Source organism: Limanda limanda, chromosome 3 (assembly GCF_963576545.1).
Source record: "Limanda limanda chromosome 3, fLimLim1.1, whole genome shotgun sequence".
NCBI lineage: Eukaryota > Metazoa > Chordata > Actinopteri > Pleuronectiformes > Pleuronectidae > Limanda > Limanda limanda.
The window spans coordinates 6,605,047-6,749,225 of record NC_083638.1 but is presented as its reverse complement, the minus strand read 5'-3'; the positions used below and the strand labels follow the sequence as shown (position 1 = coordinate 6,749,225).

General features: G+C 41.6%; 1 protein-coding gene across 1 annotated transcript; it reads left to right on the top strand.

Annotated features, from left to right (window-relative positions):
- The first annotated feature begins 37,011 nt into the window (after positions 1-37,011).
- luzp2 (leucine zipper protein 2) lies at positions 37,012-119,615 on the top strand. Its single transcript, XM_061068595.1, has 12 exons — positions 37,012-37,091; positions 44,023-44,140; positions 50,442-50,512; positions 54,673-54,754; positions 59,272-59,334; positions 82,909-82,971; positions 96,309-96,371; positions 100,042-100,116; positions 101,335-101,502; positions 110,040-110,144; positions 114,191-114,265; positions 119,505-119,615. The coding sequence occupies exons 1-12, from the start codon at positions 37,012-37,014 to the stop codon at positions 119,613-119,615; spliced, it is 1,074 nt and encodes a 357-aa protein (XP_060924578.1).
- Positions 119,616-144,179: the final 24,564 nt, after the last annotated feature.

Below are 144,179 nucleotides of genomic sequence, written 5' to 3'. Positions count from 1 at the left end.
GTCATTTTTACCCTCGGATGTTAAAACCTCACATTATTTATCCCTCAGACTAACAGTGCCTAAAGAATATCCATCATCGCCATGGCAACCCCTTAAATTGTCCAAATATCTTCCCACATCGTTAAAGCACTGGATGTGAGAGAATTTTGTGACTTGTTCTGAATCTGTGATGGTGTCTGCTGCTCATCATTTTGTCACGGCCGCAGTACATAAGACATAATTCTGAACTTTACATCGTCAGGATTGATAACCTGCATCTGAACTTTTGGGGAATTTGTGGCGAAAGAAGATTTAAGATTGGCTGGGGCTGAAATGTTTTCTCCTTTTGAAATTAATGACCTGGAACATCTTGTCGTCAATGCAGTGACCAGGGCTTCACAGGGATTCACACACATTCATTTGTGAAGCACCAGTTTCTTGCGATGCACATTTGAGCTTCCTCTGCACCTATGAAGATTACAGTGTTGCTGCAGACACAATCTTTGCCTGCAGATGCTTTTCTTTCAGTCTGTTGTTGGTGACTGTCTGATATTAGAGGGAAAGCATTAGAGGTGTCAGATACGAAACACATTTAATTGGAAGACGGCGGCGGTATGTTTTTCTGTCTCTGTCTACTGCAAGTAATGGCACTGAAATAATTCATAAAATACAGCTGGGTTTAAGTGATCTTGCTCCATCGTATCTGCCCACTGTCTCAGACTGGTTTTGGATTAAGCTGAATTTCTTTGTGCCAACATTAGCAGAACAGTAAAATGTATTTCTATATAAACAGAGTTGTTGTTTCTGACGAAGGTGTTAAGGATGTGGTTCGTATATTCCTGCACATTCTCGCTCCCAGCAAGACTCTGAGGAGGGGGAGGAGGAAATTAGTTTAATGGTATTTAGATTTGGTTGTAAATCAGTGGTTTGTGCACAAAGAGCGTGGAAATAAATATCTGCTCTGAGGCGAAAAGGAAAACATGGTTGTTTGGAGGGATGGTTGTTAGTTTGAGTGGGAGCGCTGAGACTACAGCTGTTGATTTGTCAGATTGGGACAGCCCACCCCCCCTTGAAAAAGAGAAGCACAAACTGTTGCATCAGGTTCATCACTTCAGGTCTTCTGCAGACAATTACTGGGGAAAAGCTGCCCTGACTCTCAGTGAAAAACAACCAGCTTCCAAAACCTTTTAATGCCCTGTCACCTGCTGCCGGTCGCCCATCAGGAGCCACTCGGGCTCAGGTGGCGTCTCTCCTCATCTGGAGCTGAAGAGTTCTCAGCAAATATCAAATCTAATTCCCCCTCTCAAACTGCATAATCCAAACACACAAGGTTGCTGGTGGAGCTGCTACACAGAAAAACATCATGTTCCTTGGTACTGACGGCATTACAGCAGCACCGTTAATGACAATGACATTTTGAAGGAGACATGTTGTGTTTCTTCAGTTGTCCTCTGGTGTGTTAGTGCTTTTCGGTGAAGGTACATTTTCTGGACGGTTAAAATGCCTTCTGTCTCGACAAAAACACAACCTGGACACCTGTAGTTTGGCCAAGTAAAGGGACAGGAGCTAAGCCCAAGTGTTTCAGACAGAGGCTGAAAAGAGGAGCTCCAGCAATGAACAGTATGAGGAAAAGGATGTTTTCTTAATTTGAGCACGTTAACATTTTCAATTAATAGCACAAATTTACCTTTTGAACCTGAATGAGTATAATACGCCTCCTTTAAAGGGGAAGTGCATTTACAAGGGTCCAGCAGGTTATGGAATTAAAGTCCTCCCACAGATGTGAGCAGGAAGAGACGAGCAGGCATTTCTCTAACACCACAAGTCCAGAGCTCATTTTAACGTTATTAAGACGAGGGAGAGGATCGGCACCATCCCCTCCCCATGCACAACAACATTAAATCAAGAAACTTATATATTGGGAATGGAGGAAGCTGGGAGTCGCTTAAAATATTACAAATATAAAAATAACTAGATAAGGGATTAAGGGGGGTAAATTTGCTCCGAGAGATTAAAGCAAGAAAGACGAAGCTATAGAAAATATCTAACAATGACTCAAAGAGCATTTGCTATGTCACGAAACAGGAGTACAGAAACTGTAAAATGATTAATTAAGCCCCACACGCCAGTTGCCAGGGAGAGTTCTGGCACCGGCTCCACCAAGACATTAATAGACTTAACAGCACTGAATACCAAGCCATAAATTCATCTCTCTCTCTCTCTCTCTCTCTCTCTCTCTCTCTCTCTAACTATTGTATTCCTGCAGTATTTCTCACCTCTCGTGTGTGTTCCCTATCTCTCCAGTGGGAGGACTGGATATCAAGCACGTCTCGGAATTACTCATTTTTTTAATGATGGATGATGACACCCTGTGAATGAAGCATGACTGATTTGCACCGTCAACTCAAACAGTGGGACTGGGAGACACTGACGGGCTGTCACCGAACACCCAACCCTCCGGCTGATAGATTTTTTACTTCCACTCTCAAGCTGTCTCAGTGTCATGTAGCACCCTGCTCTCCCTGGCTTCACCCCCCCCGCTGACACCTATCAGATGGGCTCAGGTATGGCCTCCCTGCTACTTGGAAGGATTTATCCTCAAAGCTTCATCCCTGCAAGGAGGGTCGTTTGACGTAGCTTTCAATAGATGGGTAATTATTTGGAAATCTGCTATTTTGAGTATTTCCTCTCACCAGACTCAGTTTCCCCTCAAGTCTGTGCAGCATGTCAGTGTCCATCCATCCATCGATTATACAGCGCTTATCTTTTGAGGGTCGGGGGGGGAGCGGATCCGAGCTGACAGTGGGTGAGAGGCAGGGCACACCCTGGTCTGTCTCAGGCCGACGTGAAGAGACAAACAACCTTTCACATACGGGACATTAAGAGGCTCCAGTTGACCTAAATGTCTTTGGACTGTGGGACGAAGCTGGAGCACCTGAGGAGAGACTCAGTGAGAAAGTGCAAACTCCATCATGCCGCCCACATATTGCCTCTTACCTGCACAACCAAACTTTTCCGGTCTAGACCTTTCTACATCGCCCACGTCTGTAACTCAATACTTATTTTTTCGTTCTTTACCTTGCTCCAGCCAGCTTTTGAAATTATAATTTCTGTGAACAAGGTTAAACAATGAGTAAAGCTTCCTTTTCAGCTTTGAACCCGCCTGTTTTTCAGGTCCGTGACATTTATCTTGTAAACGCCTGGAAGTTATGAGAAATGCTGCCAAGATGGAGGGACATTAAACCAGCTTTACAAGCCTGTTTGTTTAGATATAAAACCGATTGGATTTTGAGTGAGGTTTTTCACTGGTTTTTCACTTCAGCTCTCAGTTTGGTAACACCGACGTTTGGTAAAAGTAAAAGTTTCTTCCAGCAGCAAGACACAGTTCTCCGTACATATGACGGTGCACAATGTCCTCGTACAGTAGAGACGATTAACACAACACAATGTCACAATAGTTTTGTTTTACCCAGATTTCTCTGCAAATTTGAGTTTCAACATGACTTTCAGCTTTCGCAAAATGTTACTTTCTGCCCTTGTGATGTCAGAGAGAAATGTGGATACACAAAAACACACGGAAAAGGAAAAGAAACAATACATCGATCAACAACACAATGTTTTGCCCTGATTCAATCTTTAGCTTAAACTTTTTTGCAACTTTTCTAACCTTAGATGTATATTTTGATAATTATCCTTAACTGAATCGACTGACATCAGTTGGTAGAATGAAGCAGCACCATGTAAACACAAAAACAATCTTCTCCAACACAGTTGTAGTAAAGTGAACTATTCTTAGTTTCAGTATATTGTACACTAATAAAATCATAATTATTAAAGATCTATTTAACTTCAATAATAGATCATGTTGTGCACTGGACCTTCAATAGCTTCCCTGGTTAAACCCATATTCATGAGAATGATGCTTGTCTCTCCCAAAACTATACATATAACAAACCACTCATGCTGTTTTTATAAAAAAAATAAGATAAAGTTGTGTTTTATTGATTTGTTTTTGTTCATGTCCAAAGTTTGCAAGCTTTATTTCCATGAAAAATCTGTTATATCAAGTTTTTGCAAGTTCAAGCCCAGTTTTCGAAGCCAGGCTCATATTCACTGCCAGTAGATCAGAGAACTGTGCAGAAGGCCAGACTGGGTGTGTGTGACACCATTGGAACAATTTGAATCCTGTCCAGTGAGTTTAGTTATTTCAAATAGTTGCTTGCACTCATGCACCACATGAGACTGGATTTGGTTGGTATCTTGCTAAGAAGAAGAGAAGCCAAATGTTTTGTTATTCCTCCGTGCACAGTTTTTCTCTGTGAGCTCAGCAGCAGCCAACAGATTCACTGACCGAAGTTGAACCTTCTCAGTGAAATCATTACACGAGACAGATGCTGGAAGTGATGTGATCTGCTGTGGCAATGATCACAAAACGATGCAACTGGTTTAATAATTCCATGAATAACACTGCAGTGAATTCCCTCAGGACCAGTGTACGTATCCTGCTCCGAAAACCACTAAATCTCTCTTCTATTTGAGAAATATGAGCCATAAAGTATTTTTTCCCAGGGTTATATGTAGTCATTACAAAGTGAGAGCTATAAACGGCAGGTACTAACCCCTAGGCTACTGGCTACTAGGAAATAACATTTATACTCTGTGGTCTACAGACTCTATTTAATGAAACTGGGCAAAACACTTTCCTCTGTCGGATAATGAATTCCAGTATTGTAGCTTTTAGATTTACTGGAGAAAATTAAAACACATCTGTCCATTCGGTGTTGCATGGGATTAACATACTTCAAGCCGATAAAAAAGTCAGCGGTTAATCTGGTAAATCTTTCACCGGCCTGACAAACTTTCCAAATATGTTTTATTCAAAAACAATGCTGTGCTTTTATCAGATGTAAAACTCTAAAGCTGTAAAGCTCTGGGTGGTGAGGATGAGGAATTCAGAAACATCCGGAGGGCGCTTACAGTAGAACTGCTCCTCTGTTACATCGGAATAGGACAGTTGTGGTTGTTCTGGGAATCCAGTCAGGACGCCTCCAGGGGGCATTCCCAGCCCGGAGGGGGGGCCGAGAACTCATCTGGCCTCCGAACACCTCGGGATCCCTCAGGAAGACGTATAGAGAGTGGGCAGGGAGCAGGACGTCTGGGATCCCCTGCCTGGCCTGCTACTCACTTAACTCACGCCCACAGAGGCGGAGGAGAATAGATGTAAAACCCTCCTCGTTGATAACATGCAGGATGATTAATATCAGCTTTCTGAAGAGTAATAGTTCACTCTAAAGTAAGTAAATGGCAGCATCAGTCAAACATGGTGCTAGGTCGTCATGTGTTTAGCATTAGCCTCTGTGTGTGTCCCCCCTCGTTATGTATCTGTCTTCTTGTCCCTGTCGTCCCCTCGAACAGATGCTGGAGTATTTATCCTCTCCCTCCTTGTATCCTCAGCGGATTGCTTTGTCCTAATTGGAAAGCTGAGTTAATTATGCTCCAGCCTGTACTTGGCACATCATCCCGACCTCCCCGGAGAGGCTGTTAGGTTGGACTCATATTTAAAACAGAAACACTGGGGTGACGAATGGAACCGTGGGAGCAGTCCGACCTGAATCCGGCCCTGGATTGATTGATTGATATGGATTCGGCGGATGGAGAAATCAAGATCGTTCGTCCTTATTTCCATCTGTCAGAGTTCACCTGGATTCCGTGGAGCTAATTGGAAAAGGCCGGCATTGTGTTGCAGGTTTTCATTTCGCTTCCCTCAGGGTTTCTCAGAAAAGCAGGTTTTCTGTTTGCTCAGTGTTAATGAAGTCGAGTCACCGGATGCAACAGAATGAGAGGAAACGCGGGAGACTAAGTAACCTGGAGGGATTTAGTCACAGGTGCCTTTCCACGGGAGACAGGATGCGCTTGAGAAAATATGTTAATAGCTTTAATATGTTGATGTTGTGCTGTTAACAGTTTTCAGCGTGAGGCATAAATCCACGCATGGTCTTCCCACTTCGTATTCACAGCGTGAGCTTTGTCAGTCTGAGGTTGATTTAGTTCTCGATTGACATTGAAGTGATTGCAAAGCGAGAAAACACCCGATGTCCTCGTGGGCTTTGTCAACCAGAAAAAACACATTTTCAATGACAAGAAAACATGAAGAGTAGATCATCATCTGATTTTCTCTTCATTTCTCTTAGGGACAACTTGTATTCATTTTTACAAAAAGGAACTGACATTACATTTTGCATTATGTATCGATGATAGATCCTGGAACAAACTTACAAATACCTTGACATGCCTGTATAAAGCATTGCCGTCCGATGCTATTCTCATCCACGTCCTCTTCTATCTCAGACCATTAGTCGGCGCCACTACTAAAGATGAATGATATTTAAGAGTCCCTTCTAAAAAATGAATGACATCTCAGACTCATTATAGTTTAATGGAGCTCCAAGATACTCTCATTGTACCATTAAACATAGGCTGAACTCAGGTTTTACTCTCGTCACACTCAGAGTGAAGAATTTAGAGTCGGAGAAGCAGTCTCAAATCTTAGGGGTTGAAACTACGTCCTGTTTATAAGCATTGGCAGTGTTTCATTGCCGAAGCTATTAAATGTGTCAGAATCGGTTATCTCTGTCACAATTGGTCCAACGTTCTCATTTAAAACAAATCGGTGCTAAACGCGTCTCACTGTAGACTAATGCCGTTTTACATAATCTCTGCGAAGAAAAGTTTCGGTCAAAACAAACACCAAACACAAAGTTGTCCCAGAACTCAGAGTGGGGCCGTAACTTCATTAGCATGAGGTGAAAATACAAAATACCTATATCAGAAAAATCTCTACGTTCTCCTCAGACCCGCAGCCTCCTGCAATATGTCCTTGTTCATAACGAGGACTGAGTATCAAATGGCTAATATAATAATAATGAAGATAATTCCCTTATCGTTGCTCTGCCAGTTAATTGGAAATTAACGGAGGCATAAACTTTAAATGAAATAACGTAATGGTGGATTCATATCCTGTCAATCAACTTATTGATTTGTTTTCGCTCGTTTATAATATGTGTATGTATTAGGGCTGGGCAAGTTAACTCGTTTCAATTGAGTTAACTCAAGTGATGAGTTAACTCGATTAATTATTTTATCTCGCATTAACTCAGGTTTGATTATTTATTGTTTTCTTGTGAAAGTCAGGCTTTTATTTTGTGAAAGTCTGTTGCTGACTGCTGCAGAACAGGAAAAAAGAAAATAATTGGCGGATAAACAATCGAGTTAACTCATCACTTGAGTTAACTTGATTAAAACGAGTTAACTTGCCCAGCCCTAGTATGTATTATTATTTTTTTTTCATTTTAATGTATGCTAGGGGAAATGGTGAAACATCATTCAATGACCTTTTGTGACCTTTAAACATCTGGGGCTACAGATGTGATTTTTTCATATTTTATATAATTGACCTAATATCACCAAACTGAAGAATGCAATACAATAATCTACCAAGTAAGAAAGAAGGAAACAAAGTGAAGCAGATCCACTTCACCTCTGTAGCACAAGATCAAACTCGGACCCCCGGTCCAGACATAAAGACCAGTGACTTCAAAGAAAACCCTGCAGGGGGAAAGTGGGGAAGAAATCCTGAAGTGGGCAGTGGTTGCTCTGAGCATGTGGCAAGAAGTAGTCAATGGATATATCAGCTGTGAAAATGAAAAATTGTCCAGCAGCAAACACATTTAATGGCTCTTTAGATTTAAAATCGCTGCGTCTGTGCTGCTTCTTCACAGGGAAAGTGAGTCTCGGCTCCTGGTGGAAGTTTTGAAGCTGCACACTCCGGGTAACTGATCAGATGCTCAGCGCTGCTCGAAATGTGCATTGACTCTTTGATAGTGCGTTGACTATCTCCCTGACTCCAATGAAATCACATGCTTGAGCCAAGTTAAGAACCCTGGAGTGACAATCTCTTAATAGAGGAGTTCTGTTCAAGGAGCTGCAGAGATGCAGCGAAGGAGATACTTGATAGAGCGACTGCTTTGGGAAACTGATGAGAAAGACGAGATGCCTCGAATGTGATCAACATACCAAGTCGGCGGCTCGCTCCCCTGGTCACAGGCAGATTCCTGTGAAAATTGGAGCCGTGTAAAGCCGACGGGCCGAGCGAGGCGAGGTCCTGAATGAGCGCCGCCTCACATCGGTAACTCATGCACACACGCCACGTTATCATGCGTGCCGATGCAGCCAGCTGTGAATACCAAGTCTGATCCTCTATAAACCTAAACACTCACCTAAGAACTGCATTACCAAGGTGAAATGTTCGCCGTCCTCACCCGGCCAATCCTGCAAATCAATCCGCCACAGGCAAGGAAGCAGATTTTTCACAGGAGGGAATCTAACCAAAGCTGTGCTGCTATCTTCCCTCTCTGCTGGACTGACGCTTTTTTCTAAAGTGATAACAATGTATTTCTGAAACTGGAGGGTTTGAGTTTTGAAGGTATTATTCTGTTCATGTATTTCATGATTTACTCTTTGCAGCCTTGAGGGGTTTATTGTTTTTTAGAAATGACTTCAAACTGCTGATCACGAGAACGTAATGTTTGTCCTAATAAGTCGACTCTCGTACCCTCTCTAAAGCAAATGGATTCAATTTAAAAGATAATTACTTTGCACTGAATGCACATTACTAAACAAGGGACGTCCTCGTTGGTCACACAATTTTAATTTGTAATTTAATCGCTCATATTGTACCATCTGAAAAATCACCTCAAAATACTCTGCAGGTTCCAAAATGAAAACCAGCAGATGGAGGAACTTAATGTGATTATAATAAGAGTTGTTTTAAGAGAGTGAGTCTTTCCATCACCTTTTTGAAGATGGGTTCTTCCTTGGGTCATGACCCCACCCCCTCCGTCACTTTTCAATTCAATCTGCTCAGTAGTCTTTTCGTAACAGCTAGAGACACAATCTGCAATCAACACACATCCTAATGGAGGTGATTACATATTTTTAAGTATTTTTAGAAACGTCTCGGTGGTTTACGTGACAAATCTCTCTCAACCCAGTTATTTTCCTTCAGTTACGATTGCGTTGCCAGTATATGACAAAAACATGAATTACTGCAAAATTAGTCACGTCATTAAACTGCCGTTTGGTGAGGCAACATATCGTTGTTAAATTTTACGCCCTGCTATCTTTCGTTATATGCAGCCTTCATGCCTCGAGTGGGTTTGACAAATTGTGATTAACTTGCATGAATGTGACATAAATTCCAGGGGCAGGAACATGACTGCAGTTTATGACAGGATGCACATAACCGATGGAGCTTGTCGCCAGCGGCAACTGCAACGCTACACGACAGACTCGCTGATGAACACAAACTGTGAGCTGCAGCACACACAAATAAACTGGAACCTTTTTAATCTGAGCCTGTAAATATCTAATCACATTTGTATGGAACTGTTGATGTAGTAGTTTTGGATCCATGTGAATTTTTATGGCTAACTTGATGCATTACTAAGCTAATAACCGTGAACATTCCCCTCCCCAATTGTTTTTGGGTTGTATAGCAGATAAATCAAACACTGACGTGCCGACCAATTAATGGAATTATACTTAACATTCTGCTCAGATGTAACAGTTTGCCTACAAATCCTAGGCTCCGTTCTTCTGACGTAATTTGGTTTTGAACCCCGGCTAACGTCGGGCTGATTAGATTTCTGTATTGATCCGGCAGAAGCTGTGAAGGTCAGAACCATCTCTTGACTCACAGACACTGACCTTCAGGGGAACTCTCCCGCAGATCGCTTTTACAGGGTTTGATTTTCTAGGAGAGGAGCATCTTTTAGCATTTTTCAGAAACGTGAGATGTATATTCAGGGGTATTTCAAAGAATGAAGATGAATTTACTTGTCACAAGTGGTTTTATTCAACCTGAAACAGTCACATAATGTCCTCTGTGGGTTTCTTCAGAGTTGAAACAAAAACCTTTGTCACTAACTTAAATATGTATCAGGTGGAATCTGACAATAACATGTTGCTGGTGTCTTTTCAACTAATATTCAGATTCATGCATAATTCATATCTGCAATTTGTCCTTGCATGCTGACAAATGCAAGACTCTCGGCCATTTGCTTTCTCATCAAGCAGCGAGCAGGAAAATTGCTCCGAGCTCACACTGTCATCCAAGGAGCCATTTCAAGGTTAATGGCAAATCATTTTGAGGGATTTGGGCAACGTGGGTGGAATTCATGCAATGTCACACTGGCTGTTATAAAAGATAACTGCCCAAAGACAACAGTCATAAAAAGGAGAACAGCCCACAGGTTCCGGCAAAAGCTGTGATCATGACAGATGGAATCCGGAGGTCAAGCAGAGCAGGTTTATTGTCCTTTTCTGAAAGATTTCACTTGGCCTTCGGATTTAATTTAGCGAAATGTAGCCGAGCTGTGAGCCGTGAGCCTGTCACTGACGTGAAAATAGCATTTGCACTTTGCACTCGAGTGTTTGAGCCTCATTTAGCTAATGAATATGTGGTAGCTTGAACAAACTGCAAATAATGGAAATGTGGTTCGTTGTGAGGCTCATCTCATCAGAGCGATGCAGCGCAGGCACATTGACCGAAGACATGTTTACGAGAGTCGTATACCTTCTCATATAACTCAAACATGTGACTCCTTTATTCCCTGATCTCTGTGGGCCTGTTGCACTCTGACATATGACAGCTGCGTACATGCTAGTCAGTGTAATGAGTGGGAGGAACCTGATGTGGGATCTTCAGGTTGAAAAGACCTTTACTCGTTGGTCGGGGGGGGGGCTTTTACAGGAGGAAAGCAAAACAGAACATCATCGACGTACAGTATAACCTCAACCTGCCAGTTAATGCATCAATAGTTTAATTTGTATTTTCAATCCAGTTGAATTTGGCTCATTTCTTTCAATTTCACAGTGTAATCTGACTCTTCATGGTCAGACTGGGAACACTTCTGTCAAGCTTCATAATAAAATAAGTAACACAGTGTAGAGCTGTCAAATGAATGGAGTGAACATAAGATCCTTCAACCTCAACAATTACTAATACTGATTCTACTGATATCAATATTCCTATTAATATTAATGATGATCCTGATTTGAATAGAATTTCACTGCCATTGGGTAAAAATACTATTTCAGTTTGTTATGACAATGCATTTTTCAACAGTTTGGAAACAAAATAGTTGTTTTGTTCAATTAGTTAGTTGATGAGAATTATTCAGGATCAATTATTGTGTCATTTATAAGCAGAAATACCAAAAGAAAATCCTGAGCTGCAGCTTTTCAAATGTTCATATTCGTGTTTATTTATTTAAGAGGAGAATTATTCATGTTTGAATAGAAACATGAATAAACATGTTTGCTTTAGTCCAACACGTAAATGTGCCAGATTTAGCTGTGCAAGCTTTTTTTTTTATCTATATTCTCTGGCAAGCGGATGGTAAAAGACATAAATAACACATAGACACATATATAAAAAACATAGAAGTACATACACTTAGCATCAATTTCATAAGTACATTGCCTAAGAAAACATGGATAAAGACACGTAGCACATGGAATGCACAACAGTACCAATAATTAGTACAATTATATAAAGACACGGATGAATCCAGCAAAAGCATGTAAACGCTAAAACAAAACAACAATTAGTCAGATGAGGAGAAAAACAGCAACGTGGCCTAACCCCAGCTACAGATGATTACATGTTTACTATAAACACTTTATCGTAGATTTGGAGGAGTTTACAATTGTGATGTTCCTTCTTTCCTCTGGTTTTCTAGGTTTGAGCTACAAGCTATAAGATTTACAAAAGTACTCGGTCTTCTGTGTTAGTAAACAGAATATTTAATATTAAAGTGGACATAATAAGACATCTTAAGACGTCTTCTTCTCCTTCTGACATTTTATACAACAAGCAAACAATGTAGAAAATATTTGGCAGATAAATCGATGCTGGAAATGATCCCTTACTCGAGCCCTAAAACATTTATGACTCTGGCTACGTGAGAACTGACTGACTGCATGTGTTTCAGGCTTTTCTTATTTTCATCTCGGTTTTTATAAATGAAAGAGAACATTCAGTTAGAGAAACACCTACAAAGGGCTGGAGAGAAGGAGAGGCAGGGCAAACAACTCCCATCTCAGCTGAATCCACATTTAAAGGTAAGAGTTGGTCAATAGATCTTTTGCCAACACTCTAATCTCATCAGTGTTTGCTGAACAAAGAAGACAGATACATAACTGAGCTCCTCTTTTCACGAGCGAAAAGATGACGCCTCATCTCGGAGTGAAATCCTCACGGTTTTAAATCAGTCGTGCTAAACAAGCGTGCTCCTTGTCTCTGTTCCTGATGTAGCCATCTGCAGTGCATTGTGGGCAATCAGAAAGACCTGAAGGCCAGTGGCTCGAATGGGGGAAACAAAAGGGGGCATCAGCAGTGCACACACAAGCACAGAGCTGGAAAATCAATATCCAGCGCATTCCAGATATGTTGTGAAATCTCTTTGCTTCATTGCAGGTGAATTTGAGTTTTTTCATGGATAAAAAGCCCAAGGCCTGTCACCATCTGCTTCATGTCAATTCTAATTATTATCGTAGAAATACATGCAACATCTTCTCGTGCTGTAGCAGCTTGTCTCTAGACATGTCAGTTTGTCTCTCAGTCCACCAGACTTGAATATTTCACATAATACTGGATAGATTGCTGTGACATTTCCTGGAGACTGTCATGGTCCCCGGGGGACGAGGGTCGATCCACTACGAGAGCTGATCTCCTGACTTGTCATCGTCCCGTCCAGGATTTCACCTTTTCTGCCAAATATCTCAAAAACTCCTCCAAATTGTAGACAGACATTCATAGTTCCTGTCTTCCTAAAACTTTTTTTGTTTTATAAGTTCTATGAGGGGCACATGGAGTTTTTACCATATACTGCATATAAAGATGGACAACACGTGTCAACTTCCACTGCACAAACATACAGCCAAATACTTGGATAAAGATGCTACCATGTCCCGTTTGCTGACATGGAGGAGGATGGGTTTATGACCTTTACCGCACCCAGCCACCAGGGGCGATCGAGATAATTTGGTTTTACTTCTACTGAAGAGACCGCCATGATATTTGTAACTGACATCCATGTTGCTATCATGATTAATAATGACAACTTTATTAGAACTCATAACTTTTAATCTAACACCAAACATTTGTTCATGACATTATCATCAGCTGTACTTTGTGCTCATTAGCAAATTCTAACACACTAAGCTAAAATCGTGCTTATTGTAAACATTAGCATGGTTTTAATTTGTCAATGTTTCATTGTATTTTTATTGTTTGACAAACAAACTTGACATTAAGGATTCCATGAAGTGTATTGATAAAAATATACTGGACAAATACTTGAAAGACAACACAACACTGTTAGAAGCTCCACAGACTGCAGCTCTCAAACTGACCATAAAATCAAATCATCCTCCTCCGTTATTGAAGTTTGTCAGGGGGGAGATTTTCAAGTTTTCTGGACTTCTCTTTATTACTTGTTGACTTAAAAGTTGAGACTGGGGTCAAGAACGGACTTTCAATCCCAACCCTCCACACAACTGAACATTCAAACATTCAACGGAGGAGGATTTATTATATGCCTGTTATGGGGAATTCATTTTATCTGGAGGTGTCTAATAAACTGGCTAATCTAAAATGTTTTTCCTCTCAGCTGAGCGTAACTCGGGCATTAAGAGAAATCAAAATAATAAAGAAAATTAGGGCTTCAGGTTCGTCTCTGAGGTTGTTTTCTGGGAGACTGAGAGCAGATGGCTCCGTCGAATAAGAAGAAAATTAGATCTGATATTACAAGATGAGCAGTAATGCAGAGAAGGGCACCAATTAGATTCTGCCAATCTATAAAAAACTCCATTAATCTTCAACCCTGTCTTGTAATAAGGGAAGAAATGAGAAGGAGAATAATATTTACCGGTTAAAATACTCTGCTAGTTAATAAGATATGCAGCTTGTCTGGGGTTTAAAGATGAGAAAGTAATAGATCTAATCTTTCCTGTAATGCAATACCTGTTGTTTGTTTGTCTTGGTGTTTCTACCGTCTTCTCTCTTTGAGCTGAAATACCTGGGGAATCACTCAACTGACAAAACAAATACTTCTAGTTTCAGGCTTTAAATGTAAAAATGTGCTGTTTCTCTTAATTCCCCATCCCCATGTGATCCAGCTAAACACCTTGTGGGTTTAGAACTGTTGTTTGGACAAAACCAGACACTTGAGAGCTGCTTTCAGACAAGCACTGAACACTGGACACAGTTTTGTTGTGAGCTTGTTCTTCTACGTTCCTCATATGTAAAAGACGAAGTTTGGAAAATTGGTATTGACAACTGTCAGTAGTTTCCAACGTTAATGTTTCTATATTTTTATATTAAACTTTATATTTCTAGTAAATGCCCACATAATGTAAGTCACATCTTATATAAGAGACTCTGGAATCCGCCCCTCTTCACATTCAGGTGGAGTTTCAAGGCCTCTGTACTTACTTAGACTTGCTTAGTCTTAATGTCATGTTACTTATTTTAGAACAGGGAATGCCGCACATCCGAACAAGGTCAGCGCCGTGTCGTACCGGGGGGGGATTTCATTTGTGATGGCGTGCCCGGACCTACATGCTCCGCTGGCCGGCTTCCTGCCACAAGCAGCCGTCTTCATCCAGGTGGATGAAAGCACACGCCCTCTGGCCACTTCTCACCTCTGCTCCTCTTTTCTTTTTACACCCGGAAGAAGTCTCACACTGCATTGGAATCCCTGGCGTGGTTTGTTAAAGCTGTAACACTAAAGCTCTGGATTCTTCTGTGGCTCCTGACATGTATTTTTATTGGATTTCTGAATGCCAACACGAGCAGTGACAAAATATTATTTTGAAAACTTATTGTTCTGTGTATTTGTCGCCGTAAACACAGTATTCCGTCTTCTATCTGAAAACAAGGACTTTTGTTAATGCATGAACGCCTCACGTCTTCCCGCCTCCAAGCTTTTGTCATTTAACTAGAAACATTTTCTCTTCAAGGGCTTTTGTGTCTCAATCCAAAACACTGAGGATCTACATTATTTGCCAAGATGCACACGGCTGACAGGCACATAACTAGCACTAATCTATATTTCACGTGTTTCTCTTTTATTCTGAGGGTAATTTGCCGCGAGTCGACTGTTTGGCAGGAACCTAAAATATACAATAGATGTTTACTGCCTATTTGTAAATGAATTCAGAAGTAGCAGTGCGCGTCTAATCCTGTCCAAGAGCATGAGGATAACATAGAGGGTTGAGGGGCCGGGATGAAACAAATAATCACACGGTGGGATGTTAACTTTTCTACAAAGATAAACATCTAGAAGCTAATTTCTCAGTTGTCTTGAGCGTTACACTCTAAGAGGCGAACTGGACAAACACGGTCTGAAGTTCTCAGGATAAATTCTTATTGTTCAGTGAATGTCGACCGTGAGAGACTGGGATTGACGCATGTTACTCCAACCGGCCTCTTTACTGGATCTAACAGCTGCTGCGATTTATCGTGAAACCCAGTATAAATAAAGAAAAGGCTCCAGTAACTTCTGGTTATGTGACGTGTCTGTGTTAAACACATTTTAGAGGGTTTTGTCTTTCATCAGCGTTTCACAGTCTTCATCAGTGAACGGAGTCAAGAAGACGAATTACTGTTATTACAGGAATAATCTGTTGGTTTATATTGGATCTGAAATTACAACAGGAAACACTGTATTTCACGTTATCAATCATTTCCTGTCACTGCTCTCGCTCGACTCAAGTCACCTTTGACGGATCCATTGTTGACGCTGCTCCTCTCTGGGGACTCTGAACATTTCCGGAACAAACGTGTACAACCATCTCTCACTGACAGTTTGTGAGACACCACAAACACATAGGAGGTGTGTGTGTGTGTGTGTGTGTGTGTGTGTGTGTGTGTGTGTGTGTGTGTGTGTGCGTGCGTGCAGGCAGCAGGCAATCAGGTGAATAAGTTATTAATATTGATGGAAGATTAAAATTGATACAGACACACCTACTCAAGCAGGAGGAGATTTACACTGAGGGTTAGAGGCAAGATTTCTTTAAAAAAAATGATCAAAATGATTAATTCACTAATGTGAGAAAAATATCAAACGGAATCTCCTCAGAGCCCAACGATACATTTGAATGAATCGCAAGACTTTGCACTTTGAGATCCGAGTGAATAAGTTCCCTGTTCTCTTCAAGAAATGACAAACGACCTCTGCTGACGTGTCGGCGTGTGCAGACAGCACAGCTCCTCCGAACATGGCTGGTCAACAGCAACACGCCGGCTGCATCTGTCTGATTAATGCAACTCTGCCTCCTTCATTATGAGAAAACCTCTCACACCGCGGGAGAGGTATTCCATCATTATTGACACGTTTAATTGTTTTGTTTTTTGGTGCGGATGTCTGCTTTTGCTTCAAGGGTTAAATATACACAAGATTCAACACATTAATTAAGTAGCCAATAACCAGAATGATACTCGGTAGAGTGCAGATCTCCGCCAAGGCTCGGCAGTTCCCCTTTAAATTCAATCAGGCTGCACCAAATTGCTCACAGTCATAGACATCAGTCCTCTAAATATGCCTGATGTGCATTTTTCAATAAGATCCATGAATTATTCTCTGGGAAGAGGGTGAAATATTGCATTGAACATCCCGCCCCCTTTGCTGAGTCGGTGGAAAATGTACTTGCTTTCACCCATTTGCAATCCTTAAACCGAATTTTGTGGAAATATATTGTATGGTTTTTTGTGTCATCCTGTCAACACACAAAACAACCGACCAGTGAACAGTGCATATGAGTCTCTTCATATGAAAGTATTGGCCCTTTGTGTATTTTAAAATCAAAATGCGAGTTCTAATCTGCAGTGACGGAAACCCTGAGATGTATTATTCATTTGTATATCACCAAATCATAACATACACTACCTCAAGACACTTTACATATTAGGGTTGTGACCTTAGAAACTAAACAGAAACCCAACAGTTCCCACAATGAGAGAACAATTAAAATGTTCCCTCCTTTTCCCAGCTGTGACACACCTGTCACCTGACTGGGCCACACACAGCACGGCTCGGCTATGCTATGCTAATTTCATGCTAACTAGCTGTCATGCAGGCCTGCTGAATGTGCTCAGCAGGCAAGTTTTAATAACAGGTTTTTAATGATCAACTCTTCAATATGGATGCTTCCACACTGTCCCAGTCGGCACCAGGCTGCACCAGTGTGCAGGGAAGCTACCTGGATGGGTTTTTGTTGGTTCTAATGTTACTTGCAGGGCATCTTGCTTCTGATTGTGTGTTGTTCACCCATGCCCTGTATAGACAACACCTTGCTAAGAATTTGTGTTGTTTTGGTCTGAGATGTGTTGTACTTGTGCGGAATCTGGTGGCAATTAATATTGTATAGATGTAAATCTATATATATCCTTTTTAATCAGACCAGAAATGTTCATATAACATGGGAAATATGTACTTTGATCAAGAAGCTGAAAGGGAAGTTCCTCCCCTCCCTGCAGATTTCCCTGCCTAGAGATTTTTTTCTCTTCACTATGGAATAAATCACCTTTTATTCGTTCTATCGGGTAGAACGAGTCTCTGAAAAGCTCACCTTGGGTCTGTGTGAACTCCCTTTTGTCAGCTCCCTTGAAGTGTGCAGCCCTGCACCTCACTGTGGTCCATCAGTGAAATGAATGAGCACACTTCCATGCATGTTGTTCATCATACACGTTCCAGCGAGCCCGAAAGGAGGCTGAGCAAACCGTCCCAGTATAGTTTCCAGAGATGCTCTTGTCAGATTCTCCTCCCCCCTAAGGGTGTTTCTCATTACATGAGTTTACTTTTTTCTCCCATTACACTCAATAATTAAGGGTTTTGGCATCACTGTTTCCCCCCACACCCGCTTGAAGGAATTCATACAAAGGCGATATTATACATTTACATTAAGATCCACCCCCGAGCTCGGCACATTGACGGCCTGATGCTGGATTTAGCAATGAAATCCATCCCCTGACATATTTAAACATGATTTCATGCAAATTTCAACACTGGAGATTAACAGCTGAATTTCTCCTCTCCCAACTGTCCCTCATTAACATCTCTTTTCACTGGGTACTTGCTTCACAGCAATGAGGCATAATCCCCTTTTCTCCCCCACTCTCACACCCGGTGATAAGATGTAATGCACATTTGCACAAATGATTAATAAAGGGAAACAGATTGCTCGATAACGTAGATTCGTCCACAGGTGGGGACGGAGAGAAACGCTCCAGCTGTGTGTGTGTGTGTGTGTGTGTGTGTGTGATGGAGGATGGACAAAAGAAGGTTAAACACACGGTTACACGTGTGAATAATGTATCAACAGCTTCCACCTGACACACGCGTTGTCGTCCAACCTGCTGTCTTGTACTGGAGGCGGTCCCCCCCCCCCCCCGAGGGGCCTAATCATTTGGATGGTTTTCTTGTTTTAACGCGAGCAGGCTGCTTCAGATGTCTCTTACTTAATTAATGAAATGGATATGAACACCTGTGCACACGCTCATTAGAGGGTCTCTTTAAGAGGCGCTGGCGACCAAGAGTTTGCAAATCACATGTTGTGATGTACTCTGCTGTGAGTTAGTCAGAGAAGTGTGCGACTGTCTGAGTCGTCTGTTGTCTTTGGCGCTCGAGTGGCGTAAAAAGAAAAAAGCCTCATTTGAGTTTCAGTCTATTTTCGTCAACTTTGCTACTCATTCATTTTTTAGGTCTTCGCTGTGAGCCGTGCGTTGGTTTGTGGACTGTATGTAATGTCATGCAAATTACATGCAGAACAACAAAATGTACTTACTTACCTCAGCAAATGCGGGCCACACAATCTTTCGTCTGTGGAGACTGTCCATCAGCAATTGCAAGATGAAAGTGAAAACCATTGTGTGCCACGTGCGTCATGCATTATAAAGCATCTTTTGGCAAAAGCATTTGATGCTACTTCAATCAAAGTGGCTCAGTGCGTGAGTCTGTGTACGGACCAGTACCAGGATAACATCCGCTGTGGTGCACTCAAAGTCAGAAAGGAACACTGACATCTAAATGAACCCGTTCGCCAACTGCCTCACAACACAGGTGAAGAAATTCAAAGCTTTTTGTTGTATAACCACCATTATCACCATTTTGGTGTCAAATAAGAGCTGGAGAGTGAAAAACCTGTGATACAGCCATTTGTACTGGCTGGTCGAGTTTAACCTTTAAAAGACGAGCTGTACTTTGTTGTCCACAGTGCTGAGCAGGTCGCTCGGCTGCAAGTTGGATCCATTAAGGAAACTGAGAACAAGTATGGACATGCTCGATCGGCCTAATGGCTTCCGATGTGGTCCATCAATTGGTCACAACACACAAACTTCAGCTGATGGGTCATCATTGGGTAATTTTACCTGTGATGGACATCTGTAGAGAGTCTGCTCGATTTGAAACTTCAAAAGTAGCTCCATACTCGTTATGTATGAAAGAAATCCATTACTGGTTTCCATGGTTGCTATTATGCCGAACATTTTTCCGGTTCCTGTCGGTCACCTACATTAGAAAAGAAGAAGGACATTTACTGTTACTTTGGGTGGAAGCCTGAAGTATTTCTTAAGTATTTCTGAAAGTTATGGTGCCATTTGGGTGATTGCATTCTTCTGTCAACTTGGGGCAGGACAGCAGGATTATTCTGCTCATCTAAAATCCTTGAAAACTCAGTTTCAAAATCAGACTTGCCGTTAGTTCATGCAGGACACGGGAGTCGTCCGACCCAGCTGCAATCAGCCACAGCCACATACTGGCATCATGACGGACCATTTAAATATGTCTGCCTCCTCACTGATTCCCGCCGCTGCCTCTCACTGCAGCTGCTGGGAAGCTGTGCCTCCAGCTTTCTAGTTCAGACTCTTAACAAGAGTGAAAAGTTTTAAAATGGTCCTCAGTGTCTTGCTATGGGTTCACGCTCGTTAAGGCTGTTTCCTGCCGACTGCTCCGTGTTTAGTTTTGCAAGCTGCTTCGCCATCAGGTCCAAACTTCACTGTCAGCCTTCCTCATCATCCAAATCCTTCTCTTAATTATCCTTTGCTTTGGATGCGCGGGACGTAGCAGAACACATTCCTCTATCACTGACAGGCTACAGGGGCAGATTATAGCAGAGCTGCACCGTCCCAAGGCTCAACATGGACCTGGACACTTCCACTTGAACAATTCCGTTCCGTGTTACTCAGTGTTCCCCCTTTTTTCTGCTAAACTCTGCCACCAGCTGAACAAAACAATGTAATTTAAATAAGGATTAATCATGAATGTTGTTTTGTTCTCCGTCTTTCTGTTTGCCACCCTCCGCTGAGGCTCCCTTACAAATTGCAGCACTGGCGAGCTGGCAACTCACCGCTCTCGCTCTTCGGAGAGAAGTCGATAGGCTTAGCACGAAGTGGGGAATAGTTTTATAGTCCCTCGGCCGGAAAATGGTCTGGACTTCGAATTTATGTTTTGATCCTTGCAGAAATGTCAGTGTAACAGTGTTTCTTGAGATTTCATCAACATGTGTGTCACTGTTGTTGTGAACAGTTTTGACTGTTGTGTTTCCAACACATTCAGCTTCAGCTTTGAGGAGAGGACCACGGAAAGAAAAACATTTCCTCAAATGTCTCACTCATTGGATGTCAGGTATTTATTTGGAATTATGTGTTACCATTGGAATGAATATACAGTTTATTATTATTATATATTGGTGAATTTTAAGCTTTCATTAGTGCCCAACTGATATAGGTGGATACTGATATCAATAGTGTATATATATATATATATATATATATATATATATATATATATATATATATATACAAATAAATGCAATTTAGCCTTGATATTTTAGAGTTAACTATGAAATTCACGATTAATAAAATTTAAATAATTTACCTTGAATGCAAACATATCCCAGTTAATATTTTTGTAAAATCTTTGTGAAAATCCAATGTTAAAACAACAACCAAAACGTTTTCCTGCATTGTTTATTATGTGTTTTCATATCGGTTCATATCTGCAAATATCAAAATACATTATGTATTGTCTGTGAAAGGCTCAAATCGGTCAGGTTTCATCTGCACTCTCTTATTTTTGGAAAAGCGTGGTCGTGTGTGGGAAGCTGGGTTATTGTGTTTGTGACACGATCATTCATTCAAAACCAGATATGATATTGCTCAAACTACACGTTTCAATTTCTATCTTTGCGAGTACAAAGGTTAATAGTATTTAATGACGAAAAGTTTACATTAACTACAAACTACCATTATAATAATGAATGTACTACTTTATGTACTATAATAAGTGTTGTGCTTCATGCCTATACGTGACATGACCGTTGCGTGTAATACTCATAATTATAATTAATATGTCATTCAGATATGTGCGTTTTCAGAGTGACAAGGTAATTTAGTATTAAGTCTTGTCACAACGGGGGAAAGCAAGTGGGGAGAGACTTATTGACAACTCTGACTAACTGGTTATCTGGTATGCAAATTAAGAGACGACATTAATTAAGATGACAAGCTTAACGAATGGAATTAATAAAGACGCACCGAGCAGTTGTCACGTTCGAGTGTCGCCTTGTGCCTTTCATGAATTCTTATAGTGGACGTTGACAGTTGTATCTTGGCAACATATAACAACTAAATATTAAAAGGATATCATTTTTTTGGTATTGACACTTCACTGCGATTTGCAATATCAAATCAATAGAGTGATTAATAAAACCCCAGCAGGATTTGCACATGACAAACTGTACGTACTGAATGTCTTTGACAATATTTAATTGTGTTTCTCATCAGACTGAAGTAAACAAAGTAAACAAACCCGGCATTTGGCGAATACTTTCTTTGTGTTGCAGGTTCATTTTAGTTTTGTGAACCATCTCTGCTCACATACATAGTTGGAGCCTGATTCAGTTATGACAGCGAAAGTAAAGAAACATTTGACTGTGCGTCTCTGGGGTAAACCTGGAATCGATTTTTCCCCCTGTACTGTAGAGGCTCCTCTGTTTCAGCAGGGTTTACTGTTACGAGCACAGGCCGAATGAGGAATGTCGGGCAGTGAATCCACCGATAAGAGCTTTGATGATGCTTGATTGTGTGAATCTGGCAGGAACGACCGATTTATGCTTAATTACTCAACAGATCAACAACAACAACAAATCTGCTGGAATGCGTGTGATGTTGTTCTCTTGCCAGAGGCGAAGATGCCGCCCTGTGTTGTTTTATCATTCTATCACAGCTTTCTCCATCAGCCGGGCCCCTTTATTCATCACACCTATTTCTCTGGATTGATTTATCCCATCATAATGCCTCATCTGCACATCAGGCCACTTTGAAGATCTGTCATTGCTAAATATTTAATCAAAAACCCCGACGAGCAAGAAACCGACGAGCAAGAAACACAAGGAGAACGGGAGCGTTGAGGTGAAGCTAACACTTTGTGGCTTATCTTTAATCTTAAAGGTCATGAATGGACTGAAGATCCAGAGCAACGAGAATAAGAGATTCTCCGCTGACTTTGACAATCACATGAAGAGACGTGAGAGCCGAGAGGGATGGAGGCAGGGAGGGAGGAAGGGATGGAGGGATGGAGGGATGGAGCAGGGGAGGGAGGGTCAAGCCCGAGCCAGCTCTCCCTGCTCTGCCTTTGTGCAGAAGTGGAAACAGTGTGAGGAGCTTACAGCATGAGCCATGTTGAGAGAAGAATTCAAAATCCAGTGTGACCAACAAGGCGTTCTGACCTCCCAACACAGTGCGAGCTGTAGCCATTATCTGTCTCACTTTCATGACGGGCATCGGCTTATTCTCTCCAGTCTTGCGGCTGCGTTTATCCAAATGTTAACGGTCGTGGCGGCGGCGGCGAGAGAAAGCCTCAGCGTCGTCAGTGGCTCAGCCGACATCTGAAGTGGAGGCCAGGACCCTGTCCCGGCTTTCAGCAGAGGGGGGGCTGCTCCGTGGAGAGAGAGAGAGTAGCTCTGTGCTCATGGTGCCTCAGATTGCACATGACATATTCAAATAGCACGCCTGTATTATGCAAATGAGATGCAGCAACAGAAGAGGGGATTAGTCGCCAGCAACAAGCAGAGTCCTTTAGATTTCTAATTATCCCAATGGGACTCTTTTAATTTGATATGATTCGATACAAGTGAGGATATAATGACTTTTAGTTTGGTTTTTGGATACAAACGTCTACGGAACCAATGTACCACAGTTTATACAGTTTCTTAGATAATAGTCAAAATAATATCAGGATTATATTGATAATAATCATGACTTTATAAATTCAAAACTCAAAGCTATCAAAAGTTGGGGATGAAAGAAACAACCATTACTCAAACCATCTGAGAATTAACGAGTTATTGTTCAGGGCTGCACTTAATGATTGTTTTCATTAGCAATGATTCCGTCAAATATCTTTTTTCAAATTGTTTGTTTATATGTTTATTCTCTGATAAATTTAAAGATTACTCCGCTTTGTGAAGTATAGTGTTGTTTACCAGCGGATATATTCCTTGTTTTGGTATTGTTACTAATATTTGTATTGCTGTTTGTTTTATTTTGTAATTCTATTTATTTAAAGTTCCTACGGGAGCACTTACCTCCAGAGCCATTCAAAACCAAATCAACCCAAAATAAACAATGTACTCTGTTTTCAAAAATAAACCCAAATAAAGTAAATGAACGAATCCACTCTGGGAATAAAAGCTTATTGGTTCAAAGGGAAATTATCATTCAATTATAACAATGGGGGTTTTGTTAAACATATAAATGAGACATTGCTAAAACAGACACGTAAACCTCAGAGAAGTGATTGTCTTGCTTCCGTTTAACGTGACTCATTCCGACAAAGCCCGGCCAGTGATCTATTTCGGGCCCCGTTCAAATTGAAAAAATGCAGATGAGACGTCATTAGAGACGTGTCTGCGATGGAATTGTCTCTCGTGCCCAGCATGCACTTCTTCCTCCATTTGTCCAATTTGGGAGGAAAAATGGAGCCCATCAAACATAAGTCCCATTTATGATTATTCACCGTGGACGGGTCTCCGAAATTAGATGACAGTTAAAATCAATTCTGCTGCGATAAAAAGTCATTGTTGCTAATTCACAGCGCCCCCCCCCCCCCCCCCCCCAGCATGTGTGCTCAATATTCCAGATGTCATGTCTTACACATGATATTTAACTCGCTGCACTGACACTGGCTGGAATTACGTTAAAGTTCGAAGTAGAAAAACTACTCCCCTAGTATTTCATACCGGGGAATTGGTTCCATGATTCCAGATACAACTGCGTGACAATGAAGGATAAATAAAGTCAACCGTTCATTTCCACAATTCTTGATACATGATTTGATACCACTGCAAAAAAACACACACTAAATCCCAAGTATTGGTTATCCCTAGGTTTAAAAAAAATAAGCATTCATATTTATTTCTTACATGTTTTTTATTTTTGTTTGTTTTTCTTCCGTGTTATGTAAGTTTTATGTTTATTTAAAAGAAGAGAGCGGTTGACCAATTACATCACAGTGAGCCAGCTGACCAATCAGAACAGACTGGGCTTTATTGGGATGGGGAGGGGGGTCTTAAAGAGACAGCAGCTTAAATTCAGGTGTTTCAGACAGAGGCTGAAAAGAGGAGCTGCAGCAATGGACAGGAAAGGAGGAAAGTGATGTGTTTTCTGAACATTAGATCATGAAAACCTTGACTGTGTCTCTTTCAAACAATTTCTCATCAGAGATTAAAAAAATATGTATGATTTGATCTAAAATGTACAAAGCCAACATTTGCTTTCAGTTTCAGTTTTCTGTGGAGCCTGGAGATCAATGACGCCATGAAACATTCAGAAATTCATATGAAACGGTCAAATTACTATTCATGAACACTGACCTGAATCAAAATCATAAATTAATCATGTATTCGCTGTCTTACATTACCTTACATGTCACCCTCATGTTATAGTGCTCCATACTATACATACCTGTCAGTTTCTATTCTAATGAGACAAATACATAAATTTCTCTTGGTTTGCCATGAAAACGAGCCCCTGTGAACTTATTCCTCTCCTGTTTTTCTAGATGCGTTGTGACCTTTTCTTTTTTTTTTATCACACAGCCTCTCGCTGCCTCTCATTTCCTCCTCCCAACAGTCCAAGTGCAACGGATTAGCCGCTGCCAGTCTTTGCTTGGTTAATTAATGTCATTGAAGAGGATGGATAAGCTTTGAACAGAGTGTGGAAACAGGCTCGACTTGTTCGAATGTGCTGCTACCTTTTGAAACTGTTGTTTTGGCTGAAGGAATTCATTTTTAAAAGATTGTTACAAAACATTTGCCAGTAGCTTCCATGATTTTTCTCTTTTTTTGGATGTGTAAGCCACAATTGATAGGACAGAGAATTAAAATTTCAACCAGGTGACTCTCAGGTTACCCAACAGCTTAAATGGTCACTCGTTAATTACAAACATCATCATCTTGACCGTTTTAAATCACTACTTAGGTCTTAATCTCACATTTCATTTTTAGTATGATGCTGCATAAGCAGGACAGAAGGTCGGATGGACTGATTGATGTCAAGAATTGGTGATTCTAGTTTGTAAACCTTAACCGAGTTGTAGTAATGGTTTTTGTTTCCCTAATCTTGACCAGAATGAAAAATATGTGATTGAACAGAAAACACGAATAACCTGTCGCCACCACACATTCTTTTGCAGATCCAGGATTCTTTACCCTTTCTTCTCACTGTGTTTCACGACTGAGGTTATCAGACCTCTTTTATTTTTTCCTTTTCATGTGTAGGATTGTTTGGCATTGTCATTAAGTATGAGTCTGGGCTGTATAGATTTTCTTTGAATTGATCTTCTATATTTGAGTTGTATGTTTTGCTTGGCGGGAGACGCATGTTCTACTCTGGATCATGTCTTTCAGCCGTTGTTATCCGTCTGATTCCCACTGGGTTCGTCCTCTGAACCCATCGAATTCAATACGAAGACATTTTCCAAAGACATATTGATTTAACCACTTAACAGCTGCAAGGTAAAACACCTGATGAACCCTTAAATGGTCCAGCCACTGCAAAATGGGCCAATCATGATCTGGGTACCTTCCTTCAACAGATTACACTTTTGAGTAGCACACGTTCAAAAGGCAGAAGGACGTTTTCATCCCGTCTATGAATTGAAAGGACACTTGCTTTACCTTTGTCTCCGATGTGAGCTGAGGGAAACATCAGCCCACACACACATCGATTCACCCATACGTCTTAGTTTGGTAAATGTGATGAAGAAGATGCTGTGGTGTTCTTTCATTCTTTGTTTTTATTAAATTCCTGCAGAACTAAACACTCTACTTAATCTGTTAATGATTGTCTGCTTGCTAATCCTCACCAAGTGGACTTGCAAATAAAATACATAATAATTCACGTGGGGAGATTCATGGCCTCAGACCCCTGCAGCACTTGTGGGTAAGTGCCCTTTAAAGACCATTTTTATGGTATTTCTGCTCTATTATGCAGTTCCCAGCAGAAAGAGACGGAAACCTGGGCGACAGGGGGCGTGACATGCAGCAAAGGTCCCAGACAGGATTAAAATCCCAGATGTTATTACTGTACATGCCCGGCACTTTGGGCAAAGATCCACTCAGACAGTGGAGAAGGTGACCTCTGCCCGTCCCTCTGCACAACACTGCCAAGAGCTGCCTTTATGCAAAATCCGAGTGAGTGTTATTGTTGTGTAATCCTTTCTGTCGTCCTGGGATCATCAAAGTAGCTGTGCCTTAAAGTGGGTTTGGAGCGTTCAACATGGGGATAATTTTAACAGCTTTAATTTATTCTAAAAAGCATCGTCTGATCACGTGAGCCAAGACATCAACCTGTGATGTATATTCAATTCATGCACAAGGCTCAGTGCAGGACGGTGAATATTATAGTGCTATACATTTACTCATGTTTCTTCTTAAGCCCAATTTTCAAGTCCTACATTCCTGCTTCAAATAGTAGATACATCACTACTTTTAAAGGGTAATAGCTACATATGTACAACAGGTATTTGAGATATATTTATGGAGTTAACGTTTTTGCAAGCAAACCACATGACAAGGATACGTGATGAGGAATTGTTATTTCAAAGCAGCACTCAGAATCTTTAGTTACAAGTATTTTGACTTAAAGGTAGAGGTATACCGTGGAGCATTGTGGGAAACATTACAATATGTATTTCTACTGCAGGTCCAGTCTATTTCACTGACAGTCTGCGGCATTAATGTGACAAGAAATGTAGCGATGAGCTATGAAAGGCAGGGAAAAGGCTAAATTCATATATTAATGTAAGTGAAGAACACATTTCCTCTTCCTCCTAAAAGTGTGCAAATGTAAATTGTACCAAAAATATGACAAAATACAGATACATGTGCTGCCATCTTACACTTTTTACATCTGTGAGTGTGGTGTGGAGCCGTGGAAACGAGATCTCGCTCATAGATCAATATCAGCTGTTGATCGTCAGTTTTATTTCATCAAATACTAAATGAAACCAAACTTTCTAGAAACATGAACACTTGAACATACATCAGTGTGATAAGAACTTCTTAATAATTTACTTTTAAGTTGGTTCCATATCCGATCCACTGACATGGAGAAGACTTCCACTGCACCTAGCCACTAGGGGGCAATCAAGATAATTTGACTTCATCTTTTGGGGAGTCGTCATGTTCTCCATATATTCACAATGTGAGCGTTTATAATTATATCCATGATCAGCTCTGCAATTCGTATAATGAATTACTCCAGAGATGTTCATTAGCCCTCAAGGCTACAACCGATCCATTGAAAGAGTTGAGCACAATATGCAGCTGAAACGTCCATGGACGAATAAAAACTCTGAAAGCAGCAAGTTAACGTGAAGTATAATATCTGTCAGCCGGCGAACACTTTGAACACCTCAAGTAATAAAGTACGATGTGTGGGTTTATACTCCAATCCAGAAAATAAGCCTGACCATAATCTTTCCATTTAGAAATAAATCACTTAAATCCTGTTTCACGCCCAATTAAAGACAGCATATGATGCCCATATTCTACCTCACTGCTATGGAAATGCAAACTGAAATTACATTTTTCATTAGTGTTTAGCTGGGAGATATTTTTTTAATTCCATTAATATTCATGAACGTGTCAAGGCTATTGCAGGAGATTTGAGAATTGGACGATGAGCCCATTTCAAACTGTCCAAGGCCTCAGGGCGATGTGCCCCCCCCCCCCCCCCCCACCATCTAAAATAATCAGGTTGCATTTTATTCTCCAGACAAGCAATTTTTGAAAACTTCCACCGCAGCTCTGCTCACGACACTGAGCCGATGGAGTACAACACGGGGGGAGATTTACTCGTTCTCGATGCATAAACGAGTTCTGAGCCGAGGTCAAGCAGAGAGAGGATCCAGCGCGTTGAGCCTGTAAACAGATGGCAGCGCTGCAGAGGCCAGGTGCCAGGGAGCACGGCTACACACGCCCGTGATTGACAGTTTCACTGAAATAGCACAATAAACGGGAGCCGAGTTATTCCCGTGAAAGGGAGGAAGAGAAAACCTGCCCTGTGCTGATGAAACTGTCTGCCTGAGAGCAGCCGGTGTATTTGTACTTCAAAGTATACTTCATGACTGTTTCTGACTGAAAAGAGCAACTACACACACACATACACAACCACACACACACACACACACACACACGCACACACACACACAGGTGGCGTTTCTCTCGTGTTTCATTACGGCTAAACGTCGGGAAGTCTTCTCCAGAGGGAAATAAGGAATTCCAAACTACTCCCCAAGAGAAGAACTTCAGAGATTCACACAAACAAAACCCTTAACACTGGATTGTTATGTAGACTTTGAATTAGTTTCCCCTACCGACCTGAATCGCCTGTATTTGTTTTGCGGGACAATTTGGGTCCATTTAATTCTCTCCACTTCGTCTGTCTGGTTGTCGTATCACAATGACGATAAGCATCTCTATGATATTCCGTTTGAAGATCGTCCTCAACTGATTTTGTTGAAAAGCAGACTGTTAGAGGACGATGCAGTGATACGCTCTCCTCACTCCTGCTCCCTCTGCGAATAAACATAATGGATTTAGGAAAAAGCCTAATTTCCTCCTGCGCTCATGTAACTGTAAATAGCCCTGGTCCAATATTCGGCAATTAGCACCCAGCTCCTCGGTGAAAGTTGCTCTCAGACGAGGTTTGTCTCATGAAGGAATGTCTCAAACACAGTAAGTGGATAAGAGTGAGGGTCGGATTAATCTTCCTCTTCCTGCGGAGCCAGGCCACAGATGCTCGTGTTCATTTTTATCAACCGGGGGTGAGGACCTCCATTAACCACGCTCCCGCTCAGCCGACTTTTTTTTACAGATTGGTGGTATGTGTAGGCATGATTGATAATTTCCCCTTCATTGTGACATAATGTAGCATGGTTAATGGGAAGCTATGTTAATGGCCTCCAGATTAGGGTTTAAATTTGTACTTAATATGCTAATAAACCCATTTATGAATTTCGATATGAAATCCGTGCAGATTAAGTCGAGGATCTTTGCTTCAAACGTGTGATTCATCAACACGTTCAACGTTTGTTTTTCTCCTGTCAGTTCCGATGGATTTTTCTCCTGCTGAACATGGTTATGATTAAAACGCAGAGTCGGATGTATTTGCATGTTTGCATCGGCGTAGCTTCTGCATGAACGCTGGGTTCAATCTGCATATGTTGAAGGTGGAGGCGACATGTGGCTGTTTACATGTCAAAACCAAGGTTGTCCCCCCCCCCGACCTGAATGCCTCCATCAGCACGCCGCCGTTTGTCATCTCGCTCATCAGACCGACCCACGTCAGCACTTTAATCAGACCGGGGGGGGTTGGGACGTCTTCTTGTATCTGTGCAGACTCCCAGGAGGAACGCTGCGTCTACTTAATCACCACCGGGCAGCGAGTCCTACACGTGTGAAGGAACCACAGAGTCGGGCTGTCACTTCCTCCGAAAATCAAGTTCGGACAAATTCGACATGACATGCAATTCTTTAGTGTTTATCTGAATACCAGTGCTCCCAGTCAGACACTCGATGTTGCTCTGCTCGTCTGTGGAGCCTCCTCCTCCTCCGCTGCCTCACTTGGGTGGACAGCTCACAGTTCTTGAAACATCAGGGTATAAAATGGAGTCGAGCAGTTTGGGTGATTTTGTGGTTCTCTCACTTCTTTAAAAGAAAAGACAAAGAGAACATTGGGTCCATCCAATTCCTGAGAAGCAGCCAGGAACACAGAGAATTCCAACTTCTGATCCAGGAGCTGCGAAATTACCCGACTCGCTTCCAAGTCTATTTCAGGAGTCAGTGGTGCAGTTTGATCCGCTACCAACACCGACACCACATATCAATAAGACTGAAAAACTCATTTCTGTGATCCACTTGATCCCGAACATCTCAAACAACGACTTGGAACGAGAGCAAAAAAATGCAGCAACTTAAACCTTTTTCTTAAACTTTATAAATCAGTGTTTAAACGTGATCGACACAGCGTGAGGTCGTATTTATTTTTAAACGTTCAACAATTTGGGATGAAAAATATGGACTTGTTATTCAAAGACTTTAAACGACATACAGCTTTACATTTCATTACTTTCCACCCGAGTTCTAATGATTGTCTGAATTAGGGACATAACGTTCCAGCCCTACCACAGAATCTGCTTCAGACATTTTATTGTAATGCACCAGTTTAAATGAAAACCAGACTATTGCACAAACAATGTCTCCCTCTTTTCATAATAATCTGTGCTAAATATTAAACTTTTTTATTTTCCAGCAGGTTAGAATAACACTGTGCTCAGTCCCATCACTTCAGCCCTAGAGGACGTGATGAGTGCTCTGCTGGTAAAAGCCTCGTCTGGCTGCAGCGGCACAATAAATGCATTAATGAAACAAAATGTTCTCTTATCCGCAACAACACTTTGATACGTTAGTCCTTTGTGTTAACAGGTATCACGAGTCCCTGCACACACACACACAGAGAAACACACAGACACACACAGCTGCACATTAAAGCTACACTTCCACCGTTCAGACAACCTGTCATCAACCTCGCCATCACTGGATTCTGTTTGATCCTGTGGCAAACCGGAGTTTATATAATAATGATTTCATACAGGAGATGGTTCGGCTGGGAGCTGTTTAAGTCTGTTTATACTTTCTTTACATTATAATATGGGCTGCCTGGAACAAAACCCAGGCTTCTTTTACTCATCCGTGTCACTGGGATCAATGGGAAATATCAGCCTCCTTATCTGTGCTCATATTTTCTATACGTTTGTAGTTTGTCTCTCATCTTAATACTTCATTATGCTTCAAATGAAAATCGTAATATGTGCAAAACCTAATCTACTAATATACTAATCTCATTTCTATATACACAGTACTATGTTAAACTGGCAGTTCCTTATACACTTTCTGTTTCTCTGGGCCAGACTAACTTTGGCTGTATAATTTGAAGCCTAATCAATACAATACAGTTCCATTTTAGCCCGAAAGCATCTTTTTCTTTCAAAATATTTGCTGGATTAAAAGAAATCAATACGTGACCGTCCAGTGTGTACTGCCTGTAAACTCAATTACCTGCTACAGCAATGTTAACTCTGCTCTTGAGGTCAAGTCAGACAAAAAAACTGCTCGCGGCTTTGTAAGTGTGTAGAAAATCACAGTCCTGCCACTGGTGTGTGGGTTGCTTCTTTGCCTGAGGATGATTTGTGGAAAACTAGCAACAACATCAGAGACAAAACCCTGAAACAAATATCCACCAGAGACAGTGATGCTTTCCCGAGCTTATAAAATGCACATTTGATAAGATTTGTAAGAAGGGAGGAATGGAGACGCGCTACTTGCAGTGAGAGGTAGGCTTTTGGGAAAGATGTGAGGTTATTATATCTCAACATAGAGAAGAATGTCGATGAACTGTCTCATTCTCAGACCTGTTTGTCTGAGTCGTGCTTGTACCACAGCTTGTTCAAAACTTTGACTTATGAAAATGGCTTTTTGATGATCGTGCAGTGTTTTCTTTGATTTTACTCAGCAAACTCTGACAACAGAAAATAGAGGTTATTTTTCTGGAACAGCCATATCAGATAATAAGTTTGATAGATCTGGGCAATAAATCATATCAAGTCCGTGTCGTCAATTATCCCGATAAATGCCACATTATTATTTTCTTGTGCTCCTCAGTAAAGCTTGTGGTTTAAACTCGTCTTTATGAGCAAACAATGTCCAACAAAACCTACAAAAATCTGAATTATACCTCTTTGGACTTCAGGAGACTGTTCATCTATATCACCGAGGGGAAGGAGGCCATGGTGAAAACCTCTGTGCATGTTTGACTCGATCTTTGCAGCGCTTTGCTTTTCTTAACAGTGGCCGACGGGTTTGTGTTGTGCTGCGTCAGGTGCAGCCGCCACAATACACCGAGCGAACAGTAACACGTCTGATGAAAAGCTTGATGTGGGGATTTTATTAAAGAGTCGGCGAGGTGGCAAATCACCGAGGGAGTAAGAGCCTGGAAGACCACTCCGAAGTTCAGTCGGAGAGCGGAGCCCAGGAACTGTCAGCCGGCCTGGAACCAAACAATAGATTCAAATAGTCGGGCCTACTCCAAATTGATGATCCGGGCGCCAGCGGCTTTCTCATCCAGACGGGATTGGTGCACCAGCAGGATAGTTAACCAGTAATCAAGTCACATCCGTCATCCAATTCCAAATTCTGCACCTCGGCCGCCTCCTGCCGCTAACTCGTCCTCTTGTGTTCCCCCTGAGTGATGCTTGGAAGTCGGGGGGGGGGAGGCCTCGCTGATTGCCCTTGATGTGAGTCAAATGCATCTGTCTGCTCGTTGCCAGTTCCGGAATTCTTAGGAAACGATCAGATGGGAGGAAGCAGGAACCAGAGCAGCACTGGTCCTGGTGGATTAAGGCCATTTCTCAGCTTTAAATATTATAGAAACGTTACACCTGTTATAAATGTAAACCTGAGGATAAAAACCAATTCATGAAATGTGTGTTGTTATGAACAAGAATAGAAATCAGGGTCTTGTGCAGAGGATCATACTGGAAGTTCAGCCTCACCTGTGTAACCTTCAGTAGAGATTATTATTAAAGTCCCTTCATTGATTAGCTGAAAATAAATTAGCTACTCTTTTGTTTAATTATTTGAAATGTCTGATGATATTTCTTTTCTTTACTAACATCTAATGTTCCATCGCCCGCACAAGTAATTTAATCAAGAAAAACAAAACAAATTGAAGCGGTGATTTTACGTAGATAGTTTCAACCTTCAAATTAAACAAGAACAAATGCAAATCATGCATACGACATATTTCATTAGTAAAGCAACTGTAAAACCACTGTGTAATAACAACATATTAATTAACATAATGAGTTGTGAAATGTGGAAACAGCTCAATCATGTACAGTCCGGTGTGGAGTTGGTTTAAAGTTCAACTCGTTTGGCTGATCAGTCGCTCTGCTTGAAGTGTGATCACACACACAGGTATTTTCAGAAAGTGCTCTGTGTCGTCCCATAGCTGAAAACCTCCATTAAACCCTAATAACCTGCACTTTCCAATGGGAAAAACCCTGCAAATCCAACTGAAGGTTTTCAGTTTCAGATCTGCTGGTTTTTAAACGATGTCTTCTGGTGTAAAACTTGTAGAATTCTGTAATTAGAGAATTCTACAAGTGTTAGGTGCACAAAACTGGATACGTTGTTGTCATAGAATATCTCCAAAGTAAAAGGTGATTTGATGAGACCAAAGAAATCCCTTTAGCGGGGGAACAGTGATGTTTGGCAGGAGACACAATCTCCAAACACAAAACAAGCTCAGTCCAGCTTGATTATCGCACAACAGTTACTGATGCTGCAAACACAGAGTAGCACAGCTTTGAAAAGCAAGGATGGGCATAATTGCATTAGATGCACTCAAATCCCAGATTTAATTGAAGTTGGCAACCGTCAGAAGTTTCCCCGCGATTCTCTTAGCGCCGCAATGTGTGTGATATAGGTCAGGAGATGAGAGATTGCTGCCATAGGAAGACAGAATGAGTCACATGAACAAACAGGGTGACACAGAAACAAAAAACATCAGCACGTCTGTGATGATGCATCCCTCCTCTGTTTCACATTGTTGATGTATAATAAGCCAGGAATGTGGGATGTTTAATAAACAAAGACAGTGTGAATGTGTAATCAGCCTGGAAAAAGAACAGGGGGGATATCTGGCATTGACCCGGCAGAGTCAAATTCAAAGGCAGCGTGTCCAGGCCCAGTCAACGTTTGGCTGAGAGGGTTCCATGTCCCTGCGAACAGTATTTGGATGGTACACGACGGGGTGGGGGGGCAGAGGGAATCGTCTGATGAGCTCAACCAGGGCAGAAAATAGGAAAACACACTGAGGTTTCACCACTGAAACTAAAACTGAGCCACAGACAAAGAGAGGAATTCATATTCATACAAGTCAAACTAAAAGCCTGTGGTTTAGGAATGTGCGTGGTGTCAGCAGCGTACTATCAGTTAATTGATATTTTTTTTCCAGGTATCTTTTAATAGCTTTAGCTGCTTTGTTATTATTTGCCTCACAAGGTCAAGTTTCAAATTTCACGTGTATTTCGTCTCGTTTTTTTCTGACATTTGCATTTTGGTTTTTCTGTGACGTAGCTTTCTGTCGAGAAACAGCATTGTTTCCAAGTACATGTAGAGAATGATGGAGTATTAAATGTCGGGGGGAAAGCAATTGGCATCTACTTATGGATGAAAATGCCTGCGAGTAATCCCTGAATTATTCATTTAATATGCTAAGTAAGTCTATTTCGATGCCTTAAACCTCCCTGGGTGTAAAATAGCTTAAGTGGCAAACAAATTAAGTAGACTCACTTTTCAAGGATGAGAAAAAGGAGACACCTCGTATCATTGTCTCATCACAGGCCGCCGCCACTGTAGTTTTTATAGTAACTGCTGAAAAGAATAATGAAAAAGAGTCGGTTTATTTATCATATTAAAAAACTTTGTGGATTGTGGAGACATGATTAAATTGAGGTCAAACTTCTCTCCACACCACCGGAGATAAAGACGCTCAATTCATTTATTCTCTGTTTGCTCTCGGTTTCTAATATTTCAAGGAAGAGTAATAGATTCTGAATATATGACTTTTACTGCTCATGTGTAAAATTGGTTTACGCTACTTTAATTCCATCAGTGTCACTGATTATACAGACGCACCCAGGCTCTAATTGCAGGATGGCACATATTTTAAATCATACGAACAGATCCAAATTTCATTGTGACACATTTTTAAACACTGTTCACGAAGTATATATGTTAAAAACAGACTTTTTTTGACTGACAACATTGTGTAAGAGTTACAGTTCTGCAATAACACCCAGGTGGGCACCTCGTCGCGGGATTGTGCTCGTCAAAAACACAAACAAATTGCATAAATTACACAATAATTGCAAAGAATTGAATCATTGACAAATAAATGACACAAAGATTGTTTGTTGAAATGCTCACAAATGTCCATGAATATGCAGAAGTCGCTTGGAAAAACTCAACACCAGCCAGGAGATAATTTTAGAAATGTGTGGGTGCTTCACTTCACAAAAGTAAATCACACCTTTGATGTACGCTTCACTGAAAAGATTTTTAAAAAAGAATAATCACTTAATATTGACCTATAAGACACTGGAATCACAGCCGAGACAAAACGGGTATTTGTTCAACTGAAATGTTTCTTCTCATCAGTTTTGTAAAGATACGTCTCTGACAGGGTTGCGTTACCTACACTAAAAAATGATGTGGTTTAAAATGTGACAATTGGTGCATTTTTACTCTTTGTTGTTGGGGATTGTTGATTTATTTAATGGAATTACTCGTGCACATACAGATAATATAGTAAAGTATAATAAGGTGGCTTTACATGAAAAAGTATAAAAAATTCATTGCTGAGAAAAATTAAGTGAATTTAAGATTACACATAACAATAGTTTGATTATTTTGAGTGTGTGGAACTGAGATTAAAGTGTTTGTGTGGGTGTGCAATACTTAGATTAACTTGTGTGTAATACTCAGATTAACTTGTTCAAGTGTGTCATACTTAGATTAACTTTATTAACGAACAACAGATGTATTTGTTCTAGTGAAATATTTCCATTCATCAGTTTTGCAAAGACACCTCTTTGTCTGAAAACTCAAACTTAACACCATAACCATATTGTTTAAAGTCGGACAATTAATGCAGCTCAGTCTTTGCTGTTTGGGTTTGTTGATATATTTTATGACATTTTTTCTGCACTTGTCCAGGAGGTTCCATAGATTTTCACAAATGAGCATCACGTTGACCTTCACTGCCAAAGCTAAATTGGCTTCCTTACCACCAGTTGTTTCATCACATCCCTCCACTAAACAATTAAAGAAGATTTAGTGCCCTGACATGCACGCAATTAATATTCCAGCAATGTCCACAATGTTTATACAACAGTTAGCAAACACGACTGAGGTTGGTTGCAGATGCTGGACGGTGGTCACGCTCCAGGAAGACATTCATTTGCTGACAGGACCAGGGAAACCCCCCATTTTAAACTATTTATTTGGCCCCTTCTAATGGCACAATTAATCCAGCCTGAAATTGGAGGAACCACATAAACTGCTGCGTGTCGGTAATCTGCACAACAGCTGAGGAGCTGCCTGGAGAAATATTTCATTCTGTGATCCCAGGATCTCGTGGCGCCGTGTAGGAACACAACACTGGCTTTAAAGGATCTGCATGTTCTCTCTGCTCTGCGGCTTCCTCCCACAGTCCATGAGACATGCAGTTGAGGTTAATTGGACACTGGAGATGTCCCGTGTGTGTGAATGTGAGCGTGAATGGTTGTTTGTCTCTGTGTCGGCGCCTGTGATGGACTGGCGACCCGTCCGGTGTTTACTCCGCCTCTCCCCAATGTCAGGTGGGATTGGCTTCCCCCCGTGCCCTGGACCCTCCAAGGACGAACCGTTGAGCTAATGGATGGATGGCCTGAAAGTTACTGTTTGGAATGAGTTTCCCGTAGACTTGGAAGTAATCGCCTGATCAATCCGGTTCCAATCGAATCCACGTTGTTCGTGTAATATGTAAACGTATTCTCCTGAAGAAGTTCCTTTGATATCTCAGGAAAAGTTTAATTTAATATATCACATTGTACAAGTTTTATCAGTTTTACAATCGTCATACTTTCCTGTTAGCTAACTTTATGTTTTCCTAAAAAATAATGAGGCAACACGATGCTGCAAATCCAATCAGCTCCCGGTTGAAGCTTCAACACATCCGTCCTCACTCTTGTTTGATCTCAACTCATCTGAAAAACAAACAACGGCAAATATTGAACTAGAAGAGTTGAATTATATCCACGTCAATACATCTGATCATTGTGATTCCGCCTGTAAAGGATTGTTGCAATAACTGATGGGAGATAAAGTTTTCTACGTGTTATATTTGGTGACAGGTGACAAACACAGGATGCAGGGGACAGCACATAACACCGGGGGGGCAGGAGTAAAGCTGTGAGGCATCCCAGCGGCACTTTGGGAGTAAACCTCAAGGAAAAAGTATTTATCTAAGAGACTGTCTCGTCCTGAATTGACCCTGACAAGCAGAACTTAGTTATGTGGACTAAAGAAGTTGTTAAAAATATCATCTCATGCCATTCTGTTCATTTAAGGTTAAACAGGTTCCTGCAGATGAAGCTTTAGCAGGTGGAGAAATAGCCAAAACGAGGTGGGTGTTCCAAAATACATAAAGTACATTTAAAAGGTAGGCAACCGTTTGACTAAAAGCTTGACGGACAATTCAATTTTCCTAAGGTTAAAAAAAGTTCGACATCCTCAAAGCACAAAGCTCAAGAAGACAGAGCAGCGAGACGTCCCATCAGACTCAGGCTGGAAAGACACTTTCTTCATTTGCAAACAGACCTTCAGCCATTTCAAAGTGACAGATTCTTGGCTGTGTATTTATCACGCTCATTAGATTATGTGTTTAGTCGACATGTGGAATGAATGATGGATAGAGCTCGGATTCAGCTGTGGGGGGGGTGTTAAAAAGAACAGGTCTGTATCGTGGTGGATGGAGCCTGTGAAGACGCTGAGCCCAGGGGAACCCTTTCATTCGACCTTGTCTGATCCACCGACTGTCTCCTGCTTTATGGTCTGTCCAAAAATAGCAGTGCGAGTTCATGCTGGGGAGCGGGAGACATTATTCTGCTCAACCTGCTCACACTCCGAGCTCGTCTTCATCACCACACCGCTGCTAATTGCTAAGAAGGGTATCGTTACTGTTTGTTTATTAAGTTTTAATCTTCTCTACATATGTGGAGCCATATTTTACGCGATTGGCATCAAACAGCCCAGGCAGAGGAGTGATCCCCCGGCTCCGGGTGCTCCTGCAACAGCAAATAAAAAAGTATAACAACACAAGAAAAGAGATGGATAAATAAATGAAGAAGCGGATGAAGGGCGAGCAGCAGAGAAAGTGTAATAGATGGTCCACAAGTGTTGAGATTGATGTGTGCAGGAGGATATTACTGTTATTGTCGAGTGTGAATCCAGAGGACACAGAGAAAAGATTGAACATGAACCAATGTTCCCTTCGAGCATTTTTAGGGGAACGTCGCTTTATTCTGCTCTCATCACTTCACCTTTGACCTGAACCCACTGAGGCTGCAAGCCGGGTTTAACTGGTTCCTCCGCCGATGAGGTTTTGTTTTCACCACCTCTCCTTTTGTTTGTTAGCAAGATTACACAAAACCTACTCGAGGGTTTACAACGAAACTTGGAGGGAGGATGTGTAAGATTCATATCAGGGGCCTGATCCAGGGGTTTTATTTGTTTTCACTTCCTTTAACATTGCGAGATGAAGCGTTTTTGAAAAATGTGAGAGAATAAAACATGGATCCTGATGAGAAAAAACAGTTTTAGGGGACTGATATTTAAGAGAGTGTGGAATTCTGTCAGGATTAAGTGCATTTCAGTTTGAAGGAAGCAGATGTGATCTCTGAGAGACATTCTGTGTTGTGTCGGTATTTATTTGAGTTCATGTCAGATCAAACGGTGGCTGGAGGTGACACGTTGGTGTTGGCACGAAAGGAAAAGTTCTCCTCACAGTGCTCTGACTCATTAGCAACCACAGATTTATCAGTTGGCTCATAAAGTCGCCCGATACGAACTCTTCACATGTGGTTTCCTGTGTTTGTGCGCTAACTTTAGCGTATTTTGTTCTCTATTATTTGTTGTGTTTGTGTATTCTTTTTACCGGTAGTTATTTATTCTAAGGTTCATGGTTTAACTGTAAAATATCATGCTCCACTTAGGCTTGATGATTACGTCTTAGGAATAAGGAATAATTATCAAATGTATATATCAGCCAATATAGTGATATTGGACATTTTTTCCTCATAGTTTAATTTAAAATCCAAGACAACGCTTGAACCTTCATCATCATCATCATCATCATCATCATCATCATCATCATCATCATCATCATCATCATCATCATCATCATCATCATCATCATCATCATCATCATCATCATCATCATCATCATCATCATCATCATCATCATCATCATCATCATCAACTGACCTATGTCATAAAACTGTATTTTGTGCTTTTAGATCACGTCTCTGTTTAACAGTTCAATAGAGGCTCCATTTCCCCCCCCCCAGAAAGCCTGATGCACTTTGTTCTTGCACGTTGGCTGTGACAGTGTTTACCGGCCGGCCCCTGTCAGCAGCGGACCATGAGCTCCTGCAGCTCTCTCTCTCTCTCTCTCCGTGAGGCCGGACGCCACAGCCTTGGCTTCCTTTATTGAGCCGTTGTGTGGATGTTGACTGTTTAGTGTGGCGGCGTTTCCTTCAGCCTCAGCGGTTCTATTTCACTCCGCAGGGTCAGACTCGTATAAGTCAAGAGAGCCGCTCCGACTCCAAGGGTAAAGAAATATTTGTCCTTTATAATCTGATCCGATAAAAGATCCCTCCTCCTCCTCCTCAGTCCTGGGAGTTTGATGAGTTTCATAAAAAAACAAAACACAAACAGGGTTGGACTTATTTGAAAGTGCAGATGTCTGAAATGAGAGATTTCATTATGTCACCACCACGTGCCTGGTGGTGCCACTTGTGATCGTGAGCTGTTTTTGTCGTTGTGCGTTGTCGTCACCAACGCTCTTCTGTGCCGTGAAAAAGGGGGATCTTTGTTTCGGGAGGAGGCTGATGGAATGCTGCAGTCTCAAGGCGGGGGGCTTGGTACAATTATGCAGCTGTTACCGTTTGCTTGTTGTTATGAGCAATGTGTAGGGGATTGGGTTTGGAGAATAGAATCCAGAACCTTGTGAAATTCATGTTTCTGTGTCAGCGAACTCCGAATGATGTGTCTTATTCATTGCGCTCACACCCGAGGGCCTAGTCCACCGGGGGGGGGGGGATGAGTAACGTGGGAGACAGGGAGCAATCTCTCGCCCAATCTTTCCCGTGTTGCATGAACCTGCAGTAAATTTCCCGCCAATGCCATATGGTGGCAAGTCATGTGTGGGATTCAGCGTGCCATGTTATTTATTTATTTCCCCAGGTGTTGCTTTTCTATCAGTGATTTATGTGTTATTGCGTATGATCTGCTGCTGGGATCTATGACATGGGGGAGTTCAGGGTTCTTTGGAAGGTGGCCCAGGCTGAAACCAAGCCACGGATTCAGAGGAATGTGGCAGCGCTCGGCTCCGTCCGTGAGCGTTTGGGTTTTTCTATCGTTCCTTTGCAAGTGAGGGATGGTCAAAAAACAGAATGAGATTCGGTTAAAAACAGAGATTCATACAAAGGGGGGAGCTGATTGAATATAAGCATGTATTTACCAGATAATTATTCAGCTATATCAAGTGCATATGCTTCAATTGAAGCTGTTTTGAGTTTGTGATCACGTAAGGAAGCAGCGGAGATAATCACTTGGTTGTAGAGAAACTCAAAAGTAAAGATTTGTCAAAGTTGCTGTTTACGTTAAAAACCAAGTCCGAGACACGTTCATCACAACAGGAAAACAACCGTAACATTCAGAGGAGGGGTGGAGCCTGGTTAGAGCAGCGGGAGGCTTGAATAAATGATGCAGAAATTCTGCTGCAGAAATTGCAGTGTTTTCGTAAACAGCTCTGGAATTTTGTTGTCTCTCCAAGTTGACGTCACAGATATTTGGATTCTTTCAGACTCCGACATTTGCCTTCTCACCTGCAGTTCTCCTGGAAAATTTCTGGAAAAAAAATCCGCAATTCTGTGCATGTCTGAGACATTAGATCTGATTTTTATGAACATGTCTCCCCTGATGAAAAAAATATTTAATTTGCAGTCATTTCCCTTCATCCATTATCCACCTGTGACAACTCAACCAGGATTAACATTTTTATGGTTTTGTTTTTGCCGAGCAGCATTTGAAACCTGAACCCTGGTGTCAAAGTCAAAGCCCTGTGTTTTATTAGCACATAAAAAATTATATCTGGTTTGTCTTGATCATATTATAATATTATAATTAAGTCTGTGGTTTTTCCATTCACTGTTAATAGTATGGATCCTAAAGGACAAATGCATAAACATATTTTTCTTCATATTTTGAAGAAAGTGTCTTTCCAGCCTGAGTCCGATGGGACGTCTTGCTGCTCTGTCTTCTTTAGCTTTGCTTTTAGTCAAATGTGTCTTGTAGTTGTCACTTTCATTGCTTCCCTTTTAAATTTACTTTATGTATTTTGTAACACCCACCACGTTTATTGCCTTTTCTCTACCTTCTAAAGCTTCATCTGCAGGAATCTATTTAACCTTAAAGAAGCTGAATGAGATCATATGTTTAATAACTTCTTTAGTCCACATAACTAAGTTTTGCTTGTCAGGGTCAATTCAGGACGAGATAGTCTCTTAGATAAATACTTTTTCCTTGAGGTTTACTCCCAAAGTGCCGCTGGGATGCCTCACAGCTTTACTCCTGCCCCCCCGGTGTTATGTGCTGTCCCCTGCATCCTGTTTTGTCACCTGTCACCAAATATAACACGTAAAAAATTTTATCTCCCATCAGTTATTGCAACAATCCTTTACAGGCGGATTCACAATGATCAGATGTATTGACGTGGATATAATTCAACTCTTCTAGTTCAATATTTGCCGTTGTTTGTTTGCGGATGAGTTGAGATTAAACAAGAGTGAGGACGGATGTGTTGAAGCTTCGAGTTTCAACCGGGAGCTGATTGGATTTGCAGCATCGTGTTGCCTCATTATTATTTAGGAAAACATAAAGGTGGCTAACAGAAAAGTATGACGATTGCAAACTGATAAAACTGTGCGAAGTTATTTAATAAATTAAACTTTTCCTGAGATATCAAAGGAACTTCTTCAGGAGAATACGTTGACATATTACATGAACAACATGGATTCGATCGGAACCGGATTCATCTTCCAAGTCTTACTTCCAAGACTGGGGAATATATTTTTTCCCATCTCTCTGTTTCTTGTTTGAGTTTAACCTTCAATTTAAATCTACCAACGCTTGTTCAAGCTATTGTATGCAAGTTAATTATCATATAATGGTGTGAAGAGTGAAACTGGTTTGTTCTTAGTGCCGCTGGGTGCTGATGATACCAGATCAGTTTTCTACTACACTGGTTGTGCAGCGCTGGTCAGAGTAAACTGGGGCGAGTGAGGATCAGAGAGTGAAGCCACTTTACTCCCTGACCTCAATTTCTCTCCTGATAAAAAGCAATAAGTTCCTTAAATGAGCCGATTCTATTTCTATAATTAAGATGACATTATGGCACTTGGCCTTTTTGTCTTTGCGTCTCCAGCTGCCTGCTCTGTGCAGACGGACTGGAGTGGATCGGCTCTATTGTGGGACAGCTGTTATAAAGAATTACAATTAGAAAACTCGAAGGGCTCATCAAAGTAATCCAATTCCTGCTCTTTAGGGGGAGTTCAGGGCCTCTGGGTTCTTCTATCAGCAGGGTAACTGCATTCAGACTCGATTCCAAACACCTCCCAGAGGGGCGGCCGCCGTCCTTCAGTCGGTAAACAAGGACGTTAGATTCAATGAAAAATAGATTTTTCTATTTTTTTCCCCCAGATTTGTGTCAGGCAGCGAAAAGGGAAAACATTTAGAGTCATAACTCTAATCCTGTCAATTAAGAGAGAGATCAGGCTGTTAAATAAAGAAGCAGCCAAAGGCCAAATGTGTCAGGTCATTCAACTCCTGAGCCCCCCCCCCCCCGTGCTCCTTCACATCGGGCGCACCAGGTCACTTACACTCGCCTTGTTTCTTTTTTACCCAGATCTTCCTTGTAACCGGTTTCTTACTCAATTGGGATTAAACTGTGATCGTTTTTATAATAAAAAGAAAATCTTAATTACGACTGCAGATCACACTGTGCAGTATTATCTTCCTCTCTGGAAGCTCAGTATGAAGTGACAGGAATGCCGCTGCAGTGCAATTCCCTTCGAGCTCAGTTTAGCAAAGAGAAAAACAGGATTTGACAAATGCGCCCTGCGGAATTTTTCCTTAATAATTGGATGGACTTCATTAATATTTAAATGGAAATACAGGGGCATACCTCAGGTCATGAGATCTATCTCTGCACAACGAGCCTTCGCTGAATTGGTTGATTGAGAGGGGTCCGCGCTTTTTTGCTTTTCATACTTCTTTTATTCATCCGGAGACTGTGCAGAGCAGATATTAGTTTTCACCCCTATTGCTCTTCCCTTTAGCGTTAACGACGGTGCTTTTAATCCGCTTTAGAACACCTCTCTCTGCCACGGGTGCCAATAAAGAGTGAATTCCCCTCAGCCGGTGGCAGACGTTTAATAGTGAAATCTCTCTCTCCCATTCTCTCCACAGACAAAGCTATGACGGGCTGGAGAAGAAGCTAAAGGAAGTCTTCACTGAACGCAGCAGCATCTTGCACCAGCTCTCCAAGACATCAAAAGAGCTGGACAGCATAAAAGGCAACCTCAAGGTTTGAATTTTCACTGTTTCTCTTTGAAAGATGCAGAGACGACCCAGGGCTGAGTTCTGGGCCAAAGTTAATTTCCCAGCCTCTGTTCCATCTGATGAGCGGCAAAGCCACGACTCTAATCATTTATTTTTCAATCAGTCTGCTGTGTAGCCACTCGCTGTTGTTAAATATTAATGTGCAAATGTTTTTTTTTTTTCAATTTAGTTAGGCCCACCCAATGTTACGCCCGTGATGTGTTACTGGGAATGCAGCTGCTGAATAAGCAAAGCACGGTTGGGAATGCATTTCAATTCATTCGTACGTCAGCATATTTTTTTTAGCATTAATGAAAAAGGCAATTACAGAGAGGTTTAGTGAAGCGGAGAGACGAAAGATAAATTAGGTGAAGTTGACAGGACGATCAGTTCAGACGTTTAAACACCGCTGCGTCTAAATCTCAATGTAAGCATTGTCAATACTCTGCATTAAAGGTTCAGTGTGAGGAATTTAGTGACATCTACTGGTGAAGTGTCATGTTGCAGCTGGATACCCCTCACCTCACCCTCCCCTTCCGGACATGGAAGTGAACCTGTGACTGAAAGATCGTCAGAACGACTCAAGGTGTTAAGTATGTCCAGTTTGGGCTGCTGCAAAAAACATGACTGTTAGGCTTTCTCAGTATAAGGACCCAATCGCAGACCAAATGCAAAAAATACTTGTTTATTTTTCAAAAAATGGCAAAAACAAGGATCCAAAAAGGCAAAACAGAATTCCAAAAACTGGAAAAACAAAGACGTTCAAAAATCAGAAATCCAAATAACATACCAGGTAAACAGACCTCAAAAAACTGGCATGGCTTCTCACAGGGAACAAACGAGACAATCCGACAGGGGACAACAGAAAGACTGAGCTTATATAGGAGGAGGAACAAAGGCAAGACACAGGTGAACAAATGAGGCAAACACTCAGGGTGATGATAGGGAACAGGTGAGGGGGACAAAGAGCGGGAAGCAGCAGAGGGCGGAGTCTCCGGACAATAACAGGAAACACATGGCCTGACAACGTAAACACAACAAGCACATGACAATATAAATAAACAGGGGAAACACATGGAATAACAAAACACATGCAGGAGGCACAAAGTAAAAAGTCTTAGATGACCGTGATCTTAACAATGGCTGCCTCCGTAGAGAGGAGCTGCTCCCGATGTAAATGTCTTTCAAACACAAAGGACGCAGCAGGAGATTGTCCGAGTCAGACGCATCCACAACAACAGGAGAATCTTCCGAGGGTTCAGGCGAGGGGTGGAGCCCGGGTGGAGCAGCAGGAGGAAGGACATGACGTATGAATTCTGCTGAAGACGCCCTTATCACCACAGGCTCTCAAACCTCACTGCCTTTTAATTTGCCATCTTCTTTTCCATCGTTTGCATGTTTTTCATCCGTCATGTGTGAGAAAACGTCATCAAAACCATCAACATCATCAACGCACCACGGTGAATCTCTAGAGACTAGCCTGCTGTTTTCTGACATGGCCTCACTCGGACATTCTCTGGAGTTTTTCCCCCTGGGGCCGACAGGAAAACTGACTCGGGCATTTGCGTTCTCACCTTCAGCCGCTCTGTTTATTTTATTGCACTAAATAATTCAGGTTGTCGAGAATAAAGTCACACAGAAATTTGTAGAATCACAAAACTGGACTTAAAACTCCACCACCTTTTTGTTTTTGGATACGTGAATATACTTATTTCAAATACTAAAATCATGACTTAAACATAATCACCTCTATTAACAGGAAACACGAATGTGAAGCAGCGACACAACTACAAAGGCTGCTACACGACTGCAAAAAAAACAACTGCAATATCCATGACACAACTGCAATAACACAACACTGAATGATTTCTGAAGATTATCCGGGGTTCAGTGCATGTTCACAAGGCCTGCGACCATCAGTCAGCTCCACATATCTCACAGCACCCACTCGCCAAAGTTACATAGAGCAAGAATAGACGATCAGCTTGAGGAGTGGGAATAAAATACAAAACTGTCCATCTATTTCAAGTCGGTGAACCATCAAACAAATGTTAAAACTGCAATTTTTATGTAAAACAAGAAAACTGCAAAGTGTTGCTTCAAGAGAATTTGTGGAAAGAGGAAAATCCGAGCCCCTCTGGCCACGATGGCTTGAAAGCTCAAAGTCTCTTGTTCCTCTGTCAACAGCCAACATCACAGCCGGGCTGTTCAAAAAGCACGTTGTCAACAATTACTGGCAAAGCGAGCCATCTCACTACACTGGGTAGAGTGGCTCAAAGACATACCAGGATTTATTACAACCTGGGTTTTGCTTTTGTTGTTTTTAAGCCGTTCTATAATTTATGATAAAATGGGACTCGGCAAAGTAATTGTGGAGTAAAGACAAAACGACACATCAATGACAACGAGTCATTCAACAGCCGCACAAGGATTAAAACAAAACCTCCGGGTTAGTTAAACGTGTTTGAGAAGAATAAAAAAACAGATGCTGGAGCCTGTTGTAAACATCTGGTGTAGCTTCTTGGTTCAACTTGTGAAACATAGGTGTGAGCACTTTTCAGTTTACCTGCATGAAGGGACTTGGCGCCATTGGGGGGGATCCGCCTGCTTCCTGTTTAACTGCTGCGCTGTCAGCTGGTTTACGACCAGTTAGAAGCTCTGGCCACGATGGTTTTTCTCGCCCCTTTGGGTCCGTTTGGATTCATTTCACCTCGGAGAAAACAATGTTATTACAAACGAAGGTCTGAGCTGCAGAAATGAAGCTGTAAACACTTTTCTCTGTATCTCTCATTAACTAATGCTACACATTTGTTCTGAAATCATGTCACGATCTACTTAAAGCGGAATGCAAACAAATCGGTGGCTCTCATGAGATGCCGATCTACGCTTAACTATTTTTGTTTAATAATAAAAATGCAGCATATTGTAATTTAAAGGCCTGTTGGTGTGGAGGTCTGAACAATCTTGTCCTCATTAAATTTGGCCTGACAACGATCCAGCGGGGGTGCTTCAGCATGAAGGTAAGAATGGGTGAATGACAATGAGGATGATTATCTGGCTGCACTGGACGGTATCTGTCCATCCTTGCCAACCACTGGTCTCGGACATTTGATCAAGTAATGTCCCTTTTCATTCCGTAGATAATATCGTCCTGAGAGCATTTCAACAAACACAATTATCTCAGCGCCACATCCAGCACATCACTTCCCACCGGTCAGGTTCGATCAGCTTCATTACGCCTCCTGGCCAGAACACCAAATGAGCAGGAACTCAATTATACATTCAGATATATTTTAATCATTTAGTATTTTTCTGCTGCATTAGTGCACACAACAGTGATCCAGCCAATCACGTGTCGGATGCGAGATGCCCTGGGTTCCTGTGCAGCTGCGGCCTGGGCGATGGTTTCCTCTTCACAGCTCGGTGATGAGTTCTGGCTTCAGACGGCCGATGGTAAAAATTGTCCGAAACTAACCCCTAATCAAACAAACCACGTGCACACTGTTTGTGCGTCTGTGTGTGTGTGAGAGAGACGTCCCACGTGTCTGGAGAAAGCTCCTGTCGTCTGGCCACCATCACCCCCCCCCCGGGGCGGACTTTGATGTGTATTCACTCCAGGCTAGTGAGGTTGGCATCTGTCTTCGCCCTGGGCCGGGCGCCAGTGCAGCGTGTCGCCAGAGGCTGGGCCGGGTTCGGAGAAGTGAGCCCAATCTATTCTTCAGGGAAGGAAACATCATCTCCATAAAAATCATCAACCTTTTTAAAGGCGAATGGAGTCAACAGGGAGACGTGGCGGATATTTCTGGAAGGATTTTGACGGAGCAAGTGTTTATAGTTTTAATGAGTCGCCCTGTAGGTGCAGGTCAGCAACACTAATAATTAAAGTTAGTGCGGTGGGGAATTTATTCCTGGCAGTGGCTCCTGGGTGAGATCTCGCAAAGCAGCGAGTACAAGAATAGGACGCTTGTTTCCCTGAACCTAACTGAGGCCGTCAGTGACTGTTTGGATCTCATTTTTAAAGAAATAACCCAGAGTTGAGTGCACAAGTAGCTTAAAAGTAGCTGCTTTGTCGTTTAAATTCAATAGAACCAGAGGGAATTTTTCCCTGACACATGATTACACAGGACTTCTACTACTTATTATTTTGAATGAAAGCAGTAGTATAATTATATTAGTGTGAAGGTCACTCACTTTGTGTTATTCACTGAACATTTCCTTCTTTTACGTTTTTACTATAAAATGTAGGATCTGTAATTTGGCCCCATATTCATTTCAAAAGATGTTTTATCCTGGTATATATTATATGTAGATTTATAACTGCAGAGGCTTTTTACAACTCATTTTACAATCTGTAACCCTGAGCCAGGTTTGGTGTGAAAATAAATCGTTTATTTTATTGCACTAAATAATTCAGGTTGTCGAGAATAAAGTCACACAGAAATTTGTAGAATCACAAAACTGGACTTAAAACTCCACCACCTTTTTGTTTTTGGATACGTGAATATACTTATTTCAAATACTAAAATCATGACTTAATCATAAGTACCTCTCACACAAGCATCCTTATACTCCTTATGTATTAACATGAAACACGAATGTGAAGCAACAACACAACTACAAAAGCTGCTACACGACTGCAAACACGACAAAAGCTTCAACCCAACTAAAAAAGCTACACAAACGAAAACCAACCAAAACGAATGTGAGCGATAATGAAACAAGCAAAGTCCAAATCTGTTCTCGCTCACTTCTGTTGTGATTGTGTCTCCATTGTGTGGCTGTGGAGTTGTATTGTCAGTTCTGCATTGTGTTGTCACTTCACTATCCTTTATAGCCTCAGCACAAAAGGGAACCAAATACAACCGTGTTGATCCGAGTGGTAGATAACAACCAGCTCTCTGGTATCTTTGTGAGTTGTGATCCATCCTGTCTACAGTTGACAGATTGTGTATTTTTTACTTTTCTGGCATCCAAACAATAAACTGAAAGTGCATCCAACCCCTAAACTTTTTGTTTGGTGTGAGTAAGCCAGTTTTCAGATGACAAAACAAGGCTCGTAAAAATTTGTGGTCTGAGCTTTTATCACCCTTTTTTTTTATGAATAGTAGAAAGAGGGGGGAGGAGGAGGAGAGCGGCCATTAGACTCGGGCTCTGTGGCAGATAAACCAGTGAATTCAAGGGGATATCACCAAAGAGACAATGGCAGCACCGGTGTCATTTCACTAATATCACCCCATTCCAAGCTGTTTATTGCTCCAGCAGCACTGTGTCGACTCAGCTTCGGCTTATCTGAGGTTAATAGATGTTCTCTATTATGGAGGGCCGACGCTTGGCTCCTTTCCTTCTTCCTCCTCCTCAACATAAATGTGCATGAAGTAAAATCAGAGGCCGGGAAGGAGGAGGAATATCTCCAGGTGACGGGAGGACACGGGCTTTATGGAAATGTGCTGCTAACTGCCACAGATATCACCTTCAAGCAAGGTTTTTTAAGAGAAGCGTTCTCTCTCCCTCTGTGTCCACAGTAACCGTCTGGGAATTTCTGTTCGGCTCATGACAAATAAAGAAAAATATCTTGGAGGACTTGTCGGGCAATCAGAGACCTGACGAATCCATAATTAGGCATCAGGCAGGTGCTGAGGCGCCAGTGGAACCCAAAGTGTTTCCTCGTTAGGAGCTTTAGAAAAAAGGTTTATTATCGCCAGAAAGTTTGAGGTTGTATAAGATGCTTCATCAACTTTTCACATCAGCTGCATCATTTCAAAACGCAAATGTCAGAGTAAGAGCATCTGGACTTACTGCTGAGTTCCTCCAGCGAGTCAAGAGTCTGCAGGATATCAGAGGGAGCCCGATGTGAGGGCACAGCAGGGGGTCCTCCGCAGGCGAGTGGGGGGGTGGAGATGACGAAACAACAACAAAGGGTTCTCAGGTTGAATAAGTGGAGCCGCACACGAGGAAGACACAGACGAAGATGTGAAGAGAGCTTTTGGTGATGAGGGCAGATGCATGTGTCGATATGTTGTAAAGAAAAACGTGTGATTTCTGTTGTGGAATCAATATGTTGCATCTCTCCTCCGCCTGCTGCTCCGCCCCTCGCCTGAATCCTCCAGGGAGTTCTGTGTTGATGTGTGAGAGGCCACCGGACGTCATTCTGAGGACACTCTCCGGAGTTCATGAATCATAAATAACTCTCAAGACTCTTATCGTTTAAAGGGATTTACAAACCTTGAAAACCTGAGTCTGTATTTGGTGCTTGAAGTAAAACCGAGTGTCTTCTTTTTCTCTTTCAGTCGCTGAGAAATGACGGGTCAGTGGCCAAGACGGACGTGCAGAGGATCCTGGAGCTGAGCCACAAGCAGAGGTGAGGCATCGTGAGTGACTGGGACGTGAGTTAGCAACCGGAAAATGATGCTTCTCACGAAATGTCAGTAAAAATGGAGGTTGAGGACTGTCGCCCTTTCTTTCATCAAGTCGTTTAAGTGTTGTTTATTTAAGACTCCACATTTTAAACCCACTGAAAACTTCCTCAAAGCCATCAAAGTGTTTCTTTGATTTCGTTTTGAATGGACCAAGCGAGATATGTGAGAGTCCAGATGGTGTTACATGAATCTGAGGTGGCGCTCTTCATGAAACATTCCTGGTTCACTCAGATGCACAAAGGATGAACCGTCTTTGTTTGAAAAATATCTGGTTCTTCAATAAAACGTCAAGGCAAGGTAAAATCATGGAAATATAATAAACTTTGACGTTAACTACATCTACCAAAAGTGTAAAGCAACATTCAATCACCGAGGACCAAGTTTGCTCCTTTAACCTGAAGACAGTAAGAGACTATGAGGAAAAAAGAAACAGAAAAATCTCAGATATGAAATAAACTCGACGGTTTTGCTTTTGACAGAAAAAAGTGTGTTTGCACCAGATTGACAGAAGAAGCTCTCAGGGCATTTAAATAATGGCTCATTCTCTATTATTGATGACGCCCACTTTGTTTATATATGACATTACACGCTGAAGCAGGTGAATAATACACAAACCAGTCAGACGTACACATTGATAATTAAAAATAAACTGCCTGTCTTTGCTTTGTGCTTTAAAACAAGCATTCGCACGTTGCTTTTTCTCTCTTTCTGCGAGCGAGCCGGAGAAGTGTTCACCTGAAGAGCTTTCCCCCCCCGTCTGACTAATGTTGTGTGTAATGAGACTGTGGATGATCAGGAGCCTTCGTGGCCCCGGTGCTTCTCTGAAATGTCATCGGGAATGAAGTCAACCCTCCTGTGGGCAGCTTCCTGATAGCCAATCAATAGCCTATCACTGGCCCCATGGCATCTCTGACATGTCATCAAGCTACACAACCATAAAGCAGCAGTTTGGCTCGATGTTGCCGACGTAGCATTTGTGAGCCACCTCCCCCCCCCCCCCATCAGGGTGTTATTAATCCACCTCTGGAGTTCCATATCTGCCAGGTGTGATTACAAGCTGCCTCCGTCACGGCGGATGCAGACGGGTGATTCATTGCAAGTCATTTATTTTTGACGTCTCTTAACGGCCGTTTGATTGTTTTTTTTTTCTTTCTGAAAATGAAAGTTTGCTACAGAAATGTTTCCCAGCAGAGCAGGTGCAGACAGTGGGGAAACTGGGAGATCTCAAAAGTTTGCCAAACTGAATTCACCTGTGATTTAACGTCCTGTCAACCTGTAATTGTTGACAATACTGTAAATATCTGACTGTAAATCAGAAACACAACTGAACAGTGGTTTCCCATGATCCTGAAACAAATCCACCAAACTACTGTTTAGAATTTTATGATATTTAAAAGTTTCCTCACTGAATATTGGAGATAGACGCTTCTTTAGACGTCTCAGTCTTTTTCGCTGATCGGCAGCAGAAAAAGTAAAGAAGAAAACTGAATCCAGCTGTGATTTAACGTGCTGTCGACCTGTTTGTCTCCCGCTCGCCGCTCTGTGCCTTCAAGGGACGTCAGGTTTACATTCAATGTCCCAGTTTCTCCGGCAGCTCGGGCAGTGATGTTAAATTCAGAGTTTTAAAAACACAACGGCGTGAAAATCTCAAAGTAATCGCTGTCAATACTTTGCATTAAAGCAACACGATGAAAATTGTATTTTTAATAGATCTGACTGAAACATCTGAAACACAACTGAACAGTGGATGTTTCCAATGATCCTGAAACAAATCCAACAAACTGCTGTTTAGAATTTTATGAGATTTAAAAGATTCCTCCACTGAATATTGAAGATAAACACTTCTATAGACTTCTGAGTCTTTTTCGCTGATCTGCAGCAGAAAAAGTAAAAAAGAAAACTGAATTCAGCTGTGATTTAACGTGCTGTCGACCTTGAATTGTTGTCAATACTTTGCATTAAAGCAACAGTATGTAAATAGTACTTAATGGAGCTCCTACTGAAAAATATGAAACACAGCTGAACAGTGGATGTTTCCCATGATCCTGAAACAAATCCAGCAGGCTAGTGTTTGGAATTTTATGATATTTAAAAGTTTCCTCACTGAATATTGGAGATAGACGCTTCTACAGACGTCTGAGTCTTTATCGCTGATCGGCCGCAGAAAAAGTAAAAAAAGAAAACTGAATCCAGCTGTGATTTAACGTGCTGTCGACCTGTTTGTCTCCCGCTCGCCGCTCTGCGCCTTCAAGGGACGTCAATCTCACTTGTGCTGTCCCACTTTTTGGCAGCTCGGGTGGTTATGATCTTGTTTATACAAAAAGCCGTGGATGCAGGAGATGGGAATTTAAATGAAATGCCAAAGCAGCAGCGGTGGTGGTGGTTGGTCAGGTCACTGTGAAGAAATAAAAACGTTTTTTGCCGGGCTGAACTTCTGCCAAGAGACAAGACCACTGGCCTTTAAAATCATGCAAAGGAGAATCGGCCTGTTGAGCTCTTGGATTCTTTCCACCTCTCGTTCTCTCACGCTTTCAGCTCACAAACAGTAAACACTCTGTTATCTCTGATTCACTCTGCCGCCTGGTGACGTGATTTCAACAAGCGTTTATTTTTATTTTTAAACCATTGACCCACATCAGTTGCCCACTTGATTTATAATTCAGTGTGCGTTGCTGTTATGTGTTCACAGGGGCATCAAACAGCACAGAACACCCATCGCATCTTAATTTATTAACACATTATGTTAAACAAATAATGAATGCGGCGCCAGTCTTCATACAGCATGAATAAAATCTATGTTGAGTGCTCCGAGTGCTCATAGGCCACTGGGTAATGCTACGTAGGAAATACACATACTGTGATCTTCTCATTGACCTAGAACAAAGAAGCGCTTTTCATTTATGATGCTTCATGTATCTGCTCTTCTTAAGAAAAACTGGCAGCACCTGAGCCTTTACATCTCAAACACTGTCACAAAAACACCAATGAATGTGGAATTGTTTCGGGGATTAAGGAAAAACAAATGCATGTGACAACTGTTTTGAAAGCACAGAGGAAAACGTTCATGCCAAATCAATTAGTTTAAACGTGTGAACGTGTAAATGAGGCTTGAACAATTCAACAAAAGCAGTTTACAGCAGATTTGTTCGTCAGTTTAGCAACAAATACGTCCGTCAACCGCTAATTGTGCAGTTAATGATGTGCTAATGGTGCCGTCATTCATTATGGAAGCTGCAATAATGAATGACAACAACGACTGGAGTGAACAGTTTAATATTATTGTGAAATTAATGCTTTTTGACTGAATATGTGAAACTTGACTTCAGCATTTACTCAATATTCAAGATATTTTTGCCTTAAAACTATAATTTTAAGGCTCTAAATTTACATGAACCTTATTTTATCCACTAAAAAATCACTTTGCACACCAAGTCTATATTTTTCCCACATATTTAAATGTGTTCTGAAAATTTGCTGTAGGAGATTAAATGGAGTTTAGCAGTGAGGAAGATTTTGTGGTCCTCACTTCTTGAGACAAGAAAAAGGAAATATTGGGTCAATTAAATCCTGAGAAGCGGTTAGGAACAACTAGAATTTCATCTTCTGATTAAGGAGCTAAAAAATTATCCTGATCGCTTCCAAGTCTGTTTCAGGATGTCGGGGATCCATTTTGAAATCCTACCAATACTGAAACCACATTTTAAAAAGAGAGAACAACCTGATCCAGTTGATCCCAAACATCTGAAACATGAATCTCTTCTAAAATCGTGAATGACTTCAGAGTCATTGTGTGTGTGTGATTGACACAATGATAATTATTGCACATTTATTTTAAAGGCCGGACATTTGTGGATATGAAAACACAAATTCTATGTGTAAACAATTAAAAACTAAAATTAACTAAACGTCTTTTTCCAGAGAAGATAAAAGACTGAAAACTGTTTTTCCTCAGTTCTGGTCCTGATGTGCAAAGTGTCTCTGGACATGTTTAAGGAAGCTGCTCGGTGGCAGAGCGCTGGAGACCTGAGAGAGGAGCGTGAGGAGGATGTGTTAACCCAGTGTTTCTCTCTCTCTCCCCCCCCCCCCCCCTTTCACTTGACAGAGAGGAGATGAAGTCCCTCCAGGCAGCCCTGCAGAAGCAGCTGGATGAGGCAAATGAGCGAGCGGAGAAGCAGCAGGCCACGGTAAGACAGCGTCGACCTGACCATCAGCATCCGGTCTCCTCTAACCAACCGCGTCACCTGTCACACACACACACCCCCCCCCCCCGGTGATCCCTGCTCGTTACGCGGCAGCCGCCTCTCTCTCCTCCTCTCTCACCTCCTCTCTCGCCCCCTTGTCTCGACACATAATTGAAACTCTCAGAAAAACAGAGCGAAGGATTTGTCTCCTCCCAGCCTCGGCGTTAAATTGACTAAAATTGGACAAAGCCATTATAACCCCAGAACATGTACTTATCTATTATGTATGTATCCGTCTCTCCATCTACAATATCTACATGTCCATCTTTCCCCCTGCGATGCCCCATCAACTCTCAATTTGCTTCTAATTAAATTTCTCACAGGTATCTTCTGGACAATCTGGACAATTCAATTTCAGCTCATCACTCATCTCGGAAAATAGTTAAAAATGGAGAGCACCATTTCCCAGAACCCGTGGTTACATCGCGAAAATCGCAAATTCAGTTTGACCGATAGAGCAAACGCCAAATATTTTACGTTTGTCATCAATATGTAAAGAAACAGAAAAGCTGCAAATCGGTTTTAAACTTTCAAACCGAGTGTTTCTGCAGTTTCAACAAATCCAACAGTGTGAAACGTCTTTTTTCTTTCTGGCAGGTCGCATCACGTCACTGTCAAGAGTGACATCCCCACGACTCAGCTGTCATTCACATCGTATCAATAATTTATCCTTATGCATTATACATGTTTCAACCACTACTTGGATTAAGAAGCTCAATTTGGTGTGTGAGATTAAGTTGTTTAAAAGTGTTTCATCAATATCTTAGAGGGTGTTTAACACTTGAAAGTAAATAACATGAATAAAAGAGTTGAGTCTGATTTGTTTTGGCAGCTACAGCCTATATTTAAGGTGAAAACTATAAAAGCAGAATCCCTCATGCTTGTGTAGTTTCTATATTTCCGTCATCATATTATATTCGTTTAGGCCATATTGTGTTGTCCTACATTTGTGTCTTCAAACTATTCATGTTCTGTCACCAAACCAGTAAATGACACATCACCATGACGCCCTGGCGGCTGCAGGAATGGATTGAGGGGATTTTCCCGTGCACGCTAATGAAAAGCTTGTCCTGGCTTCTCATGCAGAGTCGGGGGGGTTTGTCTGTGACATAATGATCGACAATCACAGTCGTGTGCGCTCGGCGAGATAAACAATAGCTCGCTAACATCTCAAGTGACATTCGTGCCATTTTCCTCCAACCAGTGACAAATCCCAGTCGCTGTTTTTTTTTTTTTTTTTTTTTTTTTTTTATGATTTGAGTTTGACATTTATGTTTTGTTAGATGGAACTCGTAACAACCGCCGAGCTCCGAGATTAAAACCACCACGTAGGCGTCATGCAAATGCCACAGTCGTTCAGCAGAGCAGTGAAACGCCCTATCTGCTTCCAATCCGTGTCCGCTCGGCGTTCAGTGGGAGAACAAGGCTTGTAAAATAAAAACATCCACAGAGAATCAACATGAGGAACGTTAGAGGCGCCTCGCTCGCGGAAATGAAAATGTTTATCGCAGCTTCTGACGTGCAGAGATCATAAAAAGCACGGATGGAGGAGAAGATGGAAGAATAGGATAATGTGTTGAGCATTGGAAGTCCAACCAACAGGACTCTGTGTGAGGGAGGTGTTTGGGTGTGGGAGTGTTTTTTAGTGATTTATGCAGAAAATACATATTAAAATTCAATTCAACGGTATTCAACTAGAGCGAGTGAATAGTGTGGCTTTACAGATGTTAATATCATCGAGCAGTTGGTGGTGGTCGCGAGACCGAAAAGCTCCACAATAGATTATTATGATATTTGGTGAACACACACATTGAGAAAATACAAAATGATATTGCTATTAGCCTCAGCTGCTCTTTGTGCTTAGTGTTCAGCCAATGATACCAGGCTAACATGATGAATTAACATGTGAATGAGGTAAACATTACCTGCTAACATGTTAGCATACAGATGTTAGCATTTACAGAGGTCCCTGAGTGACTGCAGAGAATTTTGTTGTTTGATACATTTTCAAACATTGTATCACTAATTAAATCACTTTTTAAAACTGTTTTGTTTTTTTAACCATGGATCAATTCATTAATGAATCAATTAACAAGAATCACCATGACTACTATAGACCATATTTATATTTCAGGAGTAAATTGTCATAGCTACATCCTGTCCAGCTCAACAATTAAGCTAATTTAATTTTCTATAGGTTTAAGTCATATATTATTAAGGCCTGAGCACCAATTATCATTAACCATTATATACATATATACATCACAATTAAATCCACAATTTTCACTTAACAAACTGCTGAACTGCTAATGTAAAGAAGCTTCTACAATATTTCCCCTATGTTTGACTTATTTTTACAAAACACTACAAGCTGCACTGAGATGTGTTTGCTATTTTCTCTCTCCTCCATCCCTTCCCTGTGGCAGTGGTGTTGACTGAAACATGAACCTTGATGCTATCATGCTCCGCCCGGGGCTGTGGGTCCACTGGTGGAGCTCTCTGCTCCCTGGGGTCCACTCCTGGTCTGAGGTCACCAGCCCCGTGAATCCTCCCCTCCTTGTCCCCTTGACTCACTGGATGACCTCTCGTAAGGACACACAACAGAAAGAGAGAGGGATATATCTCTGGGTCTATCTTCCTCTCACACACACAGATAGATTTCTTTCTTTAAGTCACATATAGCAGCTCTCGGCAGCAGCTTGACGTCTGAAGTTTGTGTTTGAACGTCTGTCTGGCTGCTGAACACCAGATACAGGTCTGCACCGGCGAGCCACGCTGAGCTCCTGATGAAAGGGACGTGATAAACAAAGATAAAACTGTGACATGATAAACATACGGGCCCCGGAATCCGACACGCAGTGGAGAAAGAGGCAGCTTCTCCCCTGGAGGAATAAACGAGGTGTTAGCTCCTGCAGGCGGAGAATCGGGGACCATTTCTGGACATCTGTTAAGATAAACCAACTCTGTAGGACACCAGAGGAAATGCAACGTGTGATGGAGGTTTTTTAAAAGTCTTTAACGGCTTGATGGGTGGTCGACCTCAAAAAGAGAGTTTTTAACTTTCACTGCAGTGAGGGGCCACTTTATGAGGAGCAATGTTCATTTTAAAGAAGGAGCCTGGATTAACAGCCTCAATGTAAACGTACCAACACTGCTTCTAGGCTGAGATTAAAGATGATAAATCAAAGACAAACCCTAGTTTTGCTGCTTGACGTACAATCACAAACACATATGCATATACAACACAAGCATGTTCTATAATTTACCATCCCTTATGTGATTACAGTGATGAACAAATGAGTTAATGCTGCACCAGGAGGTTCTTTTCTCCCTGTTTTTTAAAGCTTTATATATTTTTTATTTTATAATTTTCTCCGGGGCTGTGTAGCTACAGTGACTGAACATGACCTTTGATGTTATCGTGCCCGGTCTGGGGACGTGAGTCAACCGTTGCCGTCTAGTTTACAGTTCCCTCGGGTGCACTCACTCCAAAGCCGGGATGAAAAAATGTGACTTTGAGTTTCACCACCGCCCCCCCCCCCCCTCCAGAGTAAAGAAATGTTAGAATAAAAAGGGATTTATTTTCCTCTGTCAGTTTATGAATCATTTGCTGATGTAAATACCCTAAAAATGTGAAGGTAAATGTTTGTAATTTTAAAGATTTACTTGTTCAGTGTTCACTGTTAATGGGCTTGGAGCTCCAGGGAGTCATGACTCAAATCTCTATTTTAAAACATTTAATGCATTTCATGATTTAAAGATTGTTCCATGAAAACCACAATGGTCATGCTAAGAAATGAGATCATGATTCCCTCTTCCCTCATCAGCTCTTTCTCAATGCATTTATTTTATTAACTTTTCTCTCACTCATTCTCAGCTCTCTTTTCAATTTCACAATTTCACTGCCCCTTTTCTACGGCTCTGCATCATGTGGGGAAACGCTGCGTTGCCATTGGTTGAGGGAGAAAGGAAAGATTTGTCTTTGCCTCCTGTTCACTTCCATTCTGTGCAAATAAAACATTGGCTTCCTGTGGCCAAGTCATTCCGCAGTGTGGCTTTGCGTGAAATTATACTTTGGTGAACTTAGGGGCGCTTGTTTCGATGCAGCTGATGTCCCTCATTAAAATGCAGCAGAGTTGTCGTCAGTTAGAAATCACACATCGGTGTGAATCAAGATTTTAATACGATTAATCTTGCAGCCCTAATTGTTATTTTTTTCATCCCACTCCCCCCCCTTCTTCTCCTTTACCACTGGACGACGGTGAATCAGATCCCGGCGCTGCCTTCTGATAATTGTCATAATTGCCTTCATTCAATGCATTTAATTTCACGTACTCTGCTTAAATAGGCAAACTCCACGTCCATAACCTTCATTAAATATGTTCAGTGAATGGAAAATAACACAGTGAGGCTGTAGATGTACTCTCATCCTCTCTGTTTTTGTGCCTTTCTGTCTTCAGATTAAATTACTCAAAGTGGAGATGGAGAAAAAAACCAAAATCATCAAGGATCTACAGCAAGAGGTGAGTCACCGAAGTGTCGTTGAGGCAACAAGCGGCACATAAAAATAAAAATCCCTCTAGTCGACCTCGTTACTTCTCTCTTTAGGTTTGTGTGACAGTATATTATCATAAAAGAAGAGTTTTAATCTAATTAAACGTCTTTCTTGGCCTTTTCCATTTCATATGGTGATTTTTTTGAGTGGGCGGCTCTTGTTCCCCTTAGTCAAAGCTGGACATTCACTGACATGAATATGTTTTTTATTTTGTAATCACCGGGCTGTGTCTTTGAGCTCGATTGAGCCTTGAGAAGTCGTCTTTCTTTCACTGCTTCTTCCGTTTTCCTGAACATCAGCACGAAATAGTTCATTTGAAAAGATTTTCCTCTTTGATGCCGAGGAGCTGACACGGAAATCTGACATTTACCGCTGACGCCTCAGACAGCTTGGGAAGAAAAAAAAAAGTGTGTGCCGGCAAATGCCACTGTAGCTAGGCTGACAACATGTGACACCACATTATCTTACCGTTTGGATCGTTATCTGCAGGAATGAAAAAACAAACTAAAACACAGCCACAGCAAACCAGCAGCTCATTAAATGTAACGTGCAGTCAGGCAGCTGCCTGTAAGTCATTTAAAGTTGGATGTTTTCATTGTTAACTTTGTTTTTTTGTGCCGTCGGCGGCGTAACATGAAGAAGGCAGAAGAGGAAACGTCAAAACAAAAGTTCCACAGGCCAACAATGTGACAAATGAAATGAAATCACGTATCAGCCACTTTGTTAATTTCACTGGATTTTTATAGATATTGAAAAACACTTTGATTAATCGTATATCCAAATATTAGACTAGTCTTCAAACCAGTGTCTAACCACAGATTTATTGACTCCATCTCATGTTATATGTAAATACACTTTTCTGCAGATTTTCATTGCCTCAGCTTTCTAGGTGATTAAATTGACATCTGGTATCTTAATGACATCACAAAAGTTTCTCAATTAGCAATAAAGGTATTTTTCATCAACATTAATGGCTTTTAAAAACTTTTTCTACAAGAACACACAACTGTTTGTGTATTTTGCAAATATTCATTGCAGTTTTTCTGTTTATGGTTCCAGTATAAAAACGGATTTTCATAGAGCAGGCTGGTGAGGCTCTGTAATGTCACACCATGGTCACAGCCGAGGCTTGTTTTTCCTGCTCTGAACTACGGGCGGGCTTTTTAATTACATCACAAGATCATGAAAAATGATGATGAAGAGATAGTGAAGCTTACCAGGCGATATTGCCCTCCACTGCAGTGAGAAAACGGGTTTTTCGCCAGATGTTCGAGTCAATTTGAGGCCAATTATGACTAAACTCTGCTCTGTTAACTCGATCAAGTGCTTCAAATGAAGAACCGAACAATGACACGATGACATCAAGTGCCTGAGATCACGCTGTTTATAGAAGGAAACTGCCTAAATCTCGGTTTCAGTGGATTTATCAGAGCTTGTGCAAAGGTGTTAAAATTAAAGTTTGGATGCTTTCAAAAATGATAAAGCATCAGAGAGGCTTGCACGTGCACTGTATGAACTCCAATCAGGGAACCCTAACTGTTTTATAAACCAGTAGGATGCACGGATACCTATTTTTGAATTATGCACAATGTCCTTGTTTATCTTCTCTGTGACTTATTCATGAAGGGGAATAATCATCTGATCAATACAACTACTAACCCCATTGCAATATGTATCACTGAACTTTAGATAGAGCAGCACAAAAACAATTATCATATCCTTATTTTTCTGTGACCACCCTGAAGATTGAAGGCAGCACTTGTTCCCCTGGTCACGTGTTGTGCAGTCTGGTTGTTTCCAAGCATTGTGAAGAATGTGCTGTGGATTTTGTGTTACTCTGCGTGTTCAGTTTCGTCATGTGATCCCACGCTGACTCCATGATGCCGGGATGACAGCGTCATGGAGGTAGGACCATCTGCTGCAGGACTCCTTGCTGTTCACATAAAAAATACCACAAGTAGGTCAACTTTGTGTTGTGAATAAATCTCACAACATGTTCTCAGCTTAGACGTATTTATCCTCAGCTCTCTAAAGTCACCATTACCAGCGGATTGAGTTAAACCCAAGGTCAACACATCTGTAATGTTACTGTCTAAAGAGAGTTGCTGAACTTTGTATTAAGTGATTTGTTTACAGACATTCACTAAATTGAAACCACATAAATGGAGTTGATTTTACAACCAAACTACATTTAGAAAGAACTGTACCTCCATGATTTGAACATGAAGCTGAACAGATCCTCACCCATGTTCTCAATTGGCTGCTGTAGCCATAGTTATCACAGTTAATTCTCCAGTGAACCCAGGTGGTAGTGCCATGTCATCGCAGTAATGGGTTTCATCGTGGAATGAGAAATGAATTCAGCATAATAAAAGTAGATCAACCTTTAAATAGTCCTGTTGATTAATGCATTTATAAGGTAATATCTCAGGTAGCAGTTCAATTTGAATGGATTTGTCCATTTAATATTCATGCTACAGATTATCCTTTGAGGGGAGGTGTTCGCAGTACAGGCAATTAAGAGTCTTAGCCTAAGCTGCATGTCTGTGGCTGGTGGGATGAATCCGGAGTAAACTCTACCAGGCGCAGGGAGAACATAGAGAAACTCTACAGCGACCAGCAGCTTCGAGCCTGGAACCTTTTCACCGTGAAGCACCACCGTGCCGCCCTGAATAAATGTCTGTTAATGTTATGTATTGAATTTGTCCCTGCATGCTTAACTCCGCCCGGGGTAATCAGAGGTAAATGTAGAAAGCCCTCAGCCATCAATCAAGGGATTTCCACAGCAGCAGGTTGTACATGTTGGCGATACTGCGCAGCGGATCGGTTTAACTGAGTAAATGACCCATAAAGAAAGCCATGATTTGGCTTTGTAATGAACAATTAGGGATTAAGGATTCCTTTAATGCAACGTCTTGTTTTGGGAGTCGTACAAGTAGGGAGATGCTGACGAGGAGGCACGGGAAGGATCAGAGCGCTAATGTTTGTCACCTCCTCCTGCTAAACTGCATTTGCATATAATCATCTTTCCAAATGAAAAGGTTGAAATGCAAATGTTATAGTTGAGCAAATGAAGCCACGGCCTGCGTTACACGAATAGTCCATTGTTGACATTTTTCAGATTTGTCTCTTTCTCTTCCAGCTCTATGTGGGGGAAGTGTCCTCTCTAGGTTCGAGGGCGCTCATAATCACATACAGTCGGGGTCAGCTGTGGTCAATAAGAAGTCTGGGAGCTCCTCTGACATCTGGGCCGCGCTGACATTTAAGTCGTGGCTACATGCAGGGAAATCATGAGAAACATTTCTCCGCTTCTAATACACTTGTGTGAGTTGCAGAAATGCTCTCGTGTGCAGAAACCCAAAGGTCAAAGGAGCTCAAGCATTATCATTTTACTAGCTCAGAGTTCTGTCTCCTCTGTTTCACTGTAAAACTCTGAACCTCATCCGAGAGGCTGCTTCACTCCGAACTGACCCGAGGGAAGTTCCAGGTATTTAACCTCTTTGGGTCGTTGCTTATCTCGAGAGTCATTATGTTAAACATGGATGTAGTTGACCTTTCAGCCAACTAGTGGGTCCTCTGGGTCCAGGTGTGAATGACCTTATCGATACCTCGTGGGCCATTAAGGTCGTCGACCTGAACTTCAGTCAGTTAGAACTGCAGGAGCTTCTTAAAATTTCTTTAAAAAGAAAGTCCAGTTGCCTTTCTTCACATTTACACTCAACACTCAAAAAATGACCCAGGTCCCTAATAAACATAAAACAAGTAATCAGGAGGTGATGAGTAATCCCAAGAAGGGGGGATGGGACTTTGTGCATGTGTGAGAGTACACCTAGGAAATGTCTCTTTCTGCCCTCTTCAAGATTAAGAGCAGCTCTTATGAACTCTCTTTTGAGAAACTGAATATTCACGAGTCAACATCAATTCACTCTTTATATGTTGCCTTGATTTTACGGTCCTGTAGAAAAATACTTAGCTATGCTGAGAACTTCTTCTAAAAGTGGTCGGACGCATTTATATCAGTGAGGGTGTAATAAATATTTACCCCCTCTTGATATAAGATTAAAGCAAGTTTAATTAACATGTTTTTACAACAGTATCAACTGGAATAGCACTCAGACGAGCGCTAACCTCCACCGAGAGCCAACAGCCCATGTAACCTCAACCAGTTGCGCTCATTAAAATTCATGAATTATTCCCTTGAACTTCTTGAAAATATATATTTTATGAATATTATCCGGATTTGGACTTTAAAAATGTTAAATGTCCCATCTTTTCACCTGGAAGTTTCGTAGAAATCATTTTTTTGTGCCAAATCCATCTAAAGTACCAGTTTATCTTGGTGAAAACACAATCTTCTTTGTGGAGGTAACAAAAAGTTGACCTTCACATAACCTTGTAATTTATAAATGGAAAGTAGAGTGGGCGAGTCTGTGGCCTCACGGTTTATTCAGCACTTCCTGATGGAGACCAGAGGAGCATCAGTGCAGCTCAGCGTAGCCTTTGTTTACACCAGCATTACTTTTTAAAATACGTCTTGATGTTGCCCATCCCTGCGATTTGTGCTGCGGTGTTAGCGGGGGGGGAAGCTTTATGGCTGCAATTCTCTATGAAGTCATTATCAATGATTTGCTTTCAGGGCTTGTTATGAGTATTTTTTAGAGAGAGTGATTTACAGACTGACTGGGATCCTGCTGGGATTCATCAGGTTCTCACAGAGTCTGGTAATACGCTGCTCTGCCACATACTCAATTCCTCGCTGCCGATTCTGATGTTGTTGAGTCTAAAATGGCCTCCTCCTCATTGTCTTCTTCCTTTCATGTCCTCCAGATGTAATTTCACAGACTAAATGGAAGGGAAAAAAATCATACACCGGTGTATTTACGGGATCTCTGTGTGATACTTACCGGAAGGAGATGGTGAAGCAGGTGGAAAATGGAAACTGCTGCCTTATGTTTGTCGAACAAGACAAAGATAAAGCAGCTGAAACTTTTGTATTTTGCTTTCAAGAACTGATGCAGCTCACTCCCTCGTTCATGATCTTCAGAGGCGATAAAAGGAGACGTCACAGAATCATAATTTCAGTCGGTTTTATTGTGATTTAAAGTGATTTAAACGGTAACGAAGCACAGCAGCACAGATGAAACGAGGAACTGAAAATGCATTTTCAAAGAAATGTCACCAAAGGTAACGTTCTCCTGGCAAACGTTAGAAGTTGCTCACACACTGTAAATCTAAAGCCGTCCTCCCTCTGAGACTTTTCTTAATATCTGGGTATTAAATGCCTGGATCCTGCCTCGTGAAACCAACTAACTTTGAATGTTTAGTCCCCTTTTTAGTTATTTCTACACATAACCCAATAAACTCAACGGTGCTGGCGCCTTGAAGAATAAATTACTTCCTTCCTCCTCCGCCACGACATTACTCAGCCAGTGCATTAATGCAAAAAGCCTCCGAATGCCAAAGAGACTCTTATCACGTCTAATGTCGCCGTATGATCACTGACATGCACTCCGAGCAAAAGTGGGCTGACAGAAATGAAGGTCTGAATAAAATGGGGTTGAGACGGATAATAATGGCATGCGATGTCATTTGTGTTGTGTCGAGCAGACAAGGCGATGTACGGGCTGATCGATTGCAGCCACACATCGGAGACAGGAGGCGCGACACGTTACACAAGAGCAAGTCGACTTCCCCGAGAGAGTGACAGTGTTTATTGTAAATTAAAAAGGTTGAGATATATGGCAGTGACAGATTCAAGTGCTGTGGACGGTTATGCCAGCACACAATTACCTACACGGCGTAAGTGCTTTATTGATAATGTAATGCATGCGCCACTCACAGATAACTGCATGTTAGAGGCGTGTGTGTGTGTGTGTGTGTGGTCACTTCACGAAATAGTGAGAAAAATGTAACCTGAGCCCATTTGGACTGACTTTGTGGTTTGATTTAGACATTTTTGGTTAGTCTGGAGCTGTGGATCAAAGATTTTTAGTTTGTGAACCACTGAGAGAAGTGTGTCACTGGTGGGAGGACGGCTGCCTCATTAACAATCAGAATTGGTGCAACAAAGAGACCCAGATATTCCTTTCTCCCCAAAGGTGGAAAAACAACAATACCCAGAATGCACCCTGCTTCCAGGCTTCTCTCCGACTGCATACGGAAATGCAGAAGTGCATGTTGTAGTTCTAGCAGACGACCAGAGAGCAAAAAAAACCATCTGGCGGACTTATCGACCATGTACAACTCAGTCCAGGCGACAGAGTGGGAAATTAAACATTACTCATCTTCATGTATTATCGATATTGTAACGATAATAAGTGGGTTGAAAAGTTCCTGTTTAATACAAAGCAACAGCCATCGTACGACCTTGGTTTGCCGGCTGCACACGTCGGCCACAGAATCATATTTCAACCCTGGTTTGTGTTATTTGCAGGATTTTCAGAGGCATGAAATTGTCCAGTAATGCAAGAGAAATTGAAGTGTCTGAAAAAAATAGAAAATACATATTTTTCTTTCTGGCTTTGTCAATGATATCTTTATCCGTAGATATGAGTCCTGACAGGTTTGCAACTGCTGCAGCTGCAGGCAGGAAACTCGATCCCTCAGAAACCCAACAAGCATTCTAGCTACATGGTTATTTACAGTTTATTCCATGTATAATGTTTTTTTATTGTTGTTTTTCATGTTAATGAAGCCTCGTCACACCTGAAGCAAAACAAAAATAAATCCAAATGACTAAAACGTCCTGAAGGATGAGGTAATAAATCCGTGCGGCTCAACCTGATGCACACAGTTGCGTGTTTTGCGCCCACTCGTACTATTATTGGGAACTGACCATGAACTCCAAAAACAAATTACATGATGTGGATGCAAATTGAATAATCATCATACTCCCACTGTGAGTTGTAGAATGTGAAATGAGCATGAATTTGACTTTTTTTAAATTCATGTTCCCCCTTTGAAAAGGTGAGGAAACAGGAAGTTAGATACACACATTGTGCTGAGCAAAGCTTTGATGTGACACAAAACATTAAAAAACACACATCTCTCTGAAGACACAGGGACGGTGTGTGGACGCTTCAATTACATGCAAATAAAATCAGAACTACTTCATGTGTCTCAGGTTGCCATGGCAATCTGCAAACACGGGACACAGTGGAACAATAAACAAAAGCACCGAACAACACAACGATTCAAGTTCTCAGTAGCTACATGATGGATTTCTGTCGGTTAGAGTCCACATCTTATATTTTAAAACCCAGAGCAGTCTTCCTAGCACATAATGTATCTTTTTCATATCGTGTTATACCCTTGATATGTCAGTAGGTGGCAGTAATTTGCGGGGAATACATTAGGAGCCGTACCATATTGACTGTATTTAAAGATGGACGACGTGACCGCTCCTCAAAAGTGAGGCCAAGATGTCTTGATCACCACCTGGTGGAGGGCTGCATTGCAGGTCATAAATCCCACCTCCCCCATGTTAGCAGATGGGACATGGACCAAACTCAAAGTCAATATACAAGTCACTGATCTATATCCAAGTGATAATTTCCTCTGGTGAGTTTGGTTTTAATTTGTTATTTGATGATATAGTGAAACCTCCTGGCTGAGAGCGACTGAGCAGATTTTTGGCTTTGTATCTGGACCGGGGGAGGAAGTGGAGATGAGTCGTCCGTCTTTACCCACTTCCTGCTTTGTGGCTCAGGACTTTCATCTCGGGTTAAACCATATGCTCAGTCAGGGGTTGACAGTAATTAGCTGCGAATTCAGTCTGGAGTTTGGAGACATTCTCAACAGCCATCATCTCTTTACCCACAAGATCGATAGCTAATGAGAGTATATGTAATCAACCCCCACCAGAAGTTGTGTTGCTTTAATGCCTGACAACAACATAGTATATGAGCAATCAGCAGCAATTGACGGTTCTAAGAGTGAATGTGAAGACCACCCACACAATCAACATCCATTTAGTTAGAAATCCATGATTTCCACTCGCCTGCACCCTGAAGATGAGTCCAATGAAAGAGGCTCTGATTAAGTAAATAAAGCCTCGATTGCAGTTCAGCCGATTACCAAGCTGCAGGTGAAAGCTAAAGGCAGACGTGTAGAAAGCCCGTTCACTCTGCTAATCCATCGTCAGACCTGTTTCTCACTGTTTCTCTGGGTCTTCTTCCTTTTGTATCTCTCCTCACGCTTTCATTTGATGACATCATCCTCATTTTTGCACCATTTCCAGCACCGAGACCACTCTGATCTGAGCGTATTCCACACGTAGCATCGATTCTCCCTCCACAGAGGTCAGGGGGAAACCTGCCAGCCTTATCAGTGAATACTGGATTTTTGCTGTGGAAAACGTTAATTTCCTCGGACAGCATTCAGTCGAATGTGGCTCGGGGGGGGAGCTGTTGTTGGGTTAACAGACTGTGAATCCATTTGCCCTCCTCCTCAGTATCAAAGATGTATTCAGGAGCAACTACAGCCACATTACTGTCTTCTCATTTGTATCAAGCAAGCCACTGCCCTCTCCTTTAATAGCACTGTTAATACTGGTCTAACTGCTCTTTTACTGGTAATAAAGAGGAGAGAAATGGTGCTGTTGGAATCAGGATACCATTATTTAATGCGCGCTGCATTAAATAAATGAGTCTTGACTCGGAGCTAAAATACTGACTCAGTGGCTGCTTCCCTGAAATCGACAAAAAACGATGCAATTGGAGAAGCGGTGTGACTGTCTCCTGCAGCATAAGAGCTGTGGAGGAGGGAAATCAGTTCTGAAAGAAACTAAAACTTACAGAATAGGTACATTTCTCCTGGTTTATTAATGGAGGGAAATCTTGATATGTCTAATGTGAATAATGTTCCTATTTGGACACTGGAATCGAACTCAGCAGAGCGAACACTTCTGGCAAGGCCTCACCGTCCCTTGAAATCCAATCAAGCCACACTCTCATATAGATATCAGTCCCTTACATATGCCAGGTTTTTTTTCATCAAGATCCATTAATCATTCCTTGGGAATTAAATGAAAATGTCAAAAAAATTGCCAATCTAGCAAAATTAAAGAAAGTGGAAAAATAATATTCCTGGCACTGCCTCTTTGTCCAGAGGCTTGTGAAGCTGCTGGTTGGATTCACTGACTCCATCAGTTTAGTGTGTTTACAGCTGTAATGACGCTGGAGATCAGAACTTTTTCATTGCTTCAGCATTGACGCTTGATTCTTTTCTTTCCTTGTTGGTTGTCGTGAGGCTCTCTGTGTTTCCTTCACCTTGACTCTGACCAGACAGGTAAACAGCCTGAAAGGAACCGTCCTCAAGGTCGTGCTTGTCTTCATGCTGAAATCAACTCAACTTCAGACTGAATGAATGGGTGACATCCCAAGATTTAGAACAATGGCTCTAGAGAGATTATCTCCTTATTGTTCCACAAGAGGTTGTTTTGACATTTCTTCACAGACACAGATGGAAACTGTGTCATTCATAGTGTGGAGAAGTTTTCCTGCTCAAAGGCCATGAAACATTTGAACTGTTGATCTGAACAATACGACGCTAGCATGGCATTTAGCTAATTAACATGAAGTTAGCCTGTTTCTCAATGAATCAGGTATTTATCATGAAAGTATTTGCATTGCCAGGCTAATAATAATTATTTAGGATAATTGCTCATCTACAAAATGTCTGAATTATGTATCATAACATCAAATGTTAAAATAAGCATCAACCCTGAGGGATGCTGATCTGAAAAAGATTGAGTGATTTTGTCAGATTACCTGAATTGTCCGGCAAATAAGGCTAATAAAGCAAAGAGGCTAATGTTAAATTAAACGCATATCTACAAAGATATCTAAATCATGTGATCATAGTGTTAAATTCAGCCTTTAACTCAAAACACTGAAGCAAAGCCAACTTTCTTCACAAGTCAAATAAACAATGGTAACAACAAGCATTCATCACTTGTTAGCTTCCCCTGGAAACTGCTGAGTATTTGGTTGTTTTGGGGGATTTGGTTGCTGGAGATCATGATGGAGTCCATAGATATTGAGTTTGCACATAAGCACAGTAAACAAATCCAACAGGGTCTGTTAGAAGAAAAGAGCCATTTAGAGGATATTCACATCTTTCTCTCTGCTTGTCTGTAATGAAATCTGGAGTTTCAGGTAAAAGCCGAACACCGAATGTGTTGCCTCAGTGTCTCATACTAACAGGAGGGCGTGTTTTCCCTCAGGGAGCCGGAGGGCGGCTTCTATTAAATCTAAATTTCCTCCCAACACTGCCAAAGTGCTGCAACATGCAAAAAGACAAATTGCAGTTTCTGTCTTCGAAAACAGCCAATACAGCAACCTTCTTTTATTTATGGGTGATATTTCTCATTCTCAGGGTTCCCATGCATTATTCTCATAGCCAGGGATTGTCCAATTAGGTTGAAACCATAAAACATGTTACAATACACGTCTTACAATATTAGAATTCACAGAAAAGGTCTCCAAACTGTTGTTGCACTGCACAGCCGAGGGAGGCTCCGTTTATAATGAACTGCTACGTACAAAATATCTCCATCCTTTACCGTGCACATTGTTTCAAAAGCAATGTAATACTGTCACAGTCAAGTTTTCTGTCTTTTGGGTTTGTCTTGCTGTGCCGCTTCACATGTGACAATCAGACGGAAACAAACTTCTTCCCTCTATTTCTGTCTATGGCAACAAACAGCCAACAGAAGCAGTCACAGCCGGAAATATCCTAAAGTCTACGCATACACAGATTTCTTTGTCACGGTAAATCCATTTTTTACAGCTGCACTTCAACAGAAACTGTAAATAAGCACAGTTGTACTTGGTCTAATCGCAGCAAGTTTGAAATACTCCTGTGTTGGTGAGTATTTGGTCAATCAACTGCAAGTGAGATGTTTTAGACGTTTAGTTCACATAAAACAGTCAAATGAATATATTCAATGGAAAACAGACCCTGACAGTTAAAGTAAAGACATTGACAAGCTGCTGTAATAAGAAACCGAGATCTATTCTCTTCAATTAAATTCAGTTAAAGTTAAACGTTGATGTCTTGACATCTTTTAACCTGCATTCAGATGTTCTTATTGAAAAGTATTAGCTCTTACTCAGCCAATACACCGACTTAAAGCTTTGATGACACAGTTACTGCTGCATTTTATAATCCACCAGAAAACTGATGCGACTCATCTCCACAATAGAATAAAAATAACTGTCAAGTTCCAGCTTTAAGTGTTTTTAACTTAACGTCTTATTTACGTGTTTATTTTCACTTTATTTGTGTTAGATCAATCATCAAGATTTTTGCGCTATTTGTCAATGTTTCTTCTAAATGTGCGTAACTCCCGATGTTTTCTTTTGACAACGTGTTTGCTTATTTTGAATTAAATTAGAATAAATACATTTAGTGGGTTTGAACGATTTCTGGATCAAGTATATTTCAGTGAAACATAACCTGAACCTTTGGTTTGGACCTTGTTCTCGACTTTAAGCCATGAAAACACCTTTAGCCATTCATCTACTTTTGTTTTGCTCTCTGCACTTGATACTAGATTTTCCCTCTGTGTGGATTCATGGTTTCTGGCACTGAACTCAAATCACAGAAACTTGTTGGAGAGCGGTGAAGACAGGCTGCATGTGTTCAGAGTTCGGTGTCACGCTGTCACTTAGCGCTGTTGCTTTATTCCTCACAGCCTGCCATGGATATTGATTTCTGGGCCTCAGCTTCCAGTTTTCTGTGGTATTCAGCTGTGACACTATAAAGTGGATGGTCTATTTTTTTTTATGTTATAGCAATACATCCAAAGGCTTCACGACTGATGAAGGCTGAGACGGCAGACGGGTTCTTTGAGATGTTCAAAAATGATTTTTCTTTTTTTTATCTTTCTCCATTTTTCTGGAGGCGTCTTTACAAACACAGTGGCTTCACAGGACGCTGGATTTCAAACTATCTAGGACAGCGTCAGGCCAGAAAAACAGATTGACTTCAGAAAGAAAAAGACAAATACAATTGGAAAGCATAATAAAAGTACAGCGCTGGTAAATATTATTGGATTTCAAGAACGTAATTCATAGATCGTCTTAAGTGCTCACAAATAAATCCAAAGATCTCTGTCTGAAATTGCTTTTGAACGTGTGTAAAACTCACTGTCACATCAGACTATTGCCCCAATTTGGCATCTATATAGGAACAATGCACCAACAGGCATTTTTTGAATTGATAAAAACACAGCTACTAGTTTATAAAGTTTCTCAGCTGTTGCCTTGTAAAGAATTAAAGAAACCAGATACTTAAAGAGCTTCAGGCTGATCTGCAGAAATCTGCATGTAGCAGAATAATCCAAATAGGGCTCCATGGGCGATGGCCAAAGAAAGACTAGTGTTGTGCATAAACTTTCATTGATGGTCTTTCTGGGATAACGTTCAATGGGAAGATGAAAACAAACTCGAGCTCTTTCAATCAGGCTGTTGGGCGGCTTTTGCTGCGTCTGGTTCTAGAGGCGGTGAGTCCATGAAAGGAATGATGAAATCAGAAGATTACATGGCATTGTAGAGAGAAATGTGTTAGCCAGTGTCAGGAAACCAGATTTGAGGTAAAGGTCTTATGTGTTTCAGGGGCCAGCACAAAAGATTGGTGGAAAAAGAAAAGATTGGAGTGTTTTAAAACTGGCAAACAACGAGTCCTGACCTAAATCCCGCTGGGAGTGTTTGGACGGAGCTGAAAGGAAGAGGTTTTCAATGGAGAAGTAGCAGAAAGCTCTTGCACGTCTAGATGGCAACAAGAAATCTTTAGTGCTGCGGTGAAAAGATTCTGCAACTAAACCGTAGGACACAGTGTTTTGTTTACCTTCACCGAGGAGGTTCGGCTTTTGTCCGTGTTTGTTTGCTTGTTTGGTAGTTGGCAGGGTTTTGCAAAAAACCTTCACGTTGCGTTTTTCAACACTTTTGGGGGATTTATTGATTGATGGATCTTTCCAGAAAAAAACACAGCGTTTCTAGGGGACTGATATTTATGAATTTGTGCAATTTGGTACAGATCCACATAAATATCTGTGTATAGTGAGTTTGGATGTGGTTTTGTTAGGGAAGCGTTTAGCCATATGTGCTCTCTGAGTTCTAGGTGCATTAATGTGGGATATTTTATTAGAGCATCAAACTTATTTTATTTAATTTACATTCATTTCTAAGGACAAGGTCTATATTGATTTATCCTTTTTGTGATAGAATGTTCTCCCAAGGTGGGAAAAACAAAATGTTAGTTTTGGAGATGCTTGATAGATTTTTAAAAAACTAAAAAGGAGAAATAGAAAACAAACATATGTTTCTTCTCATATTCTTTTAGCCAACCTTCATAGTATGTGACCAATGTGAATGTAACATGAAAATCATCAGGGGAGAGCTGCTCCTCACTTCCCTGAGTCATTCAGAGTTCAGTTCAATGTGACTCTACTGTTGTCACTGATGAAAGTCATAGATAATTTCACAGTGTTGTGTTTGCACTCTCACTTTACTCAGGCTCAAGCTCTTATCAGGCCGGACTAATATGACCAGGATGATTAAAGTTGATAAAACATTATCTCTGCTCCTGTGCAAATCTCCCGTCTCTGTAAAGTGTAAAGTCGTTTTTTACAGATAATTACCTGGAAGAGCTTCATAGAGGAGAGAACTGATCTATTAATATAACGTGTGAGAATTAGCTCTAATGTTTTTTTTCACACGTTCTTTACTGACAGTTAACTGGGCCTCAGTTAAAACTGTTCATGTTCTACATTTAGAATCTACTTTCCTCAGCGTTTCACACTTTGCAGTTTGATAAGGAGATAATCGTTAAAGTGAAATATTCATAATAGTATTAATAAATAATTTATTGCATAAAGTATTTAAGTTATAGTCTAATTATATAGGAAAATGTAGTAATATAGTCATATTTCATCACCTAACGTCAGTAGATGTAGAATCTTTAGTTGCCTTAACGCTGGTGTTCTGTCAGAAACAATCAATTAAAAAAACATTCATAATTAATAATTAATCAATATCATCGTTGTCTACTTTTACAGAGACAGTAATATTCTCACATTGTTCCGATGACAGTGTTTACCTGAGTTGCTAATACAATATTTAAGCCATATTTCCGTTTACATATCGTAGAGCTCGGTCTCATTATGATGTCATCACAGGCTCATTGAATTTCCATCGCAGCAACTCTGGAAACGTTAACCATAGAAATGGTTTTAGTGGATTCATTCATTTTGACATAACGTCGATTAGTCACGGCCTTCCTCCTCTTTAACAGTCCTTGTGCCTCAGTTATTCTCTGGGTTGATGCACTTTCCAGCATCAGAGGCTTCACTGTTCACTGTCATTTTACTACTGATTCATCAGGTTGTTCTAACATTATTAATTCAGCCCAAACAAATACGGGGGAATGACAATAAATTAAATGACCTGAGCAGATTAGCGTTCAGGTGGGCGGGTTAATGCAGAGACGGGCTGCGGCTCTATTATTATGTTCAGAGTCAATCAGGATACTTTGCATGGAATATTTAATCTTTAAATAACCTTGAGTCTCATCAAACATCTCCACAACTCAACGGCTGTTTGATGAGAGGTAGAGAGGCAGGCAGGCAGGTCAAGGAAGGACATGGACAATGTTTCATATCTGCAAATTCTATCCTATGATGATAATAATGCACTGGTGCATAATTCTGTATCATATACTGTATATGGTGTATTATCAAATCTCAGCTTTGCATGGAGCCGGTTTCATCTTAACTTTAAAGGCTAAAACTTGTTTTTTTTTCTTCCATAAACTAAGATAATCCTTAATTTTTCTTCCCTATAATTGCAGCTGCATTAACTTTTTCTTCCACTTGGCGAAACATGTTGCTTTATATGTAAAAAGCAACTTGTTTTGCTTCTCCCCCTTGTGGACAATCTTCAACCTGTGAAACGTGAATAAATAAGTCAGTTAAAAAAACTAAATTCATGAGTTGCTTTGCATCAAAGGACCAAATTTCGAAGCAGGAACGATTTCTTCTCCAAACAAGAAATTTGGCAAATCATACCCACGTCTTCCACTCCAGTATCGTCCCTTAATGTGTTGTCATCATTACGGCATTGTGGAAAAAATGAATTAAAGCCACTTGTGATTTTACTGCATGTGTTTTGGTTTGATAACCTATTCTTTGCCGTCATGTTGTGGCTCTGCACCCGTCAGCCAGTGGCTGGAGCAACAGCAGTTAAAAAACAGATTGGGAGGTATTACTGTTATTATATAAGATCATGTATTGTAACAATGACACTGTCTTTTCACTTACTGTTTGCTTAATCCCCCCTTTGACCTGAAGAGTCTTTAAGAAAACTGCCAAGACGAGTTCCTCTCACTCTGCTGCCAGATGCCTTGTGAGTCGTCTGGGGCTGTTTCCCATTCAGTAGCTTATCTGCTGGGAACAGTGGCTGTTGTGAAATGCCAGTAATTTATAGGAGACGGCTACGTAACTGAACAACTTGTGTTCGCTCCCCCGCAATTTTTTCCCGCAATATGAGTTTCTCATTCAAAGCAGACAAACCTGTTGCTCTTTACTGACAGAGACTCATTTATTATGTCCTGTGTTGATTCCGGTTACTAATATATGACAGAAGATGAAAAATAGACAGTCACAATAATTGGGTGATTATATTTTTTGTTGTATACATGCACATTTTAACTCAGAGATTAAAAAAAAAAAGAACGAAAGCTGCTTTTAAATAAATGAACCGCAGAGGAAATTTGAAAAATAATTCACAAGCAAAGACTTAAGTTAAAATTGAATTCTTTTGAATATTCTACAATGCTGTTATATCCATTAGTCGGCCCTGATGGCTCCACACTGGAGTTTTCCCTCTGTGATGAAGAGGAAGAACGACACTTTTTCAAACCCAGATTAATAAGGAGCATCACTCGCCCTGCGACCCGCGGAGGATAAGCGGTATAGCTAATGGAGGGACGGACTCCCACTGCTCCGAAGCAGCCCAGTTCAAAGCTGTTCCTCTCACCAGTTCCATTGAAGCCAAACATTATGTGCAACTTTAAAGGCCTCACAGTTAATGCATGAGTGGATTGTGATAGTGAAATTATCATGTAAAAGAAACAAATTTAAAGAAAAGTTAAATCCCGTTATTTGAGGAGACAGGATTAGCGAGTTCCTTCATTTGGATCTCATCTAGCAGCCGCTCACTCGACTGTCAATATGTTTATACAGAGCTGGTAAGTCCATCACTCACAGCAATGAGCTTTACTTCATTTGGCTCAGCTAAGTATAACAGAGCTGTGGTCTATTCTGCTGCCATTGCTATTTCTGCAGCATTTAACAAGATGCACTCAGAACGCAAGAGGGTTTATCAGGAGAAAAATCTGATCGCTCAATATTATATCTCATATTATATCAGGGACTTGACAAACAGGTGTATGAATAAAACACAGAGTGATGAGATAAATATTAAGGATAAGTTTTCCCCTTTTCTTGGGAATCATTTATAATATTTTACAAAAGAGACGATACAGTAAAAACATGGTAAACATACACCTGCACCTTTAATGTCTTCCCAACACAAACTTACTCCAACTCTATGGATCTGTCTCTAAATTCCTTTATGTAGGAACAATATTTCAAAACAGTGCATTTGTGAAGAGCACTCCTGAATTGTCCAGATCTGCACCTGAACATATTTGGTTATTTTTGGGCTCAAGTCCCGTCTTTCCACACAGTTTCATGAATTTCGTCTCAATAGCTTTTTGCATAATCCTGCCGACCGATCAAAACAAAAAATCCTTGATGGGATAAGAACAAGAAGATTACATCATTGCTCTCCTTGTGTTCACTGCCTCCTTCAGAGCTTTGGGAGAAACCTGGTCTGCCCCATTTCCTTCTCCACTAAAAACCCAGAGGCTCCTTCTGCCTCGATGGACACAGTTCATCGTGGCCTTTAATTGACATGAATAATGGAGTCATATTGTCACCACCGAGAAATACAAGCTATTAAAGCAGTGATACAACTGAAACCTCTTTTTAATTGTGTTGTCTTTGTCATTACAATGAAGCTTATTGACCTTTTAAATAGAGATGTGTTGTGACAGCGGCTCTGTGCTTGTCTCTCTCCTGACTGGTGGAGGGATTGTTTGCCTGACTGAAAATAAAAATGTCAGCTCTAAATCAATTCCACTTTACTATTGTTTATTTAAACTTAATAGAATCTGCTGTGGGGTTATTTCCCCGTGTAGACCTGGACATTGACTATGATTTATGAAATGTTTTGCTGTTCATCAAGAGGTTGTCCTTTCTGCTCATTAAGAGTTTAAACCCACAACCTTCACTCTAGAGAAATCCTAGTGACATTTATCGTGATAATTATTATTACCCATCTACCAATGAACTCCAATTGGCTCTCTGAATTATTCCAGGAGTAACCTCCTGGAATATTGTATTAGAATAATGAAAGTGCATCCGTATTTCAGTTTTACGCTTTAAAGGGAATATTTTGCTTTGATATCTTTCGAGAAGAGATTCCTGGGAGCGTTTCTGACACTTCACACTCCGGCTCAAGGATTCAACACTGATGTGTGTCAAGTGGTGTGAAAGTTGACCCAGATGGACAGTAAATATCAACACTCAGGGGCTGTCAACACATCAGCACTTTATTAGAATGTGTGAATAGAGCTGAGCTGAGTTGATTTAGATAGTCATTTGGTGAGCTCCTGGTTAATGGTTATGTGTTGCCTGTATTGCTTTTCATATTTATATAACTTTATTATTCTTCTGTGTCATCTTAAATGCCATTGTGCATTCTAAAATCCAAATATTAACACATAAACAAACATGAAAACACTAGTTCTCTCTTTTTTATGATTTGTAGTCTAAATGGATTTCCACAATTATCATGGGACATTTACTCGGAGCTTTTATAAAAATGTATATTTTGTGCTGTTGCGTTTTTCCTGAACATGTAAATATGGAACACATTGCTTTACTTTCTAGGTCCACAGAAATGACAGCGCTGCGGGAATAACACGTTATGGCATCTGCAGCTCAGTGTATCACACTTTGCATAATGCACTGTGACATACGGGCTCCAGAGGATCTCATTTTCACTCTGAGTATATCTGGGGGCGAAACCATGTCACATTTCATGACAGCTGCCAGTTCTACATGTCCTCGGATGGTGGTCCCTCTGTAGGGCGAGAGGAGGAGCAACTGGGTGGAATTGATACTCGGTCAGTTTTGCCTCAGTGAATCACCAAACAAGTGCCATCCCAGCTCATTACCTCGGCTCAGGGTGTCTGGACTGTACGCTCTGGACTACACAGTGTGCTGTGCAGGTGTGTGTGTGTGGCAGCCAGCATTGATTTATTAAGGAAAGACAGAAAACGCACAGATCGTGATTCTTTTTGAATGCATCTCTTTGTGCTGAGCTTTTCAGCTTTAAGCCCTGTGAGACGTATTGTGATTTGCTGCCACATTTGGAGAATTCTGGCTTTTCTTCATATGATTATTAAAAGAAGGGCTCTCAGTTCAGTGCAAATCTCTGCAAGGATGGAAGTCAGTCCCCTAAACGATCAAGATCCATGAATTAATCCCTGTGAAGTCGAGGAACGTGTTGCAAAATGCCTAATATCACAAAGTTTCAAATAAAATCCTTGATCTGAACCCTGATCCGGATCCAAACCAAAATTTAATAGGTTCTTCCCAATGGGTTCTAACTGCATTGTTTTGTTTTGTGGTAATCTGTTCAGTATTTTTTGTGGAATCTTGCTTGACAAACAGTCAGGAGTGATATTATAACCTCCACAGCGGAGGTTGAAATGGGGAAGACAGTGTACTTTCCAAACAAAGTACACTGTGATCTTCAGTTATGCCCTCGTGCAAGTTTTTTTTAGTAATATTTCAGTGCCACACTGCAGCTTTCATGTTACAGAGGACCAGGACATGTTTTTACCACAAGCTCAGCCCAAAGCAGCGTCTCATGACACAGGATTTCGGTTGTGTATTGAAACTCAGTGTTAATTAGCCACCGGTTCCTATACAGTTGGTTCCTACCACACATTAATACCTGATGTGCAGGTGCATTTTTATTATCGACTGCTCCTTGAACTACACACATTAATTTTATTAATATAATTCTGAAGTACAAACTCTGCCTAGTGATGATATGAGCAATATCTGTTTAATGGAACTACACTGTGTTTGGCCCTCTGCTGCTAGCTGGCCCAAAAAAGACAAATTGGTAATTTCTGCTGTAAACAGATGAGGCTGAGTTGTTAATGGCTTTTAATGTTCAACACAGTCGGTGTGTGCCGGGACAGAGAGTGAGAGTTGTGGGATTGGCCTCATCGTTCATAAGTCGATGTCGAGGCCCAGCTGGTGGAGGCACACTGCCCCCCCCCACCCCCTGTTTCCTTCTGTCCCGGTGGTTCGCTGCCAAATCGTCACCTAATGTCATTGAGCCGCCTCCAAAACACCAAACAGCAAATGTGTAATCAGAGCACAGCAACATAATGCACAACACCACACGTAATTGAGGTTTTATCTCCACCCAAATTAATTTGCTGTGCAATGTATGGATCATAACTGCTTGTACAATATCTCATTTTCAAAAAAAGGCCAACGTCCAGGAGCGCTGCATGACGACAAAATCAAAGTTGCACTGGAGCCAACAACAGGCACAAGCTGGGTCTGATTCTGAAGACAACACACATACAGACACACTAACCAGCAGTGTCTGAAATGTGCTGCAGCAAATAATACTCACTGTTTCCCCCCCGAACAAATACCAACAGGATGTAGCTGTCGGCCCTTGTGAGTACTCCCCAGTCTGTGTTAGATCTGTTTTGCTTTTAGTTTTGACAAATGACACAACTGTGTAACAGCTTGTTTTGGGATATTAGTTTTAAAACAGACTCCACAGTTCCAGATGAAACAGATCCTGTCGATAATCCTCCATCGTATTAAGTGTTTTTAAAGATTTAAGATTTTTTTAAGTCTTTTTTTTTTCTCACCCCTCTCTAATCTCTACGACAAAGAGTAAACAACAGATTATTTTTGATTTCCCTCAGTTTATTTGAGATTTCTCAATTATGTCTTCCACAATAAGCCGGCACAACACGATTGTTTTTGTGTCTTGCTGACTGTGCTACCGCGGCACGGCAATTAACCGCTTATATCCCGAGCCACCTGTCACCTCCCATCGTCGCCTCCCACGTGGCGAAGCGTTGTGATCAGGTTTTCTGGTCCATTCATTGCACTGTCAGGAGATTACTTCCTTTCCCAAAGCCCAGCAGAACTGCATTCTTGGCTCTGCCCGGAACCTCCCTCCTGGCACCCGGCATCACGCTGTTTCAAAGTCTGTTAGATCAAACTCTGAGCCCATACAGTGTAATCCCTTCTCATGCAAAACAAGTGTGGCGAAGAAGTTGCTGAAGAATGAACTTGTTAATGTGGCAGAACACATTGTCAGGACTGAGCGAGAGGAGTCTTCAGCTGCAGAGCTGCAGTCTCAGGTGTTTGTTCACCTCCACGAAGGAGGTTGTGTTCAGGCCTCTGTTGTTTGCTGGTTGGTTTGTTTGTTTGTCTTTGGAAACAACAGAACGGATTTCCACTAAACTTGGTGGAAGAAGCAATTAAATGTTGGCAAATCTCAAACAAAGGAGTTCTTTCTCTAACAGTGCGAGATGTTTTTTGTTTTCATTTTTCACCAACTTCCAAAGGAATGTATCCTGTAGGCGTCGGATACGATTTCTGGTTTCCTTTTCTGCTTTGACTAATCGTGCTTGAGGCTTTCGTTGTCTGCAGGTGAAAAGTTTTTTGTAGAGCAAAAATGGTGGAACACGTTGAATCAAATAAATTTTTTATAAACTTTTTAAATTTATGTGCGTTTAAATACAGAAAACTGTCAAAACTGCTTATCCAAACTCGTCGCCTGGACTTGAAACACCTAGAAAAACTATCACTGGTTGTGTTTTGTGTTGAGAAATGTTCGACTGTTGTGATAAAAGAAACAAGTGGGATTGTAAACCTGTGTATGACAAACAGGAGAGAGAGTCTTGGTCCGAACAGTCGCTGACTACATTGAAAGCCTATAAAATATTGGCAGTTTCCCCCAGAGTCTTAGTCATCGTCAGACATCTGCCGATGTGGTGATCAATGACTGATCATTAAATTATCTTCTAGAACCGTTCACAAAAAGATAAACTTTGCCAAACAGCAAAAAAAAAGCCGGATAAATATAAGCAGGAGATTGTTTGACAAATTCTTCAGATTCTTCACAAACTTGGTAGAAGAATGAGAAAAAGGCCAAGAAAAAACATTTTCTGGCCGATCTGGACAAAGGTTCGGATTTGTTTTACCTTGTAAGATTGGAATTTTCACCAATTTCCCAGGTAATAATGCGTGGGCCTGGATGAACAAAAGATCCTCTCTCTACTGCCATGTCGTTTTGTCGCCTGGTTAGTTTTCGTAAATCAAAGCTGGAGGATTAAAATTCATTGCTCTCACTTGAGTTCTGCAGGATGTCTTTGAAGAATAGACCCTCAGCTTCAGGTAATTAGCTCATTGATGAACTCATTAAGAATCTGAAACGTGCTGTGGAGTCAATGAAAGGGGTTAATAAATCTCCACTGGCCGCTATGTTGAAGTTGCTCTTAATTACGTTTGTTTCTGACAAAACAAAGGTGGGTGGATGCTTGGTTACAAAGCAGTGGAAGTTATTTCCCGTCAATAATCCAGTTACATGATCACCTGTAGGTTTCCTCAGCCGTCGGGAGCAGTTCAGGGTCCCGTGATCCCTCAACTCATTTGTAAGGCTCTTTGATCCCTTGACTTAATATCTCCCGAGTCCTTCAATAGACACGTGTTGAAAGAATAGGGGAAAAATCCTCTTTGCACGACTTATCATCAAACAGCGTGTGATAGCTCCTCCTCCTTGTATTTCTGCAGCTACAAGTTCACTTGGATACGACAGAAGAAGAAGAAGCAGCTTAAACTTGACACAGAGCAAACCAGTACAAGCGTGGATGTAAATTTTGGTGTGACGTCAATCTCCCAGTTGTGTATTGTGGGCTTTTGTTGTTGCTGTGGTTTCTTCTGTGGATGCAACACAACCTTGCTCGCCCTGAAACACCCTGGCGTACTGTATGTTCTGTTCTGTTTTTACAGGGTCATTTTTTCTCTGCTTCGCACTGTGATAACATTTCTTAGAGAGTCAATCTGTTTTAAATCATAGCGGAGAGTTTCTGCCTCAAACGACCTGAGTCGACTGCGGACTGTATGGTTTCAGCTGGTCACGCTTGGTCGTACAGTTTTATCGGGTCGTCCTGACATGCCGATCGGTACTTTGGGTTAAGCATTAATTTGGTTTAAGACCACATTTACCAACGGTTCATTGTCAATTAGAAAGGTGATATTCCATCCCTCTCAAATGCTGTTATAACCTCCAGGTCTCATTCTCCTCCGTCGTTACATGCTCTCTCTCTCTCTCTCCTGTCTGTGTCACTTCCCCACGTCTTTTTAAATGTATTAAAGAGCATTTCACTCGATTCCAATTTAGAGAGAAGGAGCCTGTTAGCATTGTCCCTTACACCACAGACTGCTGCCAGGAATCTTTGTTTTACCTTCGACTGTGACCTATAGGGAGTGAACAATAGATACTTGCTTAAACATGGGTATCAAAGGAAACTAGGTCTTTGCAAAATATATTTTTTTTATCATATATTCATGCGAAGGTTACTGGTAACGAGAGAAGGTTAACTCTGCTTCCAGCAGCTGATTTCTTCCTCCCAAACTAGAACAGCACTCAGGGGAGTGAAACCACATTTAAATTCACTGGATCCAGATTTTTCTTTTTCATCAAGATTAATGAATTATTCTCAAATCAACAAAAATGTTAAGGATCTAATAATCTTCCCTGAAGTGAAATAAAATTCCTGCCTCTCCTCAAAATGCCACGTTAATCGGTCGAGTAGTTTTTGCATAATCCTGCTAAATAAAAAACGTACATGCAGATGAAAACAAGAACAGAGGTTATAAGATATTTTACATCCTCTCGTCTCATCTGGTTTCTATCATTAATGCTTCTGGGTATAAACTTATGTAACACACTGTATTTCAGAGTAAAGCATCGCTCTCGTGCCTCCAGATTGTTTAGCTGTATCGAGGATCTAAACTGGCATCACACATCCAGACCCGTGACCCTTATTTTGGCATCTGTCCTGTCTGCCAGTCAAACCATTTTAAGGCTTTACTGATGGTGTTTAAAGTTCAGTGGGAGTCTGGCCCTGAGATGCATCTCTGACCTTCTTAGATGAATGCGTGCCTGAGTGCACTCTGGCATCGTCAGACAGGCGTCTCCTGACTGCTCCTCAGTCCGGCCCCTGGCTGTCAGAACTCCTGCAGCAGCATCAACGTCCAGCCGGAGAAGCCGATTCGGACTCAGTCGAGCTTCTTGCAGTAAAGATTTCAGTGGAGACACTAATGACATCACTTCTGTGTTTCTTTCCTCTTTTCCAGAACAAGAGCCTGAAAAACAAACTCCTCTCGGGACACAAAATTTGCGATGCATATGCTGAAGAGGTAAGGATATTCAATTAGCTAATTCCATTTTATCACAAATGTAATTAAATCCCGTCCCAAGCTACTTAATTGGCCAATGTTTGTGGAATAGATCCAATTGGTAGTAGCACATCACAGATGGATTCGGTTCTCTTGTGAGTAAGCAATGCTCATAAAATACAAATTAGAGCATGTACAGTGTAATGTGAGCTACAAGTTCCTGTGCATTACACAAAGCGTCGCTACATCCCCAGAGAAATAAAGCAAGCTACCAACTGTAAGTAAGAAAAGTGCTTTAGGCCTCTACAACAGAAGCTTCTTTTATTATTGAACCAACCTCATGTCAAATCAATGCAATCTAAGTGATGACAACCTGCACTGCAGCATGTCCTCCAATAATAACAAATGAGAAAAAAGTGTGTTTACTTTCCTCTCCAGGACCTTTACAGCATAAACTCGTGTCAGAACTAAATCAAAAACATCGTGTGTCAGGTTCTGGTTCAGGGGAAAGATGTGAACTGTGGTTAGGTTAAAGCTGAGGTGAGGTATGACCTGGGCAGAGTTAGGATTAAAGATACGGTTTGGGTTAGGCCGTCCACAATGAATGCAAGTCAATGCAGAGTCTTTATGAGGATAGCTGCACAAACCTGTGAGTGAGGTTGTGTGTGTGTGTGTGTGTGTGTGTGTGTGTGTGTGTGTGTGTGTGTGTGTATGTGTGTGTGTGTGTGTGTGTGTGTGTGTGTTTGTGTCCCTGTGGTCGATTCAAAGCTTTAGTCCATCACTGCTGATGCTGTCAGACAGAAAATCTTCATTTGCTGAGAGTATGAATTGTCCCTCTGGCTCTTAATGACAGGTGCCAGACGGCAGCGGCTGTATTCAGGATACTCAGGTTTCATTTTCGTGCAATGGGAGAAGGTGGAAATGTTAAATCCATCTTTATATACAGACTAGGCTTTGGATCTTAGACCTTATTCTGTAATATTCTAAGACAATGCAGTTCAGCAATGCTGTTGGGACAAATGTGAGCGTGACACCATCACTGCCATACGAGGACATGTCTCTCCACATCAGGACAGGCTCTGGTAATTTCGGCTGTTTGAGCTCAAATGAAAGTGCTTGTTTCAATTTGCACCGCCTCTCATCTCTCAATCAAATCAACGTGCTTTGTTTTAAGCAACAGGCCCGGGCATTCAACTGGAAACTATGTTCCTTCTGAAATCAGAAAAGGGCTCTGAATGTCTACCATTTAAAGATTGAACAATTATTCATTTAAATATCTATCTATTTTGTGGACCTTTGTACTTTCTTTTCATTATCCAAGTTCAAACCCAGAGAAATCATCAATTTTATTTAAATGAATTAGACAATTCATTTTCACCGCCTTTAAATCTCTCTATATCCACTTCATTATTTCCTACCACTGTCGTTATGGATCACAGGTATTCGTTGCTGTTTGTTGCACATACTGGTTGCTGAAGCTCTCCTGTAATGGTGAAGACAACAACTCCCATGATGCTACACTGCTTCATGATGTCATGAAACTATATAGTTGGTTAGTTTAGTTTTGTGAGAGAACCTTTAACGGCAGAAGTTACATATCATATTTATACATCTACATACATGGGTTTGGTGAAGGTAGTTTTGAAATAAAATCCAAACATTCCAAACTTAATACAAGTTGTATTGAATAACTTGGTTGAAATATCAGTTGACAGTGAAACCTGATGAATAAGCTACTGTTATGATTTTTAATCTTCCTAGTTTGAGTTTTTTGATGGATTAAAATGCAGCAGTGCAGTACTTTTTACATTTTAACATGTTAACTAGTATTCTGTAAACTATTACATTTCAACAGGGACCTTGGCATCATTGAACGCAGCCCAGTCCAACAGCACCAGAACCCGCAGCCTCCAAAATGATCATCAACACTTCTCTTAAACACTTATATTTCCATATTTATATTTAGCCTTCATGACGGTGTGATTTACTGCAGCACTAATGGATTAGCCTGCATTCATTATAACCACGTCTACTCAATAAGTGAGTGCATTTTTCCCATCGAGCGCAGGAAACAGGTTTGAAAAGCACTCAGTTCAAAATTACAGGGTTCTCACATTTGACAGCAAACTGTGACAGCATCATGTTTCAAGTTTTCAAAAAGAGCGATGGAAGAGACTGTCGATGGGAAACTGCCCCGAGAGGTGAGAGATAGAGAAAGAAACGCAGACCGGAGCTCTCTGTCATGGATGTATCTGTTTCTCAGTTTAGATAAATGATGATCAGCAGAGAAAGTGTTGGCAAATTAAATAACCTGAGAGTACAGGGTAATAATTCAAAGGCAAAGCACTAATGATGGACTCAAATATCACAATTTTCCCATCTGATACCTGTCAAACTCCTTGAAAGCTTGTCCTCACCTGAAAGTGCAATTGACCTGTCACTCAGAGGCCTTGGTCTTATCCTCTGTAGCACTGATCAAACAAGCCTCAGCCTCGGGGGGGGGGGGGGGGGGGCGGTCTGGCCCAGAGACTTTCTGAAGAAAAAAAATCTCCATCTTCCGCTCAAGGTTGCCATCTATCAAGCTGTCTGTCACCGCACTGCTCCGAGTCACGGCAAAGTTATTTCCACCGCTGTAGCCTGGAGACAGGAAACGCGTAAAGTCGCCGAAAGCACGTTGAGCCAGAGCCACAGCGACATGGCGCCCTCTGCACTGACGTGGGCGTGTCATCAGGACGCCCTCGGGAGACGCCGCTTCGGGCACAAGCCGCAGCTCAAAGCTCAGCTCAACGCTCCTCTAAGGATGTGAACTCCACACGACAACTGGCAGCAGAGTTATAACGACAAAGAGACTGACGGACACAATGTACTTGAAGCTGATCTCACTCCAACCTGAGCTCCTGCGTTTGAGTGTTTGTGAAAGAAAACAAGAATGAACTGTTTCCGACCTTAACTTGGGATCGTTTAACAGGCGACACACACACACACACACACAGACCCACAAACACACACACACAAACACCCACCAATTGGTGTTTGGAAGCATTTGGTGCTGAGGAGCTTGTCATTGAACCTGGAGTCTCTTCTTGTGACACAGGAAATTGGAGTTAGAATCACAGACCTCTCCGTGTTTACAAATCCTCCAGCTGAACATCCCTGACACTTGACCGGCTCGGGTTTATCAAAGCCCTCATCTCCCAGTCAAACTCTGAGATGATGATGGCACTTGGGACGACGCAGCCAAGTCTAATTATAAGACTTCAGAAATGAGTTGGAGAGAGTACAGAGGCCATGAAGGGATCCTGATTGAAGTTGTCAGCCTTCTACATTAAGCCTGGATTTCCTTAGCAGCAGCAGCAGCAGCAGCAGCAGCAGGAATGGAAAAGATAAAACATGACTTGGTTGGCTTTGTGCTGGTGCTTATCTGATTCTCAGTGCGCTTTAATACCGAGGAGCTGCTGTGTTCCTGTCCAGGGATTCTGCGTTTGCCTGATTGTTTCCGCAGAACTGTTTTCAAGGCCAATAGACTTCAGAGTTCTCCAGGGAGCAAATAGCTACCGGGATTTTCTTGGAACGGAGGTAAATGGGGGTCACTGTCTGCGATTCCTGTGGGAGGCAATAAAATTTGAAGTAAATCAGTGAGAGGCACATTCCTTCATGCCCCCCTCCTCTCATCCAGGAGTGTTATTCATGCTCAAAGGAGAAGGGGTTACAAGCGGCAACTGTAATCGCAGTGTAATTACTGCAGAGGGACAGAGAGAGGCGGAGACTAAAGCTGCAGAACAATCGCCAGCAGGGAAGGGAATATGAAAACTTAATCACTGTATAAGAAAGTAAACATACTCCCTCATAAACCTTCTCATTACGGGGTCTACATTCTGATGTTTGCATGAAATACCAACGTTTCATCTGAGTGTTGTTTTTGACAGTTTATCTCATCGTCATAACAACACCAACTCAAAACGTGTTAACTCTTGAATTATCTAATTGCCGTGTAGAACGCCCCCCCCCCCCCTTCTTCATGCTTCAGATATCTTTTCAATTAAGATTCCCGTCGGAGCTCTGACTGAGCCAAAGTTTTTTTTTTTTAACTGCCTCAGATAAAATCATTGAATCCTAAAATGACGGCTTTGAAACCAAGAGTCCAGGAACTGAGATTAAACCCACTTCTTCTTTTTTTTTAAACTGGCCTCGGTTGAACTCTTAAATCAAAAAGCTCCTTTTTGTTGCACATGGTACATTCCGAGATGTTGTTGGAGTAAACAGCAGCTTTCTTTCATGTGTGATTTGCATTCTCATCTTGTGGAAATTGGCTTTGGGATTTTTCCTGCATATTGTATATTGGAATTTCATTTGGTGTGGTAATCGTTTTTAGAAAGCCGCTTTAACTTTGCTTGGAACGAGCGAGGTGGAGGATCAGGCTTTGTGCTCTTAATCTGTGTTGTGTGGTGAAGACTGCTCAGCTAAAATGCCGTGAACAAAACTTACAACAAAATTACAACACTGTAACGAGGGTTGAATGGTCGCTCTTATAGTAGTTATATGCACGAGCAGCTTCTATATGGCATCACTGATGAATTAATGAGGTTGCCTGTAATCTGGCCTGAGTATTAATATATTATATTTGTATTTTGAGAATAAACTGCATCCATCCATTTGTTGTCCTGTGCTTATCCAAGCTGAGTTGTGGAGGTATCCACTCCAGTAGGCTCTTCCAGACATCCCTCTCCTCAGCTATTCTGTCCAGCTCTTCCTGGGGGGGGGGGGATCCCAATGCGTTCCCAGGCCAGATGGGAAAAGTAATCCCTCCTGTGAGTTCTGGGTCCACCTCAGGGTCTCTCCTTCCAGTTGGCCATGCCCAGTAACCCTCAGGAGGCATCCTGATGAGATGCCTGAACCACTTCAAGCGTTCCCTCTCGACATGATGGAGCAGCGGTTCGACTCGAGCTCCCTCTGGATGTCTGAGCTTCTCACCCTGTCTCCCAGGATGGGCCCAGCCCCCCAAGCTTCTGTATATGGGTTGAGCTAACAGACTCATGGGAGTGGCCATTAGGAGATGATGAACTGGGACACCTAACCCTAACCTGGTAGAGCGGGTGCCCCAGTTTACTATCTTAGAAAGGCTACACCATGATGTCAAATAGTTAAAATCGTCTCAAACTGGTTTCAGTGTTTGAGAAACCTCTACTAAAACCAAACTTACCTTAAAAAACGAGCACTTGAACTTACATCGATGTGATAAGAATGACCTGAAATGACAGAATTGATTGGACCTGTATTTTTAATTTTCATTCTGGCCTCTGTCCCATCTGCTGATGGAGGGTCTGTGGGTTTATAACCCAAACTGCTGCCAGCTGCCAGTGATGTCGTCCATCTTTATGTAATCTCACATACACATCACATTCATGTCTGAAATATTAAATGTGCACCCCACCTAGGGGTTGCAAAATTCCGGGAATATTCAAAGTTGGAAACTTTCCATGGGAATTAACGGGAATATACGGGAATTAACAGGAATATACAGGAATTAACGGGAATAAACAGGAATTAACGGGGATAAACTGGAAATTGTGTGGATAATTTATACTAACTGTATTTACCTTGTCCTATACAGACATAAATATAAACATTTTGTTTTGTCATAGGCTGATTTGAGCCCTGAGGAAACTTTGGTCACTTGACTATATGCTTCTGCATCGTTGTGTCATTCTTAACATAGGTCTTTGCACAGTATTTGCTAATGTACACAGCCTTTCCTTCTACATTGGATGGGGTGAAATGTCTCCACACATGAGATGTGCACGTGGCATTGTTCTGTAGAATAAGATGAGAAAAAAGTTTGTAAAAAAACACTTATGCAATGCCAGAGATATAAATAGTTAGCCAAACAATTGGAATCGTCTGTAAACATATTTTACAACTGATGGATAAATGAATGGAAATAGGCTAGATGAACAGATGAACAATCCTCAATCAGCATGCTATATATTTACCCCAGTAATATCATCGAAACTTACCTGACTAGTCCTTCACTCTACAGCAGGCCTCAATAGCCCTGCTGTAGAGTGAAGGATGCTGGGAATTATCTGTGCATGTGATGGAAGAATGCACAGTGGAGGGTTGAAACTCAACGTGCATCGTGTGCTGCATTCCATACATCTTTAAAATAGAGTTTTGAATGATGTTTTTATTGCACAGCGTTTAATTTGCGTAGTTTTTTTTTATTTTTCAAAATTCCCAAAATTCCCGAGCTAAACTTCCGGAAATTTACCGGAAACTTTCCGCCCCTTTGCAACCCTAACCCCACCTAATGTTTAATCATTGTAATAATAATTGTGGACATAATTTTTCATATTAGTGAAACCTTGCATTGCTTTTCCATTTGCTACAGTAGATACAGTTCCAGGATGTTTGCACTGAAACGTTTTCAAAAGGTTAAAGATCCTGTAAAGTTTGAGCTGTTTCATAGGGAGACGGATGGAAGCACTTTTCTGTGCCAACTTTCTTTCATGGATCAGTTTGGAGAGAGAATAGTGGAGCTGTTGATGTTCACACACAACCACATGAATGAGGAGAGGGTAGTGAGGAAAGTGTATCACAGACTCACCAAGTTCAGTCGGGAACTCGCTGGCAGGCAGCCACGGGGCCGACTCAGCTGTCTGTCTGTTCACTTCACTAACCCAGCCGTCCATCTGAATCCTGGAGGAAACTTACCAGGCCTGCGCCACTGCTGGTGAATCTTCTGCTTCTTGCTCTTCTCCGCTCCTCATCCAGTTCATAGGAACGATTTAATGCTTTGACCTTTCGGAAGCAGACGGTCGTTTCCTCGGGGGAAACATCTGATAGCTCAGAAAACCAGAGTCAACCTCAAGGTTAAAGCTGTTTCAGAGAAGCAGAGACACCGTGCAATCTGTTTATCACCTGTTTGCTGTTCTGTCAGATTTATGGTGTTGCTGCTCGGCCACCGTTTGATGGAAGGATGTTGTTTCAGCTCTGTTTTCTGCAGAATCACATTTCATTCTTCCATCAGAATTTTATGGAAACATCCAGTAGCCTGAACCTTATGCAGATAAAATATAACCTACACTGACGATTTGGGAGGATTTCCTGTAATGACATTTCAAGTTGAATTGCCTCATATAATTAATCCAGGGTTTGTTTGAATGGAACATTAGGCATCACGATCTTGTGTATTTTTAGACCTAATTATATTGAGTCTAAAATGTCATGCAGGCAAATTATACATGTTGATTCAACTAAAGCTTGAACATCCAGTTCTGAAGGCGGTGTTGTTGTGTGTCTGTGACAAAACTGATGATCAGCAGATAGATAAACAATTTAACGTGTTCGGCACAGTTGTAGTTCTGCTTCTACAATTTATTGGACTAGATATAGTAAAATAATAACTAACTAAAACCAACTTAATGGGAAAATTAACACTTGATACCCTAAAAATATAAAAAAATGACAGAAACCATCTTCGACTGAGAAATATTTGCTTGACGTGTACTTTGTTGTTGTTATTGTTGGTCCATGTCCCATCCATTAACATTGATGGAGTTTGATTTATGAAATATACTGCAGCAAGCAACCAATCTCATGAGCTTTATATAGAGTCTATGGGAGGCAGCAAAGAGATGACATACAGACTATCTGGGCACTTTATTAGGAACACCTGTATGTCTTCTTATTGACATTAAGCATCAGAGTGGGGGGGAAAGTTTGAGTGTGGCTCGATCGTTGGTGCTGGACAAGGTTGTTCCAGTATTTCTCAAACTACTGATTTCCTGTCATTTTCACACACACACAACAGTCTCCAGGCTTTTACTCAGAAATGTGTGAAAGAGAAAAGAACAACTTGCAGTAACAATTCTGCACAACAGAAACCCACTGCAGCTGGGAGAGATCCGAGGAGAATGGCCAGCCAGGTTGAAGCTGACAGAAAGTCCAGGGTAACTCAGATAACCACTCTATGCAACCGGGATGATCAGAGAAGCCTCTCGTGATGCACAACACGTCCAACCTGTGGATAAGGTCCTGTCACAGATCTGAGGCGGCAGTGAACCATCTCCTGCTCTGATGAATCAGGCCTCGTGTCAACAGTCCAGGCCGGTTGTGCTCAGATAACAGTGTGAGGATGTTTCCTCTGCACACTTTCAGCCCAAACAATCATTATTTGAACACTACAGCCTATCTCGGTATTGTTGTTGACCATGTGGATCCTGTTTGGGCGCCAGTTTACCATCGACTCTTTTTAAGATAGAGATGGATCGAAGGCATGAGTTGGGCAGAGAGAGAGGTAGATATAGAGCTAAAGGGCCGGAACCGAACCTGCAGCAGCAAGGAAAGGAGCTTTTGGAATGTGATGGAATGAACAGATTCACAGTGGGGGGTCTTAAACTAGAATATATGTAGTTCTTGCTCAGTTATACAGATTTTAACATGCTCTCAAAACTACAAGTAAGATCAACATGGAACTGATGACTGATCTTCTACAAGAATTTATCTCAGTTATCTCGTCTCGGCTTTCAGAAAAAGTTTAAAGAAGGGTTACTTTCTCCTCAGCTGCTTCACCTTATCTTCGATGGGAAGGTGTTGGTGATTTTGTGACTCTTGACGTTCCTTCATATCTATCATATTTGACTCATGTCTTAAATTGAATCCATTATGGTCTTCATAAGGGTTTTAATTTTTAAATCTAACTTGTTGAAACCTGCAGTATTTGGGTGGTGTCCCTATTGATTCGCTTTTTTGAAGTATTTAAATGTCACGTCATATTACAATAACTCAGGCTCCAGAGACGAGAATCCGAAGCCACTTCCATCCACATGAATGTTTAGTGCTTGCTCACTTTGCTAATGCTGCTGTGTTGAAGGATGACGTTTGCTGCCAGCTTCTCTGATGCTCCCTACAATACAATTAGTGATGTGCACGGACAGCAGTACAAGAGCCGATCCTTTACATAAAACAGATGTAATGCTGCGTTGCTCCACTTCATTCACTATCCATATTGATTAAATCAGATTATCCTGACTGAAATGACTAGAATAAAATATATGCTTCCAGTCGGGACGTTTTGGCCGCCAGCCAGTCACTGCTCTGCCTCAGCTCGCATGCCTCAGCCAATCAGACACTCGGCACAAATAGGGCAATCTGTTTAAACGGGGGAGGAGGTGCAGCAGATCAGTGAGGCTGCGGTGGAGGTACAGTACCGAACCAATGACTGCTCAGGATATCAGGACATTTTGCAAACCGCCCACCAACCTGTCATGTCACCTCACCTGTTTATCGGCTTCTCTGTGATGTGGCTGTGCTGTTCGCTCACGAGCAGGATTCACGGAGCGCTGACGAACACACGGTACATACCGAGCAGATCGATTGTCAGAGGTAGAACAGAAGTCTTCGGCAGTGATGTAAGGCGAATTTACTACGATAAAAACATGAGAAACAAATAGAAATATACAGAAACATCTCGATCTCCACCTACATACACGTAGTCATATACAGACAAACCCAGTTTGATGCAGAGCCCGACGCTGCGACCTCAGCTTTACCTTAGAGTTATTGATACTGTCGGAAAATGAGAGTGCAAAGGAAAATCTATTTCTCCAAAAACGAATCTGCATCAAACAATAGGGCTTGTAAATTGAATACATAAAAATGCAAGTTGCCCGAGGAAAAGGTGAGAAATGTGCCAGAGAAAAACTGAGAGAAATGTAAACTATAAAGAAAAATATAATATGGCTGCTGTCAGATTAAAAAGGTAAATTTCAGTTTGGGTGATTTCCAATAACCAACCTTGACGAGTGGATGATGAAGGTGCTTCACATTCTGGTTACATGTGTTTCCAAATGCTTATTACATATAATTATAAGAAAAAAAACAATAGAAGCCTTCAGTGAATTCATAAACAATAACAAGCCATCATGTTGCAGCACCTCTCCGGCTACACGGAGCCTCTTTAGCCCCTTTAAGCTCATTATTTTGGTTTTAGAGGCCAGCAGATGGTTCCACTAATAAACCCACTTTGTGCCGCTCACCCAGCACCGAAAGACAAACAGTCAAAGTAGCTTCATTAAGATGGTTTGTGCTCATCATTACTGACCTTGTGCATCGTGGCGAGCTCAAGAAACTGACTTCAGACCACATTTCTGCCTGCACAGGACATCGCTTCGACAAGTCATGCACCTCAGAATGTTTTTAATTTGGTGCGTGCTGCGTGGCCATAGGGCATCAGAGCTCATTAATTAGTGGGCATAGAGATTCTAAGATTGCTCCTGGAGGGAGATGCAGGGAAAAGAGGCATTTTGCAGGAAGCAAATAAACAAAAAAGCTTTGCGTCCAGGTGGTCAAGGCACAGAAGGTCACACAAGCAGGAAGGCAGTGGAGGAATCGAACCGGTGCCAAAAACCTGTTTGTGTTTCATTTTTGCCTATTTCTGGCAGCATGGTTGTGTAGCGACACCTAATATTCTGGAGAAGACCGGCACAGAGTCACTGCACTTCAAGTGCAGGTATCAAAGGGAAAGGAGCCCTGCAGATTTCTGGTGTGAACAATAAGCAATAAGGAATCTTCAGGCTTATCATGGGCTCTCGGCTACAGTCAGATGTTTTTTTCTGCAGGATTTGGAGCAAAGAAAAACAATACAATAGCTAAAGAGATTTTTTTTGTTAGTTTTATATACATTTGTGATAAAAAGATTATCAGTAAGTTTCATGAACTCAACATTCTAGCTGCATAATACTGTCACTTTAAGTTAGTTTACAAAGTTGGCAAACAAATTTTTTTTTAGTTAGACCAGAGGGAATGAATCGGGGAGCAGGTTCCAAAATATATCAGGATATGAAAAGAGTCCATCCAGAATATCGTCGAGTGGAGCATCTCTTTTCTGGTCTTGTCATAAATAATAAATAAATATAAACCTGGCAGAACACAAAAGTGTCAAAAACATGCTTATGCAGGCGTTTTCAAGTCTGTCATTGACAGTTGAAGACATCATCCCCACAGAGACAATGACTGTCAGCAATGTACTTCACGGAAATTTGGAGATTGGTGTTGTAAAATACTGCATCACTTTGGTTTGTAACTATTTAAAATGCAGGTCTCACTCTTGCAGGGTTTGAACCATCGGGAGCAGCAGCAGAGAGATGCTACTGGTATTCTCCTGGGCCGAGCAGACAGCTCACATGATTTATTCTCAGTAAATAATAGACCAATGCTTTGGCAATTCCAAGAGCTCAGCATATCTACAGATGCAGATATTTGCATTTATAAGTTAACGCCACACAGGGTTCGACTCCGTGGCCTCTTTATGAGTCATTCATTTATGAGTCATTCTGTTACCCGCAAGTATCTCAAAAGCTGCACTTACCAAATTAATTTTCTTTGTATGAGTTCACATTTCATTTCATGAGCCAGGCCACAGGAAAGCAGACGTAAAGATCCCAAATTAGATACGTTGCAGTGAGCTTGAGTGTTTAAATTAGCTTTTTTTTAACCTTACAGTTGTTTATGAGGAGCCCTAGGATGCAATTTTTGAATGTAGTTACATAAGACAGAGGCTGCATCCTGGGAAGAGCAATAATAAGATAAAGAATCTAATTTAGAAAAAAATGAATTTGGGAAACTGGTACGCAGGTGCTCGTAAAGCACAGAAAACCCTCGGAGGGAAAAAATTGTCCCTCAGCTCTTGGTTCAGTGGGTTTTGGTGCAAGATTAGACCTTGTGCCACATTTTTACTGCTGTTGGAGAGAAAGCATAGATGTAGAAAAAGAGGTTTGTTAAGATATTGAGACAGAAAGAAATATGGAGTATAGATGTAATGACCCTCAAACCCTCAAACAATGAAGAAATGTGCTTGTTTCCAGTGGAATCGTCCAATTACGTTTGTTTTCCACTTCAATCATGTATTTTGCAATTTTTAAAAATGTTCAAATGTCTCTCCTGTGTGTATTTGCAAATTGAAAATGTGCATAAAAAACACAGGGACAGAAGCAGAGGAAATCATGTAGACCAGAGGTTACTGTCTGGATCTGGAGCCAGACCCTGACCTTTGACCTATAAATCATTGAGAAGCGTCAAAAAAACATTTGACCTGCAAAGCTTTTCTAGCCATCACAGCACTGGTTCAGTGGCTCAGGAAACTCACAGACCAACTGGATGCTTTGTAAATCCTCTCACGGGATGTCAATCAAATTGTGAACTCCGGACTCAGGTCCTGGAAGGACAAGCTCGAGCTCAGGCTACAGCTTCTCTCACTGAACAACAGAAGAAGAGTGGGATAAGAGAGGGAAAGAAGGTATTAAAGATGTATTCAAGTAGTAGACAATTAGACCTGCTAAGTGGAAATGGGGGGAACAATAATATGAATAATAAGGGAAACTTAATTTACCAAAAAAATGTTTTTTTTTCTGAAATAAGTATATTTTTGAATGTACTTATGTATAATCCATTTTTGTTCAGTGTGAAAATGAATAACAAATATTGTTAAAATAAAAAATGTATGAATAATATATCAATAAGATGATATTTTAATATACAGTACATCACACGGAATCCTTACACTTATGATGTCCAGGACCTTTGCTTGAGGAAATGTCTCTCGACCTCTGAATGGTTGTTGAATTCCCCTGATACAGAAAAAGGTGTCACAAGATATTGAGCCTCTGCAGCTCGATGGGGAACTTTGATTGATAGGTTTCAAGTGGAGCGAGTGCAGTTTGATTTGCATCCTTAACACTCGCAGACTTCACGATGCCCACAGTGTGAAATATCTATGAGAACATCGAGTCTCAATGCTGCCGCAGCATGAAACCCTGTGAGCGGCTGCTGAGTCCCATGTGGAGGCTTTCAGATCTGCAGCTCCCATGATGAGCGGCTCTGAGCTCGGCTGTGTGTGGAGCTCTGTGGGAGAAGCCCTCTGCTCCCCCGCCCCCCCCACTGAGGTGGAGCAGCCGAGCCAGAGCCGGGCACTGTGCACCACGGATGAGGGCGGCATTAAATAAAAGAAATGTGTGTATGTGTGTGTGTGTGTGTGTGTGTGCTGCTGCTTCCCGATGGCAGGTGGGCGCCGGCTGTAATCTGCTTGTGTGGTCATAGCGGTGGTAATGTGTGTAGTGGGAGTGAGAATTCAGGTTTAGACAGTGGGCAAGAAGTCAGTGCATGACTGCATCATTGTGTGGACTGTGCAGTTCAGTGAAGGGGAGATTTGATATTTTCTTCCTCTCAGCCGGAGCTCTGCCCAGGGAACACTCACAAAGGCTTCCTCCGCTGCAGCCGGCAGAATCCTGCTACGTGATCTAAAACCAATTTCTCCATTTGAATAAGCTAACACTTATTTTTTCCTTATCTTCTTCTTGCAGTCCAAAAAGATCCAGGCTCAACTGAAAGAACTGCGGTACGGGAAAAAGGATTTAATTTTTAAGGTAAGCACAAACGAAGCAGGGGGGGGGGATGTTGCATTATACGAGCTCCAGACCAGCGGTAAACAGGTACTTCAGAACACCTTGAAAGGAGGATCCAGTCACACAAGGCACTCCAATTAATTCAGTCTGCAATTACAAAGCCTGCGAAGACAAGTGGCCGGCACTTGGTCCTTATTGTGCAGCGAGGACTAAATATTCTCAAACCTGAGAGCTCTCGTCACACTTATTGACATTCACCGACACCAGGCCGACCTTTCAGGCCTGTTTGCGGCGCTAAAATGTCAGTTGACATTTCTGCCGCCGTGATGCCAGGTTCTTAAATGTATGTTCTGATCCTTCGGAGCCAGACGTAAATGAATTTAAAAGGACTCGGCCTCGTCCAGACTTGATTTCATGCTGCTCCTAATGCCTGAATGTATTATCCCCCGGATGTCCTGCATGTCCCTTGTTCTATTTCTAGCCTGCGAATGATGGATGCGTTGACTTGTTTGCTCGGTGTCACTTCTCTTAAATCCTTGTCCCCGAATTGCATCAGTCACTCTCGAAAAAAAACAAAAACAAAGTCACCAAACCTTTCAAGTGGACGTTCAGGATATTACGCTCTCGGAGATTCTGCCGTTACAGGAGGACGAAGCTAATTTGATCACATTCCGACTCGTCAGACAAAGCAAGTCAAACTGCGGAGGGATGACAGTCAGCGTTCCTCTCTGACGGAAAGGTCAGAGCGACACGCATCACGTCCCCGATCCCCACTGATCCCTCGAGCTGTTCCCGAAAACTCATCTGTATTCCCCGTGTGCTGTGATCGAAAGTGGAGAAGAGTCACTCAAGTTGGGGAAATGTCACCAGCCTCAGAGGGGGGGGTGTCAGTCAAGGCACCTTGACCGGGAGGCGATTGAATTGGGCTGTTGTACCGTGGCAAAGTGCATTTCGCAGCAGAATGTCACACAAACACAATTCAACACAACACACCAGGCCGGGCGAAAAGACGAGGGAACAAAACGAAATCAGGAAAACCTCAAAACCAAATTATTTTCATCCTCCTAGTGGACTGGTGGAGCTTTAAAGATAATAGAGGCAGGTGTTTTGACAAAACACATTAATATGGATTTAGAAAACGGATTTACGATGGAGAGTTTTCCATCAATACGACTCAGACTTGAAAGACGAAGTTTTAAAACACGTACCAGACTCTGTGAATCAGCCCCAGAACTGTAAACACTACGCAGAGGCAGGTTCCCCTTCACTTGCTCGGCCCTTCAGATTAAAATAACCTCAGAGGAACCGGCCAGTCCTTCCCTTGCGTTTCCCTGCGAGACACGTTTTTGGCAGACGAGCCACATTCCAGCTTTCACATTTCTTCTTCTCTCCGTCAGTCCACTTTTAAATTTACCCCTCGAGCTGTTTCTCTTCCGCCAGCTTAGGAAAGCAAAGACAACAGAAGAGAAAGGAAAAATGACGGCCTGATGTAGTTGCATGCCTGGACTCGCAGAGTGGCCAGTAACCCACTGACCGCCCCCCCCCCACTCCCTAATGGACTCCACACAGGAATCTGGATCCTGGCACTCAGAGGCACTAACTCTGAGAGTCAGGCTTTCTGGGTCAGTGGCCGAGCGCCGGCCGTCTTCAGAGAACTACCCACTGACGATGTGTACTGGATGGATGGATAGATGCAGAGCTTTATTAATCCCAAAGGGAGTTAATGCTACATACTAACACAGTCCTCACATCCTTTTGAACACAAACTGAGAGCAGGCTTTTCTATTCCTATGTGCGCCAGTCCAGCCCGGAGTCATTATTCAGATTATTTACTGGTCCACATTTTCTTAAAATCAGCACTTGGTGTTGTTTTGCAATATTTCTTCCCCGGCACCATCACATATACATAGAGAAATGTTTAGGCCAGCAGAAAGTAGTGTGTTTCGTGTGGCTGAGCAGTTAGTTATTTTCTTATTTATCCCTCATTTAACCAGGAAGTAACCAGAATCTATCCTGCCAAGATAGGTTGAAAACAATGAAATTAAAACAAGTTCATTTCTAAATACAATCAGGGTCAGATTAGCACAGACGTACATTCACACAGAGCTTGTATATCTAGTGCTTTGTCAGCTACGCATCTAAGATGAGATAAGATAGAACTTTATTAATCCCTAAGGAAATGTTTGTATAAGATACTGCTCCAAAATGACAATAAAAAAGAATACAAACAATTAAAGGGAAGTATAGAAATAACAACGGTGTGAGGAGTAAATTCAGGATTTCACACACTCAGCCACCAGGGGCAAACTGTGGTTTAGTTTCTTGCTCATTGACACTTCAGAAGACGAGTCAGGAATCGAGTCACCGTCCCTCCGTTTAGTGGACGACCCGCTCTCCCTCACAGTCGCACTTTTATTAAGAGAGGGTTCGGATTCTCAGTCCAATGTCCTCCTCATGCCAAGCGTGTGGTGCATGAAATGAAACGTCCGCTGCCAGTTATTTTATAGCAAACATCTCATCATGTCTCCGGTGTCTTAAAAAAATCGGATTGTAAAAAGCCTTTTTTATCGGTGCCTTTAAATATCCTTTATGTTGAAAATAATTCAAATGTCTATAAGTGCATAATTATGCTGCTCATTCACCATTTGGCTCAAAAGGATTATATTCAAGCCACCGAAGATCTGTTCTTTAAACTTTATTATTTCCTCAGGATTCCCTCTCGAGCCCGGCAGCTACAAACCACTTTGTCCTAAATGAAAAAGGAAGATGTGATTCTCGGGCGTCTTTTTAAAACCCGTAGAGCTGAAGGTCGCCCTGCCCTTGACTTTCACAGCTCCATTCATCCGTCACCAAAAAACACACACGTAGCCACAGCCACATACATGTCAGACATATTCATCACTAACCCCCCCGCCGTGTGTCACCTAACTCACTCAGGTAGAACATACGTCTATTAACCTAACCCAAAACACCCCAAGCACTTTTTTTTGTTGTCCCTTGTTTGCCGGGTTAGTCGACCTTGGCTGTTTCAGAATGTGGGTCCGTGCAGTCCATCACTTTGAGAGGCCAGTAAAAGACACCCAATAAAGGTTCATGGCTCAAAGTCCATCAGCGAGGACAGTTTTACACTGACTGAATGCAAATGATCCCAATACAACTTTTCCCTTTTCTTCTCGATAATGAATTTATCAATAATAGAAGACCCCCCCCCGCAGGGCGCCCTGCTGATCTGCTCACTGTTACTGTACATCGGCTCATTCACTGAAAAAAGGGGATTAAACTCCAGTAATGATGTTCATTAAGAGGTTTGATGGTTTTTGGGCGTCTGATGGGAACTGAATATTATCTGAATAACCTCTTGCACTTCCTGTGCTCCAGGAAATAGAAAGGTATCATTCAGCAGAGCGGTTTAGGGCCAAAATTAAACTAATGATTAAATGATTGAATTGCAGCTTTATGATTATGGAGGTTTATGAGATCCAAGTACTTTCAGACTCAGAGTTAAATGCATATCAACGACAATGAGTTCCAATGCTGGATCGATTTGTGTCGTATTACAGATTCTCATTCCTTTGTGCTATGGATTTGTGTTATTGATAGCACTGCTGAGTTGAGCTGGGAAACGGAGACGTGCTTTGTTTGCACGGAACAAAGAAGCTTCGGCCGTTTCAAAAGTCCTGTCTTTGTGCAGGGGCAGCAGCTGATGGACCTGGAGCACAAGTTAACCATCGCCAAGGAGGAGCTGGAGAAGACGGCTCTGGATAAGGTGAATAACAGGGAAATACTACAACTTATTTTATTCTCCCCATTGTTTTTTTACTGCTTTATTTATTTATTTGACGTTTAACCTTTAGCTAATTTCGCCTCTCTTGCCTGACCCATTTAAACCCTGAATAGAGAAATGGTATCTAAATTATTAAATGAAGTATGTGTAGTAATATTAGTCTGAATAAATCCCTTTGAAAGCTGCTTTCAGACGTGCACTGAACTGCAAACAACTAGGAATGCACCGATATGGAAATTCTTGGCCGATACCGATATTTGTTTATTTTGTTTTTGTTGTTATTCATTCACACTTTTGTGCCAGGAAAAATATTAAATAATTATTTAAAAAGCACTGTTTTAAATTGTTTCAGCCCTTTATCACTCTTATATTTTAATGAGCACAAATTCAATCAGATTCATGAAACAATCTTTACTTTAGCTAAACTTTATTTAAAGGAGACATTATTATGCCCATTTTGCCACATGTTGATATGGTTCCTTGGGGTCTTAATGAAATGTCTGTAACATATTTTGGTCAAAATACCACAAGGATAATTTCAAACAGCAACCTTTTACCCTGTCTAAAACAGCCCTCCTCAGATTGATATGTTTTGAGTTTGAAAAGTAAACTCCAGAGAAGTCAAGTCTGAAAACAGCTTTAGAGAGCAGGTGTCCGAGGATGAACGTGAACTGTTAAAAGTAAATTAAATAGAGGTTTCCATCCTCGGTATTCGAGAAATTCCTCATTAAAGAAGGTTAATTCTCAAAATGTTTTGCTTCAGCAGATTGAAGACGAGCCTCAGCTTTAATTCCTGAGGTCTAATGTTGTTTTTACACATGTGGTTATTGAAACGCTGTCACTGGGAGCGATGAGTTATAAATGCACGTGGAGAAAAGTGCTGATCAGGAAAACGGGGTCGTTCTGCTGCTGGAGCTTTGACATCAGAGGCTGTTATAAAGTAATCACACCAACCGTTCTGTCCATTATCATTATTATTGATTAAAGGTAAATGATCTTTTGAACATTACGTCCGCTCCTCTGGTGAGTTCCACTTCACGTGTTGCCTAACGACGCCTCCCGTGCCGGTTTCCCGCTCTCGTCTCTTTACACCACGAACCTCCCGTGGCTTTATTGCTTAAGTGAATCTCTCATGTGGATGGAAGGAGGCATGCAGCAGCTCAGGAATCTTCTTGTGTGTGTAATCTTGTTTGGGGACAGGAGTCCCAGCTGAAGGCGCTGAAGGACACAGTTCACATCTGCTTCTCCGCCGTCCTGCACAACCAGCCCAGCGGCAGCCACAGATTTCCCGCCGCCCCCACCCACTTGTTCAGATACTCATCGCTCATCAACAGCTCCAGAGTCACCTTTCAGCAGCCGCACGCCAAGGTAATTCAGTGTTCACCGCACCTCACTGTGATTTAATGTTTATTCAAAGAGACGACCTGCAAGTGTTGTAAAAAAAATCCAACCTTTTTATATGGAATAATTGAGGTGAGCTTGGTTTACTGTACAGATGAGGTCCTGCTGTCCTTGAGCCAACACAAGCTCTGAGACTTCAACATGTGCTCTGCAAAGATTAACAGTTTATATTGTTCATCTTTCACTAAACAGACCTTGAGAATGTATTTTAAAATACTTGAATCTGTATCTTTCAACTATGAAATACCTCTTTTCTTTATCGCTTGTAACCTTGAGATGTTTTGCCGGTGTGTTTGTATGTAAATGGAATGGAAAGGCGTCCTGGTGACATGTTACAGACGCAAACAAAAACAGCTACAGTTTTTCCTCTCATCAACCTGCATGTGTTTCTCTCAGGTTTATAATTACTGGCACAACTCAAGCTCATTTTTTCCTCCACTGCTGCAATTATATCTAGACCAAAATGACTAAAAGCAGCTGCAATTATAAGAAATTACAGCAAAACATGTTGTGCCGTACATGTCTGTCAAAGGCCTTGTTCACTGTGGCCCTGGATGAATTAACACAGAACTCCTAATGCAACATGCATTTCCTCCTTCTTTTGACTCATATCAGAACCGTGAGCACCATTCTGACTCGTACCAGGAGCAGATTATTAACAACGGCGCTTTTCCTTTTCGGTGAAACTTATCAGAAGCCCACGATGCCAAAGAGCCACAGTGTAGAACATATTGATCTAAAGTGATCTAGTTAGTTGACGTACACTCACATATCCAGCAACACCCAAAATAAAACAGGGCAGTGGAAGAGGGCTCCTTATCTTTTACCAATTTTTTATTTATGGGGCAAATATTGTGGAAATGTTCTTTCTAACCAGTTATTAAGCAATGCATCCACTAGAGGACAGCGCAGAGTCGAGACTTTCGGACAACTACAAACTTTGCCACAGTGGACGAGGTTGGGATAACGTAACTCATTGTAAAAGCCGTCTAGACAAGTTTCTTACCAACTTGCAAAAATGTCTATGTCCTACAATCATCTCGCTTTTCTGCTTCGTCCATACCTGTAATATTTCAGAAGACATGTACAGGAGAATCAGTTTTTATATTTATCCAACGTTGAGCATCCATGAGCCCTGATCATTCCACAATCTGTTTCGCCAAAACCTCTGAGTTTTAGAGGTTTAGTTGAAGACTGGAATGGCTTTAATGTATAATGTGTTGGGTGGGAGGTTCAGATAGGTTCGGTGTGGGGCCCTGAGGCACCTCTTTGCCCGGAGCCACCAGAATCCCTGGAAGCCCTCCTGAGTGTCTGCAGTGAAGAGGCCTGTAGCCCTGAGTCCTCCTCACAGTGTCTGGTCAGTTGTTTGTTGCCGGTGACCTGAGTTTAAACTCAGCAGCTTCAGTGTCTGAGGGGGAAATAAGAGATAAGTTTGTTTTGTCAAGTGAAAAATGGAAAGTAAGTGGGATTTGGGATTTGCCTCCGTCTGTCTGTGGCGAAGTATAATTTTCCCGCTGACTTTCCAGATAAGATAAGCAGGCTGCTGTTTTTGCATTTTTGAGGAAAAAAACGATTTTTCCTCTCCTCTCTGCGTAAACTTTCTCAAATTAAAATTCATTTCACGCTGTAACACCCGGCATGGTGACATCATGGAATATAACTCTGTGCCAAACTTTTCACCTCACCGCACATCGGAGCGCACGCAGCATAATGTCTGAGTTCTGAGTTTAAGTGTTTGCTGATTATTACGTCCTATTCAAGTGGCTACTTGTCAGTTTGATGCCCTCAGCGTCGCTTTCTAGACAGAAACAGCCCAAGGAAATAATCATGACCAAACACAACAGTTGGGCAAACACGAATCCAGAGGTTTTTCAGAATAATAGCGCATCTAAATCAAGCTGCTGTCGTGGTAATTGATGTCAGTCTTTATATTCTGTAGCTCTGGAAGTAAAGCCCAATTACTTCAGGGCATTATGGGAGTTTTTGGTGTGTTGGGAGTTAAATCTGTTCCCTGTGAAATTATTAATTCAATGTGACACAGCCTTTGTCTCGGGCTTGTCAAAGTCAAGGTCGCAGCAGGCTCGACTGAGGGATCAGGATTTAATCCCTTTCAGGAGTAAAAAAAGGTGACTGCCGAGAGGATTCACTGTAAAAAATAGGATTAGGCCGTCAGTGTCGATAGTGCTTCTTGTTTTACTTGTACAGCACTTTCACATTTTGAGAATAAAGTCATGTGTCAAGGTTTTATCTGGTCAATACCCTTTTAATTATAAAAAAAAACGATCCAGTCTGATTCATAACAAGTCCACAAGTCTTTCTGTTTCTCTGCAGAGCTGGAGCAGAACGTCACTTTAGTTTCTTGAGGATTTACTTCACAGGACCAACGTTGTGTCCCCCCCCCCCCCCCCCCCCACCAGGGGGTGTCAGCCTCAATCACAGATCCTGTTAGTTCTGATTTCTGACACTCGGTCGCTCTGTGACTCTGGAACCATCGAGTCGGCCACAGCCGCACTGGGGCTAATCTGCCGGGATCCTGGAGAGCAGTTCTGTCTTCAAGAGGCTTTTCTCTCCTCACAACTTACTGGGCCTCTGTTTCACGGCTGCCTCACACATTTGACACACCACTTATGTCGTTTTTTTTATTTGTCTATTTATTTCCTATCCTGCTTCACTGCCACTGAACCAACCAGTGCCACGATTGTTCCTCTGCTGGGGCATCATACAGAGCAATAGTCTCTAAAACCCACTAGCACCTGACGACCAGGCTCCACGATAATAGTAGGAAAACATGCGATAATGTTGATATCGCAATGACATTACATTTAAGATGTATTGTACAGCCTAACTAGAGAAAAAGGCAAACTCCTCTACCTGAAATGAGGAAGGAGTCTATTACCTTTTATTAGCAGGTTCATCCACATTCAAAAACCTGCGTATACACGTCATTGTTTGTATAAGAGGTTGACTTTAGCTTTCTTTCCACATTTAAACTCTTTTTAAGCAGTATAACATGATCAGATTGCAGTTTTTTAATTCTCTCATCCTCTTTGGAATAAAACAAGGCAAACAGGGAAAAATGTAAGCGTGTGTGTAAAATAAGCATCACACAAGCATCACACAATAAATAAATAAATAATCACACAAAGTCAAGATAGGTGCAGGTTGATATTTTTCTTAAATGCTTTATGCTAATGAAGTTATTTCTTCCCGCTGCATTAGCATACAAACAGCAGCACTCCACTTGTGAGCAGTAGCTTATCTCCTGTAGGCAGGTTACAGTTTGACAAGGCTCGTGTGATGAATCTGAGCTCACCGGCACTGGAACGATTACTGGGCCGCTCCATCTGTCCACTGGGCCTGTGCCTGTGGAGGTGGGTCACATCTCCTGTAAATCACTGCCACATTTATCTCAAATTAAGTTGTGGAAAAAAAAGCACACAATCGTACTTACTGTGTGTGAAAGAGGCAAACAGCCGAGTTGTGGGGAAACAATCCACTGACAGGGAGGCAAATGTCAAGAACTGGGCTCTTTGATGACCCCGTGCTGTTTCTCATTAAAGTCATTAACGCCACAAAAGAGCTCAGCCATGTTATTACAATCCTTTATCTCGCTTTCTGTTCTGCGGTTTTTGACATATTAGTGTGAGCGAACGCATGTAGTTAAGACATGCTAATATTTCTACAAACGCACGGCTAATCTCCCGCTAATTGCTGTTGGTGATCAAAAGGCAATTATTTTCGCACGTAGCAGGGCGCAACAGCTGCGCTACCCCCGGAGTAGACGGCGGGAATAAAATGCTCCACATACGAGACAAACATTTATCCACTTTGAGTTTCATGAGGACACTAAGATTGAAGTCGGCTTTGTTTTTCTTCTTAAATCCAAAGTGGGAAAGTGGAGGGAGGTTTGCTCAAGCACTCGCTGACACCGCTCGGAGATCCAAGCTCTAGGTGGGAGTAAACGTAATGGACCTTAAGCACTGGTGGTGGCCAGACACTCGCAGCCCCCCCGCTCACACACACACACACTGTTTTTCTCGCTGGTGAAAGATTCATTAGCGCAAGGATGCAGAGATCAGCAAGATTGGAGAGGAAGTTGCTTCATATTTAACTGTCTCGCGTAGGGAGCCAATTCTCGTGGTCCGATAGCATGCAATTTTCATCAAAGTAATGGGAGATGATGTCTGAGATGCCCGGAGCCCTGTGTCGGCGGAGAAATCGGGCATTTCATTGCCCTGCTCTCAGCACTTAATATTTACTTTTATGATTGTTTCCTTGTGTACATAAAGCGACCGGAAATTCATCTCTGCCACGCAGGGAGGAGATAGGAGGTGGATGACTGAGCCAAAAAAAGCAACGATATTTATCAGCTGACGTTGGACGGTAGAGGAACATTCGCTTCAATACCTTTACCAAGAAGACCACTTAAGTAATGGTTCCGGATAAAGCTCCTAGATATTAAACTTTCATCGTCTGCCAGTTACAGGTAAGACGATAAGGCAGAAAATGCTTATTTTAAGAAGAGAAACCCATCATGGTTCCATCTCTATCCCACTGTCCAAATGCAGTGAACTGTCTAAATGCAGTGAACAATCAAACAGAACATTCCCTGATAGTAACTGTTCTCGGTTGAAGCACTTTATCCAGGTTTATCATGTTAAACACTTCCCCTCTTCCATCGCTCCACTGTAAAATTCTGCTGATTCTGACGGATGCTGTCAAACGTTGGGAAATAATGCATGAAGCGTTCGCCCACAAGCGGCCACATCCACGAGCAGAGCCGCTTCAACTCATCCTGCCCTGGAAGATGTTGCCTGAGCTGACGGAGGAAGAATGGGCTCCGACAGTGACGGGTTGCTTGCGTTTCAACCATCTTGGTTTATGCTCAGAGGAGAACACTTCTGACCCAGATTGGGAAGGCACCATATCCCGGCCTGGTGCAGGAGCCAGACGGCTGCAGACACGTTCATCTTTCAGGAAACATCTCCTGGAAAAACACACGTGTTAATCGTTCTTCTATTTGGTGAAGACAAGACAAAATCCACATGTTGCTCCATACGTCACGTGCAACTAATTTGATCTAATCAAATATTTTTTAAATACATTTTTTAGGTATCTATCTTACGTTTTGTTTCATGTGCAACTAGACGGAACCTGAACTTGACGAATACATCCACCAAGGCCCAATAGTCCCTTTAAAATTCTGAAACTATTGTAGATACATGTAAACTCCTGATTCCAGACTCTTCTAAACGTTGGTGAAAGTTTCAGATTTCCAGTGTGTTAACATACAGCAGCTACAAAAAGGACACTCCCCTATGAAAGCCCATTTAAATTAGCTTGACCTGGATCTTTATTTGGATCCACTGATCACACTCATAGATTTCATCCCCTGATAAAACGTGCCTGATAAAAAAATGTCCCCTTCAAGATGAAGGCATTATTCCCTGGGGGATGAAATGTAACCCCCAAAAAATATGCCTTTTCACGGGTAATTATTAAATTGCAAATTACTGCACAACGAATAAAGTAAAGTGTCACTATCCAAAGTAAATTATAGTGATAATATTCTTGTATGATTTTAAATGCAGGACTTGTAGTTGAGGATTTCTACTTTGTTCTCTAGGTAATTTTACTCGAATAAAGAATCTGAACACTTTCATACACTAGGTGCTCATAATAAGTTAATGTGCATGTAGGATAAAAACTGAGTATATGTAGGAAATGTCAAACATGTAGATTTCCTGCACGGCTTGCAAATGTCAAGATATTTCACAACATGTGTCAATTGACAGGTTGACCTTTTCTATTGTTGTATTTCTCTCTTCCCGCCTACGTGAGCCGCGGAGCTGCAGATCAGCGGCGAGGTTAAACTGCACAGATTGTTCCAAGTACGAGTCGCTGACTGTGTGACGACTTGTCACCGGAGCAGTGAACAGTTTGCACGTCAACTTGAGCTTGTTTGAAAAAATGTCAACATTCTCCAGTGAAGTGGAAGAATCAGCCGAGGACATTGTGCTGCAGAGTCGGTATAGTTCAGAGAAAACTGATTCAAAGGACTGTCAGTAAGTCCGCAGGCAAATAATATATGTTAATTTGCAATTAAAAATTATAGACACGCAGAAACTTGGGCAGCAGATGTTGTGTTTCCTTATTAGTGTTTGCTAATGCAAAGCAGTTGCAAATGAAGACCAACAACTCGCCTCGTGTTTTAAACTTCAGTCTGATGCGCGTCCATATTTTTGTCATTGTGTCTCTTAGACTCAAATCAACAGCGTGTCCGTCACTGTCTGACGTCCCCTCCTCCGTCTGTCGCTCATTGGTTCCTACTGAAGACCTTCAAACACCTCATTAACTTATAATTACATTTCATAACAAATGCCCTGGTCACACTAATGAGGACTTATTACAAAACAAATGTTTTCCTCTGTGTTCGAGCCGCTCGTCCGGAAACAAACAGCGTTTTAAATCATGTTTTGGAACGTTTTCCAAAGTAAAGGTCTTTGATATATGTACGACAGCACAGATATTGGACGTTTAAAGTTATATACAGGTATGACCGGTCGTTTCTGAAGAGGTCACGGTTTTAAATAAACATTTTCTAAAAAGATAATATCTTTATTTGCTGCCAGCACCGAGATGGATGTACCGAAACCCAGTTCAGAATTATGACGCAGGCTATGAATTTGACTTTAAAGCATTAAAGAATCGATGAAGATGATGAGAAACATGAGTATTTACTCTTATGATTGTTTCCTTGTGTACATAAAGCGACAGGAAATTCATCTCTGCAAAATGGTGAGTTTCCGTTTGGGTTCAACTCAGTGGTACCGCCACTCATCAGTATTCACACCAGGTCGTCCGTGTTGACGGGAGGAAGTTGACTGAAGCCTGGCATGCAAACAGCCGACGGTTCTTATTTACCACTTTCTTGGCCTCTAGCAGGGAGCATTTCTCACACCACTGGTTTTAAGTGCATCAACCCAGCGAGAGTCCTGTTTTTCATGTGGACATCATTTCAGGTGGTTGTGGTAGAGACGGCTCTTCCAGCTCCAGAGAGAACAGGTTCATCTCCGAGCGTCCGTCTTGTTTACCCCCCCACCATCCCCACATTGTTTTTCACTGCTGTTTGCGGCAGGTCACTTTACTCAAACATCGTTTCTCATCACATGCAGCGCGGGAGAAAAATCCCAAAGCTGCTTTCTGGACTCACTTCTCACTCCGAGCTGATCTGTGCATCTTTATTCAGACATCAGTCACAGGCTGGTTTGAAGGTGGGACCTCTGGGACCTGCTGGTCGGTGCACAAACAACTCTACAGCTCAGTTTGGTTTCAGAACAGAATCTGAGCAAAACAACAAAACACAATGGTGATGGGGATCAAGCTTCTATTGTTTATAATATCTGTCTAATAAGACATAGATTTCCTTTGTGTAAACTGAGCTTTCAGCCGATATCCTTGTTTCATAAATCATAAACCATTTGACTCGGGACGCACGTCATGCACAAATTGGTCTCTCAGCTTCTAGATTAACTTAGAATGAGTTCATTCACTGTAATTAACCCCAATTATCAATCCACTGTGACGTGGCTCATTACTTTGTAATCCACCATTTAAAAACGTCAAGTTTGGCTTTGTGTCAAGGCGCCATCTTGGTTCTTTGAAACCAGAAGTAACCATATCTGGAGGTTCAGGGGGTGGAGCCTGATTCAGTCAGACTCCACCCCTTCCTATATCTGAAACCTGCAAACTTGCCGCTAATGCACGTCTCGCTTTGACTGCATTTTGCTGCTTCTCTGTCAACGTGCTGCCAGTCTTTCAACCGTTAATCCTGCACGCTAAGCGCTAACTGCTATCGAGACACAGGCTCTGTTCTGTTAACATGTGACGTTGACAGACGGGACCTGGCAGATGATTGAAAAGCTCCTGGCAGACACATATACACTCTCTCTGCATAGATAAGAAAAGTATATATCTTTGGGGAATTGGGATGCGGTCGCAATTTGCTCCCTACAAAACTCATATTCTCAGTATTTAGTATCAGACGAGGATACTTTTTTTAAGCCTACTTTGTAAACCAGAGTTTCGAAGCAGTTGCTGTGGATATGGAGTCTGACTTTTAACTCTTTAAGTTCTAACAAAAACACAATTTAAGCAGATATGTTGATATTAAGGAAAGGTTTTGATCTTTTTGCATCATGTGTGATGGTTAATTATTTTTAGTACGTTCACCTCCAAGCTCTAATATCTCAATATTTCTCTTTTTAGTTTGCAATCGCTCCACTTTTTCCCATCCGGCCTGTTGGGAGCTTGTGATTCCACCACTAATTTTTTTACTGCAAATAAATGAGCTGAATTGGTTGAGATACACCATCATAAAACAAGCAGTTATTAACATTTGAATCAGAATTGATTTAATTGACTTTCCTCGGCTGCATCAACGAGACATTTACACGTTATAGTTTCAACCCCAAGTTCAAATGTTTCTTGTTTTTTCTTTACAGGACATCTCCAGACTCCAGAGAATCGTCAGCGACAGTAAATCACCCGTGAACGTGGCAGTAACGAGGAGAGAGGGTGTCGGAGTGAAAGCGTGCCAGATGGAAAAGGTGAGTGTTCCCACTAATTAAATTGTAATGGCCTGTGTGACCTCGGGGCCTGGATCCATGACGTTCATCTGTTCACTGAATTCATGCTCAAGTCCCTCAGCAGGAGTCGAGCACTACAAGTGTCTCCAAGAGATTCATTAGCTGGAAGAGTTAATGCAACAACTGTAACAGGTTCCAGGCGGATGATTCTTAAAGTTGATGTCTTTTATCGTTTTGAACATAAAATAGTTGTTATTGCAAGTTACCAGAGGATTTTTACTGTCGCACTGAAAACATTCCTCATTTCTATAACTTCTTTCAATCAGAGAATTTGCTGCTTCTTTTATAATACATTGTGTGGGTTTGAATTTTGAGACAATAGACGTAAAGATAAAGAACTCGTCCTTGATAAGTGTGACACAAGTTATTTATGCCATTTCAGACAATGACAGGATTTCATCAACAGAAAAAAAAATTCTAACTATTTTGAGAAGAATCTTCTCTTTTCTAACCGAGCAAATGAAATGTCTTTGTTTTTTGAAATGCTGGCCGGATAAAAAAAAGTTATGTCAACTTCAACTTGACGATTGTGAAACTGTAAAGACACTGAAATGATACATTTTGCCATTTTCTTCTTTTCAGTCCAGTCTTGTAATGTGAGGAATTCAAACAAAGACTATTTGCAGAACAAAATGTTGCTAATGTGAGGTTGACCTTTGACCTTTTATCTTAAATGTCTTAATAGATTATTACCTCTGCCAGTTAGATTATGTTTGTCTGTTATTTATCAGCATTTCAAAAAAAATCTACTGGACAGATTACCCCGACACTTGGTTGAAAGAATTTGTAGTACGTGTCAGGGAAGAACTCATTATTATCTTTGTGCGGATCCAGGAATGTTTTTAACTTTAGTTCTCCCAGGGAATAATTAATGGGTCTAGATTTTAACTTGAATGAATTTAAGAGGACTGTTGTGTTTTGATTAATGCTCGTCTGGTTTGCGTTGAATTTCTTAAGCCAAAAACACGGTGGTGTGAGTGACCCTGACCTTTGACATTTGACCACCAAAAGCTTTTCAGTTCATCCTTTGGTCCAAGTGAACGTTTGAAATAAATTCTGTGTTAAATCTCAGTAAAAGACAAACTTTGCACATTCCAACTGTCCTCAAGGAGCCTTTGAATCACATCTTCACTCGACCAGAGCAAACACAGTTTTACACTGAGGAGCTTTTGGAACATGTGAAGGAGTCGAGTCTCCCACTGACACGTTGAAAACAGTGATTAAGGGAGAAAAGAGGAAACAGTCCCAGACCTCTCCTGTGGAAACAGAGATACTCAGGACTCAGGTCCGCAGCCTCTTCTCCTCCAGGACCCAGGCAGCCGTGACCAGTCACTTATCCAGAAGGTAAAGAGGCTTTGACAGAAGCAGGGAAGCAAACGTGGTCCATAAGGATTTTTGACAAGCGATTATCAAGAAGTATTACGGGATAAGTTGACAGACCTCAGGCTCGCCGGCCAAAGAAGGAAATTACCATCTGTGGAAACTTTGTCACAGCGATCGGTCCTTAATAAAACTGTGCCAAAAACAATGTTCAGCCGTGTCCAAACATTGAACATATAATTTTGGCAGGGTTTTAAAATTCCTTCAGCAAGTGTGAGAAACCTTGTGATGCAGATAAGAGGAGACAGATTTGAAACAGAGACTAAGATGTTGTGTTTGCTCGTGAGCGCCGCCGCATTTCGTCCTCTCCTCCCTGCGGGCGCCGCCAGGAAATGAGGAGCGACAGTGTGTTTGTGTGTGTGTGTGTGTGTGTGTGTGTGTGTGTGTGTGTGCGTGTGTGTGTGTGTGTGTGTGCGGTCCCCCGGCCTGTGGTGTGTGGTTTGAAAATGAAATGTGAAAGGTTCACGGGCAATCTAATACATGATTTGCTTTTCATAGACAAAGCTCATACTTAACAGGTTGAAATGTATACGCCGCCGGTCAAAGGTTTTAAAACACCTCAATCTTTCCAACTCAAATTTACATAATTCAATGTCTCGGGGTCCTTTTGTACCGAGTGAAACCCGGTCGCCTTCTGCGAGTTTCAGACAGCTGTCGTTTTCCATTCAGAGGACTCACTGTGTTTGAAAAGCAAACACACCTTCATCCATCGGAGCACCGCTGCGTGTGTTGGTCCTAAAATAACCTGTAGACTGATGCATTGTTGGCGTTTTCACCTTGGATCAACAAAAACTGGGACTAAAAGTCAAAGTTCCATTAATTAACTGGGGTGCAATACAAAAACATAATAAAGATAACATGATAAAAGTTTAATATCTGCCATTATCATAGTAATTTGTCAACATGCAATTGTATCTGGCTTTTACAAGCATTTAGAACCATGCACCTGGAACTAAAACCTTTTTATCCAACGTTAAAGTAGCAAGAGTGAAACACAATGAATTGTATTCCTTGTGTTGTTCTGTTCTTCATGTGAAGCCTCCATCTTCTTCTTTTCTCTTCACGTTTCGGTTCAGTACGTTGCTGGAGGAAGAACCTTGGACCAACCAGTCCGTGTTCTCCCTGCAGCGTGCTGTTTTCCTTTATGATGCACGAGGGGGGGAGTAACAGTTGTTCCAACACCACCTTTGTGCAGAGGATTAATTCATCAACAAAAGCTGCGTTGTAGGAATTGTTTGCATCAACTTTCAAGGCTTTAATTTAATTGCAGTGCTGCAGGAAAGCTCTAAATTAACCCAATTCCCAAACCCTGAAATCCACTAAGAAATATATCACATTTATAACAATTATTAGCACAAAAATGCATGTTTTTAAAAATGTGGGTAAATCTAAAACTAGCAAAGGACTTTTTTCCTGAAGCCATTATGATTTTTTATTCTTCTGTTTCATTACTTTCAAGGTCACAAACACGCCGGTGATTGAGGTCAGTAGATGGTAGACGGCAGCTTGAAGGCCGGGGAGATGTTTTCATATATTTTACTTCAGTCTCTTCAAACTTGATTCTGCTTGAACGGAGACGGATGGTTTTTGATGCTCGTCAACTTGTCAGGCTGAAGGCGGAATATCGACGTGTTCATGTTTCCATAACTGCTGATTAGAACTGAAACTCATAAACACCATCGACTAGAGTCAGATTCTCCATTTCACACTGAAGACATAGCTTGATTTTGGTGGATCTTTCACTGAACTTGAACTCCTTACATTTCAATACAAGCAGGAAAACTGGAGGCGGCAGAGAATCTTTTGACCTGTTGTGTATTTCACAGACTCGTCCTTCACTCATCACTCCTCCCACTTGTGGTGAGACGTGTCCAAACACTCGGTGTAGAGCAGGTGCTACCAAACACTTAATCCACAACGGACCTGATAAAGCTGGAGAGGATTAATTAGTGGACATTAATGTGACAGTGGTTTGTGTTTAAAAAAAAATAGAAAAAATCATTACGACTGATAAAAAAGGGCTTTGGGTTTATCACTCAGAGAAATGACTCACATCGCTTGTGCAGTTCTGTGAAAGAACAACATCCTGTAAGGCTGCGACTTATGATTATTTTAAGTATTGATTGGTTCAGGATTTATCATTTTGTCCATAAAAGGTCATGAAATGTTGAAAAATGTCCGTCTCATCTTTTTAGGGCCCAAGGAAACATCTGGAAATTGTTTTTTTATCGAACCAGGATCCAAAAACCGAGCGACATTCAATTTAACACGGTGCAGAGAATCAAACAAACTAGAAAAGCAGCGAACCAACAAATGTTTGTGGTATTTCTGTTGAGTAAATTATTTGAGTGATTATCAGTCATTTGATCTGCAATTTTCTGGTTGATTACTGTCATCAAATCTCAATTCCAATGAGAAAGTTAATTCGATGATTCCACAGATGCAGAAGTCCTCGATGAAACGCTCCGTAACTTTCATGTGAAAATCGAAAGGGCATGTTAATGTCACTGATTTGAGTCTATTCATCGTCTGCGTCTGTTCATCTCGGGTTTCCTCTGAATAAACCCAGTTTCCCGTCATGTTTCACCTTCACTGCTCTCTGAGATATTCTCCCTCTGCTTCCACAGACCGGAGGCGACTGCTTCCAGAACCAGACGGAGGAATCGGCCCCGGACAGTAAAAAGCAACCAGAGGCCGAGCAGGTGAGCCTCACTCGGATTTCAGTTTATACAACAGCAAATGTAAAATACTCACATGTCAATCTGGTGAAATCTTGTTTTTCTTCGGCAGAGAAATGATCAGTTAATTAATTAGGGTTAGATATTAAAAAAAAGGTTTTTCTTAACATAACTAAACAACCGTCTCATAATTTCCGCACCTTCTTCAAACAAATTCATATCTTCAGGTCACAAATGATTTTTCTTTTTCCTTTTGAAAAACATCTGAGTTTTTCTAACTCCACTGGACACTGGTTTAAATTAACATTTCACCAACAGGAGTAAACAATGCGTTTGTCTGGGACTGTTTTCCTGCCGCAGATTAATTTGGTGCATTATTTACAGAACTGTTAATGACGTGTGTCCACGACTCAGAATAAACTCCACAGCCGCACGTTTGTGCTGATGAAGAAACTTCCAGTGCATCTCTGTGCTGCTCACTGATTTGTTTTTAATAGTATTTGGACAACAATGCTGCTCCAGTGCACAAGAGATGAGGCTTTTGGGAAATACGTCTGTGGGATTAAGCAATTCTTGGTTTTAGCCTTTTGTGGTCAAATATAAAAATATTGAATATAATCAGCTTCATCTTCTAAATTGCTCTTTTGTGGTGGATTATAGCAATTTGTCATTTTCAGTCTGCTGCAGCTCTGAGAATAAGTGACTGCTTCACACAGCAATTTAATAATCAACACGTTTAAAACACGTAGGAGAGACAACACAGATTTACATGAACTAATAATAATATAAACAGGATTGCAGGGACAATGCAAACCTTGTTGAGCGCTGGATAAACCCCGATCAGGCAATGCTCGCTTTTTAAAATGTATTAATGATAATTTATATCGGCGTCATCATGACATAATTTACATCTTTTGATAACAAAGGATTGTTTCATATGAATAAGCTGTAGATCATGTCTCTAATCTTACTGGTTGCAAATGTTGCATCACCGACTATAAGACATCATTTTATGACTTCACCATGATGTCATGGTGACATTATTCAGTGTTTATTGTCCTATAGGATTCAGCGATACCTTGAAATATGCATTTTTTTAAGCAATGCATGATGTCATTTTCTGATTCCATTGTGACATCACATCACTGCAGTGTTTCTCATGAATTATCTACACTGTCGCGTTCCGTCATATTCTTATTTGTCCCGCCACAGTTTCATAACGACACGATAAGATCTCTCACTCTGTGTTTTTTGCCATTTCGTCCCTGTCGAGCTGTGGGTGTGTGCATCACTCCTTCCCCAGCTGTCACTCAAAGTAACGATCTGTCACAGTCTGACTGACCATTGACAGCAGAGGTAGAAATCACACCAGAGGCAGTGACCCGTTCAAACATCCTTAAAGTTTTTACCATCTTCAGCAGGCAGGCAGAATTTAGCCTAAACTCACTCACACTGTTTTTACTGTGTGTGTGTGTGTCAGGCTGTTAGAAAGTGTGTGTCCTCCAGGCTGCGCTGGTGCGGCGGGTAACAAAATGATTAAAGTCTTCACCGACAAAATACGACGTGAAAGGACACACAACGTCTGCATCACATTCCTTAAAGAAGTCACCCGCTCTTCTACGATCATATATTCACTGCCCACGCCAGAGCCCACGCACAACCGCCTCCCTCATCATATTATTGAATTGAGTCACACCTGTTTGGCAGCGGCAGATGCTACAGCAAAACAATGCATCTCATTTCGGCGCGATACTGTCTAACTGAGCGGATGCCTTGCATTCCAAGTGGCAGGGATCCATTTTTAGACACGGAGACTATTTGCACAAGAATTCGCGAACGTTCCAAACGAGATCTCGACAAACGGGTGGATTCCACGTCGCTGGTGTGTTCTGTGCCAGAATAAGATTCAGAGAGAGAGAGAGAGAGAGAGAGAGAGAGTGTGACAAGGACGCTTTATGTAAAACAACAGTTGGATTGTGTCACTGACTCCAAGCAGAACTAAATAATGGTATTCTCTTTCAGGATTAATGTAGTGAAATCACTCAACATAACATTTTACTGAAGTCGCAAAAATTGTCCCCAGAGGATTGGAGCCATTATGTATCATCACAGGATGAAAGACAAGCACAGAGTTCAGTGATATACACAAATCTGAGAGTGAATAATGTATGTTTGACAGTTTTCTAATTGGAAATATCACAAAGTTGACGAAAAGGTGACTTCTCGAGTGTCAGTCGAGAAAAAGTGTTCTCACCTCTAAATAAAACCATGTCTATCTTTATCATTCTCACGGGTTTTCACATTTTGTTGCCCCAATGGATCTGCAATCATCTCTCCCCCCCGGTTGCCTGCCGGTACGCAGCACTTGCCATTCATGGTGTAGTAAACACTTTGATTAGAAACGATTTGCATTCCAGTCTCTGTGGATCAATCTGCATTAAAGTGGCCGTTATTCCTGTCACTGCTCCACCTTCATTCTACTGTATCGTGAGATCGGGAACCTGAGTGGCTTCCCCAGGACAGAGGGCTAGGGTTCCTGTGCTCGGTGTTCTTTGTTCGACACGCAGAAAGATTTTAAAGGAAAACACAACAACATCTGCACTTTTCTCTCTGAGACATATTGTAGAATAAGCAGCAGTCTCGTATCGACTCGGTCTCGTCCGGCAGACTCATCAGGAGAGGCTGGTATCGATGTGGCCTGAACATTGACAACCTGACAGACCGGCCTCACACCCACCGGGGTTTTCAGCCACATTCACTGTTACGTCAACAACATGGAGATAATAACGCTGGTCCAGTTTGTGTAAGCTTTAAAAACCACAGTATGCAACACCAACCTGTCTCACGTTACACTCTAATGTTCGAGTTCATCATTAAGAATCTCTGAGAGGGAAAGTTTGCTTTCCACTGTTTCTTCTCAGGTTAAAAATATAACGTGATTCAGCAAACTCTGACATTCTCAAACAACCGAGCACGTCTGTGAAGCTCGGTGGCATCGCTATTGTTCCTCTCTGACATTCCTGAATTCATTAAAAGTGTGAAAGTGGAAGTGCACACCGGATGATGTGCAAGAATCACAAAGGGGCCAATGTGAGTCAGATATGCAGTTTTTGTGGTTAAAAAAAGAAAATGTTTCATATAGGCTCCATTTGTTTTTGTAGCCAACATATTCCACGAGGAACAGAATCTGCTCCGTGTGACAGTCGGTTAATTAGGTAGTTGACGTGCACCCGAAATAAAACAGTGGAGGAAGGATTCTTACTTTCTAACAATTCTCATCCACAGAGCAAACAATGTCCATTCTACCCAAACTATGCCTGTGACAAACATGATTCTAAATAAAGTCAGAGTTGTACGTATATGGCGTGATAGTGAAAATATATAAAGGCTCTCAATACATACAAAGACAAAGTCCTTACCCACACAACAGCAGCTGAAACTATGAGGTCGGACAACATTTCCACGTCCTTATATTTTATGGTCATTTTGCTCTAACTATTAACTGCACTGCCCCCCTTTGGTTTCCACTGGTATTGCTTTGTTTTTTCTTTGCATGTCTGTGAGCTTTCGAAACACTCGCAAAAATACAGACGAAATAAAAGAGCATTGCAAGAAGGTTCCTTCTGCTCCCGTGTAGACGTATCTAACATTGAGCATGAATGCGCCTTTAGTTGTTGTTCGCTGAGATATAATGTTTTTGTTTGACATCAACTTGACTGCAGACACTAGCAAAGTTTGTAAAAGAACATCCTCTCCTGCTCACAAACTTCTGGATGTTCTTAAGTGAGCTTTTTCTGGTGATAAACAAGATACAAACACCGGAAAAGGGAAAATCCCAAACCCACAAAGTGAACTGCAAACCAAGGTCAGAAAGAGAGAGATGAAGTTTGTGTGCAGATGGAGGAGAATTCACCAAGACTCTGAATCTCATATGGTACAGTTGGTATTTTATTAAAAAGGAACATTGGGGCTGAATGACCTGGGAATTGGTTCCTCGTGCCAGTGAACACTACTTAAACATGCCACTGCTCAAATGGCTGAAACTATTCAAAATGCAAAAGAAGATTGGGTTCCATTAATGAAAAACAGTGGTGCCTGATAATATTCTTTTTCAAATGTTAGCGGGAATTTGTGAACAACAGCAGGAGAACGGGAACGTATCGCACATCCCCCGCAAACACACACACACACACACACACTCATTGTGTTGCCATGTGCCAGTGAACTGTTAACAGGCTGCTGTCAGTGTTGCTCTTCAAAACGCTCTGAATTGCTGCTTTTCCATCTCACCAGGTACTTAATTACATTTATTTTCAAAGGCTGTTCTCATTTTCTCCGGAGCTGAAATGAAAAGCAGCTGGATTCCTGAGCCGCTCTCTTCACAGTCTCCATAACCTCGAATGTTAGAACACAACGGATGTGTTTACCATTCAACTTTAATTTATACCACTAATTTAAACACACTTTCAAATTACAGTTAAATTACATGTATCCGCATTTTATCACAGTCATGTTTGTGTTGCTCATTACAACCATTTTTTGTTTTGGGGGTTTTTACCCCAAAGAAAAATCAAAGATATTCTGGAAATTATGATTCGTACTGAACGCCCCCCCATCACATCCTCACTGTGTTTACCCCTCCCCCACCCAGAAGGCACATTGTGAATTTGTAAAGGTGCATTTTCAAGCTGCAAAAGGGTTTTAAGACTTATTTATGGTTTTCTTACATACGAAAAGATAAATGTCCATAATCAAAATACTCATCGCTGCCGGCATACATCACATCCACTAAAAACAAATGTGGCGATAATCTCCTCTAAGTGTTTTGTCAATATTGAAACATCTTCTTTGTGTCTTACGGTTGTCTCCCCTGAACTATGGGCTACACTGCCCCCACAGGATTTACAGTGGTACTGCTCCTTTTCGTCTCTTTCAGAAGACAAGTACGGAGGAAACTGAACGCAGAGTACCGAGAAAAGGCTCTGTCCGTTTCTATTAACGTAACTAACATTGAGTTTAAATGAGCCTCTAAGTTGCTTCTCAAACTTGATAACTTGTGTGAAACATCTCCAGTCGTCGTGTTGTAATAGCAGCAGAAGCGTTACATCAGTTTTAACTTTAAATTAAAAAAATATAGGTTTTCTACTTCATCTGTATCCCGCAGGTATTTCCTGCTCAGACTACAGACCAGCACATGTCTACAGTGGAACATCACGGTGTCACTCTTCCTCATTATAAATCTGTATCTTCTGAACCCCCACAGCAAAGGAGCCAAGCAGAGACTGGGAAAATCAACACGAAGCTCTCAGACGCCAGCGAGGAGGCGGAGGGAGGCGGCGGCAGCAGAAAGACAAAGCCACATAAAGACAACTGAGCGGACGACGTGTCTCCCAAACTGAGGAGCTCCTGTTGCCTGAAGGATCTTTCTAAGAGCACACACTTTTGCGCACTCTCACAAAAGACAATGTGCGCCCACAAACACACACAGACACACACATACTGACACATTTTAAACACGCACACACACACACACACACACACACATACACACACTCGACAGCTACATATGCGCATATCAGCATTGTTTGCAAAAAGCTGAGACACTGGAATTGTCAAACTTCGAACCGTCATCTGAAAATCCTCCATGGTAAAAACGGCATGCATTCTAGAACTTCTTTTTAAAAAGGTAGCAATGGCACTGGTAACTTGTTTCATGATTGTTCATTTGTTGTTTACTCATCTGAGTTTTCTTCTGATTTTGGACACTGCTTTCTAAATGTGTGATCTTTCTAGAAAAATCCCTTTGCACTGGTGAGGTCTGACACTGTATCCTGTGATAAGTATAAATCAATTGACAAATAAGAGATACCCCTACTCCTATAACTACTACTACTACTACTACTACCCAACTTAGACTATTGTTTGTCACTCATTGTAGCACGGTTAATTTACTCCTCCACATTTTGAAATATAGAGGCTCAAGTTGGCTGGCCAACTGTTCAAGGTTTAATATTTCAGCACTCTTCCTGCCTTCAACACTCCAGAGGCAAAGAGCCAAAGACTCACAATGGGTCGTCTCCCTGAGAATGTGCCATGCACTGAGTAGTAACTCCTAGCTACATGTATCCGTGTTATCTGACCTTTCTGTGTCCTTTCAATAAACTGTAATTTTCAGTAAATGTGTGCAGAATAAATGGTTATTTGTGGGAAAGAAATGAGTGAGCATGTTTGTGATCAACAGAGGGAGAAAGGTCGCGCGGCGCAGGGGCCGTGCTTCACACCTGCTGAATATTAATTACACGTCCAACACGGCGAGGAGCGGTTGCTAAGGAGGCGCCGACACACAGGAGGTCGGGGGGAAATCAGTGTTTTCTCATAGACCAATTATTCATCACATCATTTTGAAAGTTGACTTTGTGAAATTGTTTCGAAAGAGACGGGCGATACGGCCGGAACTCTTTGTCCTTCAAACTGCAAATTCCATCTTTTTTTCTTTTTTTTCACGGTATTCTGTGGCCAAGAGTATGAATCGTTTTTTTTCTTTTAAGATGTTTTTGTGCGTTTAAGTCTTTGTTGATTTGTCGGAGCTGAGAGTGAAAGCAGGAAAGAGAGAAGAAGGAAGACGTGAAGCAAAGGATCCAAACCTGTGACTCGAGCCTCCGGACATGGATACAGATGATCTAGTCGACTGTGAATCCTTTTACATGAGTCGTACAATTTATTTTTTATTTCCAAGTTTCATTAAATTCTCATTTTAATACTGAAAGATCTACTGTATAAGGTTACCAGGCAGAAAAACGTTTTTATATAAACCTATGTAGTGTAAATTCATTAGGGCTTCAACTAACAGTACTGTTAGCTAATGAATTTCTCATTATGTAGCTGAGTGTTTCTTTTTCAATTAAGAAAACATTGATCTAAATCATCACGGAAATGTAAAAACGCCAATTACAGTGTCCCAGAGTGTCAGGTGATGACATCTAATGTCTAAAGACAATTTTAATAATCCAAAAAGGCTCTATTTACTGCCAATTTAGTCAAAGAATCTCTGATTAGTTGTTATGAAAAGTGATTTAGGATTAAATACTGATTCATTATCCAAGTCGTTAGTTGTTTAATTTTTCCCTTGACTGACCTAATTGACTAATCGTTACAGGTTTAACTATTTTTGCGAAACTGTTCGATTGCATTTAATCACATTAATGTGGAGGGATGATGAAAAGGATGTATTTACACCTGCAACAGATTTTAAAAGTGAAAATGCAAAGTGGATGCAAATTACCCCCGAAAGGCTCAAACTGAGAAGCAGAGTTGACGTTTTAAAAACAGAGCAAAAATATTTGCGCTGATGCCAAAAGTAAATTATTTCACTTAATGAACGAGAGCAGCAGGAGAAAGAGAAGAAACAGGAGGAAGGTGACAGACGTGGAGTTTGGTCATCAGCGTCTCAGCAGCCGGAGAATAAACACGGATGAATAAACACACATTTATAAAAACACTTCAGTGGCCAAATTCACACAGAAAGAAGAGGAAGAAAAATAATTTAAAAAGTTGTAGAATCTTAGACGTGTGACATCATAACTCTTCGGCGTTATGGCAGCATGTGGAGTGTTACATCACCGTCACGAAAAACAAAACTTCTGCCTCGACTGGCATGTTTGAAGGCCATTATTGAGGGTCTCCTGTCAGGGGGGGGGGGCTTTCAGCAGCTTTGTGCTCTCTGCTTCCTCCTTCATGTGACATTTGGTTCAGTCCCTGGTTCCAGGGCCGTCCACGCTGGAAAATGTTAGGTGACAGGTGCACAGCTCTATATTAATGCCCCAAATCCATCTTTTTTGAAAGTTTGAGCTCCTCCTCCAGGTCCAGTGGGCGTCGTGCTGAGAGGCAAACAAAAGTCCCCCCCACCCCTGCCGGGATTCTGAGACCCATGGCGGATCCTGCAGATGCTGCAGCTAAATCTCACAGCTGCCAGAGGCCAAAGCGATACAGGAAGAGAAAGGTGGTCAAGCTTTCCATTACGAAACATCTTCACTTCACTGCCTCGGATTCACTGGTTGTTGGAACACTGTGTTTCTGACCCTGACTTGGTAACAGAGCTCCACAGGAAACCTATTTTAATGCAATGAGCTTTACTATACATTTACACAATAGGAAATGGCCTTTAAAAGAAGGTGATAGATTCCAGCATTAAAGAAATAGGCTCTAAATAAAAGTGGAGGATGCTTCTCCACTCTCTCATCATATGGAACCAGAGTCTTCTCAGTAGTAATCGTGGAGTAGAACCATGATATTTACGTCCTGCTGTTACATTTCCACTCTGTCGCCTTCGTATTTAGATTTTTCTTAGCCCATCTCCAATCCACTAACATGGAGGAGGTGGAGTTTATGAGTGATGTGTGTGAACTGAGCTGAAACACACATGAACGACTGCGAAAAATCTTTACAGGGCACAAAGTGTGTTGAGATCGCCCACTTCATCTGCTCTGGTATGCACGGCTCTAAAAGCTCAGCCTGCTAATGCGCTGAGAGGGTAAATGGTTTTAATGAGGTGTGGGGGGGGGTGTGATGGAGGAGCTGCTCTACGCTCCCATCAATTCTACATGTGGTGGGAAGCAGAGCTGGATCCAGAAGAATATTTCATAGGCAGATATTTAAAACCTGAGCAGCGACCGGGACCAGGGTTCTGCTGACGAGCGGTCGGACGTCAGTCGGAGATAAATTCAGACTTTCAGGAATCTCCTGTGATTCTCTACAACTCATTTATTACTTGACTTCCGTTTGCACCTGATTAGCCTCCAGCTAACAATTTACAAATACTAATGTCTCACTCCAACGTCTTCTATCTATTAACAGATGGAAACACTCTGACAAAACGAGATGATATTTTACTTCTTTTATCTGTTATTGTGTAGTCTAACCATTTGTGGAATTTCTTCCTTTCAACCTTTGAAAAAATGTGTCATTAATAACAAAAGGCTGAGTTATTCCACAATATACTGCAAGACCAAACATTGAGATTTTCTAATATGTCACTACAACTTGTTTTTTGCAGTTATTTTGCCTCGACCATGAAGACAATAAAGCAAAATTGGATAAAAAAGATCCGACCTGTCTGTCTAACATCTCTCTACCTGCTGAACAGACAGTTTTTGATCCTTTCCCACGTCTATTTAAGTCAATATCTACTTTTGTTTTTACAAATATCAGCACTTTCCCTACTCCCTTCTCCCCCTTCACTCCTTCTCTCCCTTCTTTCCCTTCTCTCGCTTCCCGGCCACACTTACTTTTACTTCCATCCTTTAATGTCAAGGAGAAAATGCTAAACAGATCTTCAGGGTCCGGGTCAGGGTCTCCTTTCTGTTTCAGATTTGAGCTTTCAAGCGTCTGATTTATATTATTATCCACTTTGTCTCAGATTGAAATTCTGATGGAAGCTGCTGCCACTTGAGGCAAGGTCTTTTCTTTCCAATGAGATGCAGAATATTTTGATGCATGTAGCGTAAACAGCCTCCACCCTGTCCCACTCCTGTAGCCATGGACAGTTTCACATGTTTTTTACCAGATAACAAATAAGAAGTGTGCTCGAGTGACACTGAAGTGCATGTTGTGATCTTTGTGGTCTACAGAGTGTTAGTGATGCTGCCCTCTCTGCCTCCTCATACATCTTGTCATATCAAACTTTTATATTTGAAGAAAACTCTGGAATTATTCACCAGAATGAAGCATCGTTCACTTCATCATCTCAGATACAGATTGAACAGCCTCACAGTTTTATTTCTCCTCCACTCTGTCAAGTCGTAGTTCAAATCCATGTCAGTCAAGATCAATAACACATATATAATGAAGACTTTAAGGGAATTTAATAGATTTTATTAAATTTGTATTTTATTGTAAAATGATTCTTGGTTCATGGACTTTTGTGACGTATGTATTGAATTTCCCTTCAGGCGTTCCTGTTATAAAACATTAACAGGAATGGGACGGATGCTTCAGGCGCCTTTTTACCTTCAGCCTCCAGGATCCAATGACTGTGTCCTTGAGTCCAAGTGAACGTTTGTGCCAAACTTGGAGAAACTTCCTCAAGGCGTTCGTGAGATTCGCAGGGAAGGACGACATGAAACCAAAATGCCTCCAGCCATGACTGCAGCTGCTGCAGAGGCAAAATAAAATTCTACATAATATCCTTAGAAGAGGAATTTTCTTTAGATACGGATTTAGCCAAGTTTCCAGTCCGAATGAATAATGTACATAATATAATATATGGAAGAAAAACATCTTTGGCAGTCAAATGGACAAGATGCTCAAAGTTACAAAATGGATTCAGATATATTGTATAATGATTTTTCATTAAAATTTGTGTTGACTTTTGTTGAGTTATGATTGAGAGACATATTGTACATTTAAATCTTGTCAAGAGAGGAGTCGTATGATTATAAGTGGCATGAAACCACAAATAAGTTAGAAAAGCATAACTCACCAACACTGTTGACACTTTATTTTTCATTGAGCTTCCCTCAGTGAATCTCACCTGATCCAGCTCCGTTTGTTCTCTGGCCACAGAAAAACTGTCAATGCCTCAATCACTTATTAACCTGTATGAAACTTTGGCGACATAAAACAGAAATATGTATTTGCAATTTAATTATAGTGATAGAATACAGATATTATTTGAGACAAAAAATAGTACTTACATATTTAAATTGGCTCTAAGAAAAACTCATCCAACCCTTTTTATTCCTCTTTGCTGTATAATTACTTCGCCCTCGTTCTGGTTACATCGTGCTCGTGTGAAAGAAGTCAACCAGTGAGAAAGGTCCACTGGTGTAAAAACACAATTTCCCGTCTCTGAGAAATTCTGAGGAAACAATGATGAGCACTTTGCTCAATTAATGCAAATGTCGGCTGACACAAAATGAAGTATTCTTTGTCAATGAGCTATGAAAGGGAGAAAAATAAATAGAACGGTAATTACCATTTCACAGAACATTAATATGCAGTACGTGTTAGACTGGTCAGTACGCAGCTTTGATGTGTTTTGTATTCACTCATATAAACACTGGTTCTTTTTTCCCTTCAGCAAAACAGGCAGCGACTTCTCAGAGAAAAGGGTTTTTCTGCTCGGAGACTTGAAACCTGGAAAAACCTTTGACCTGTCAGTTGTCCGAGGTCTTGAGGACAGACTGTGTTCTGATGGAAGACACGTTTCCTTTCATCCCACTATACAGAAATAGGGATCAATAAACCTACTTACTTAGCTACTTACTTATCCAATTTACCCACTTACCTGCATACCTATAGGTAGTTCCCTTATGCTAACATGGAGGAGATGGGGTTTATGACCTATACTGCAGTCAGCCACCAGGGGATGATGATGATGATGAGACTCTGGCTTCACATTTTGGGAGCTGTTGTGTCATCCATCTTTATTAACAGTCCATGATTTGCACAGATACATTTAAAACTTAAATACAAACCAATTAAAAAGTTATACCTGGATGATAAAGAAATAAAGAAAGTTTTTCCTTTTGATCTTTAATCAAATGGTTACAAAGATCAAATACAATTACCTGAGAGTAATTACTGTGATGAGGGAATGAGCTCATCTGTGATTAAATTCTCCAACATAGGAATATAATGTAAGAAGAGACAATTCACACCCTCATTCAGAGAAGAGGACATTACAACATCGACAGGTTTCCTGATAGCAAATAAGCTTCTTCAAGGTTTTACGGCCTCACAGCACAAAATCACCTTCATATATCTGCCCGGGCCGGACGGGGCTGTTGATCAATACCAATGAGACGAGTAAGATTTCTGGCTCACAAAACTTATTTCCCAGCCGCTGCACCGCTGTGGAATCCAAACTAAACCCAGTGTCCTCTGGAGTTTGACACCATTATTCTCTGTGGTGTCAAACCATCTATTCAAGATGTTTTACTGGCAGAGAAGGTGCAGCTAAAAGGCCAACAGCTGCAAAGGCTGAAACAAAAAAAAGAAACATGGCAAAGGCTGCGGCTAATGATCGTTTCATCCACGATTTACTACCAGTGATCTTTTCGTTTGTTGACTGTTTTGTCCATAAATGTCAGAGGAGAAGAAAAAAATTGCAAAAGTACTTTTTCAAACTAACAAATGACATTTTACTTCCATATTTTTCAAAGAAGAGCATCAACTCATCACATCTCAGATGTTGTGAGTTCACATTACACAACTGACTGGAGACAGAGGGTCACACAATCTTTCGACTAGACAAACCCCAAATTCTTACTTAATAAATAGTTTGATTTGGGGATTTGAAATGTTCAATCATGAAAACATGTACGAGATAACACTAGATATTTTAAGGTATAAAAAACAGCTCGGGACGCATCTTTCTTTCTTTCTGAAGACTAATGTCGTGTCTTTCAAGCAGCAGTGTTGTTGAAGTCGGTGTTTGAAGAGAGGAGACCGCGGACCCAGTACTTACAAGTATAATAATGTTTATTACACAGAAGTTTCACAGGTCAGACGGATACCATGGTATACCCGGAGACATCACAAGCCAATAGTGAAAGTCTGACTTGCCCCTGCCGGGCAAGATGTTTTATAGGTTGGAGGTGGGACCCCAAACCTAGAGATAACATTACATCACACAACAGGGTCTTCAGCCTAAATAAGGGCATGTTTAGCATCTTGTAGTGTAAGGCGTCTTCATTGTACAGGTCGAAAGTATTCTCTGGGGGAGAGAGTTAACGCATACATTCCATACCCTCTGGGAAAGTGTTTAACGAGTGTAAGAGTTTGAGAATCAACACTGAAGATGGTAACATGTCATCGTGGTTTATGACCATGTTCAAAAGAGTTATTTAGCTAAAATACACCACACTAACCTGAGCCCGACCTGGTGTCTGTGTCTGTACTCGACCTGAACACGATGTAGTTAACACTTAGTTTGTGTTAATCTGTCCCCGACACACTTGTTTTCCCTGATTACACACAAGGGGAGTTTAAAAACATCAGGGAGCTCCATATCACAGCATGAACCTTCACCGTCTTCACCCCATCCTGTGCTCACCTCCAGATGCAGCCTGCTCACTTTGCATTTTTGAGGATTTCACACACAACGATTAGCGACGGCTAATCTAACGCGGATCTGTGACTTTTCTTGATGACTTTCAAAACTTTTCAGGCTAAAGATTGCGTAATACGAACTGGGCTTAATTGATTAATTGTTTTTCGACTCCGGACAAAACCGGATTATTACAGTATTTCCTTCACAGTGTGCACCCAATCCCTTAATGCATCTCCTCTGTAATTAGCAATCCTTCACTCTCACTCCCTCAAGTACAAACTGCGATGAGATGCAGTTGCAATCGATCACAAGCAGAAGCACTAACGGCTAAACACTGCTCTCAGAAGGCTGCAGAGGAGCCGGCTCTCAGTAAAGATGTTCCACCGGTGGCCGCTCGCTGAGTGCTTTTAGTAAACAACTGGGCGTCGTTAAAGTTGGGATAAATAGTGCGTTTCGCTAATGGCAGACAATCTCCAAAGACCAGATGTAAAAATAGGCTGCGGCTGAAACAGCACTGTTTGAATAATTCACAACTAACACACAAGCCTTATTTTGTTGTGCACCTTTATCCCAGACGCTGTGAAGACACGTATTAGAGCCTCGGCCGGCTGTCGGCTGTCGGCTCTCTCATTAGACGCCATCGCTGTGAAAACATCCCACAGTGGCTGTGGCTCCGTAACCTTCTCGGACCTGTTGCACAGAAAAAAACAATGTAATGGTCAAATGCATCTTTCTCTCCAGTGAAGCCAGTTAGCAGTTAAACAGCAAACAATACTTCACACAAATGTGCATGAAGTTCCGGGGGTATTAAACAGGCTCATTTTCATATACTGGTGGAGAGTAATACTGCATTATTCAGTCTTTTTATTTAAGCAAAAGCCCAGGTCTTTAAATAACTTTATTATGATCGCAGAAGCTTTTTAATATTTCATTGTTGCCGCCCAATAAAGACTTTTAGAAGGTTTTATTTGGCAGCACACCCCTGACACTGTGGGCCATCTGTGATCTGAACCTTCTTCACTGTGCAAACAGGCGTTTGCATATTCATAAAATCATTTAAATGCTCTTTGTTGGGAAAGAAAAGAGATGATACAGAAAACAGTTTGCAGCTGCACTCAACAAAAGTTTCAAATAGAAAATCAATAATTAGCGTTAATGGTTCATGGAAGAGGAAATAAACCAACATTTAGCAGTAGATTTAACATGTAGGGTTAATAATTGAGTATCAGTTTGACATCTGCTTCCTTCAGAGCTGTCAGCAGTTTTCCATCATAATGGTCCATTGAGCACAAGGCAAACTGTTTCCCTGGCTGATAAATCCCTCGGGACCACGTCCTGTGACAGATTGTGTCTGACTGACGTCGCTCTGACTCCTGATGGGGACGCTGAGCTTCATCATCCCTGTTTGGTTTATAAAGTTTGAAGATCTTGTGTCAAATCTAACTCGGATCCACCAAATGTCAAACTGAGCAGAAGAAGAAATTCTAAAACAAGGGAACAACCACTCAAACTAAATATCTGGATCTTTACCTATTAGATGTTTGACTTTGATTCACCTGCTTGTCCCGAGCTTCCTCTGCCACTTGTATGTATTGTTATTATTGTTTTATTAGGGCTTGTTCATTGAAAAGAAAGCTGATGAGAGCAACTGAACCATTTCATAAATGTCTAATGAAACAAAATTAACGAGGCGAAAAGTCAGAGCAGTGACAAAGTGGGCTGTAATGATTGCTGTGTCCCAACCCTCAGGGGTTAATAAGACGCTAAAGGTAAAGTCGCAGCGGTCCATCACCGTTTCAGCCAAAAATTTGGAAATTAAAGATTCTTTCCAAAGCCTTGCAAAGAAATCTGCTCTACAAAACCCTCCTTCCTGAATCATAACTTTCATAATCATCCAACCATAAGAAATCAGCAGAAATTGACTTTTTAGTAAAAAGAAGCTCCTCTATGTCCTCATAAACAGGACAATAAAACCAAGAATTAACCTCACTCTCAAAGGATCAGCCCCTAGCTCATTGTTGAAAATATGCATTCATCCATCATCTATACTGCTTATTCTTTGAGAGTGGCGGGGCAGGAGCCGATCCCAGCTGTGATTGGACATTCACCACACATAGGGTAAATATAGAGTCTCCAATTAACCTAAGCTTCATGTCTCTGGAGTGTGGTAGGAGGCTGGAGTATCTGGAGAAAACCTACACAGACACAGTGAGAACAAACTCCAACGATTTCTATGTCTTTGTTCATCATGATGTTACTTCAACAGCAAGACACTCGAAACTCACATACAAACACATTCATCTGCTTTTGTTTAGGTGGAACTGGAAATTAGAATTTTAAAATATGTCACTGATTATATAGAAATAGAGTGAGGTTACAAGACAGACTAATTCTGTGCTTGAAAACTGGGAGAAATGCTGCATGTTGTCCTTTCAGTAAAGGATCTACAACATTGAGTAAAGTAGCAGAGAAGCGACAGCAAAGTACCTGTAATTGTCCTCAGTGGAGGAATGGGACTGGACACTAACAGGTTTTCTACAGTAAGTGATGTTTGGAGGTGAGGAGGCCAACTGAGACTATTTGATGTCTCTTATGCTGATGGTTAAATGTGCAGCTTCAGGCAGGAGACAAAACAAAATAAACTGTCCTCGATTGGACGTCAAGATAAGAGAAGCAGTCGTGGCCATTTGGGTTTGACTGCGGAACACGTAACCTTGTTTACCTTTTACTTGTCGAGATTGTGTTTTTAAAAGTCAGCATCTTTACTTAAACATGAAGGGAGAAGCACTTTCTACAGAGCTTTCTCACAATGACGATCGGACTGCTGGTGACAGGAAAGTGACGGCCACTGTTAACTTTTCAATAATATCAGTTATTGGAACGGGAGAGGAAAATGTTTGCATTGTGCGACAGGCAGAGCAGAGGAGGAGAGAGGAGTCTGGGAAATTTCCAGAAATGAAGGACAAAGAGGGGACAGAAATAGTTGTTGACTGGCTGGATGCCATCAGCCTAAAGGTGCTGCCAGACCAGGATGGCCGAGGCTGTGTAAACATCACCTAATGGCCGTTTGACTTCCCTCAACCTGAGGCTTATAATAAAAACAATGAATACAAATGTAGATGATGCCGCGCTGTCACATAACAACACAAAGTGCCATCAAGGGACGTAAAGTTCAATGTCAATGATCCATTGAATCTGATGGGAGCTTTCACCATCGTTACCAATTAAATGTGTTTTCATCACAGTGACTATCAGGGATCAACAATCTCTATGACTTAAGTTTATCGTTGCTTTTCAGAATGACTCATTTGAGACTCGTGTGAGCTTCTGAAGTGGCACAAGAATGAGCTGAAGGAAATGTGTATGTTAGTCTCTTCCAGCAATGAATGTAGATGACTGGGGGGGAAAAAAGGTTTTTACGATGGGTTGTGACAATGACAGCTAAAAACCCTTGGTCAAATATAGCATTAACGATTGTAATCCAATAATTCTTTAGCCAAATTCACAGAATATCACCTCACAGTGAAAATACCTGGAAACGAGAAAGAAGAAAGTGGCTGAACATTATTCATTGTATTATTCAGAGAGGCAGGAGCACTCTGGTTGTGTTATGTCTGAAACTAGGTTGTGATTGGCTGAATTCTCTCATTTGCATCTCAATTTGATGTAGACGACTCAAGATGCAGACATGGCCGGTAAAAACGTTATGGATATTTTGACAGTCCACAAACTCACCGGTGCAGTGTCACATTGGCAGTCCATTGACCCATCAAGATGAATCCCAGTAGATAATTTGTCTATGCAATGTGCAAATAGTTTTATAGCTACAATGACCTAGATTACAGTCTGTTTATTTAGTCCTATAATAAACTAGGTAATGTTAGCTTTGTCGTTAACTTAGCTACAAACCTCTGGCCCATTTCTCTCACTGTGTCTTTGTAAAACAATTAAAACAAAAATCTGTAGTTTTAGTTTGTGTAAGTTGTTTGTTTGATGAACTTTTATAATATAATGAATGAACTTTCACTCTACAAGACGTCATGGATTATTTTATCTGTCCTTTTTGGTCAGCGAGTCAAGATCTTAGTGTTGTTGACACAGAAATGGCAGAGAACTAAAGGGAGAAGCCTTGTTTGACTTCAAATATCAACAGTGCTCCGGAGAAACTGTGTGGTTAGATTTAAAGGAACAAACAAACCGACGTTGAGCGTTGATAAAACACACAGAGTGAACAGTCGTCCAAGTCAAGACTCAGACGCCCCCAACCTCCTCCGTTTGTTTTAGTTTCTTCTCAGAGACGACAAACATTATTTCCGAGTGAAACTAGAGGAAAAAATAAAGATTGTTTTAAGTAAATCAACCAATGCTTTAATATTTCCAAGAACACTCTCAAATGACAGCTGGTGGAGAGTTTCTATAGTTTTCCTTCTGTGCAGACAAGCATATAAAAGAGTCCAACTCGAATATGTGTTGATTAATGTTCACAGTGTGGAATTAATCCTCGTATGCTGTATTTTATTCACCATTTACAAAACAAAGGGAAACCTGGCAGCTCATTAATTACAGAACCCGCTCACTCTGCAGGAGGAATATTATTCTTCAAATCAATTCAAGCTCTAACTTGTAAACGATTCCAATCTATTTAATGTATTTAATGTATATGTGCAATTAATTAACAGCGGGTGACGTCTGCGGCTGTTTAAGATGTAGTTTCTCACTGAGGAAATTATCAGGGTTTATAATGAGTTGGTTATTATATATTCATCAGTATTAAAATCGAGTGTTTCTTATAACTCAGTCTCTTGTAGCTCGTTAATGCAGAATAATCCTTAGCAAACAACAGGCAGTATCTGAAAAATCTGAAAAATCTGATATAAAATCCCAGATTCCTGTCTTGATTCTAGTCTTAAATTCCAGAACACATTTTAAAGCAGTTTCCCAAAAAATATAAATTTAAAGTCATGGTAAAAAATTTGCAATGTCCCAGATATTTAAAGATTATAACAATGGATTAGGAAACATTATTTATTGACATAAACATCTGTAAGATCAGGCCCCAGTGACCTATTAGTTAAATATGGTAATAAAATAATGAGTCATGCAAACATGAGGTAATCAGAAGGACAGTAGAGTGAAAACCTCCCGTCACAATTCAATCGATCAGCAAACACGCATAGATATCATCAAGATAAATGGATTACTCCTTTGGAAATTGGAAAATAATATCCATAACGCTCTATGTTGCACTGTTAACAGTTATAATCTGCATCTGTCCTTTGTCCAGATATGCACCAAAAATGTATAGGTTATGTTTTGATCCATGTCGGATCCTTTTACCAAGTTTCCAGAAAATCTGTCAAGTCGTTTTTGTGTAATCCTGCTGACAAATCAACCAGTAGGTGAAAACATAACCTCCCTGCGAAGGTTATTAAGGGATAATTGTTGAAAAATCCATATTCTCAACAAGGTGCAGTCTATCCAGGCCTGAACTCGAAGAAAAGCTAAATTTAGGCCACTCAGATTCGACTGCTTAGCTTTGGATCACAACGGGATGAATTGTTATTGTGAATATCTGGTGTTACCACTTCCTTGACCCTCTTTCTAACTCAATTTCCCACCTCTGATGGATTATTATATCCCCGACCTACAGTGACAGCACATCCCAAACACATCAGTAGGAGGCTGCATGGTATCGACGAAGATGAACAATGTCCTTGGATTTTACTGCCTCTTCCAATTTGTTCATCCTCACTGACTTTGCTGAAGGAGTAAAACAAACTTCATCCTTGCAGCTTTGTATACACCCACACACTCACAAACTCACACACTCACACACACACACAGACACACAGACACACAGACACACAATGGTGAGCAGAAACAACGTGTTTCAGATATTGACGCCGCTGTGTGCCAAATTACATTTTTTAAAAAAGGTCATTTTAATAAGCTGCAGGAGGCTCTGGCAGCAGAACAAGTCAGCAGAAGATCGCTCAACCTTCTTTGTCGCTACTCGCAGTCACAAGCCACTGACAGTTTAAATCAATAATCCTGTGATAACTCCCAACTGCGGGAGCTCAAATCTCTCCTGGTGCGATGTTCACAAAAATGTCAAAACACTTTTTCACTCAAGCTGGAAAGAAGAAGTAAAAAAAAAAAAAGTCAGACTTTGTCAGGACTGACAGTGAAGAGAGATCCGATTTATCAAAGATGTTTGAAACACAGTTTTTCAGTCTGTCTCTGCTGACTAGACATTTGGAAACGTGAGAATAATTGGGATGGAAAGCCACAAAGAAAGTGTGAGTGTGTCGGTGATGGAGGGGCTCACCTCGTATTCACGTTACAGCTCACTCCTGCTTGTTAGAGCCGTGCCGGAGAGAGTCTCACTGCACTGATGGGGACGACTGAGGGGGGGCACTGACGCTGGAGGACTTCTCTCCTTCATATTCTTATCGATGTGACACTGAAGCAGACAACAGAGCAGATCCACGTCTGTGTGTTTGATCCCCTCACGGCTGGTGAACTTCTAAAGGATGACATCACAGAGAGAGTGGGAGAACATGGGAGTAGTGCTGGAGTGGTACGACATCGCATGTTTTCATATGACCCCATGTGTGCCTTTGCCATTATGTTTTCTCTGCTGTTGATCTGTTTCTATGTTAGTAGGAACTTGGTGGGTGTCTGTTTCACTGGCCAAGTGAAAGCTCATGAACGTTTGGAACAGATCCAATAACCTTTGTTTTCCATTTCCTTTGAAACTGCGAGCGAGGTCAAGTCTAAGACTCTAAGTGTGTCTTGGTTGAATTTAAAGGGACTGTGTTAGAAGTATACTATCTATTTTGTTGATGCACTGCATGAAAGTTTGTGTTTATGGGTGAATAGAAGAAAACTGTACTGTCAATAGAATAGAATAGAATAGAATCCTTTTATTATCATTGCACTGTGTACAACTGAATTTAGCAGCAATCCTCAAGGTGCATAATATAAATACAAAAGTGCTGTGAGTGGTCATCAACACCAGAAGCTCTATATAAATTCAGACCATTTACTCTGAGCAACTTTGAGCAGGATCATGACAAAATTACTGAACTGATTATATTAAAACTTTGGGGAAGGTCAGAAAATTTGGGAATGAATCGGTTAAATAGTCCGATCCAGTAACTATTTTATCACTTTCTTTAGAAGAGCAACATTGGGCATTAACCTTGGTTGAGGCTCAGACTCTCCAAAATCTCATGTTTCATTTCATAAATCATACAAAAGGGTCAATATTTACCTTTTTTGTATCAATTTTTCCTTCAGCTTTTTATCCTTTGAGAATTATATATTGCGATAACACAATAAGAGCTGCTATCACATTTTAGGGGACTCAGTTAAGAAAATAAATATTAAATAATATAAAAGTGCTCTTGTGATTCCCCTTGAAGTTTGTGTTTCGTTTTCCCTTTCTGCTGATTTACAGAAACTCTGAGCACCACAGGTTAAAATGCGAAGAAGCTGGTTTTGGCAGCAAATAAAACTCTTTGATCCATTTGCTGTTTTACTAAATCTGAACAGCACTTGAAAGCTTAAGGATTAGGAGTAAATGCACGTGTTAAAAGTCCATGTTAGGAAACTATGGACACAGACTTTATCACATTTTATCAGTGTGAAACTGTTTAAATGAAATGAAATTGTTAATATCACAAAGTAGCCACTGTGACAAGACCTAGAATTAAACACGTGGACGAGACAATTTCACAAGGTGTTAATATAAAATGTATTATGCTCAGTTATACTTTCCACTATCTCTTTTTAAACATATCTACTTTCCACCTGTTTCTAAAACCTGCTGCGATCTACTCACCGAGGACGAGTTCATTTCCCGACCTCTCAGGAAATGTCAGTAATTGCAAATGACTCTTAGCAGCTCGGGGCAAAATGAATTTAAATCACCTCCTGTTTCCAGTGGAAATCCAGATAAGTTTCCTGAACTTAAATGATGAATGAAGACCAGACCAAATGGTTTCTAATCCAATAATTTCAACCCGTGGAGAGAGCGTCTCTCTCTCTACAGAGACGAACAAATCCCAGTTTACTCAGTGACTTATTTTCTCAGGGTTACCTTTCAGTATAATTGTTCAGGATCTAAAGCACAAGTATCAAATATTCTGCTGACCTGAATATTCATAGAGTTTTCTATCATATCGAATGTGAGAGGCTGCAGCAATCAAAACATCAATTAGTCAGTCGACATAAAATGGAAGATCTTAAGTATTGAATTGATACGTCATGTTAACAATCATTTCAGCTGCTCTAATTCACTTATTTGTTTCTGTCTTTCTTTGTCGGCACCATGACACAAGAAACTACTGGAGGGGTTTCCATGACTTGGTTGAAGGATGGGACAGGAACCAAAAAAGAACCCATTCGATTTCGGCTTGGATGTCGACAATGGGCTGGATCCAAGATTGTTCAAGACAGGGCAATTTTTTAAAACATTTAAACTAATTTCCCATTGAAAATAATTCATGGATGTTGATGGATTAAACTCAGTCATTTTAAGGGGACTGATATCTAAGTGTTTCTGCAATTTGGTGCAGATCCAAATAAAACTCTAAAATAAAACTGAATATCATTCTACTTCCATTTAACTGATTAATTAGGAAATATTACTGCACTTTACTCAAAGTCATGTTTGTCTATTATATTATATCTATTATAAAGTATATCACATGTGTGTCTGTAAGGAAACTTCTGAAAAAGAAAGGTCTATAACAAAGTAAGAGTTAAAACAGTACGATCTTACAATAGGTTTGAATGTAGATATTTGATCATATATCAACTTAAGAACACACAGGTACAATGGGCTGTATTGATAATTGAGGCCCCAGAGTAACAGCTCTATGCACCATAAGAGATTTCCAGTTATACAACTTGTAAACAAGACATTTTTTTCTGTTTTTGCTGAGATTTTATCGAATGTATTCTGGCTCCACAATAGTTGAGTAGGTGAATAGTTTGCTGAACAGGAAAGCAGATTGTGCGAGAGCGTAAAGATGATAGAGGGCAGGGGGGCATCATGCTACTGAGCAGGAGGTGAAACACAGCTGCAGTGGTGAGGAGGTCTAAGGAGAGGAACACTATCAATAACAGGAGTGAATTCATTGGAAACAAGACGCCAGGCACAGTTTGATATGTACCTTGCATTGAGAAACCGATGGGTTAGTGCGTATGACCTGGCACAAGGATCATCTGTGGAAACTGGTGTTTCAGTGACTGATCAGACAGAGCAAAGGACATTGAATCGAGTCGGCTTCTCCGGCCTCCCAGAAGAAAACCACTCACAGAGAGATTGGACTTTGGCAAAGAGCAGAGGAAGAAGCCTGGTGAATATTGGCAGCACGTTGCGTGATGGATTCTCAGACCAAACCAAAATAAATTGGTTTGGGTCGAAGAGGGATCCAGGTAGTTTGGTGCGGATTAGGCAAGGACCAGCACAGTGAATGCATGTTTTACTGATAATGTGTTTTTTAAAGGATACTGTACGAATTGGGTTTGCAAAAATGACACAAGCTTGTAAAACAACTTTTGTGATACTGAAGATATTGTGCACTTCTTTCTAACTAAGTTACAGAATTGTAAAGGTCACCGCAGTGCACTTTATGGATCAAAAAAAAAGCTACATATGTCATTGGTCAGACACCTTAAAACTATAGGAATGAGGAAGTGGATCTATGTATGTATTTGTTTATTATTTGTGTGATTGTTTATTATTTGTGTGATTATGTAAATATGGGGTTTTTGTAAAGGAAATGTGTTAAATATGGGGAAGTGACGTCCCGCCAGGAGGGGTGTGTTTTTTTTGGAGCTGCGGGCGGGCGGTGCGGCCAGTGGTTCGAGGAACTGGATATATAATTTACAACCGAAAGGATTTTTTCTCTGGAACGGGATTATTACCTGGGAGATTTTTGTAATGGCTTATATCGTGGACTGAACATTTTCTGGGCACTGGAAGGGGGTGAGAAAGCGTGGACTTTGATTTGTTTGCGGCACTCACCTCGCCACACCTGCAGACATTTTTGTTTTGGACGTTTGTTTGGGGATTATGTTTGGACCTGGGGTGGGAAAATATTGTTGTTTGAGTGTGTGTAAATAGCTTGTTTATGTTCACGGGTCCGCCAATGTTTGCGGGCATGAGCGAGGGGGGTTATTGGTGTTTTGTGTAAATACAGTATATAATAAGCAACCTGTTTGAGTGTTTTCCGTTTATATATATATTTAGTTAATTTTTGGTAAGACCGATAACTAGGTTATCGGTCCAATTAGGGATTTTTCGTTTATGTTAACTTGTTCAGGCAGCGTGCAACAAACACAGTGGGTCGGCTCCGCCCGTGTCCTTTAAATTTAATGCGTAGTAACTTTGCCCTGGGGTTGAAACAGGGCGATTTGTTACAGAGTGGTGGCCAGTATGGGGACCAGTGGATGATAAAATTAAAATCGATATCGCTGTGTACGGAGCATGTGCGTTTGTCCCGAGGAGTTTTTTTCTCCCGTCGGGCTTTTGTTTGTTTCAAGTTAAAATAACACGGGCCGAAAATTGTGTTTGATACAGCGAATTCTTCAGTATCACGGCACTTTACGTGTTATCTATATTTCATTAAGAATTAAGTTGCATAACTGTGTTGTTTTTTCCAATAACTGTATTAGATATTCAGTGACTGTTAAGTTTAATTAATTGATTTGTGGCATAACTGTGTTGTTTTTTCCAATAACTGTATTAGATATTCAGGGACAGTTAAGTTTAATTGATTTGTGAAGATTAGGATCAGAGCAGGGTAGCTGTGCAAACCTGGCCTACCTATATATATATATATATATCTCTATACATACATGGATATTGCAACTACAGTACAGTGAATACATCCTTTTATTAACGAATACTGCAACATTAAGCACACATTTCCCTGAGGGCTTAGCTTCACTTGTCAGTTAAAATGGCGGCTTCAAGGCAGCAGGGGTCACCCAGGTGTGATGATGCACCTGAAGAGAGCTCACTGCCCCTCATCGATTTGGCTCGAAATATCCCTTCTCCTCCTGAAGATGACAATTATCGGCATGTTACCTGTAGACACAACCGCAGTGGCCTCAGTGAGGTAACCAGCATGCTGGAATCGATGTATCTTGACCCCCAGGTTGAGGATCAACATCAGTCAGAGGACAGTGATGATAATGGAGCCATTGGAGTGGAGGAACATCTGCAGGACTTACAGTTAAAAATTGAGTCTTTGGACAACCGGTTTAAGGAAGCAGCCGATAGTACGCTCAATCGGGAGGAGGGGCTCCGAGCAGCAATTGATGCAATGGCTAAGGAGGCGAAGGAGTATATTGACACAAGGCTGCAGAGATTTGATCAAGCTCTGGTATCCTGCCTGCAGCGGAGGGATAAACGGTGGGATGAAGAACTTAAGAAGACCATCAACAAAAGCCGGTCTTCATGGAAGCCTGTTAGTTTCTCCACTCCGGCTGTGGTCTTGTCTGCCGGCCGCCAAACATCTGTGAGAGATGGTTCACTCCCGGCCGCGGCCGCAGCTTCAGCTAAACCACCTATTAGAATGGAGTTTCCCCAGTTTGGTGACTCGAGGAGTTCAGCTGATGTCACTGATTTCATCGAACAGTGTGAGAACTTTCTTTCTTTAAGACCACTGAGTGACTTTGAGTTCCTGGGCACCCTTAACGCCGTTCTAAAAGGACCAGCACGGAGCTGGTGGTTAGCCGCTCGCAGCAAAATAGCTAATTGGGAGATGTTCAAAAATGCATTCCTGGAAGCTTTCTTGCCCACTGATTACCAGTCGGAGATTGAGGAGCAGCTCCGTTCTAGTGTGCAATCACCCGATCAGTGCCTGAGGGACTTTGCCTATGATCACCGGGCACTCTGCCTGAAGTGGAGTTCCGATATGGCAGAGGAAGAGGTGGTGCGGCGAATCCTCAGATCGTGTAATCCACGGCTGGCCAGTGGCCTACGTGGCATTGTGTCCACAGTCGACCAGCTGGTTAAGGTGGGGTCTTTGATCGAGAAAGACTGGAGCAACTCCAAAGACTATTGGAACCGCGTTCAGCAGTCCCACTCTTCAGACCGTACTAGCAAAAAATCCAGCAGGAAACCTGAACATTGTCAGGGCCGTGGACATGGTGCGGATGTGGCATCGGTTCTGGGCAGTCCAACCCTCCTGGTCGTACCAGTAAGGATCAGAGGATCACACGGAGATGCCGTCCTTGACTCAGGCTGCACATACACATTGATGAACAGAACCTTATGGAACAACCTAAGGTGGGCTGGAGAGACTCTGAACGTGAGTGAAGTCCCGAGGTTCGTTATGGCCAATGGACATGAGAGTAAGGCTCTAGGGAAAACTAACCTGCTCCTCACCCTCAATGACACTCATGTCTCCATCAGCGTTCATATATTGAGTGATGATCAGCTGTATATGCCTCTACTACTCGGGTTAGACTTTATGTGTGCAAGCCAGATAGTCTTAATGCCCCACCTTAGGAAGTATGTCATGCCAGGGGGGACAGAGCACAAGTTTTTAACGAAAACCCGGGATGCATTGCAGTGGGGGTTTCAAGGCTCAATAATCAATTTTTACGTAGCAGTATTTGAAGAGGCTAGCATCAAGCAGCCAAGCCTGCCTCTAGTAGAGGCTCAACCGGTGGTGGTTAGGCCACTGCTGCAGAAATGGCCTACAGTTTGGACAGAGTCCACAGGTGCAACTGAAATCGTAAGGCACAAAATCATGACCACGGATGAGCTGCCAGTGCGAAAGAGAGCCTATAGAGCATCGGTACATAAGCAAGCAGTCATCGAGGAGCAGATTAAGAAGATGCTCAGTGATGGTGTGATAGAGCCTTCCTCGTCGGCCTGGGCCTCCCCAGTGGTCTTAGTCCCAAGGAAGGATGGGACACCCCGTTTCTGTGTGGACTATAGAGGCCTCAACGCCAAAACGCATCACGATGCATATCCAATGCCGTTGGTGCATGAAATTCTGGAGTCCATGCAGGGGGCCCGATATTTTAGCTCACTGGATCTCCAGAGTGGTTACTGGCAGGTGGCCATGGACGAAGAAAGCAAAAGGAAGACCGCCGTGACCACCCATCTAGGCCTCTTCCAGTTTAGAGTTATGCCATTTGGACTGCGGAACGCAGGTGCCACTTTTCAGCGGTTGATGGAATCTGTCCTTGGGGAGTTAAAGGGGAAAATCTGTTTCGTGTATATAGATGACATCATCATTTTTTCCAAGACTCAGGAGCAGCATTTACAAGATCTGGATGCTGTCTTCCAAAAGCTGCATGAGGCCAGCCTAACCCTCAATGTGAAGAAATGCCATCTTCTTCAGACTCAGTTAACATTTTTGGGGCATATAGTATCAGGGGAGGGTGTAGCCGTGGACCCAGCAAAGATTGTGGCCATATCAGCCTATCCAGCACCAACAGACTTGAAGAGTCTCCAAAGATTCCTTGGATTAGTGGGCTGGTACCACAAGTTTCTACCTAGACTAGCGGACATTGTGGCTCCACTGAATAACCTCAAGAGGAAAGGGGTATTGTGGGAGTGGACTGAGCAATGTCACGACGCCTTCGAACATCTCAAGATGATGTTGCAGTCACCACCAGTGTTGGCTCAGCCGCAGCCGCTCCTTGGCTTCCAGGTGCACTGTGATGCCAGCGACGTGGGACTAGGGGCCGTCCTGATGCAGACTATTGACGGGGAGGAGAAGGCCATAGCCTTTGCCTCAAGAACACTGCAGGGTGCAGAACTGAGATACTCCACCTCGGAGAAGGAGTGCCTAGCTGTCGTCTGGGCAGTGGAGAAGTGGCGACACTACCTAGAGGGGGAGATGTTCCAAGTATTCACGGACCACAGTGCTCTAACCTGGGCCTTTAACTGCCCTAAAACGTCGTCTCGCCTGACCAGATGGACTCTGCGGCTCCAGCCTTACTCCTTCAGAGTCAACTATAAGAAGGGCTGCTGTAATATTGTCCCTGATGCACTATCCCGGGCACCGCCATTATCAGAAGGGAACGTTTGTGTTGCGGTTCCAAAATCAAACTGGTCTGCCTTACCCAGCTCCCTTCAAGATATTGAAAGTGCCCAGCAGTCTGACACACTTTGTAAAGAGCTTGGCCTTTCCATCGAGCAGCCCACACCTGGTCGCATTCACTATGAATACCAACAAGGAGTGTTGTACCGGGGTGTGCCTTCAAAGTACGGGGGATTTAATTACCAGATGGTTACCCCAGATGTATTGGTGCCAGAGTTTCTGGTTTATTTTCACAACAGCCCTTGTGGAGGACATCTAGGGAGGATGAAAACCCTCCTGAAAATATTGGAGGTGGCGTGGTGGCCAACGGTCCGAAAAGATGTGTGGAGCCATGTCCGAGCCTGTTCTGTGTGCCAGCAATATAAGCCATCCAACGAGAAACCAGCTGGGCAACTCCAATCCACAGAGGTCAAGGTTCCAGGAGAAATGATTGGAGTAGACTTCATGGGACCCCTACCACTAAGCAAAGGCCGGAATTCAGTGCTGATGGTAGTCGTGGATTACTACACCAAATGGGTGGAGCTTTTCGCCCTGAAGGATTCTAAGACGCCAAAAGTCTGTCAGGTCCTGAAAAATGACATTTTCACTCGCTGGGGGGTTCCCAAGTACTTGGTGTCAGACCGAGGCCCCCAATTCACAAGCCAGCTGATGGCTAGCCTTTTTCAGTCGTGGGGCGTAACCCATAAGCTCACTACGGCCTACCACCCACAGACCAATCTGACAGAGAGGGTCAACAGGACCTTGAAGACCATGATCGCCTCTTTTGTGGGGAATTACCATTATGATTGGGACCGGTGGCTGCCAGAATTTAGGTTCGCGATCAACACTGCAGTGCACGAGACCACTGGGGTGACCCCTGCAATGTTAGCTCTTGGTCGCACCCTCAAAGGCCCACTGGAGCGTCTCATACACCAGTCCCCTGCACCTAGCTCATCAGCATATCACAACCTACACTCACACACACAATTGCTGGAGGAGGTTGAAAGGCATGTTGGGGTGGCCAAAGCTAGACAAGCCAGATATTATAATGCACGACGCAAAGATGTACACTTTGCTGTTGGGGATCTGGTCTGGGTTAGGGCACATCCTTTGTCTAAAGCCTCAGCTAAATTCTCTGCCAAATTTGCACCCAGATGGTCAGGGCCTGTAAGGGTAGAGAAAAGGTTAGGTCCTATTAATTACCGAGTTCGTTGGGTGTCTGACAAAATGAAGGTGGACAATATAAATGTGGTCGACCTGAAACCCTACTATGGTCCCGATAAGCCGCTGGCTGGGGGGGGGGGAATGTAAAGGTCACCGCAGTGCACTTTATGGATCAAAAAAAAAGCTACATATGTCATTGGTCAGACACCTTAAAACTATAGGAATGAGGAAGTGGATCTATGTATGTATTTGTTTATTATTTGTGTGATTGTTTATTATTTGTGTGATTATGTAAATATGGGGTTTTTGTAAAGGAAATGTGTTAAATATGGGGAAGTGACGTCCCGCCGGGAGGGGTGTGTTTTTTTTGGAGCTGCGGGCGGGCGGTGCGGCCAGTGGTTCGAGGAACTGGATATATAATTTACAACCGAAAGGATTTTTTCTCTGGAACGGGATTATTACCTGGGAGATTTTTGTAATGGCTTATATCGTGGACTGAACATTTTCTGGGCACTGGAAGGGGGTGAGAAAGCGTGGACTTTGATTTGTTTGCGGCACTCACCTCGCCACACCTGCAGACATTTTTGTTTTGGACGTTTGTTTGGGGATTATGTTTGGACCTGGGGTGGGAAAATATTGTTGTTTGAGTGTGTGTAAATAGCTTGTTTATGTTCACGGGTCCGCCAATGTTTGCGGGCATGAGCGAGGGGGGTTATTGGTGTTTTGTGTAAATACAGTATATAATAAGCAACCTGTTTGAGTGTTTTCCGTTTATATATATATTTAGTTAATTTTTGGTAAGACCGATAACTAGGTTATCGGTCCAATTAGGGATTTTTCGTTTATGTTAACTTGTTCAGGCAGCGTGCAACAAACACAGTGGGTCGGCTCCGCCCGTGTCCTTTAAATTTAATGCGTAGTAACTTTGCCCTGGGGTTGAAACAGGGCGATTTGTTACAGAATGACCTTACACCCTCTCGTCTGCAGAGACAGTAATAGTCTGACATGCTGGTGTTGTGTGACCCGGTCTTGAAGAACGTAGGCGTCCTGATAGAAACCATATATCAAAGCACAGCTCCCAACTCTGCAGCTATGGAATAACAGGCTTTCTTAATATGCTACATTAGTCCGCTTCAACGAGGCCCAGCAGGTACGAGTGGGAAACTTTGAGAGTTCATGCATACAAATGACAAATTTGTACCAACAAATTAATAACTTGTGTGCACATGAATCCTGCAATTGCTTAATTGTTATTTTGATTTACTTTGTTCGGTTGAATGAATGATTTGTTTGCACAAATTAACAGAGGTTTCATTGTTGATTTCCTACAATGTGGGATAACAGATTGTTGTTGTGTGGCCGACTGTTATCAGGTGATGCTCAAAACAATGAAAAGGTTCCAAAATGCAATTTGACTACTGTAAAGTCAATATCAATTCTACAGATATTAATATAATCAGTGGAATTGTTTCCTTTTTTGTCTTTTGGTCCTCAAAGAAAAAAACATCTTCAATATTCTTCCACTCTCTTCTCTAATCAGCCCCATTATCAGACAATACAGACGTCATTGGGGACAACAAAAAACCTGATATATTCATGTTTGACAATGTTTTATTTTTATAGAATATTTAGATGCCAATTTTGCAGTGGAAATGAGACAGTG

Coding starts and splice junctions, on each gene's coding strand:
- luzp2 (XM_061068595.1), top strand. CDS start 37,012: ATGGTTGTTTGTCTCTGTGTCGGCGCCTGTGATGGACTGGCGACCCGT. Junction 59,335..82,908: donor TCAAGGATCTACAGCAAGAG/GTGAGTCACCGA, acceptor CCTCTTTTCCAG/AACAAGAGCCTGAAAAACAA. Junction 100,117..101,334: donor AGAAGACGGCTCTGGATAAG/GTGAATAACAGG, acceptor GTTTGGGGACAG/GAGTCCCAGCTGAAGGCGCT.